Source organism: Barbatula barbatula (assembly GCF_947034865.1).
Source record: "Barbatula barbatula genome assembly, chromosome: 13".
In the NCBI taxonomy this organism is placed as follows: Eukaryota; Metazoa; Chordata; class Actinopteri; order Cypriniformes; family Nemacheilidae; genus Barbatula; species Barbatula barbatula.
Genome location: NC_136776.1, coordinates 23,663,037 through 23,801,444, shown reverse-complemented (window position 1 = coordinate 23,801,444; position 138,408 = coordinate 23,663,037). Strand labels below are relative to the sequence as shown.

The 138,408-nt window shown below is 38.6% G+C and overlaps 17 protein-coding genes, 2 long non-coding RNA genes and 1 pseudogene across 45 annotated transcripts in view; 11 read left to right on the top strand and 9 right to left on the bottom strand.

Annotated features, from left to right (window-relative positions):
* LOC306903052 (uncharacterized protein) overlaps window positions 1-3,682 on the bottom strand; it is a 7,560-nt gene extending 3,878 nt beyond the window's left edge. For 3 of the 6 annotated variants that reach the window (XR_013787502.1, XR_013787503.1, XM_079471979.1), the window contains exons 1-7: window positions 3,235-3,556; window positions 1,495-1,824; window positions 1,146-1,208; window positions 694-807; window positions 470-590; window positions 234-296; window positions 1-124 (exon numbers count right to left, since the gene is read on the bottom strand). The exon at window positions 1-124 is cut by the window's left edge. Coding sequence is in view for 2 of the 6 variants with exons in the window: in XM_079471979.1 (XP_079328105.1) it covers window positions 275-296; window positions 470-590; window positions 694-807; window positions 1,146-1,208; window positions 1,495-1,824; window positions 3,235-3,286 (702 nt within the window). In the remaining 4 variants the exon portion in view is untranslated. Of the gene's footprint in view, window positions 297-469; window positions 591-693; window positions 808-1,145; window positions 1,209-1,494; window positions 1,825-3,234 lie in introns of all 6 variants that reach the window. The other 3 variants (XR_013787500.1, XR_013787501.1, XM_079471978.1) reach the window with 2 other exon arrangements.
* Window positions 3,683-8,053: 4,371 nt separating this feature from the next.
* On the top strand, window positions 8,054-14,635 carry LOC306903050 (SLAM family member 9-like). Of its 3 annotated transcripts, none has more exons than XM_079471975.1 (4): window positions 8,054-8,238; window positions 8,408-8,734; window positions 8,926-9,210; window positions 9,322-10,568. In XM_079471975.1, exons 1-4 carry the CDS (start codon window positions 8,193-8,195, stop codon window positions 9,429-9,431), a joined length of 768 nt encoding a protein of 255 aa, XP_079328101.1. In that variant the 5' UTR covers window positions 8,054-8,192; the 3' UTR covers window positions 9,432-10,568. The 3 variants fall into 3 exon arrangements, with proteins under 3 accessions (XP_079328101.1, XP_079328102.1, XP_079328100.1); XM_079471974.1 differs by lacking the exons at window positions 8,054-8,238; window positions 8,408-8,734; window positions 8,926-9,210; window positions 9,322-10,568 and adding exons at window positions 10,805-10,979; window positions 11,230-11,550; window positions 13,994-14,293; window positions 14,396-14,635; XM_079471976.1 differs by lacking the exons at window positions 8,054-8,238; window positions 8,926-9,210; window positions 9,322-10,568 and adding exons at window positions 13,994-14,293; window positions 14,396-14,617 and having other exon boundaries at window positions 8,509-8,734.
* A 6,660-nt stretch (window positions 14,636-21,295) lies between these two features.
* Window positions 21,296-30,106, bottom strand: LOC306903042 (uncharacterized protein). Of its 2 annotated transcripts, none has more exons than XM_079471961.1 (10): window positions 29,929-30,106; window positions 29,376-29,417; window positions 29,171-29,221; window positions 29,056-29,100; window positions 28,914-28,978; window positions 28,727-28,834; window positions 28,622-28,638; window positions 28,490-28,544; window positions 28,355-28,410; window positions 21,296-28,272 (listed from the first exon to the last, which is right to left on the bottom strand). In XM_079471961.1, the coding sequence occupies exon 10, from the start codon at window positions 25,410-25,412 to the stop codon at window positions 22,014-22,016; it is 3,399 nt and encodes a 1,132-aa protein (XP_079328087.1). In that variant the 5' UTR covers window positions 25,413-28,272; window positions 28,355-28,410; window positions 28,490-28,544; window positions 28,622-28,638; window positions 28,727-28,834; window positions 28,914-28,978; window positions 29,056-29,100; window positions 29,171-29,221; window positions 29,376-29,417; window positions 29,929-30,106; the 3' UTR covers window positions 21,296-22,013. The 2 variants fall into 2 exon arrangements, with proteins under 2 accessions (XP_079328087.1, XP_079328088.1); XM_079471962.1 differs by having other exon boundaries at window positions 28,750-28,834.
* A 3,147-nt stretch (window positions 30,107-33,253) lies between these two features.
* On the bottom strand, window positions 33,254-50,441 carry LOC306903045 (cell adhesion molecule CEACAM3-like). Of its 4 annotated transcripts, none has more exons than XM_079471968.1 (8): window positions 49,912-50,441; window positions 41,602-41,922; window positions 41,090-41,380; window positions 40,532-40,828; window positions 40,009-40,302; window positions 38,659-38,740; window positions 38,443-38,543; window positions 33,254-35,373 (listed from the first exon to the last, which is right to left on the bottom strand). In XM_079471968.1, the coding sequence occupies exons 1-7, from the start codon at window positions 49,946-49,948 to the stop codon at window positions 38,456-38,458; spliced, it is 1,410 nt and encodes a 469-aa protein (XP_079328094.1). In that variant the 5' UTR covers window positions 49,949-50,441; the 3' UTR covers window positions 33,254-35,373; window positions 38,443-38,455. The 4 variants fall into 4 exon arrangements, with proteins under 4 accessions (XP_079328094.1, XP_079328091.1, XP_079328093.1 ...); XM_079471967.1 differs by lacking the exon at window positions 33,254-35,373 and adding an exon at window positions 37,765-38,315; XM_079471966.1 differs by lacking the exon at window positions 33,254-35,373 and adding an exon at window positions 37,765-38,312.
* LOC306903048 lies at window positions 50,400-53,502 on the top strand. The gene is made up of 3 exons (XR_013787499.1): window positions 50,400-51,622; window positions 52,193-52,513; window positions 52,587-53,502. It is a non-coding gene; the product is annotated as an uncharacterized lncRNA (long non-coding RNA).
* Window positions 53,503-55,778: 2,276 nt separating this feature from the next.
* On the top strand, window positions 55,779-59,025 carry LOC306903047 (T-lymphocyte surface antigen Ly-9-like). Of its 3 annotated transcripts, XM_079471971.1 has the most exons (5): window positions 55,825-56,165; window positions 57,185-57,333; window positions 57,524-57,850; window positions 57,923-58,213; window positions 58,318-59,025. In XM_079471971.1, exons 2-5 carry the CDS (start codon window positions 57,285-57,287, stop codon window positions 58,425-58,427), a joined length of 777 nt encoding a protein of 258 aa, XP_079328097.1. In that variant the 5' UTR covers window positions 55,825-56,165; window positions 57,185-57,284; the 3' UTR covers window positions 58,428-59,025. The 3 variants fall into 3 exon arrangements, with proteins under 3 accessions (XP_079328096.1, XP_079328097.1, XP_079328098.1); XM_079471972.1 differs by lacking the exon at window positions 55,825-56,165 and having other exon boundaries at window positions 57,206-57,333; window positions 57,923-58,224; window positions 58,318-58,813; XM_079471970.1 differs by having other exon boundaries at window positions 55,779-57,333; window positions 57,923-59,025.
* Window positions 59,026-59,974: 949 nt separating this feature from the next.
* LOC306903046 (uncharacterized protein) lies at window positions 59,975-64,717 on the top strand. The gene is made up of 5 exons (XM_079471969.1): window positions 59,975-60,292; window positions 60,364-60,660; window positions 61,836-61,952; window positions 62,030-62,100; window positions 64,269-64,717. The coding sequence occupies exons 1-5, from the start codon at window positions 60,004-60,006 to the stop codon at window positions 64,317-64,319; spliced, it is 825 nt and encodes a 274-aa protein (XP_079328095.1). The 5' UTR covers window positions 59,975-60,003; the 3' UTR covers window positions 64,320-64,717.
* On the bottom strand, window positions 63,964-71,759 carry LOC306903043 (uncharacterized protein). Its single transcript, XM_079471963.1, has 9 exons — window positions 71,306-71,759; window positions 69,810-70,127; window positions 69,255-69,548; window positions 68,280-68,570; window positions 67,721-68,020; window positions 67,163-67,453; window positions 66,608-66,901; window positions 66,167-66,248; window positions 63,964-66,056 (listed from the first exon to the last, which is right to left on the bottom strand). Exons 1-9 carry the CDS (start codon window positions 71,400-71,402, stop codon window positions 66,005-66,007), a joined length of 2,019 nt encoding a protein of 672 aa, XP_079328089.1. The 5' UTR covers window positions 71,403-71,759; the 3' UTR covers window positions 63,964-66,004.
* A 2,016-nt stretch (window positions 71,760-73,775) lies between these two features.
* On the top strand, window positions 73,776-76,403 carry LOC306903040 (T-lymphocyte surface antigen Ly-9-like). Of its 2 annotated transcripts, XR_013787498.1 has the most exons (5): window positions 73,776-73,994; window positions 74,229-74,555; window positions 74,654-74,947; window positions 75,041-75,312; window positions 75,563-76,403. XR_013787498.1 is itself a non-coding variant. In XM_079471960.1 (4 exons), exons 1-4 carry the CDS (start codon window positions 73,931-73,933, stop codon window positions 75,148-75,150), a joined length of 795 nt encoding a protein of 264 aa, XP_079328086.1. In that variant the 5' UTR covers window positions 73,776-73,930; the 3' UTR covers window positions 75,151-76,402. The 2 variants fall into 2 exon arrangements, 1 of the variants encoding a protein (XP_079328086.1); XM_079471960.1 differs by having other exon boundaries at window positions 75,041-76,402.
* A 787-nt stretch (window positions 76,404-77,190) lies between these two features.
* LOC306903041 lies at window positions 77,191-78,445 on the top strand (annotated as a pseudogene). Its single transcript, XR_013788343.1, has 4 exons — window positions 77,191-77,330; window positions 77,466-77,789; window positions 77,871-78,159; window positions 78,241-78,445. The product of XR_013788343.1 is annotated as an uncharacterized misc_RNA (transcript).
* A 543-nt stretch (window positions 78,446-78,988) lies between these two features.
* On the bottom strand, window positions 78,989-82,216 carry LOC306902784 (uncharacterized protein). The gene is made up of 5 exons (XM_079471624.1): window positions 82,071-82,216; window positions 80,937-81,272; window positions 79,852-80,160; window positions 79,581-79,676; window positions 78,989-79,482 (listed from the first exon to the last, which is right to left on the bottom strand). Exons 1-5 carry the CDS (start codon window positions 82,165-82,167, stop codon window positions 79,331-79,333), a joined length of 990 nt encoding a protein of 329 aa, XP_079327750.1. The 5' UTR covers window positions 82,168-82,216; the 3' UTR covers window positions 78,989-79,330.
* Window positions 82,217-88,129: 5,913 nt separating this feature from the next.
* Window positions 88,130-93,037, bottom strand: LOC306903136 (uncharacterized protein). 3 transcript variants are annotated; one of them, XM_079472088.1, is made up of 6 exons: window positions 92,895-93,037; window positions 91,784-91,882; window positions 90,135-90,455; window positions 89,955-90,020; window positions 89,690-89,791; window positions 88,130-89,576 (listed from the first exon to the last, which is right to left on the bottom strand). In XM_079472088.1, exons 2-6 carry the CDS (start codon window positions 91,824-91,826, stop codon window positions 89,521-89,523), a joined length of 588 nt encoding a protein of 195 aa, XP_079328214.1. In that variant the 5' UTR covers window positions 91,827-91,882; window positions 92,895-93,037; the 3' UTR covers window positions 88,130-89,520. The 3 variants fall into 3 exon arrangements, with proteins under 3 accessions (XP_079328214.1, XP_079328213.1, XP_079328212.1); XM_079472087.1 differs by lacking the exon at window positions 92,895-93,037 and having other exon boundaries at window positions 91,784-91,978; XM_079472086.1 differs by lacking the exon at window positions 92,895-93,037 and having other exon boundaries at window positions 88,130-89,791; window positions 91,784-91,978.
* A 5,203-nt stretch (window positions 93,038-98,240) lies between these two features.
* On the top strand, window positions 98,241-101,570 carry LOC306902730 (uncharacterized protein). The gene is made up of 6 exons (XM_079471547.1): window positions 98,241-98,380; window positions 99,364-99,690; window positions 99,847-99,933; window positions 100,309-100,440; window positions 100,623-100,690; window positions 101,095-101,570. Exons 1-6 carry the CDS (start codon window positions 98,338-98,340, stop codon window positions 101,152-101,154), a joined length of 717 nt encoding a protein of 238 aa, XP_079327673.1. The 5' UTR covers window positions 98,241-98,337; the 3' UTR covers window positions 101,155-101,570.
* On the bottom strand, window positions 100,444-103,643 carry LOC306902736 (uncharacterized protein). 2 transcript variants are annotated; one of them, XM_079471561.1, is made up of 3 exons: window positions 103,488-103,625; window positions 102,803-103,132; window positions 100,444-101,970 (listed from the first exon to the last, which is right to left on the bottom strand). In XM_079471561.1, exons 1-3 carry the CDS (start codon window positions 103,531-103,533, stop codon window positions 101,873-101,875), a joined length of 474 nt encoding a protein of 157 aa, XP_079327687.1. In that variant the 5' UTR covers window positions 103,534-103,625; the 3' UTR covers window positions 100,444-101,872. The 2 variants fall into 2 exon arrangements, with proteins under 2 accessions (XP_079327687.1, XP_079327688.1); XM_079471562.1 differs by having other exon boundaries at window positions 101,440-102,374; window positions 103,488-103,643.
* Window positions 103,571-105,150, top strand: LOC306902737. The gene is made up of 2 exons (XR_013787469.1): window positions 103,571-103,702; window positions 104,735-105,150. It is a non-coding gene; the product is annotated as an uncharacterized lncRNA (long non-coding RNA).
* On the bottom strand, window positions 103,775-106,128 carry LOC306902735 (uncharacterized protein). Of its 2 annotated transcripts, XM_079471559.1 has the most exons (5): window positions 106,032-106,128; window positions 105,517-105,837; window positions 105,319-105,416; window positions 105,215-105,242; window positions 103,775-104,736 (listed from the first exon to the last, which is right to left on the bottom strand). In XM_079471559.1, the coding sequence occupies exons 1-4, from the start codon at window positions 106,075-106,077 to the stop codon at window positions 105,216-105,218; spliced, it is 492 nt and encodes a 163-aa protein (XP_079327685.1). In that variant the 5' UTR covers window positions 106,078-106,128; the 3' UTR covers window positions 103,775-104,736; window position 105,215. The 2 variants fall into 2 exon arrangements, with proteins under 2 accessions (XP_079327685.1, XP_079327686.1); XM_079471560.1 differs by having other exon boundaries at window positions 103,775-105,242.
* Window positions 106,129-109,752: 3,624 nt separating this feature from the next.
* On the top strand, window positions 109,753-115,069 carry LOC306902731 (uncharacterized protein). Of its 2 annotated transcripts, none has more exons than XM_079471549.1 (6): window positions 109,753-109,940; window positions 111,358-111,669; window positions 112,987-113,091; window positions 113,226-113,339; window positions 113,995-114,062; window positions 114,653-115,069. In XM_079471549.1, the coding sequence occupies exons 1-6, from the start codon at window positions 109,904-109,906 to the stop codon at window positions 114,707-114,709; spliced, it is 693 nt and encodes a 230-aa protein (XP_079327675.1). In that variant the 5' UTR covers window positions 109,753-109,903; the 3' UTR covers window positions 114,710-115,069. The 2 variants fall into 2 exon arrangements, with proteins under 2 accessions (XP_079327675.1, XP_079327674.1); XM_079471548.1 differs by having other exon boundaries at window positions 112,987-113,100.
* A 153-nt stretch (window positions 115,070-115,222) lies between these two features.
* Window positions 115,223-120,334, bottom strand: LOC306902734 (uncharacterized protein). 2 transcript variants are annotated; one of them, XM_079471558.1, is made up of 5 exons: window positions 120,158-120,334; window positions 118,496-118,828; window positions 116,746-116,847; window positions 116,624-116,648; window positions 115,223-116,174 (listed from the first exon to the last, which is right to left on the bottom strand). In XM_079471558.1, exons 1-4 carry the CDS (start codon window positions 120,201-120,203, stop codon window positions 116,632-116,634), a joined length of 498 nt encoding a protein of 165 aa, XP_079327684.1. In that variant the 5' UTR covers window positions 120,204-120,334; the 3' UTR covers window positions 115,223-116,174; window positions 116,624-116,631. The 2 variants fall into 2 exon arrangements, with proteins under 2 accessions (XP_079327684.1, XP_079327683.1); XM_079471557.1 differs by having other exon boundaries at window positions 115,223-116,648.
* LOC306902732 (uncharacterized protein) lies at window positions 117,354-128,035 on the top strand. Of its 6 annotated transcripts, none has more exons than XM_079471553.1 (5): window positions 117,354-117,650; window positions 118,535-118,660; window positions 125,398-125,712; window positions 125,834-125,923; window positions 126,305-127,325. In XM_079471553.1, the coding sequence occupies exons 3-5, from the start codon at window positions 125,427-125,429 to the stop codon at window positions 126,382-126,384; spliced, it is 456 nt and encodes a 151-aa protein (XP_079327679.1). In that variant the 5' UTR covers window positions 117,354-117,650; window positions 118,535-118,660; window positions 125,398-125,426; the 3' UTR covers window positions 126,385-127,325. The 6 variants fall into 6 exon arrangements, with proteins under 6 accessions (XP_079327679.1, XP_079327680.1, XP_079327681.1 ...); XM_079471554.1 differs by having other exon boundaries at window positions 117,357-117,612; XM_079471555.1 differs by lacking the exon at window positions 117,354-117,650 and adding an exon at window positions 127,492-128,035 and having other exon boundaries at window positions 118,537-118,660; window positions 126,305-126,356.
* Window positions 128,036-132,209: 4,174 nt separating this feature from the next.
* Window positions 132,210-137,342, top strand: LOC306902727 (uncharacterized protein). The gene is made up of 6 exons (XM_079471543.1): window positions 132,210-132,258; window positions 132,938-133,252; window positions 134,298-134,600; window positions 135,251-135,391; window positions 135,618-135,673; window positions 136,476-137,342. Exons 1-6 carry the CDS (start codon window positions 132,213-132,215, stop codon window positions 136,596-136,598), a joined length of 984 nt encoding a protein of 327 aa, XP_079327669.1. The 5' UTR covers window positions 132,210-132,212; the 3' UTR covers window positions 136,599-137,342.
* Window positions 137,343-138,408: the final 1,066 nt, after the last annotated feature.

Below are 138,408 nucleotides of genomic sequence, written 5' to 3'. Positions count from 1 at the left end.
GGTGAGATGATCTGTAAGAACCGGCTCTCGAAGCTGCATCTCTTGGGTCAACACCTGACACAATGACTCCTCTTCTGCTTGATGCAGTGTTGCCCTTGTTGTTGCACTGATGGCTTCTATTGTCCTGCATCATATTGTAAGTCTCTTTGGATAAAAGTATCTTCTACATGACTAAAGGGAAACACTACTAGCAGTTGGGATAGATAGAGCGGTTGATTTTGAGGGGCTCTCACCATTAGACCACGACTGGCCCACATACCTCTGTGCAACACCTTTACACTGATTCTGCTCCAATCCTGTGAAGGAATGAGAACCAGAGAGAGAGATTAGATGTCTATGATTTTCATAAATGTGGTTTCAGCAATATTAAGAAGATATGTGTGTTAGTATGAGGACACACACAAACACACACACACACACACACACACACTCATCCAATGACATGTACATCTTTTATTTGACTGTTTACCGGTGTAGTTTTTCTTTCAGACACCTTGAGGTTTCTTGGTCTTCAGATGTGCTGCTGGAATTGTTGCTAAGTTTCTCATCAGTGAGATGATTTTCACTTTCTGATGATTTCCTTAGACATGCTGAACATGAAGTGATGTGTTATTATTATGATGTTTTCTTAGCAGAGGTTTCACAACTGTGAAAGGGGTTTTTCTTTGCTATATACTGTAAGTTGAAACTGACCCATTCTTTTCTTCATGTAGACGATGAAGATGATGAAGAAGATGATGATGATGATCACAGACAACACAGAGACAACTACAGCTATAATCACAAAGACCTTCTGCTCAGGAGACTCTACAAGGATAAAGAGAATAAACACGTTCATTTAAATAAATGTTCAGTCAATTCTTTATACCTGCAACGTGTTGTATAAAAGTATTATAAACATAAATATGATTTGACGGTAATGATACGTGGTGTAATAATGCACACAACTGAATACTGTGAGTCTCACAGGGTACGGTTTAATAATACACATAAATTCAATATAAATATGCCGTTTTAATAACGGATGAGATTATAATCATAAATAATTAAAGCAATGTGAGTGTTCGTCTCAGACTGCATATTCTGACTAATGCTGGTTTCACACCAAAGGACAAGACTGATGCTCATAGTCACACGTGACTCACCTGAACTGTCTAGATCTTGAGGGTTCTTTGTGACGGGATTCAGGGCAAGAAAAGGAACATGACCTGGAAAATGACATGAGGATTGAGGTTCAAAAAAAGAAAAGAAAAATGTTTTCTGTTTCATTTAATTCCATTTTAGTTTTTCTGAGCAAAAAATAGACATGTTTCCAATCTCCAAAAATGTCATTTAATGTTCTTTCTATGGACATGAAATCACTTTAGTTTATGTCTTTTGTTGGGGATCTTAACGTCTTTGAGCCTTATACATGTCATTTGTTGACTCTATGAGACCGTTGTGTTTCTATCATATCACACACAGAAGAAAGTTTATTAAATCTGAGATACTGACCACTGACAGTAACATTGAATCTCTTGTTTGAGACTTTATTGTTGCTGCTGATCCTCAGTGTATAAAGTCCAGAGTGTTGAGATCTGATGTCTGTGATGGTGAGATCTCCAGTCTTATCATCCAGCTCCAGTCTGCCTTTGAATGTCTCATCTTTAGATACAAAGGTGCTACTGGCCTTCCCGTTGATTCTTGCCACAACTGTGCTTTCAGGCCCATAACTCCACACGATCAGATCATCTTTCTGTTTAATGACATCAGTGTGAAGAGTGACAGAATCTCCCTCAGTCACTGACACTGACTTCACTTCATCTGGATCAACACCAAACACACCTGAACAACACAAACAGTTTCTTCATTACCATATGTAAGCAATAACACACCAGAGGGTTTTCCTGCGGTTCAGATCAGGCGCTAGCAACACAAAGGTCATGGGTTTGATCCCAGGCATCGCACATACTCTGATACAAGTGCAGAATGGAATGAAAGTCGCTTTGGAAAAAAACGTCTGCCAAATGCATTAATGTAAATGTAACGTGAACTTAAAAGCACTACTTGAACCATCACGGGAACACTGTGGCTTGAAAGAAGCAACGGGAAAGAACTTTGGACATAAAGTGCATAAAAGTTGAAAACAAAAATTTAATAGCATATACATAACTATATATTGTGCGAACAGAGATATGTCGATATAAAGAATGTTGTTATGATTGTGCCCTTGAGGTGGCGCTGTGTGTTTTCATTTGAATGTTGAAACTGGACTACACCCAATCCTGCAGAAAAACAACTCAACTGCCAAACAAAGACTCAGACTCAACCAAACCCGACCTGTAGGATCAGGTGATCATGGGTGGAAGCATATTGGTTGCAAATTTTCAATTTGAAATGCAAATACGCAAAAGGGCAATGCAAGTGTGTATTTAAATAAAGGCTACATTAAAAAAAATGAAAAGAAAATATATATAATATAAATAAAATTTGTCAGTTCCTAAAGTAGTTTTAATATGTTTTTTATATGGATATGTTTAGCGCTCTTTGCGTTGCCAAATGTAAATGCATTCCCGGATTCATTATATGTGTTTAAGATAGTCAAGAAAAACTGTAGCAGAATGAAAACTCCTGTGTTTTTGCCTTTATACATTAACATTAAAGGGTTGAGGCATTTATCAATAAATAATCAATGTTTGTAAGTGAGTGCACTATAAAGAACGCTGAAAAATATACCAAGAGAAACTATTTCAGTCAGTCAGAGATTTTATTAGATAACATTCTACTTCAAGAGCAGTCTTCATAGAAACTCATTCAAACAAACATGTATGCACACAGAAAAGACCTTCAATTCAAGAACACAATGATTTCTTTCAGAAACAGAGATGAAGTGAATTAGTGTGAGAAACAGTGAAATGTTTGGAAATCCTTCTGCAGTCCATATTCTTCCTGTCGCAACTCTGTTCTTCACGGCTCTGCGTCACTTCTATCATAGAGCGATCTTATCTCGATATCAATAACAAGATAACAAAGCCACGCCCCTCAACGAGATGAACCCTGTGTTACGTGATGACTGTGCCACGTCTCTTAGAGTACGAGTATAAAACAGCTTCTTATGGACTTTGACTTCTTTCAAACGAGATGTGTAGATCCGCAAAACACACACATACATTTTAAATTAAATGATCTACAAGACGGCTTTAAATAGATTAAAAGTCCATGAAAGAGAAAGCAATGAAGCCATTAAATACTGACCTTTCACAGCGAAGTACGGCAGAAAAGAGAGGAAAATGAAGCACAAGTCCATTGTCGTGTAAAAGTTTAAATTGTTCCGTTTCGTTCAAGGTTGTGCTGTAGATTATGACCTGTGATGTACACTTACATTTACACATTTAACAGATGATTATATCCAAAGCGACTTACATTACATTAAACTAAACATCAATATCATCACGTGGATTCAACCCCCGCGGCTTCATGGGCAACTAACGCGATGTTCTAACCACTGAGCCACGAGAAGAAGATATACAGCAAAACCTTGACTAGATTATATTCGCGCGAAACTGTATACCAGCAGAGAGAAACTAAACTGCCCATCACTTATATAGGTCTTGTCCTCACTGTTGTGGGTGTGTCCTCCTGCAGTCATCACAATCTATAAAGTGCTTTGTTGTTCTTCATGTTGTCGAGTCATCTGTGTTCTGGGCTCGTGTGCATAAAGACACTCAGAGAGTCAAATTCTACTTTTCAGTGTCAAAGTTCGAAGAATGACTGTGACTTCACCTTCGCTTGCTCCTATTGGCTGATTCAGAGGTCAAGGGCATCTGCATCTATAGATGTATAATATGTTCAATGAAGAAATGTAACAGTAAAAAATATAAATTTTGTGTTTAAATCATTTATTCCTTAATTTACAACACTTAAGTCAGAATTTAAGAATCTTAAACCTTAAAGTTGCTTTTAGCTTCTTCACAGAGGTTTCCTACTCTTAAAAAAGTCTTTTGAGACTAAAGTCAAAGTTTATGACTGTTCTTAAGAGCATTCTGGAGAAGTTTTGAACAACTTAAGAGTTATAAAGAGTGATAAAACACTATCAGGGGGAGCGGCTCCGTCTGTTGTCACCGGAGATGATCTTCTGGATTATTCATGTGGTTTTCCCGAAACAAAGTGACGGTACAGATACTGAAACAAAGTTTTACAAAAGATCTTTTAAATTGAATGTATTGAAACAACCTGACAATAGTTTTAAGTAAAACAGCAACTGATGTTGTGGTCAGTTTATGACGTTTCTTACTTCCTCATTCAAGCGTGTTTTGAACTCACTCACGTGTTCCAGTTTTGAATTTGTCCTTTACCTCTGCCCTTTATGACGGTTATGCCTGAGGCACAGGCGTGTATGATCTCAGTTCATAAACATGTTTATCCATAACTGCACACAGTGTTTAGCAGAGGGGTTCTGTAAAGCCATTCTCAGCGCAAACAAGGACATAAATCATCATTAAAGGACATTAAAACACAAAATGGGACACGTTGTACTCATGCAGACTTCACACACATATTAAGAAGGGTGCAATAATGATGACAAACAGACATTAAAACTACATTCAGACAATGTTTAACATGACGCAGCAGTCCTACATTGACTATGAACTGTCTGCGGACACATAATATATATACTGTGTTGCCATAACAAGACTGGTCCGACCGCTGTGTATGTTTTAAACTAGATGACTATTCTTTTATGAGCAGACAAAGATCAGAGGACATATGAGACCTGCAGACGTATGCGGAAACCATGGACTCTTAAAGCTAATCCTGTTCTGAGAAAAACATTGTTTCTGGAACAGAGCAGAAAAACTGGTTTTGTTATGCTTGTTGACTACGTGACATATCATATCATACTAATGAATGTTTGACATGAGCATCTGAAGCATTTTAAGCAGCATATTGTTGGATGATTACAGATAACCGCTGTAAAAATGACACATGTTGAAACTTGCCCATTATTTCTTAACAACAGGTATGTTCACTGAAACGAAAACAAATGGGTGGCGTTGATTGTGTAACTGTGAAATCAATGGAGAAGTGTTGTTCTGTTGCTATATCATGGGATCTCAGTGGTTGTGGACCTGCTGACTGCAGTCAACTATCAACTTTCCAAACTTTGGGGAAATTCATCCTGAACACTTGTTTGCTCCAGAATCCAGAGCTGGAGGACGAATCAGGGTTTACATTTGCTCTCATTTGACATGAGATTTACATCCGCTTTCAAAACACAAACAAATGTGCACCTGACTCACATTCACAATGTATAGGGATTTAAAAGAGTAAATACGTTAAGACTTTAATAATAAAAGATCATTGCCATTGTACACAACTTTATTAACAAACACTTATCAGTGTCTTTATTCATTAACGCACTTCGTGTTTTCTGTATTACAGTTTCCTTTGGCAGGAAGAATTAAACCAAGAGCTCATTTCCTTGTCTGTAAATGCTTCATTGGTGACAGATGTGCCCAAACTCTTCCTTATGAAGGCCAGAAAACTTCTCAAAAATAAAGTCCATATACCAAACTGTTCTACTGAAATTGAGCTTGATTTCCTTTGATTTCACAGCATTTAAAGAAATGAACAGAAATACTGCTCCAGATATAAAACTGCATTCGTTGTGCAAATCACAAAGGTTTTAAGTTCAATTCATCTTGCAATGTACACAGTATAAAGTACAAAGACACAATGGCATGCAGTAAATAGAAACCGAACCACTCCTATTCTAAAGAAATCACGTGACAAGTGAAAATGGAAACAGAAACCGTCCTGTTTAAAGACAAGTACAGGCAAAGAACAATGAAAATAAAAATGAAAAAGACCAGAAGAATCCAAAAATAACTTTGACTTCAAAGTAACTTCTTTAAAATAAAATATCTTTATTAACAAAAAATATTTTAAATTTAAATGCAAACTAAAGTTGTGCGCATTAGAGACTGACGCCAACGAAAGAAAAAGGTTCAAGTTGTTATTTTGGTTTTATTGCACACAAAACGTATTCTCTGTCTTTCCTAACTTTCCCAACCGTCTATGTAGCTCTGGGACGACCTTCATATGTGTTCTGAAGATGATGGAGGACTGCGGGTGTCAAACGACTTGAGTGATGAAATAATGACATCATTTTCATTCTGTGTTGGGGTCTCCCTTTAATACTGAAGGGTTAATGTTGGGCCTAAAATAATGTGTGACATCATGTGACCAAAACTAACTCTCGAGAGAGTATTTTTACCAGCTTAAAGCAAGTCAACATTCATTGATTATTTTATTTGGACCTTATGAGAGCTTGATGAGCACGGAGGAAAAAGGATGTTTGTCTTTCTGCATTACGTGCTAAAAAGAATAAAAACAACAAACGACGGAAGACTATAATATTGGATTTAAGCTTTTACCACCTCAACATATGACGCATCACTCGCTCTAGATTCTGATTGGATGACTTCTTTGCTGCAACCTGCCATGGACATTCAACCCCGCCCACAACCAAGAGTGATGGCCCAAGCCGCGCCCACAAACCCTGAATCAACTCTGTCTAAACAACAAAGCAGCGAAGTGACAGAATCAAATGATAATAAAATATCTATAATATGAACAAATCAATAGACATTCATGTTAAGCGCTAATTACATAATTATGAATATGTAAAAAAAAAGAAATTAATTCAATAATGTGACATATAGAGGTAAATAACAATATGACATATAGATGTAAATAAATTAAAAGTCTTTGCCACAACACATTTATTTACTCGATTTACATTTGTACTTCGTTCACGTGACCTACAAGTGGAATCATTTCACTAAATATTTAAATAAAAAAAACCGCGTGACAGTCAAACTCGTGTACGTGTATCCTTAATACAAACACAGCTGCCATAAAACACTAAAACTGTTTATGAAACTCGTGGTCAGATTTAACATTAATGCATGCATTTAAACGACTGCATTTAAACTGAACTACTGCATTAAACCAAAGAGAATAAGCGCAAACTGTGCTGAATTACGATTGAATAGAAATATCGTGAAAGCGACAAGCATACAGAATGACATAAATGCATTCTTACATCATTAATATCGTCATTATTAACAGTGAGTGATGCTGTAATGTGTGTTGTGTGATTAAATACCTGAAAACTGAGAGAAAGAGGAAAGAATAACAGAGACATGAAGCTCTTGAGACTGCTCTTCTTCTTCTTCTTCTTCTGTGGTGTTTAAACGACGCGCATTGTTGCACTACCGCCATCTTGTGCTTCGGCTATCGACGGCCTATTTACTCGAGTCTGTTTTGACATTAGTTCCGTTGTCATTTTAATACCTGAGAAGATACTTGTGACTCGAACACCTCCATCATTACAGTTAATCCCACATAACATCTTTCTTTAAGAATCACAAATATATCCGAACACGTTATAACTCTGAGTCTGCGTCAGTACGTCACAGAAGTGTGCGCGAGACCTCTAGTGTTCATATGAGGGAACTGCAGGACACACGAGTTCTGTCTCTGTGCGCTTTTATGATGCTGAATCATTATAATATAATTCATTCATTTCCTGCCAGTGTGTTTATTAATAATATAATTCAGTGTCTGTGTTTTTAAATCCCTTCAAATGTTTTTGACATATTAAAGCGAGAGGACAATGACACATTCATATAAAGTGCTTTATGAGTTCACATAATAAAAGTCCTCCTTCTCTTCAGATGTGTGGAGGGGCCGGGGGGGATTATGGAGGATGAGCAGCGCTCACTGAAACATCAACTGACGTCTGTGTTCTGACCACAGAGGAGCATCTCTGAACTTTATGTTTCACTAAACATCACATTTATCTTGACACTATAATAACACGACTAATATTCTACTGTTCTTGTTATAAATCCATATTTGCTCACATGTGTTCTGCTGGCAGACTCTCAGACACACACGTGTATACAGACAATATCAGAGGTTTATTCACATTACTGGTGCTGCTTGAATGATTTGAGGTTTATTGTATAGATTTGTGTGTTTATAAAGGTTTGTGTGTCAGTGGTGTGGTGGTGAGTGAGGAGGAAGGAAACTGTGGATCTCCATCATGAACAGACCCACAGCACAAAGACCTCTAGAGACGCTTCATCTGTTCAATCTTTACTCTCGGTCACGTTCATAATAGTGTGAAGATAAAAACCTTCACAATGTGTCTGATATTTCTTCAGTGTTTGTTCTTCTGGCATTTGGACGGTGAGTTAGGTTTTATTTTTACACATTTAGTTCTTGCTGTAAACTGTAAACTTTTATAAATGCAGATTATTTGATCATTTTAACTTTATTTACATACAAAGTGTTTAGTTGTGTTTAATAAACTCATTTGCATTTTCTATAATGTCAGTAATGTGTTTGTGTTGTTGAGGTGTGTTTGGTGATGAAGTGAAGTCAGTGTCAGTGATGGAGGGAGACACTGTCACCTTATATACTGATGTCACTCACATACACACAGATGATGTGATCGAGTGGATGTTTGGTGTTCAGAGTCCAGATGAGATTATAGCTGAACTGAACAGAGAAGCCAATAAAACATCATTTATCAATGAGAGATTGAAGAATCATTTACAGATAGATGATCAGACTGGATCTCTCATCATCACAAACATCACAACTGAACACACTGGACTTTATCAACTAGAGATCAACAGAAAACCTTCTGTTCTCATCAGACACTTCAATCTGACCGTCTATGGTGAGCTGAGATTAATACATTTTAACCAGCATAATCCTTCAAGTATAAAATATTTTAAATAAATAAATGTTGAAGTGAATGTGTGTCATGACAAACTTGTAATAAACATAAACTGGTTTAGGAAAACTGTTTTCTAAGCAAATATTTCAAATAAAATTGAGTTTGCTGTTTATTACTTTGATTGGTTGCAGTTATTCCAGCTCGTCTGCCTGTTCCTGTCATCAGAGTGTCATCTTCTTCATCTTCATCATGTTCAGTGTTGTGTTCAGTGATGAATGCGTCACATGTGAGTGTCTCCTGGTATAACGGAAGCATTATTCACTCCAGCATCAGTGTGTCTGATGTTAAATCCACCGCATCTTTACATCTGGAGGTGGAATATCATGACAGCAACACATACAGATGTGTCATCAACAATCCCATCACAAACCAAACTCAACATCTACACATCAATGATCTCTGTCACAAGCTTTCAGGTCAGCAGCTCACTCTGTGCTCAAAGTTTTTCCTTTGCTTTGGCTTAATAATAGTCATTGTTTGTCTCTTTGAACATAAACACAAAAGTCTCTTTCATTTCATTTCCTCAGTTTGTGTCGAGTGTTGTGGTTTTACTGAAGCTGTGATCCGATTGGTCGTCTCTGCTGTAGTGGGTGTGGCTACCATCGGTGTTGTCATATATGACATCAGATCCAGATGAGAATCACCATAAAGCTCTGATGGATCAGATATTCAAAATGAGATTGAATTGATAGAGTTTATTCGAGTCAGTCTTAAACTCTTGTCTTTATTAAATCTTCATCTATTGCCTCTATAAAATAATTCAAAAGAAATAAAAGCTTCTTCTGGGAGGTTTGCTGGTCTGATTCAGAGTCCTGGAGCTATGACATGTCACTGTGAGGTTTTTAGTGAAAGTGCTCTACAGTAATATGATGTTCTATAAAGCTGATGTGAAAACCTATAAATAAAAATGTGAAAGCAAATAAACATTTGTTCAATTGTAATAAGCTGTGTGTTTGTGTACATGTAAAGCGGTCTTTATGATATCTATGTATATATGTTGATCAAATAATGCACCAGCAATTCCCACAGTGGTGGTCTTGACCGGTCTTGAAAATAAAATCAGAGACAACAAAGTCTAGACCAAGACAAGACTTGGACCAAAGACAGTCGAGACAAGACCAAGACTATCAAAAAAGGTATTGAGCCCAGTCTTGAGTCCTACAACACTAGATATTAACAAATCTGATCCTGTGTTCTTGTGTCATGACATTCTATCGCTGTGTGATGGAGACATCTAGTGCTCATCTATGGAAACTGTATGAGATTTGATTTGACTTTTATGTACACACACGTGTGTTAGTTGCTGGTGAAGTGTTAGAATTCAACATGGCAGCGGCGTGAAATGAGTTTTTACCACTCCGAAGCAGTTTTCAAAATCTCTAAGACAGCGCTTTTTTAACTTCTTGTTGAGTTCACACACTCTCAAGTGGCCAAGACTGCAAGTGGGTGTGGTTATTTGGACAAAGCCTTTAATCCACTGTAATGATGTGTCTATCTTTATGTTTTTGGAGTGTTTATCATGTTTTTGTGCATATGCGTCAATGCACTCTGCCGTTGTCCTCGAGCAAAGCATAAGACATTCTGTTTAAGATAAAGGGTCCTCACGTATTGTGTGGACCACAGAACCGCTCTTGCTCGAGGGGAAAGGTGGGGAGGGGTGTCACGTTTTATTCATATATAATCTCTGTGTGCAGGAGGAAAGAGCGCCTTTTCTCTGCACCGCATCTCATTGCTTATGATGCAGATCAAATGACAATAAAACACTTTGTAAAGTACCTCATGCCTCTGTGCGTTGCGTTTGTCTCGGCTGACTCACCTAGTTTAAGGAATAATAAAATTGCACAACACCACCATCCCCATTGTCTTGCAGTGCATACACAATTTTTGCTCACCTTACCTCTAGTGCTGAGAAAAGCGCTGGCTGCATAAACATGAACCAGCATCCGTGCCCTGACCACGCATGGAGGTGGAGCAAGATATTGATCGGATGTGGTTTTCAATGGAAACAACACACATGTGCACTGCTGGTGTGGACAAAGACTTTGGCCACATTGCAACGTAGAGAAACATATCTAGCCTACTACTAGTACTGTTTTTAAACATAAAACTTTGAATAAAACAAGAATTTTAGAGAAAATGATATGTGTAAGCATTCTACTGAGTTTATACTCGTGGCATTTGGACGGTAAGTGATTTTTTTGTAAGTGTGAAGGTGTTAAACTTTTCTCAATAGATATAACAGTATAACAGTAGCACAGTAAAGGATTTTCATTGGCTGCTTTATTCTCTGATATAATCACTTCAATCAATTTTATCCGATGTAATGTTTACTGTATCTCAGCTTCTTCAGGTCAGTGTTTCCAGCGTTCACAAAACTTTGTTTTCTGACATTAAGTAATGAGTTGTGTTTTAATCATTCCTGTAATGTTGTTCAGTTGTGTTTGGTGATGTAGTGAAGATTACATTGATGGAGGGACATTCTGTTACTCTACACACGGATGTTACTGAACTAAAGAAAAATGATGTCATCCAGTGGGCATTTGGTGTTCAGAGTCCAGATCAGATTATAGCGGAAATCAACAGAGACGTCAATATGACATCATCTATCAAGAAAAGATTGAAGAAAAATTTACAGGTGGATGATCAGACTGGATCTCTCATCATCACAAACATCACAACTGAACACACTGGACTTTATCAAGTGACCATCATCAGAAATACTCTTCAAAACAAACACTTTAAGGTTTCTGTCTACGGTGAGTTGAGAAACATAAACGGTTTTGTTTGTCCTAATCAGTGTAGTGTTAAAAATAAAATAATAATAACTAGATGTGTCCAATTTTCTGAAGAAACTATGAGTGAACCCTGCTGAACAGGAAGTAAAGCAAACTACAGCAGGACAAGTCAACTGGGGTTGTTGCTAGAAGGACTACAGCTAGGGCCGGAAGTGGTCCAAAACCGGTCAAATCTCCCAAAAGACGTCTTGTACCCTCAGAAGTTAATGCAGGAAGGGTACAGAGAAGGTTCTCAGAGAAGGGATGACTGTGTTGTTTTTATAACTGCATTCATTAGGTATGATTTAAACGACTACATTTACAAAAAAACGCTGTTCATCTCCCTCCTTCTAAGTGCATGGGGCACATGAATGCGATTGGCATCACTGGAAAATATGATAATAGCACTTTGTACAGACCAATTGATTTGCTTTATAAAATGCTGGTTTATGCCAAGGGTCAGGGATTAGCATACTTTTGTGCTGAATGTGTTAGCGTTTTTGACTTTCGTTGATTTGTCTTTCATAAATTCAACCAAATATCTTCTTGAAAAACCAATGTACACATCTTTGATTTACTGGACTGAATTTTTGGGTGAACGAACACATTTAAGGAATATAAAACAAAATTAAAGGACAATATCCTGTTTACTTAAATGTCACGAAAAGGCGCAAATACCGGGTGCAATATTTGTGTTTGTGTTTTAATATATGACCTACACAGCAACAAAAACAGTATAAAAGGAACAAAATGCAATAACAGTATCAAGCTAAGCAAGACTAGACGTGCCTTGATGCCTCTTGCCTTGGAGTTCATCCTCTGAAAGCAACATTTTGTAGCTTTCAGACGCAGCCCACATCCTGCTGTAATCTAAAAGTCAAGTCTGGTAAACTCTGACCCGCAAATTCTTATCACATGACGAAGTGTTATCAATAGTGCACCATGCACTCGACCATGTAGTGTATGGATTTAAGAAGGGTAGTATCGTCCCAAATGAAATATTAAACACAAGTATATCGGTTACCCAGACGAGCGCAAATGAAGTCAATAGAAATCAATTTGTACATTTGAATGTAGTTTTCATCTGCCTGTCTGTCATCATCAGACTAAAGCGTTATCACTCTGCAGGAGAGATTTGCTCGAGCAGCGTCTGATAGCTTCTCTTTCCTTCCACTGCTTAAGTGAAACTGCGACCGGAGAGTGTGAAGTGTCCACCATTCCACACTTCATATTTTCGGTTGAAAAAGTGCATCATCAGGGTACTTAAAGCGCACTTCTTTTGATTAAGTGCTTAGTAGAGACGCCTAGTCTCACCAATTTGGTGAACTAGGCTGTCACTAGAAGACAGCATGACCATTTCAGAGGATGACATGCTTTTAATAGTAACCCTCAGTTCGATTTTGTACAATGCAGCTTTAAAATAATTAAATCACCAATAGCAATGCAAATATAAAAGGTGATTTTCATGGTTGCTATAGTCCTGTGGTGAAAAAATGTCATATTAAAAGTCCAGTGTGACCATATAGGCACAAAGGTTTTGTCCAGAAAAAGTAGAGAAAAATAGTGTCATGATTTGGTAGGAAGAACCCAAGTGCAGGCAGCAGTGAAGGGGTTAAACAAGGCTTTAATATAGAAAACAAACAGAAAACAAACACCCATGACGGGGTAACAAAACAAGAACAGGGGACACTATAACATAAAAACGATATACTAAAAATAACTCACCACACTCGACAAGGACTAAAACACCAAGACTAAACAGAACACTCACATAGACTAGACTATCCTTTAACATGGAGGGAACCAGGACGAGGGAACCAGGACGAGGGAACCAGGACGAGGGAACCAGGACGAGGGAACCAGGACGAGGGAACCAGGACGAGGGAACCAGGACGAGGGAACCAGGACGAGGGAACCAGGACGAGGGAACCAGGACGAGGGAACCAGGACGAGGGAACCAGGACGAGGGAACCAGGACGAGGGAACCAGGACGAGGGAACCAGGACGAGGGAACCAGGACGAGGGAACCAGGACGAAGAACATGGATACAAGTACAACGAACGAGCACAAGACAATAGACAAGAGGGCATTAAATAGAGAAACTAATAAAGGAGATCACGATGGGCAGGTGTGGGTAATGAGACACAGGAGGAAAGCAATACTAGGAACGAGAGTCCTGATTGACAATAACATGCTTCTCTCCACATAAAACACGTGGGTCTGTCATGATTCTGCCCCAGACCAGAAAATCAAGACAAGAGAAGGCAGAATCATGACAAATAGTGATAGTAGTGTCCTTCCAAACACCGCCAATAATAATCATAATGAATATAAAGAGACAGCCAAAGGTGTGACATTGTCCTCTGAGCTCGAAAAATATAATTTAATTTGTTATTAATTTACTTTGATTGTTCCCTTTTTCCAGCTCGTCTTCCTGTTCCTGTGATCTCCAGAAACTCTTCTCAATGTTCTTCATCATCTTCATCATCATCATCATGTTGTGTGTTGTGTTCAGTGCTGAATGTGTCACATGATGTGAGTCTCTCCTGGTACAAAGGAAAGAGTTTATTGTCCAGCATCAGTGTGTCTGATCTCAACATCAGACTCTCTCTTCCTCTGGAGGTGGAATATCAGGACAACAACACATACAGATGTGTGCTGAACAATCCCATCACAAACCTCACACAACATCTGGACATCACTCATGTCTGTCACAAGTGTTCAGGTGATTTCATTATGTATTTTCACTGTTTCCTTTTGTTTTACTAGATTGTAAAATGGTTCTTGGAATATGAACACAAACATCTCTTTCAATTCTGTCCTTCAGTTTGTGTGTGCTGTTTGGGTCGTACTGAAGCTGTGATCCGATTGGTTGTTTCTGCTGTAGTGGGTGTGGCTACTGTTGCTGTTCTTGTTTATGACGTCAGATCCAGATGAGAATCAACATCAACCTCCGAGGAATAATCTTGTGCTTTCTTCAAGAATATTTTTGAGTTAGTTTTAAACTATGCTCTTTGTTAAAACTTGATGTAGTCTTTATTAAATAATCAAAAAGTTATGCAAGGACAGAATTTGCACATTTTCTTTTATTCATATATGAATTGCAAACACAAATAGGCATCTGCAACCTCTCAAACCTGTCACCCACCTTGACTTTTGCTACTACTGTCGCGATAAACACAACTTGTGCACTTGAAAGAATAATTCATTTACTACATCATTATACCAACACAGAACAGAAAGACAAGATTTAACAAACACAATACAGTTTACTACACATTTATTAATGATACAAATTTAAGTACACAGTTATTAGACACAGATTTATATTATTGTCCTTCGTGATAGTTTAAATAATGAGATTTAGACTCATAAAATGAAACGATGAGTATTTATCTAATCTTAACACTGAAGATAGCAACAAGATTAGCTGATGGACACAGATCATGTCGACAGGCTTTAACCCCATTTAAAGTTTAAATCATCAGCTTGCTAGTATTATGACAGTCATTGTTGCGGTTGCCAAAACCCCATTACAGTTTCATTAAACAAATGGTCATAAATAAACAATTCCAACAATTACTAGCTCATATTTCAGCTAACGTTAGCTATCATAATCTAATGGATGTTGTACTGAATTTAGGGCTAACGCTAGCAATGCTCACTTCGGGTTCATTAAGTTAGCAAGGCAAATCAAGCTCGACATCCATTTTGTTTTGATCCTTAATAAAATCAATCTAAGGTTAAAGAGACAAAACTTCATGCACATGATGAAAGTACTCATAATTGTTGTCCATTCTGTCCATGCAACTTGCTTTTCAATGGCCCAGTATAGTTCAGTGTGACTCAACTCGCCAACCTCGGATCTTGAGCCCAAAACTGCCCACATTGAGCTGCAACGTTTCCCACAAAACGGCATTCTGGTGTAAATATTACCTCAGAGACAGTTGAAGCCAGATTCACAGCGTAAGGCCACGTGTCTCCACACATTTATGCATTTGGCAGACGCAAAGCGACTTACATTGCATTATCCTATACATTATACATAGGTATCTGCAATCCCCTGAGATCAAACCCGCAACCTTGCGTTGTTAACACAATCCTCTTATCACTGAGATACAGGAAAGGATTGTTACACATAACACAACAAGTACAAAAGACATGGTACTGTCACGACTCTGTCACAACACTAGTACTGTCCACAGAACTAGAAAACTCATGACAAGGACAGAATCATGACTCCTCTTCATCAGAGGTGCTTCTGGAGAATATACTGCTCTCTTCATCTTTCTGAGCTCCTTTACATTGTGATGTTTTTATGAGACCTGAAAAATAAAAAAACATTATATTAACAGCAATGTCACAATTGTGCAGGAAAGTTTTTGTTTACTGTAAGATGAGCTAAGACTTGCTTTCATGATGCTTTCTTTTGTATATGTAGACACTGATGATGATGATGATCCCAAGAACAACTGATATTATAATGGCCCACACGGGAGGAGAATCTACAAGAGTAAAGAGAGATCAGGTAAAACTTGAATAACATCTGATCCAGGAATTTATAACTGCACTTAAGAATATCATGTCAATAATAAGGTTTCTTCAGAGTTTTTATGATTTCTCGTAACATTACAATGTAACAAACACAAATGTGTTAAAAACAACACTGACACGAACTATATAGACATGACACACATTCAAAGACCTCACGTCCAGTCTCCAGAATGTATTATAACACAGAGCCGTCATTTGAAACATAACATACATGTGACAAACCTGCAGACGTGTGACAGACATGAGTGATGTTGAGATGTTGTGTGAGGTTTGTGATGGGATTGTTCAGCACACATCTGTATGTGTTTGTATCCTGATATTCCACCTCCAGAGGAAGAGAGAGTCTGATGTTGAGATCAGACACACTGATGCTGGACAATAAACTCTTTCCTTTGTACCAGGAGAGACTCACATCATGTGACACATTCAGCACTGAACACAACACACAACATGATGATGATGATGAAGAACATTGAGAAGAGTCTCTGGAGATCACAGGAACAGTCAGACGAGCTGAAAAAGAGAAAACAATATTGTTCATATACATTTATATTTGTTCATATTTATACAATTGAAAACTCGAACAAATTAATCGAATGCTCACAATTAACAGTAACACAGAATTTCTTGTATGAGATCTTATTCTTTCTGATCATTAGTGTATAAAGTCCAGAGTGTTGAGATGTGACGTCTGTGATGGTGAGATCTCCAGTCTGATTGTTCATCTTCAGTCTGTCTTTGAATCTCATATCATTAGTCACCTTGATGCTTTTGTCTATTCTAATGATTTTCGCGAGAACAATGTTTTTGGGTCCAAAGCTCCACAGTGGGCGAATCACATCATGTGTGTGTATGTGAGTGAGATCAGTGTGTAGAGTAACAGAATGTCCCTCCATCACTGACACTGACTTCACTTCATCACCAAACACACCTGAACAACACAGAGACAGAGATAGTTTATGTCTACAAAAAACAACATAGTAATAATAACCAATTATAAACAACACTATTGTCTGTAAATATTTGCAGAGTTTGGCTCAAAAATCATTTTTTTAGTATTGCATCATGTTTTTATTGTGTTAGTTAGCTGTGTTTATTAGTTATTATGGTTCAAAACAAACCAACTGCAGTTTGATTGATATTACTTTAGTTATCTAATTTTGGAACCAAACTCTTAATTTTTTTGTATGTGTCTAGTAGCCTTAAAATTGTCATACGATTGTAATTCACTATACTATATTTCAGCTACTATTAGTTGAATTTGAATTAAATAGCTTTTATTGTCTAAAAAGAGATGAAGTCATTTAAAATTGAATACAGTAGGTCTAACCCTAACCCTAACCCAATGTTGTATCAAATGTTCCCACTAGATAGAGCTGGAAAACATTTAAATGTATTATTATATTACACAAATCGCTTTACACAATGATTCTGGTGTAAAAGTATAAAATAACCAACATTGGTTCCATGTTTCTTACACAACATGATTGTAATTGATCCAAGCAAAGACACAGCTACTTACTACTGTGAGATTTATTGTGACTTTTGGGGTTACGAGTTGAGCTTGTGTGGTGTGCATGCGCGGCGTAGTTCATGTTAATGTCGCCTCAAGGAGATACCTTGGCTAACAAAGTAAATAAAAGTTATATTGCCGGTCGTGACTGCCTGCATTTTCTATGCTGGAACCCTTCCGAGGATAGTGAACTTCTTCTTATCGTGCTCTTACATGAATTGGGGGGAGCGTGTTTGGAACAAGTGCTGTGGAAAGTTAAACTGTTTTTCGGCGGGTAGTCGGATTACATTAAATGGATACGGCTTCACTTTACGATGTAAATGAGAGTTTTGTGATAACCATAACTGCGAAGAGTGAAGGTTTACATTAACTGCACATAGACCTACTGTATGTGGTTCTCAGTGATTAAACATTACATTTTATTTGTGCTTCCTGCCAGCACAAGTCATGACGTATCAAGTTTCGTTAACAAATTTCTATTAGCCTATTAATATTTAAATAGCTACACTGCATAAAACTTTTCTTATTTAGCCAAACAGATAGCTTATTATTTAACACAAGCGAAGTCATAAATCCTGTATGAGGAAAAAGTGAAAATAATAGCCTACATACGTTTAACCTATGGGATGAATTCTTCTTTGGAGCTTTATGAACTTACTGTTTTTTTGGATGAACATTTTAAACAGCTGGCGTCATTGCATTCTGTCATGTTAGCAAAACAATTAATAAAAGCTACACTTACTATTTTCAAAAATCACATATAGGCCAAATTTTTTAACAGCTAAGAGTAAATGCCAAATTTTTATAATCAATGCAAAAATCCATGGCCTATTTTGCCATAAGAAACTTAAGATAAGATATGACACGAAAAAATCATTTGAATTTGCTGATTCAAAGCCAAAAAACAAAAGCATATGATTTGCATATTTAAGGTTAAACAAGCGGCACACGAAGTGACTGTGATAGTGATTTGATATTTTTGACATTTTCTAAATGTAAAACAAAGTGCTCTGTACATGTTTTCTCCTTCACTAGAAGTTAAAACATAGCTTTGTCACAGGAAGTGAAATCTTCATTTTTTCTATTTGCTCTAATTCAAACGAAAGATAATAACAGTTGGAAATATTAAATAGCATAAATGTTGTGGAACATAATAAAGTAATTCTCTCTCTCTCGTAGACTTTGTGCACGAGCGTAGTGACGAACTTCCGCTGTCGCCAGAAGTCGGGATGTAAGTCGGGTTTGCTCTCGATCTGCCAAATATAAGCATTAACGTCGATGCCTGGTCTTTTGCTCCAACAAACCACCGGGACAAATGACTTAAGCTCTATATATCGAATTATATCCACAACTACGAGGATCAATTGTTTAATCTTATGTGGTGCTGACAGCTAACGTTAGTGGCTAACTTCGTACTTATTAAAGAGTTATATTAAACACGAAATACCTTCGCTAAATCTTCCGGAACACAAGAAACGCCGTGTTATTAAAGATGATAGCTGTTTAGTTTAGTGTATGGTGAAGTCATAGCTTACGCTACACTGAACATAGCTAGCATAACTAGCTTAGCCACAGCGTACGTTACACTGAACATAGCTTAGCCACTAACGTTAGCTGTCGGCACCACATTCGCTTAAATTTATCCTCGTAGTTGTATATATGTATGTATATATATATACACACACATATATATAGATATACAGAGCTTAAATCATTTGTCCCGGTTGTTTGTTGGAGCAAAGGAACAGGCATCAATGATGAGCTTCATATCATCGGACAAAGGAGAGAAACTTTTTTTTAATTTAAGGAACCAGAGTAGAGAACCCACAGTGATCAAATGGTTTTATTCACTTTTAAATCTCTAAATATAATTATGAATTATTCTCTTAAGTGAGCTGACAAGGATAACAAGGATTATTATTAACAATTTAAAAAAAAAACTGAATTTACCTATTACAATCAGATGGGATACGAAGAGAAACATATGGACGTCCATGGTGCTGACTTCAGAGGAGTTGATGTGAAAGTGTTGCTATGAACGATCATCTGTGATGGGAGGTGTTAGGGTACACAACACACCGCAATGACTTTATCACTGCTGCAGGCGTGCAAAAAAGGTTACTAACCCCACCCAACCCCACCCAACCTTATGCAAACATTCACTGACTTAACCCTCCCTTTTACCTTTTGGTATGCAACAATACTATTTATAGTATTAATTAAGGGAATGGAGACACACACTGTATGTTCTACCAGGCTTGTGTGTGTTCTTTTATAAGATTACAAAAAGCAAAGAGAGAGTTTGACAACTTCGTTTTCATTCATAAGGACTATATTGACATCATCCATTCATCTAAAGACAAAGTTTAAAGCGATATGTTACACGCTAAAGTCTTTGGATCGTTTAAAGTGGCCATGACTGGATTTGTCACGCTAATCTGGAAACCCTACCTGTGTGCTTGGGCAGAAATTTTTCTCGGAAAATATAATAAAGAAGTTTTTAAATTGTATTGCAACATTAAGGTGACATGTTAACTGCACTTAAATGATCTACAATCAGATTGAATTCATTCGGATTGACAAAAAGGGGTACATGTTAACCTAGGCAGTAGTTTCAAACAGGAAATAGGGAAATAAACGCTTGCCAGGTCAAAAGGGAGAGGTTGTTGCTATAGAAGGGATACAGCCAGAAGTGGTGCAAAATCTCACCATATAATTACTATATTTCATAAGTTAACGCCTACACCTACCCCATCCCTAAACCTTTACTTACAATAATAAAAAAATATGAACTGTTTTTAGCATGACAAAAATATTCAGAATCAGAAGAGCTTTATTGCCAAATGTGCTTGCACACATAAGGAATTTTTCTTGTTGTTGGAAGCTTCTAGTATAGACATTCAACTCAATGACAATACATATACAATAAGTTTCTTTTAAGAAAGTCAAACTTGCTGACGAACTTAGCGGAACCACACAGTCCTCGACACGGGGCAAAGGAAAACAGTCTGGTTTTGTTAAAGCGTTAACTTTGCGAAAATCCGTGCAAAATCTCACAGTACCATCAGATTTTCCCACTAAAATACATGGAGAAGCCCAATCAGAAACCGAAGGTACTGCAATATTGTGGTCCTCCATATACTTAATTTCCCTCTCCATCAATTGCCGTTTCTCAGGTGAAACACGCTGCTTAATAGGCTTTGCATCCCCCACATCAATATCATGTTCAACTAAACGTACGTGACGGTGCATCAACAAATAACTCAGGAAAACTATGTAATAAACCACATAACTCCTGGGGCCTGTACCATGAAGCTGGTTTAGGTGGCTAGCCAGCTATGTTTCAGTTTAGTTTGAGCCAACCCTGGGTTTTAGGTACCATGAGAGTAGCTCGGCTTTCTTCGGTGTTGGTCGCCATGGTGTCTTACGCTGCACGGCTAACCTGCTCCGGGCAGATTCAATAGCATCTGGCTGCAGACAAGATGCACTGTCAGACACATGCACGCTCAGCCGCGCATGCGCACTCGTCACATGCACGCTCAGCCGCACATGCGCACTCGTCACATGCACGCTCAGCCGCACATGCGCACTCGTCACATGCACGCTCTAACGTGGTGAACTGTAAGATTCTATTAATAAAATGTAAATGTTACTGCTTTTTAAGAGTACCGTGAATACTGGTGGTTCAGGTCAAGGCCAGGTATTTATTATAATTATAGCTGAAATACATTACTAAACATCTACACTAATAATGAAAATACATTACTAAATAAAACCTTTTCTTGTACACGTATTCTTCCGGCCTAAAATTATAAACAAACACACATGTATACATAAATGACTCATTCTACAATAAAAAGGTGCTTGTTAATCAATGGTTTAATGATAAAGTTTTATTATGTAGACATGTAGCGAAGAACTACTCTGAGAGGGGAGGGGCTAGTTTGGATGTATATAGCAGTGAACCGGGGTGTCGATCAGAACACAACAGGGAGCGTTGAATCAACTGACATCTTTTATTCTTCCCACAATTACAAATCACCAGAGGGGAGAGCCAGAGTTCACAAGATAACTGAAGAATGCAACTTTGCGCAGATGTGTGCAGATGTGTGCAGATGTGTGCAGATGTGGTTTCCTCTTGTTCGACGCACATGAGCACACTGTGCTAAAAACTTGGTACGGATGATTCCGTTATAACTTGATTCTCGAGTGTGTATGCCGCGGACCCGTCACACGCGCTGTTCACACACACCTCGCGCTCTTCCGCTATTTCTCTGCCCGAGCGGTACTCGCCTTCATAATAAAGGCTCCTATGCGTGGGTCTTTTGCACAGCCGCCCCCAAATTGCTTGCAATTTGCCCCTGCAAAGACTCACATCTTACTCTGAAGAGACCGGGTTGCCGTGCACATCATCACTGTGATCTGAGATAGCAGGAAGAGGAATGAGTCTGGCCACTGGCCGAGTGTAGATCTTGTCCTTGATCTTCACATCCGCAGATCTAACATGACCATCTGCACTCTGATGCACTTTGACCACTCTGCCAACCGGCCAGAGGGCCCTGGGAAACTGTGGGTCCATTAGCAGCACCACTGCATTGACTGTCAGATCTGTAGGGGTGTCATGCCACTTTTGTCTGCGTTGGAGGGCTGGCAAATATTCTCTAATGAATCTTCCCCAGAAATGATCCGCCATCACTTGACAGTGTCTCCATCTTCGCTTACTTAGTCCCTCGCTCTTCTGGTACACCACCTGCGGCAGTGATCCATCTAGCCGCCCCATCAGAAGGACGTTTGGGGTTACTGCATCCAGGTCGGCCACATCAGATGAGGTATAGCCCAGAGGTTTTGCGTTGAGGATGGCCTCTACCTCCAGCAAAGTAGTATGGAGCACCTCTTCAGATATAGGTAGGGCCCCTATGACGGTACACAGGGCAGACTTCACAGACTTGATCTCTCTTTCCCACGTCCCCCCGAAGTGAGGAGCTGCAGGGGGGTTGAAGCGGAAATCAATTTTCTGTTCAGCCAGTAGTTGTTGTAGATCTGAGGACATGCTATTGAAGGACTCACGGAGCTCCTTCTCACCAGCCGTAAAGTTCGTCCCCCGGTCTGAATAGAGCTCTGCAGGAGCTCCCCGGCGAGCAATAAACCGTCTGAGGCTCATCAGGAAGGAATCCACATCCATACTGTGCAGGAGATCCAAATGCACCGCTCGGGTGGTAAGGCACTTATAGATGATTCCCCATCTCTTCTCTGAACGCCGTCCCATCTTGACGTGGAAAGGTCCAAAGCAGTCGACACCTGTAGAGAAGAACGTGGGCTTGTGTAGACGCAGACGGGCTTCAGGTAGGTCGGACATTCTTGGGATCAATGGCTTGGACTTCCATCTTCGGCACTCCTCGCATTGGTGTTGCACCTTCCGGACGGCCTCTCTGCCACGAAGAACCCAGAAGGTCCGGCGCAACTCTGCGAATACTCGCTCAGGGCCTGGATGACAGAGGCGGGCATCGTAATCCCGGATAAGAAGCCTTGTGGCTGAATGAGAGGGGTCCAACACAATGGGGTGCTTGAAAGCCGAATCCAACCACTCAGCATGTCGGAGTCGTCCTCCCACTCGTATAATGTCCTCCTCAGGATCTAACTCCGGTGAGAGGCTAAGTATGCGACTGCTTCTGAGCAGTGCCTTCCCTGCCCTCAGGTGGCGCAGCTCCTCTACGAAGCACTCAGATTGGACTCTCTTGAAAATCGTCATCTCTGCTTTCTGATAGTCGGCTGCGCTCAATGGCTCCTGTCCTGCCGCCCCATGCAGCTCCTGAGCTACGGACTTCACCATATCCTTCCATGACAGTGAGTGCACTGGCAGGGTCTCGGTTCCATCCAATCGGTTAATCACCCCGCATGTCGTCAGCTTCTTATATTCTGCCATGTCATGCTTGGGTTCCATGCCCGGCCAGGTGGGCCAGTCGTCGGGTCCTTTGAGGAGAAAAGTTGGCCCTTGGCTCCACCGATTAGGCATGGCTAGCTCTGCTAAGGTCTTGCCTCGCGTGACGTCATCAGCTGGGTTCTGTGCGGAGTCCACATAACGCCATGAACTTTGCTCTGTAAGCTCTTGGATTTCGGCTATGCGCGTACCGACGAAGACCTTGAAGCGGCAAGACTCTGACTTCAACCATGTGAGCACCGTAGTTGAGTCACTCCAGAGGATTGTCCCATCTGTCCTGATACTCAGCTCCTTCTTTATAGTCTGGGCAAGCTGGGCGGCTGACAATGCACCGCAGAGTTCGAAGCGGGGAATCGAGTGTTGCCGGCGGGGGGCCACTCTGGATCTAGCTGCTAGGAATGCCAGGTAGACTTCACCTTTGGTATCTTCGGTTCTCAAGTAAGATACTGCCCCGTAAGCCCTTTCGGAGGCGTCACTGAATAAGTGAATGTGTCTGGATACAACATTCTGATCTGCATGTGCGGGGACATATGCACGAGGTAAGGAGATGCGGGACAGCAAAGGCAACTCTGATTCCCATTCCTTCCATGCCTTCTGCAGGTCAGAGGGAAGAATCGGGTCGTCCCAATCCCGGGGTTTGTCCCACATGCGCTGGACGATCAGTTTAGCTCGAGTCGTGTAGGGTGAGATGAACCCTAGGGGATCGTACTGCCGGGCTAGCACCTTGTACACGTTCCTCATAGTCAATGATCCATAGTCCAATGGTCGGCTCTTGTAGCCTAAGGTGTCGGTTTCCCAGTGCCAGCTGAGTCCAAGGGTTGGCTCCGCCAGGCCAGACTCGTTGTGCGACAGCCACCTCTCCATACCATCAGACCTTGCTTCTCCGGGTAGGTGCTTAAGGACATCAGGCACGTTGCAGGCCCATTGACGAATCTCGAACCCGCCCGCAGCTAAGACTTCTCGGAGTCGGTCCACCAGGTCCTTGGCCTCCTCGGCCGTGGGCACACTCTGGAGACAGTTGTCCACATAAAAACACTGCTCCACCGAATACCTGACTTTTCCGTCTGGTCCACCATGGTCTCTCGCATGCTTCTGGAGAGCAAAAGTAACGCAGCACGGTGAGCACGCAGTACCAAACGGCAGAACTTGCCACTCAAAGATGTCTGGGGGTTCGTTACGTCTCATGTCCCTCCAAAGAAACCTGAGGAGTGCTCGATCTTCGGGAGGGAGGTGAACTTGTTGAAACATGCTGCGGATGTCTCCACTGATGGCTACAGCCCGCTCTCTGAAGCGCAGCAGAACCCCAAGCAGGGATGGTCCCAGTGTAGGACCGGGAAGGAGGGCATCATTAAGGCTCCTACCCTGGAACTGGTATGAACAGTTGAAGACTAGGCGGTTCTTCCCGTTGTGGCTCACTAGATGGTGGGGTATGAACCAAGATTCCTCCTTGAGTGATGTTTCCTGTGGATCAATCTTCCTGACAGCTCCTGCTTCTACCAGCTTGTGGATTGCGGAACAGTACTCGTTAGCCCTTTGAGGATCTCTTTCTAGGCGCCTCTCCAGACCTCTGAGACTTGGTAGGACTGCCTCTTTCGGTGCACTGAGGGTGGGAACCCCTCGTTTACGCAGCAGTGGGGTGACATACCGGAATACACCTGCAACATCTGTTCGCCTTGTCTTTGTCTCGAGGAGCTCCACCGCTTCCTGATCTTGCGTTGATCGTTCCACCAGTTTGCTGGTCTGGTAGGGCAGTACATCCATCTTCCAGAGCCTCTCTACATCCTGTGCTAAATCGGTCTGGGGAGAAACACTGGTGAAGAGACACTGCCTTGTGCCCATTGTCCACTGTATGAGATGCGCAGGTCCTTGGAGGGCCCACCCTAACCTAGTGCGGACAGCTGCCGGTCCTCCTGGTGGTCCCAATCTTACCGGCTCAACCGGGGTGAGTAGATGGGGGTAGTCAGCCCTGATCAGCACAAGTGGTTTCACATGCTCGAAGGGTTCTAGTGGAAAGTCTGCCAGATGCCTGTACTTCCTCGTAAGCCGTGCAATGGGGTAGGTGTGATCTGCCAAAGACAAGCACCGAGAAGTGAAAGCTTCTGTTATCTGGAAAGTCCTCTTGGGATGAGAGGGGGAGGATATGCTGAACGAGACAGAGGATCCTTTCAGCGTCTGAACCTCCTGTCGGATTGTGCGGAGGGCTAGGTCCTACAATTTCCAGCATCTCTTGTTTGCTCGTATCCACTCTCTGACCTCCTCTTTGGTGAGTTTCTGAATATCGGGGCACCTATTCAGGAAGTGGTTGTTGTTCTCACAATAAGGGCAGTACGGTTTCACATTGCCTCTTTTGGTCGGATTAAACAAGCGGTGACTCTCCTGCTTCCCTTCTTGACTCGGTATACGGCCTTCTGCTCCATGGAGTACTGTAGCTGCAGGTCGGCTGCGTCGGTTGTCTGATCTGTATCCTGTTGACCCTTGGGTGCGGACGTCTGAGAGGTTGTCGTAGCCTTGAGACACCAAGACTCGTGCCTGAGCCATTCTGCCAGATCACGTAACGTGTGGGTATGCCCATGACCGTGGAACATCTGACGCCGGAAGTTCGCTCTCATCTCTGCTGGAAGCTTGGAGAGGAGCCGAGCTACATGAGAACCACATCTTAGCTCCACATCTCCGTCTGGACCCAATGTCTTTAACATGCCCACCAGTGACTGTACATGCAGTGAGAATCTTTCAAAGGCTGCTAGGTCCCCTCGTCTGATCTCAGGTGAGTCCATGATGGTGGCAATCCTCTTTAGGGCTACATGATGCGGCTGGCCGAACTTCTCTGTCAGGGCTGCCATTGTGTCTGTGTAAGGCTGGAGTGAGTTTATAAAGGAATCAGCTATTAGGCAGGCTTCCTCGAGCTTAACGTGGTCCACAAGGATCTGGTACTTGAAGAGCTCAGGGGCATCAACAGGTAGAAGGTTGGTTAGGGCTAGCTTCAGCCTGGAAAACTCCATCGGGTCTTTATGAATGAATAGGGGGATTCTTGGCGCTGGTCCCTGGTATTCTCTTCGTCCCAGTGACATTGCTCCTGGCGACTGAGGTAAGCCTCGAGCGTGGTGCGGATAGCTCATGTCGACTCTAGTTGGGAATTGCTCTGCGTGAGACATAGGCAAAAGGGATCCTGACCTCTGTGTTCGAGGTCGTGCATCACAGTGTTCCTTACGTAATCTGTACGAGGAAGGATCGTGTTGGTGAGAGTGCTGGAGTTCAGGAGCTGATGCACTGGGCACTGCTTAGTCTCTCATGAGCTGCAGCTCGTTCATCATCCTATCTATCATGTTAATCACTCTGGTTTCCTCCACCCTTGAGGGCACAGAAGGGTACTCAGATGGTGGCCATGGCGGTGGCGGTAATTCTTCAAGCTCCTCTTCTTCTCTTAATTGGAAGTCATCGGACCTGAAGGGCGGAGGCATCGGCCACGGTTCTGCCGACCGTGTGCGGCATTCTACTCTCGGCTCTCGGGTAAAGGTAGGTATGGCGCGTGACCATGCTAGGTCCGTGTCTAGGGGGCGCTCCCCTGAGTCGGTGAAGGACTCATCCCTCATGTAAGGGGTCTTGTTCCATGTAACATGAGACTGCGGGATCCACTCAGCGGCTCCGGATGTGAAGGAGGACGTACTGTAACGTGTTGGGCTAGACCTCCTCGGTGGCGCTGCTCCGACCACATAATCTTGTAAATACTCTGGTTGTCTTGTTTGGCGCTTAGGCCGGGCAGGCGTGGCCCACGTTGCTCCATCACTCGGCTGCATACTCCCGGCACAGCTGCTATCCGGCTCGAAGGACCACAAATGTAGCGAAGAACTACTCTGAGAGGGGAGGGGCTAGTTTGGATGTATATAGCAGTGAACCGGGGTGTCGATCAGAACACAACAGGGAGCGTTGAATCAACTGACATCTTTTATTCTTCCCACAATTACAAATCACCAGAGGGGAGAGCCAGAGTTCACAAGATAACTGAGGAATGCAACTTTGCGCAGATGTGTGCAGATGTGTGCAGATGTGTGCAGATGTGGTTTCCTCTTGTTCGACGCACATGAGCACACTGTGCTAAAAACTTGGTACGGATGATTCCGTTATAACTTGATTCTCGAGTGTGTATGCCGCGGACCCGTCACACGCGCTGTTCACACACACCTCGCGCTCTTCCGCTATTTCTCTGCCCGAGCGGTACTCGCCTTCATAATAAAGGCTCCTATGCGTGGGTCTTTTGCACAAGACATATATATATATATATATAAAGAGCAGGCTCACATCTGTTTTTTTGCGAAATAGAGGCTTCCATATCAGTTTTCAATGCATATGTGGCATAAAATCATAACACAAAACAAAAAAATGGACAACCCTGTTCAATTTTGTACTCGACAAAAGACTCTAAGATGCATTTTGTCCACCACATTCTCTAAAAATGTTTGCATGTCCTGCATAAAAACAAACATCAGAGGCTTTACACTATCATGTTCTATGAAATGTGTACTGAAGAACTGTTCCAAGGCCTCTGCAGCTTCATCATCCTCCATGAACTGAGCCAAGAAGATTCCCAGAGAGTCAGTTGTGATCAGAAGGTTGCTGGTTCAAATCTCAGTGTCAGCAGGTCATGACTGAAGGGCCCTTGAGCAAGGCACCTAACCCCTGATTGCTCTGCAGTAATGTGCCACTGTAAAAAAAAAAAAAATTACTTGTAAGTCGCTTTGGATAAAAGCGTCTGCCAAATGAATAAATGTAATGTAAATGTTCACCAAGCACCACTGACTGGCAGTTTTAAGATCCGTCATGACACGTTCATGACACGCTCCTAAGAAACAACAATGTAGAAGATGATAAATAAAAATATGCTGAACAATAATGGCCACAACCTCTCTAACAAAACCTACTTTTCGTGGAGACTGAACCACCTGCTTCTCAGATGAAAAGATTGGTTTCATCTACCTAAAAAGCAAATATTAATTTTAGTTACCTTTAGGACTACCTTTTTAAGGTTACTGGTACTTTTCCTGAGGAGTTACCTGAGAAGTTACCTGTCCTGTAAGGGGAGAAAACACAGCCCAAGTTTACCAAGTTAGTCATGACAACATGCCATTCTTTACCTTATGATTAGTCTATGCTTTTACCTGAGAGATTTATTCCAACTTACGTTTTGCAACCTAAATACAGGCTGCTAATCACCTCTCAGGAAGGCTTTGGACTCCTCTGTATATAAGGCAAAAAATTTTCCATGCCTGGAAAATAGTGATTGAATGTTAGATAATTCCTTTCTCATAAAAGCTTTAAATATTCAAAATACAAACAATTCCATACCGGTCCAGTCCAAAGTTCTCCATTAACATGACGCACCATCATTTCCTCAGCTCTACCATGTCCTGCTGCTCAAAACATAAAAGTCAATGCCCTTTGTCTCAAAATAAGTCTCAAAGTTATTGAAAACTGTACTAATACTTACAATTGTGTAGTCAAATGGGGCATCCAGCACAATGTACAATGCAGACTATACATGAAAGAGACGTCAGTATTATGGCAAAACAATATAATATTAACTACAAACATAATGTACTTACCATCAACATAAACACACCACAGTCGTTGCCATATGATTGTTCTGGAAAAGCCTTAAATATAATGAAAGGAGGGAATAAGCAGAATTTCATAGAAAGATAGATACATAAGACTTAAAGAGATGGATGGGATAGATAAATGGACGATAGGATACAATTTAGATAGATAGATTTGAATAGACAGACAGATATATGGATGGATAGATACCTTTCAGTCCATTTTACGGGTTTTAACCTATGTGCAATGCCCCTGTCAAAAATGCAAAAAACAAATACGTAAATAATAATTGATGTGTAGAAATATAAGGCTGTACAAGCTTATACTGTATGCACAAGGTTATTGAATATATAAATAATACGAATCATCTGAATATTTAGTTTTCAAGCAACTCTACAAAATTAATTTAGATAACGTTAGTTCTTCAATAAATGACTGTATGAAGAACAGGTATCGTTACCCAAGTATCATAGATGCGATAGATCTGGTATCATAAGGGTTAAGTTAGTTTTCGAAAACATCATCTTATATATTAAAACAATACTTTTACATCTATCTAATACTGTATGAATGAAATCAATATACTTACAACATTCGTCTGATAATGTTAAAGACATTTCGATTACATTTGTCAAATAATTCATAATAACACTTTTACTTCAACTTAATCTTGTTCGAATTGAATATAGTTAAAACAACACTTTCACTTCGACTTAATATTGTATGAGAATAAATACATTGAATATTGAATAAATATACTTACAATTGGCCTGTAGGTCCATTTGATTCACAAACGTGTCTAACAGTGCATTTGTTGGAGTGCGCATGCGCTGCTGAGACTGCATGTGTCGGAGTGCGCATGCGCCGCTGACAGTGCATCTGGCCTGAGAGTGCATCTGGTCTGCAGCCAGACCCTTCTCCTGGATTCGAGATCTCAGACTGAAGTTTGACCAATCAGCTGTGAGCAAAGAAACATATAGGTGACGTAACTGACTCACAGTGCGTGTTAGAATGGCTAGTTATTTTTTATACGGTTTAATCAAATAAAAATACTAATATCAAAATATATATTACAAATATAAAATCAAATATTGTTTACTATATAGATAAAATCTGATTTTACAGATTTGCTGGCTTTCCCTTACACTCACATGAAATTCAATTTACTTATATTCCACTTTTATTGTATCACGTGTATTTGCATTGTATTTTTTACATTCTTGTCTGTGGTGAAGAACATCTAGGAACACTTTCAGTTTCACTGTATAAGAACATTTTTCTTTGTCCTCAACCGTAGTTTTTATTAAGGCTTCAATGAAATGACTGACCCTGGTTAATGGCGCAAAGTTTATTAAATGTAAAGGCTTATGTATTCTGTTGTAAAAGCAGCCCGTTTTATTAAGTGTAATTCTTATATTTTCTACCGCTTGTCTGTGTTGCAGAACACACCGCTATTTTATAATTCTGAGCTCCGTCTTCTTTCTGCAAAAAAAAAACTAGTTTTTATCATATCAGTAGCATATTAGTAGCATTTATTGATTTTAAACACGTAAGATGTCAGAGTTTACAATGCAGAAGCGGTGCGTGTCATTTGCCTGTGAAATTAGCCGTTTACAGCTTTAACAAATTTGTACAGAAGTTCAGAAATATATGAGAATGAACTTTATTTGCACGCGACTCCTCTCATGTGTACTCAGAAGGGAAATGATGAAGCAGATGTAAGGTTAACTTTCTTGCTTCTGCTGCCTGAATGGATGTTTTTTGTCCGCACGCAGGTTAAAATTGCAATATGCGGGAGCTTCAATGAACATTGTTGTAATATTTCTGTACCCGTGCCTTACATAAAAAAGTTGCCCGCAAGGACACGGACCCCTTGTAGTTCCACCGAGGACCCCGCGGATCCTGTTTGCCGTACAGCACTACAGTAAATATGTGTACTATATAGTGTTTTAACTTGCGCATGAACGCAATCAGCAGTGTTTCTGAAACACTTCTCTCTTGAGTAGACAGCAGAAACATATCAGTCCAATTCATGTTTGTGTTCATATTGTGGAAATCGCTTTATCCATTTATAATGCGACTGGTTTAGCCATGCTGACGTCACTCGTTCATGTGCACGCGCGCGCAAACTAATCTTAGCTTCAGGATCAAAGCTTGAGTTGACAAAGAAACTCCACGAGCTGCTTCATGGTACCAACAAAGCTTGATCACGTTGGTTTGGTTTTGTCAACCCAAAACTAATCCTGTAACCCTGAGTTTGTTCAGCTACATTCATGGTACAGGCCCCTGGTAGCTTCAATCAAGCTTTGTTGGTACCATGAAGCAGCTCGTGGAGTTTCTTTGTCAACTCAAGCTTTGATCCTGAAGCTAAGATTAGTTTGCGCGCGCGTGCACATGAACGAGTGACGTCAGCATGGCTAAACCAGTCGCATTATAAATGGATAAAGCGATTTCCACAATATGAACACAAACATGAATTGGACTGATATGTTTCTGCTGTCTACTCAAGAGAGAAGTGTTTCAGAAACACTGCTGATTGCGTTCATGCGCAAGTTAAAACACTATATAGTACACATATTTACTGTAGTGCTGTACGGCAAACAGGATCCGCGGGGTCCTCGGTGGAACTACAAGGGGTCCGTGTCCTTGCGGGCAACTTTTTTATGTAAGGCACGGGTACAGAAATATTACAACAATGTTCATTGAAGCTCCTGCATATTGCAATTTTAACCTGCGTGCGGACAAAAAACATCCATTCAGGCAGCAGAAGCAAGAAAGTTAACCTTACATCTGCTTCATCATTTCCCTTCCGAGTACACATGAGAGGAGTCGCGTGCAAATAAAGTTCATTCTCATATATTTCTGAACTTCTGTACAAATCTGTTAAAGCTGTAAACGGCTATTTTGACAGGCAAATGACACGCACCGCTTCTGCATTGTAAACTCTGACATCTTACGTGTTTAAAATCAATAAATGCTACTAATATGCTACTGATATGATAAAAACTAGTTTTTTTTTTGCAGAAAGAAGACGGAGCTCAGAATTATAAAATAGCGGTGTGTTCTGCAACACAGACAAGCGGTAGAAAATATAAGAATTACACTTAATAAAACGGGCTGCTTTTACAACAGAATACATAAGCCTTTACATTTAATAAACTTTGCGCCATTAACCAGGGTCAGTCATTTCATTGAAGCCTTAATAAAAACTACGGTTGAGGACAAAGAAAAATGTTCTTATACAGTGAAACTGAAAGTGTTCCTAGATGTTCTTCACCACAGACAAGAATGTAAAAAATACAATGCAAATACACGTGATACAATAAAAGTGGAATATAAGTAAATTGAATTTCATGTGAGTGTAAGGGAAAGCCAGCAAATCTGTAAAATCAGATTTTATCTATATAGTAAACAATATTTGATTTTATATTTGTAATATATATTTTGATATTAGTATTTTTATTTGATTAAACAGTATAAAAAATAACTAGCCATTCTAACACGCACTGTGAGTCAGTTACGTCACCTATATGTTTTTTTGCTCACAGCTGATTGGTCAAACTTCAGTCTGAGATCTTGAATCTAGAACATAATCTGCCCCGGAGCAGGTTAGCCGTGCAGCGTAAGACACCATGGCGACCAACACCGAAGAAAGCCGAGCTACTCTCATGGTACCTAAAACCCAGGGTTGGCTCAAACTAAACTGAAACATAGCTGGCTAGCCACCTAAACCAGCTTCATGGTACAGGCCCCAGCTTAAACCAGCATCAAAACATACTAAACCAGCATTTGCTGTTTTTTCAACAGGGTAGTTTTAAGACTTTTTCTTGTTGTCCAAGCAAGGTTCTGTAGAATAATTTTTGTTGTTCCAACAATTCCTGCACTTAAGCCATGGTAACATACTCCTCATTCCTACTGTTTGTAGCTTTGGGTGGAATGATTTGATCTTCAAGGCCTACTAGGAGATAGCCGGCAAGATGGCGGACCGGGTGCTTTGTAATCAGAATCAGAATCAGAATCAGAAAGAGCTTTATTGCCAAGTATGCTCGCACATACAAGGAATTTGTTTTTGTGACATAACCTTCCAGTACACAGAGACAACAACACACAGACAAGAAATAGGCAAATAAATAAGTGTATAAACAATTGTGCTAGAAATTATAATGGGATAGGATTAAGTAGATGCAGAGATGTAATAGGATGGAGGGGTTAACAATAAATATAAGGATATTGCACATTTTTATTGCATAAGTGGGGAACATTTAACTGTTCATGAGGTAGATTGCCTGGGGGAAGAAACTGTTCTTGTGCCTGACTGTCCTGGTATTTGCGGCTCTGAAGCGCCGGCCAGATGGCAAAAGTTCAAAGATGGAAAGATCTGAGCTCTCTAGGCCTGTCCCAGATATTAACAATATTTTGCTATCCAAATTGTCACATTGTGCTCCTTTTAAAATTACAAACAACAGTGTATTTTAAATCATCGAATCAGTTTGTGCACCATGTCGTTGAAGGAAAAGAATCTGGGTAATTTATCCAGCAGCATCAACGCAACTGACGACCACGAGTTGCCGTTAGGATGGAAGTTGTTTCCACCGAAAAAACTAAAAGAAAAGATCCGTTCTCACCGGAAAAGAACTCACCAGCAGATTACGGGGTCAGAAGGAAATGAAGGTATGAATGCGGTCCTGGATGCAATAAAGCAACTAACTGATAAGGTGGATACACTGGGCTCCCAGCTGAAACAGAACTCCATCATGTTGTCTAGCATAGCTAAGGCTGTCGAGTTCAACGCGGCAGAAATTAAAGATTGCAAAATGCATTTACAATCGACAGTTCGAGATGTAACGGCTGTAAAGAAAGACAACGCAGATCTAATGGAACGTGTCCTTGAGTTAGAACGATACAAACGGCGGTGGAATCTCAGAATTCGTGGATTAAAAGAAAAGGATGGTGAAGACATACGGGTGGCGGTAGCTGAGTTAATGGTCAAAATCTCACCTTCATGGTCCTCGAGCATTAACCAGATTGTGGACTTCATCGAATAGGGAGACGTGAGGGAAACATATCAAGACACGTCATAATTCAGTTCTCTCAGAGAATGCATCGGGATGCGCTGTGGAGAATGACCAAGGATCACGCGATTTGCAAAGAACTTCGTATCAGCTTTATCGAAGACCTCTGTAAAGCCGACAGGGAGACCCGAGCTGCACAGTGGCCAAAAATGAAAGAAGCAAGAGATGCTGGAAAGCGTGCGTTCTTCAGAGGTGGTTATATTAACGGACAGAGAGTCACTTAGGAGCACACAAGGTAACGATATAGGTTTGGAAAGGAAGTTTGGATGGTCTCATCTACATTCAACTCTTACTGAAGGGACATTGCCTATTTGAGCTTTTTCTCACTTCTCTTTAAAAGTTTAGTCTGTTGGACTTTAATATTTACTGACGGTTGTTAGTTTGTTTATGAATATTTTTTTTCATGTATTTCACTCAATGCTAGGGACTTAAGAGAGAACACTAAGAGGAAATCTATATTTTTGTTTTGTAAGGGTGAAAAAGCACACTTTATTTTATTACAAGAAACTCATTCAAGACCAGAGGATGAAAAGTCGCACTCACAATCTATTGGATCTCTGGAGATTTAAATATCCTAACGTAAAGCAATATTCATGGTTCAAACCAAACAATGTAGTAAAGTCGAGAATAGATTTTTGGTTAATCTAAGTCTCCGCTATAGACTTCTTCAGCGACTGTTGTATGTCAGCAGCTCCCCTCACAGATCACGCGGTCATTAAATTGAGCTTTAACCCTCCCGGTGTTAGCCAACGGAATAAAGGGTATTGGAAATTCAATTCTTGTTTATTAAAAAGCCAATCGTTTAATGAGGGTATTAAAGCCACGGTCTCTAATGTGATGTCTGATAGTTCGATTGTATCCTATATTTCCAAATGGGAATTTCTTAAATTTAAAATTAGAGAATATTCGGTTAATTTTGGAAAAACAGTCAATAAAAGTAACAGATTAACTGAAATGAACATTATTAAAGATATAAATATGTATTATAGTAAAACTTCACCTACTGAGAATGATAAACAAAAACTTCAAAATCTTCTAAACAAGCTTGATGGAATTTATCTTCATAAAGCAGAAGGAGCCTTTATCAGGTCCAGAGCCAAATGGATTGAGGATGGGGAAAGAAGTACCTCTTACTTCTGTCGTTTAGAAAAAAGAAGGCAAGAAAAACTTTCAATTAAAGCCTTATCGCTCCAGGGCAAGGTAATTACTGATCAAGCTTCAATCACTAAGGAAGTTGTCTCTTTCAACAGCAATCTATATTCCTCATCATTTTCCCTGGACGATGAAATATTGTTTTTCAATCATATTAAAGACCTTATTCCTCAGATAGATGATGAGGATGTAGCGCTGTGTGATGCTGATATTACTTCCGATGAGTTGGATAAAGTAGTAAATAGCTTGGCTTCAGACAAATCTCCAGGTTGTGATGGCCTCACAGCCAATTTCTATAAACATTTCTGGATTTTTCTTAAAGAACCTTTTTTGCTTATGTTAAAAGAAGCAACTGAATATATGACTTTCCCTCTCTCTATGAAACAAGGTGTCATAACCTTAATCCCTAAACCTGATAAGGACACAAAAATTTTAGATAATTTTAGACCAATCATATTATTAAACACAGATTATAAAATTGTAACCCTCATATATGCTAACAGATTAAAATTATTTTTACATAAAATCATAAGTGATTCCCAATCCGGTTTTATGAAGGGAAGATCCATACATAATAATATTCGTTTAGTGCTTGATCTTTTAGATTACGGACATCTAATAGAAGATGGTGGCTTTATTCTTTTCATTGACTTCTACAAGGCATTTGATTCAATTGAACACCCATTTATTTTTGACTGTTTGAAATTGTTTGGTTTTGGTGATAAATTTAGAAATATTATAAAATCCCTTTAAGAAAATTCGAATAGTTCGGTTTCTTTATCGGGAGGTACATCACCAAGATTCCCAATCAATCGTGGCATAAAACAGGGCTGCCCTATTTCCCCTTTTCTGTTTATTATAACTACAGAAATGCTTTCTATCTTTATTAAGAACTCAAGCATAGCCCCTTTAGAGATACTTGGCCAGCCAGTAATCATTAGCCAGTTTGCTGATGATACTAGCATTTTCATGAAACAGCTAACTGAGGTCCCCAAAATTTTACAAATAATTCACACCTTCTCTAAAGCCTCCGGTTTGAAAATGAATTTGAATAAATGTGAATTAATGCCAATTCATCAATGTCTTTTAACTGAGGCTTTTAACATCCCTATAAAGTCTAAAGTTAAGTACTTAGGAATGTTTATTTCAAAAGATTCTGGTGAAATAGACGATATGAATGTGTGGAAAGTTTTAGATAAATGTCAAATTAAACTTAACTCTTGGTTGTTGCGTGATATAAGCTTATTAGGTAGAGTTTTTTTGACGAAGATGGAAGGCATTTCAAGGTTAATCTATCCTGCATACACAATAGCTATTTCGAATAGAGCCATTAAAAAATCAACCAGATCAACTTTGGTTTCATCTAGAGGAAAAAAAAACATTACATAAGAAAGGTTGAGATAACAAAAGATTATAAAGACGGAGGGCTTACAAGCCATTGATTTTGATTCTATAAATGGGACGCTGAAAATTAAGTGGTTGAAATCCTTCTTGAACCACAATAATTGTTCGTTTCACATTCCCAGAGAATTGTTTAAGAAATTAGGAGGAATAGAATTTTTACTTAATTGTGATTTCACCGTTCAAAGTCTTCCAATTAAACTATCCAAATTTCATCAACAGGTTTTGTTATATTGGAAAATTTTATATAATCATAATTTTACACCACACAATTCACCATTATGGAACAATAGATATATATCGGTCAGGAACAAATCACTGTTTGACAAGAACTGGATGGAGAAAGGTATTTGGTCAGTGTCCCATTTAATTGACAGTAATAGTGGAATTATACCATATGAAAGTTTCTGGGTTAAATATAATCTCATTTGCAATCGGGCCAAATTTGAGTCTATTATTAAAGCCATCCCAAAATCTGTTATATGTCTAATTAAAGAAACTCTATCTTATTCTGTCGCTATAATCCCACATCTCCCCGCACTTGTAGTTGAAGGCCGTGATTTTAAAGGATGCCAACTTTCAAACAAAACGATTAGAAATAAATTTAACAACATTTCTTTTCCTGTATTAGTTTATAGAAACTCAATTTCAATTTTTTTTTCAAAAGATACCATTCTCAGACTTCGAACCAAATATTTAAGATTTCCTTTGTCCCCCAAAGTTAAAGAAGTTAATTTCAAAATTCTAAACGGGATATATCCATCGAGTGAATTTTTACGAATTCGATTTGGTTTTGATTCCAATAAATGTTTATTCTGTTAAACTTTTGGAAGAAAATATAAAGTTCGGACCTCTTGGCACTTTAATTTAATTCCCCTCACCTAGATAAGATAGATTTAGATCATCAATTAAGTGATTTTTCATTAAACAGAGAAATTCACATTAAAGCTAATGGAGTTTTGTGGTAGATGGGTACAAAAGTTCTTCATATCTCCCAAAACACAGCATTGATGCAAAGATAAGATAGATTTTTAATAATACAAATAACATATCTATATTTTTAACAATAATTTATTGACACCCAAAAACCAGTAGTGTAAACAGGAAACAAGCACCAATTGAGGGTTCATAAACTGTTGTGCTGCACAAGGGGTGGGCACATTGATAATAAAATCAATGGTATCAGAACGATATTTAATTTTTAGGTTCTCTAATCTGCACTTAAGTATTGCTCCTGTTCCATAAAAGAGCAGACGTGGGTCTGAACACGCTGCTTCTTATACATTTCTAACACACACGTTGCTCCTCTGCTGTTGAGGTGGGAAATACTAGAAAAGTTTGGTCTCAATCTTAAACCAAGAAAATACAGGGCCAGTATCTTCAATATCGATAAAGATTTTTACTTTTTAAAGCATACACCTGCCACCATCAACACAAATTTCCTTTTTTTTCGAGCGCAGGTGGAGGCCCCTCCGGGTGTGTGGCCAGTTTTAAGTGAAACATAGCAAAGAACGCTGCTGGTCTGCTGATGACACACAAGCAATACTTTAGTGATGATTAGAGAGATTAAAACTGAAAAATATAGATCTGGACAGTCTATCAATCCAATACCAATGTTGATCAAATATCAATATTTGTGTCAATCCGCCCACCTGTAATGGATTCTCACTTTCCCTTTCCTGCCTCACGGTTACAGAAACCTTGAAGCTTCTCCATTACACGCGGTGCCGTGAGTTTATGCTGCTTTTGCCATCTGTCAGACCATGTGATGAAAAATAGAGTGTTATTTTGTGAAGGCCCTCATCAGCAGTCAAAAAGGGGTTTTGTTGTCATGTTATCTGAAGGTAAAGCTGTAAGTGCTTGATCACCTCTTCAGGAGCACACAGACACAGATCAGAAGAAGAAGTAGGCATACGACAGGAACTACCCAGAGCCACAGGCCATAAGAATCTACAGAGAGAAAAATAAACAGAATAGAGGGATATAAATTTTAATAACAGATAGTTGAATACACATAGTAGAATATAAACTGATGCATTTTTATCAATCAATCAAACAAACATTTCTAGTGGCAGAGAAAGTTTACTGTGAGAATTTCACATCATGATTCACTTTAATATCTGTGAGGTCTGACCGGGGATCTTAAAACGCAATTCCAGCGTTATGGACATTTAAACTGTATTGCAGATATATTGAATCATCCTGATAGTAAGTTTTCTACTTTAAAAATGGAAATAAACATGTGGTATGGGTGTAACAAAAAACTTTTGTGCGATGACAAACTTTGTAGGATTTCTGTCTGTTAAAGTGCACAGACCAGACCAAAAATACGCAAAAAGTGGAGAAGGGACACTTTTTTATTTTATTATCATGTGCCCATTATAAATGTGACAGGTCTGAAAGCCCTTATCTGACTATGGAAAATCATTCTTTAAACATAAAAAATGCTGTAAAAACTTTAAGAGAGACCTTACATGGGTATTTAAACCAGCATATGTTGACATCTGTGGTACCCGTGTGGTGAAAAACCTTTGCTGAACTATTCTTTTTTCATATGAAGGTTGTGTCATGATTCCGCTATCATGTCATGTTTATTCTTGGTCTTGCAGCGGAGTCATGGCATAGCCTTAGGTTTTGTGTGAGAAAGACATGGCTTTGTTTTGATTCTGACTTGCCATGTGCTTTCTCGTGTCTCGTCAGTGTTTCCCGCCCTTTTGTCTCGTTAGCCTTCCCATTAGTGTTTCATTACCTACACCTGCCCCTTAGTAATTATCCTGTGTTTGTTCCCCTATTTAATGCCCTCTTGTCTATTGTCTTGTGCTCGTTCGTTGTACTGGTATGCTTACTTTTTCATGCTTAATGCTATGCCATGTCTTTGAGTTGTTAGTCTAGTCAGTCTGAGTGTTCTGTTAGTCTAGGTGTTTGTAGTTGTAGTTCTTGTCAAGTGTGTAGTTAGTTCAGTTTTATTGTGTACCCTGTTTTGTTACCCCCTCGTGGGTTTTTGTTTTGTTTCTGTTTATATTAAAGTCCTTGTTAAACCCTTCATCTCCGTTTTGCTGCCTGCACTTGGGTTCTCTGTCACAGTTCATGACAGGTTGCGATTTTCATGGAAAAGCCCAGGAGTAATGCCATTAATTAATAAACATTGTTTATTAATGATAAGGCTCTATTTTTCAAGCACACACAAACACAATTTTAATTGAAATTAAAATACTCACTGTGAATAGTAACTTCAAATGTCTTATATGAGACTTTATTGATGCTGATCTTATAAAGTCCAGATTGATGAGTTGTAGTGTCATGGATCATGAGAGCTCCGGTCTGTTCATCCATCTTTACTCTGTTTCTGAATCTCTCATCCTCAGAGAACGTGATGCTATTGGCCTTTCCATCGATTCTTGCAACAAGTGTGTCTTCAGGTCCATAATGCCACTCCATCAGATCATCTCTCTCTTTAAGAACATGACTATACAGAATAACAGAATGACCTTCCCTCACTGACTTTACTTCACCTGCAGAACACACATGAAGACACAAACACACACAGATTAATGAAAGTGACATTCTGTGGATAAAACAGTTTCAACGCACGACTGGCAGACTTCCAGTGTTGGAGTAATATAACCTGTGCTGCAGGAAATCAAAGCTCATTTCTATATAACTGCTCACACGAGAAACATAAAGCTGGTTTGATTCATGACTTGTAGACTTTAGAAAGTAGATGGAATCTGAAATACTCACCACAGATGGTAAGATTATATATTTTGACTGAAGCTTTATTATTGATGCTGATCTTATAAAGTCCAGATTGATGAGTTGTAGTGTCGTGGATCATGAGAGCTCCGGTCTGATCATCCATCTTTACTCTGTTTCTGAATCTCTCATCATTAGAGAACGTGATGCTATTGGCCTTTCCATCGATTCTTGCAACAAGTGTGTTTTCAGGTCCATAATGCCACTCCATCAGATCATCTCTCTCTTTAAGAACATGAGTATACAGAATAACAGAATGACCTTCCCTCACTGACTTTACTTCACCTGCAGAACACAAATGGAGACACAAACACAGACAGATGAATGAAAGTGACATTCTGTGGATAAAACACAGTCTCAACGCACGACCGGCAGACTTCCAGTGTTGGAGTAATATAACCTGTGCTGCAGGAAATCAAAGCTCATTTCTATATAACTGCTCACATGAGAAACATAAAACACTACAAAACATGTTTCTCACTACACACACTTACATTGAAATATGACTTGGACACATAGAAAGTAGATTGAAGCATAAATACTCACCACTGACGGTAACATTGAACCTCTTGTAGACTTTATTATTGATGCTGATCTTATAAAGTCCAGATTGATGAGTTGTGATGTCACGGATCATGAGATCTCCGGTCTGATCATCCATCTTTACTCTGTTTCTGAATCTCTCATCCTCAGAGAACGTGATGCTATTTTCCTTTCCATCGATTCTTGCAACAAGTGTGTTTTCAGGTCCATAAGTCCACTCCATCACATCATCTCTCTCTTGAAGAACATGAGTATACAGAATAACAGAATGACCTTCCCTCACTGACACTTCACCTGCAGAACACACATGAAGACACAAACACACACAGATTAATGAAAGCGACATTCTGTGGATAAAACAGTTTCAACGCACGACTGGCAGACATCCAGTGTTGGAGTAATATAACCTGTGCTGCAGGAAATCAAAGCTCATTTCTATATAACTGCTCACACGAGAAACATAAAGCTGGTGTGATTCATGACTTTAGAAAGTAGATGGAATCTTAAATACTCACCATAGACGTTAAGATTATATATTTTGATTGAAGCTTTATTATTGCTGCTGATCTTCAGTGTATAAAGTCCAGAGTGTTGAGATGTGATGTGTGTGATGGTGAGATCTCCAGTCTGATTGTTCAGCTCCAGTCTGTCTTTGAATCTCTCATCATCTGAATACATGATGCTACTGGCCTTTCCATTGATTCTTGCAACAAATGTGTTTTCAGATCCATAATACCACATGACCAGATCATCACTGTGTTTGATGACATCAGTGTGTAGAGTAATAGAATATCCCTCAGTCACTAACACTGACTTCACTTCATCACCAAACACACCTGAACAACACAAACACAGGTTCCAATGCATACAAATAACATTTAAATGTTAAAGTGTTTCATTATTTGTATTAACTCTAATAAAGCTAAATCTAAGCCATTACTGTTTATTACAAGAAAAGTGTTGAAACATTCAGCTGGGACATTCTTCAAGTAATTTAAGCAAAGCCTACATGAGCACTGCAAGTTGATTGAACTCGTGCTACATCATTTAAGTAAAGAAGGTCAAGTGAACTCTTATACACAACTTGAGCTCAACGCAATAAACATGTTTGTGTTATTTTGACCTAAAATCTCCTTAAATTGAATTTACTTAAAAACCATGATGCAATAATGGTGCACATATGTTTTAAGTTATGTTAACACATGTTTTTTTACAGTGCATGCTCTCTGACATGTAATAATTCCCACTTCTGAATTGATGATTCCGAGCTGGTTGTGTTCAGGTGCTTTAATGTTATTTAAACACTATAATCCACATGCTAGATCAAGAGAAGTAATAATTACAAGACAAGGCAATGAAGCTGTGGTGGTCAAAACAACAGAAATCTAACTCCCATCCCTCATGTTTAAAGTTTAAGGTCGGCCCATCTGGGGAATATGGGTACTCAAATGAACCCTTCCAGTTGTTAACAAGGCGCTCATGGGTAATTTTTCCCCCAGAAACTCATATTTTAGATCATACTGAGATCATGTGAAGACAGTATTGTAGCAACGAAAGAGCATGGTCCCTTTAAGCTATTCTCTGTGTTCATCTTGTCTCTATTTCTATTGGCTATGTAATGTGTCAGTCAGAGACGATGTGCGAGTTACGGAAATAGAGGAGTTTCTAGTTTAGTCTACAGGTTGTTTTCATGCTCATCGCACGGTCGGAAAAGCTGCCGCCCTGTGCCGGAGCGAGACAACCGAACAGTGTGAGGTTTGACAAGTAAACGGGATATATCGTATACTGTACCGTTGGTGAGTGTACTGGTGTAACCAACCTGTTGAAGAAGTAAAGTGAATGTTCGGAAAGCGAATCCTTTGTCGTGGCTCGTTACTACCACGCACCCACACAGGCTAACGTTTGACGAGACTAACTAACTACACACGCGAACACGACAACTGGTGTCAGAAGTGGGATTACAACTGCAATTGCCAACAAGGAAAGGGCCATCGGACGCCGGCGAGACAACAGCAGATGAACAGTAAGCTAATTTGTTAACAATCTTTGAGGACGAGAGGCAAGCGGGCTACGTCATTGCGCCGATGAGAACCGTGTGGACTCAACTTTAAGTGAATTGACGGAGATGAGAGACTCAATTACTCCTCAAGTACATTTGTAAAGTTGATCGAATTTTTTTAATTATAATTAAGAGATGTCTCAAGAGGAATTGTGTCAGGGAGCCATGGCAGCAGCTTCTGATGTCAGCCAACCCCCAGACTGGTTGAAAGTAATGCTCGAACATCAAAATAAGAATAATGAGCAACTGCAAATGATGATGGCTCCAATATTGACTCATATTACCAGTTGTACTCAAGCCCCCCACACGTCAATGTTCACTGAGCCAAAGAGTGACACACGTGAGAACTCCCAGGCAGTGGTCAGAGAAAGGAGGCTGCCTTATACAGATTCACCTTTCCTTCAAGATAATACTGAAAGGGCACGCAATGTCACGGGTGGGCCGTTTGCTGCCGAGCTGGAGGTAATACAGCGGAGAGCACGTACTTCGGGTCCCTCCAGGGCTACCCTCTCCATGGAAGCTGGCGCAAGACAACGTAACACTGAGCGTGGTTTCCAGCCAGTGCCACAGACTTCTGGTGTCGATCAACGGTCTAGTACTCCTCACTACCAAGGCCAGCCGGTTGCTACGGAAGGTCCCAAGGCAAAGCTCGCTGTTTTTGATGGTAGCGGAGACTGGGAAGCATTTCTGGTACCATTTGAGAGACAGGCCAGAAAGCATAGTTGGAGTGGGGACTACAGAGTGGACTGTTTGTACGAATGCCTAAGGTGGCCAGCTATTAAGTATGTCTGTTCGCTCCCTGAACATATCCGTGAGGACTACACCCTTCTTAAAGAGCAGTTAACGCACCGTTTTGGTTTGCGCGACCCCCCAACCACAATCAGAAGGAAACTAGGAGAGCTCCGTCAGGTCAAGGAGCCGACAGCCGAGTTTGCAGAGGAGGTGCAACGCTTAGTCACTTTGGCCTACCCTGGCGTGGAGCTCGATCTGCAGGAGCAACTTGCTACAGACTTCTTCCTCAAGGGTCTTCATAATCAGAAAGTTGCTTATGAGGTAATGAACAAAGATCCCCATTCATTAGTGGAGGCTCAAAGATTGGTGGAGGCCCATGAGCACAATTATCGAGCTACTGTGGGCCGCGATATTGATGTGAAGGGCAGAACTAGACGTATTTCCTGGGCGGATGATGAGGAACAGTCCATTGATTCCCCGACAGCTTCACGCAGAGTTCAAAGTTCGAGCTACGCTACTGCAGACCAGGTGGCTGTTCTCTCACAGAAGACGGCGTCCCTAACAGAGCAAATGGAGAAGATGAGTAAGAGCTATATGTCTGCTGATCAGTTTAACATCCTAATGCAAAAGATGGAGCGGCTACAATTGAAGCTGGATAATCTTGCAGACAGGGAGCTGAGAAAGCCAGAGGAGGTAAATCAGGACAGGAGGCGAGGGCGGTCTCCGACACAAGATGGCAGGCTACGAGCAGGAACTAATTCGCCAAGCCCCAACCGCACTGGAGTAGGTTTGTGCTATAACTGTGGGGAAGAAGGGCATTTCCGTAGGGAGTGCGTCAGGCCATTAACCCCACCACGAAAGTCGAGGCAAAGTAGCAGTGATCAGAACCACAGTATCACTTCAAAAGGGCTAGAACGCTGGAGGAGCCAGTCCCCCACACCACAAGTGGGCCGTGCAAAAAGCAGAGGCCCAAGTTTGCTTATGGATGTGACCATAAACTGCATTCCAACACAAGCCGTTGTGGACACAGGAGCCGAAGCAACAGTTATCTCTGAGACGTTGTATCAACAGTTTCCTCTCAATATGCAGACAGCTACAACTCTGACACGTCTCCATAATGCGGAATCAGGAAAAGACATGACTGCAAAAAGTGGACTGAAAGTTACATTTCAAATTGGCACCTGGTGCACAGAGTGGGAAGTACTGGTTGCCCCGATTCGCGACCCTGTCCTTTTGGGGCTGGATTTTTTGCAAGCCGCAAACGTTACCATCCATACAAGTGGTAGAGTGTTCATTGAAGAAGAACTAATTCCCACAAGGATCGTTGGGGGTGATGGAGCACATTATCACATCGCTCGAGTAGTCTTGGAGACGGAGACAATGTTACCGCCGGAAAGTGAATGTCTAGTCTGGGGTGAAGTGGACAACCCAAAGCCTGGTGTCTGCGCAGTTCTGGAGCCCTACCTGATCACGGAAACTGTGGCCTCAGGCAGTGTTGTCATCACCATGGAGCGCAGAGTGATTGTGAGGCTCTGCAATCTTTCCAGAAATAAAACAACCTTACCAAAGGGGGCCTGTCTCGGTCTCTTGGTAGAGACATATCCAGAGGAGGATCTAATGGAAAAAGATTGTGCCAACACCGAAGAACAAAGAGACGACACAAATCACTCAGAGCTGAGACGACTGACAACAGCCACAGATCTACCCGAGCACCTGCAAGCCCTTTATGCCGCTGCAAGTGAAACATTAAGTGATGCTCAGCAACAACGACTTATTGAACTCTTGCTATCATACAAATTTATCTTCGCTGCTTCCGATGTAGACCTTGGCCTGTTAACAGCTGTCACACACAAGGTTAACACTGGGACTGCTGGGCCTGTACGCCAGCCAGTCAGACGGACTCCCCTTGGATTTCAAGAGGAAGAGGAGAGGCACCTTAATGCTATGCTGGAAGCGGGAGTCGTCACACCCTCTGCCTCAGAGTGGGCGTCACCCGTGGTGTTAGTTCGCAAAAAGGACGGAGGTGTTCGCTGGTGTATCGACTATCGGCGCCTCAACAGCTTGACAGCCAAAGATGCTTATCCTCTCCCCAAAATTGAGGAATGCCTGGATGTCCTTGGGGGAGCTTGTGTTTTCTCTACATTAGACCTGCAGTCTGGCTACTGGCAAATCGCGGTGAATGAGATGGACCGAGCAGAGACCGCTTTCATAACTCGCTACGGCCTCTACGAGTATACCCGCATGCCCTTCGGACTGTGCAATGCCCCCAGCACTTTCCAGAGGGCGATGGAGCTTGTTCTTCGAGGACTCCAGTGGGAAACGCTCTTAATCTACTTGGATGACATCATCATCTTGGGAAAAGGGGTTGATGAAAGCCTTGATCGACTGGAAACTGTATTCCAACGCCTTTTCAGCTATGGACTGAAGCTAAAGCCATCCAAATGTCACCTGCTTAAAGAGGAAGTCCTTTTCCTGGGCCATGTGGTTAGCGACGAGGGTATACGGCCCAATCCATCTTTGATTAGTGGTGTGAAAGCTTGGAACCCCCCCACAAGTGTACATGAACTGAAAGCTTTTCTTGGACTGTGTAACTACTATAGGAAGTTTGTGCCGGCATTCTCAGAGCTGGCCAGTCCTCTTAATGAACTCCTAAGGAAGGAAGCAACATTATCGTGGCTTAGGAGCACCAGAATGCTTTCACACAGCTCAAGGTAAAGTTAACTTCTGCACCTGTGCTTGGATATCCTCTAGTGGAAGGAAAGTACATTTTGGACACTGATGCATCAAATCACAGTATCGGTGCGGTGTTGTCACAACTTCAGTGGGGAGAAGAGAGAGTCATCACTTATGCAAGCGCTCACCTTACACCAGCTCAGAGGAGATACTGCGTAACGAAACGAGAATTACTAGCTGTTGTTTTCTACACCCGCCAATTTCGACACTACCTGCTTGGCAAGAATTTCCTTCTACGCACTGATCACAACAGCCTTACCTGGTTGTTCCGGTTCAAACATCCCGAGGGACAGCTTGCCCGCTGGTTGGAAGAGCTGTGTCAGTATGACTTCGACATCAAACACAGAGCTGGAAAACTTCAATCAAATGCTGATGCGATGTCAAGACATGCTGGCGTGGCCCAAAATATGTGCAACTGCTATCAAGCAGGGAACAGTGTTGCAAATCTGCCATGTGGAGGCTGTAAACAATGCCAAAAATTGCATGACCATTGGGAGAGGTTTGAGGAGGACGTTGATGATGTAGTGCCACTCGCAGTAAGGAGCATTGAGTATGTCACAGGGGAACAAGTTGTTGAAAACCCTGGCAAGGGTGAGGAAGAGAGGGCAGCTGCAGAGTTGTTGGGAGCAGCACGGGTGAACTGGCTGGAAGTTTTCCCAAAATAAAAGCTGGCACAAGAGCAGAGAGCTGATCCTGATTTAGGCATCCTGCATGAGTGGAAACAGGCAGGAACTCTTCCAACAAAGAATGACGTTGCATTGAGAAGTCCAGCAGTAAGGAAATTCTGGCTGTGTTGGCCACAAGTTGAACTTCATCAAGGAGTCCTCTATTATCGTTGGGAAAGGCCTGGAGGACTCCGTCCCTCTCTATTGCTGCTAGTACCAGCCTCGATGCAAAAAGAAGTGTTACTAGCCTGTCATAATCCACCCCAGTCTGGTCATTTTGGAGAAGGAAAGACTTTAGAGCGACTCCGTCAAAGTTTCCACTGGTATGGCATGGGTGGAGATGTACATTTGCACATACAGAGGTGCGGGCACTGCAATGCTTGCAAGGTTGCTGGACCGACCAAGAGGGCCAAACTTCAGAATTACCAAGCAGGGGCACCAATGGATCGGATCCATATTGATATACTGGCCCCATTCCCAGTGTCTAGTTCAGGAAACAAGTACGTCTTAATCATTATTGACCAGTTCACTCGATGGGTGGAAGCTTTTCCTGTCCCGGACCAAGGGGCGGAAACTACGGCCAAGACACTCGTGTACGAGTTCATCTCTAGGTTTGGGGCACCACTGGAGTTACACACAGACCAGGGTCGAAATTTTGAAAGTTCACTGTTCAGAAATGTTTGTAGTCTCCTGCAGATCACGAAAACGCGGACAACCCCCTACCATCCTGCCTCCAACGGACAAGCAGAGAGGTTCAACCGAACGCTCCTTCAGATGATTCGGTGTTACGTGAACCAGGAACAGAAAAACTGGGATGAGCATCTTCCACTTCTTACAGCCGCGTACCGCAGCTCCCAGCATGCAGTCACTGGATTCACGCCGAATAGGCTCATGCTTGGAAGGGAGGTTTACCAACCCCAGGATCTATGGTCCGGTGTTGCAGAGCAAAGGTCGGACAGTGTGGAAGTGGCAGATTTTCTGTATAACCTGGAAAAAGGGCTGAGATACCCCAGACGTTGCCAGGGAACACCTCCATGCAGCCCAACAACGACAAAAGAAGATCTATGATCTCAGGGCTCAGGCGAGGAAGTACATTGTTGGAGGTTTGGTGTATATGCGGGACAGTACTAAAAAAAAAGGACAGAGCCCAAAACTCCAGCCACCATGGAAAGGCCCTTTCGTGATATCTGCCTGCTGTGGACCAGTACTGTATGAGGTTCAGGGGTTACGGCAAAAGAGAGTCATGCATCATGATCGTCTCAAGCCCTATGACTGTGACGTGATTCCAGCGAGGGTCAGACGCCAGAGGAGTGAGATTCTGCGAAAGAGTAAGGGTACCCCTGACAACCCTGTTCTGCTCGAACCCCTGCAGGAGCCGGAACCATCTGCAGCCCGGGGGGGCAGTGAAACGGAATCCATTTCTTCTGACCCTGAACCCCAGGAGAACCAGGGTATGCAGAGGAAGCGGCAGCCAGCAGCTCGGCGACGTAGGAGGAACAGGAGTGGACGTGGACTAATATCGGACATAGGAGACAAAGAGACAATTAAGAGAACGATTAAAGGAAGAGAAACACGGAAGCCCATGAGATACGACAGTTAATGCTTTATTATTGTCTTATATTGTTTATTACAGTTTTTATAGTTCAGAAATTGCTGGGTTATTACTGTTTTCATTTTACTGAAGGGACTCAGTATTGTTAAAAGGGGGGATAGTGTTGCAACGAAAGAGCATGGTCCCTTTAATCTTGTCTCTATTTCTATTGGCTATGTAATGTGTCAGTCAGAGACGATGTGCGAGTTACGGAAATAGAGGAGTTTCTAGTTTAGTCTACAGGTTGTTTTCATGCTCATCGCACGGTCGGAAAAGCTGCCGCCCTGTGCCGGAGCGAGACAACCGAGCAGTGTGAGGTTTGACAAGTAAACGGGATATATCGTATACTGTACCGTTGGTGAGTGTACTGGTGTAACCAACCTGTTGAAGAAGTAAAGTGAATGTTCGGAAAGCGAATCCTTTGTCGTGGCTCGTTACTACCACGCACCCACACAGGCTAACGTTTGACGAGGCTAACTAACTACACACGCGAACACGACAGTATTAAACAGTATTAGATGAGATTTCACTCCTGTCATTTAAATAACATGTCACACCCTCAAACTGAAACCCAAAAACAATTTATAAACTGGCATGACAGGTTATTACACACAAAAGCTTTTCAAAGTTCTGTTGTATTTCTCTTTTATTTATCATGATATCACATAGGTGGATTTTGTGCTATCAACCAATGTTTTGACATTTCAAAGCAATATATCCAACCATGTCAACATATCATCCCAAAGCGATCAACAGACATGTCGATGCAGTGAAATGCACCCCTGCCAGTAACACTCTGTCCGATTGGCTAATCCTAACCCCTCCGCTAACATCTCATCTTAATCCTATTCCGAACCATTGTGGGGAGCGGGGTGCATCATCTGACAGGGGTGTGTCTGGGCATTAAACCGCCGTGTCCATTACACGGCGGAGTCATTTGATTCCAAAACATGAAAGGAAATCCACACAAATATGATTTTAATGAGAAAGAACTGCCATATGAGCAGCTGTGAAAGCAAATAAAACCTTAAATGATATTACTTACCATTGGCGATCAAAAAGGACAGACAGAGGATTATCATGGTGTGATCTACAGAACGAACCCTGATCACTGATGTTAAAATGGTTGTTGTAATGCAATTCCCATGCTGGAAAAGACAATCTTCATTTGTGATGTTTATGTCATAGCAGATGATTCTGTTCTTTGGCTTGTTCAGATGAGACTGAACAAGCCTCTGAGACTGATAGTTCAGTCAGCTGCGTCAGTAGATAGAGTCTGAATTGAGTTTCAACAGAAGTGAAAATGAAAGTATTCTTTACATAAATTATGCAAACTGTCACGGTCCCTTTCCCATCTGAACCCTTTGTTTGAAGTTTGGATCTAAGGTCTCAGGACAGAACGATCTGTTAAATTTAAGTTTTTCTCAGTTTTCAACTGGTTTTCAACCTTTGAACTTAGGGAGGGCTTTAAGCAGACTGTGGCGAGCAGGGCGGGACAAGAGCCGTGAGGGAAAGGTACAAGGCCGGTCACGTGAGTGATAATGAGCGTCAGCTGTGTGTGCACCGGTCTCGCACCTCTCACGAAGGAGCTTCGGGAGCATAAGCGGGGAGCAACAGGAGTGTATGGCGAGAGAGGACCAGGCCTGTACTTTTTGTTGTTTTAGTGTGTTTGTGTGGCCGGCAGTCAACCATGAAGGAGCTGCCACCATTTTAAGTTCGTTTTATTGTTTAAGAATTGTATTAAAAGACTATGTTACGTCCGCCTCCTTCCCTACATGGAACGTTGCTACACAGACCAATCGCAGCGATAGTTTTACAGTTTTGGAGAGGTGCGGTAGGGTTCTGCTAAGACTACACATAACATACACGACTGGATTCTGCCTGTCAACATCTGACTCAAGTACTCCCTCTAGCTTCTGATTAGCTGACATCTTTGCATAAGAATTGAGCCAGTGACTGATCCTGAATCAACTCCAAACAACAAATAAAGTCTTCTGACCGCCAAAGTGGGGAACCAGCAATTCTGTGTCAATGATAGACCAGTCTAGCCCTGAGTTAAACACTGAGACAAATGAAGCAGATTTAGCGGAGAAGGATCTATGATATGCATAGAAGAGGGTGCCTCTGTATCTTTGCTAAAAGTCCGTCATCATAGCAAGATATGTGACTGATTCTTCTCGATGTTCGGAAAAGGTTTGGCAGAGGATGTCTGTGTCGACGCAGGTTGAAGTCTGCACCATCTGTTGAGCTATCGCTTGATGAGTTGTGGATGCAGAAGAGGATGCCGAGGGGTATGTTGAACCGAGAAGGTTGGGAAAAACTGGGGAAGGCAGAAGATGTAATAGCCATAGAAGAAATGTAGGCAGAGTTCCCGATAGCTCTCTCAAAGGCCCCTAGCCTATTCCAGAGGCTTTTGAAAGTTCATGACAGTCCTTGGACTAATTGCACGAACTGGTTGTTACCTTCCACCAGATCCTGGGTGGGCGAAGAAGTCAACGTGGAAGGAGAGGACTTAGCTGTGCGTTTTCTGCCAGTTTATTTAGTTTGACAAGGTGGAGTTATGGAGATCGCCAGAATGTCTGTGACTTGAATGGCAGGATTACCCAGAGCGCCAGTAGAATTTGGTCTTCCCTCTCCAATTCTTTATTCATTGGAATGCCTTGCAGCTCTAAAGCGCTGATTTGTCCCGTTACTGGATGCGGAAACTACGCCGCATGGTTGCTTGAGATGACGGAGGAAGATCATCCTCCGAATCGGTAAAGTAACACATGACTAAAGGTTTTACCGACATGATTGGATCTTTTATGTGCTGAGGGATGAAAGGCTAGACGGTCACTTAATTAGTGACGGAAGGAGTCTTCCTGATAGAACTTGCTCAGAAGCTTACATTTCCAGATCTGTCGACCGAAATACAGTTCGTTATCATTGTGCCAAGTTTAACCGTTATAACGGATTTATTCTGTAGCTTTGTCCACCACAAACAGCAAACCGATTAAAAAAGTTTAAGAAATAACTTTTCATATTTATGGAAAGTATGAACATTCAAAAAAATTGGGCCAAAGCTGTTTTTGCCAGTCCAGAACATGAAATAAAAAAAGAAAGCGAACATCAAAGGAATCCATTCAGCTACTGGGAACCTGCGGCAAAGTAATGAAAGAAATGGAGCTTGATCCTGTCGATAATGTTTCAGATGACACCAAAAACAAAGCCACAGATGGATGATTGCTGTTGATATATCTAAAAAAAAACATTTCGTTCACATTAATATTTTGTAGTTTATTTCAGCTTCTTCACGTGATATAATTATTAATGTTTGTGTTGTTCAGGTGTGTTCGGTGATGAAGTGAAGTCAGTGTCAGTGATGGAGGGAGACACTGTCACCTTATATACTGATACTCACATACACACAGATGATGTGATCGAGTGGATGTTTGGTGTTCAGAGTCCAGATGAGATTATAGCTGAAATCAACAGAGAAGCCGATATAACATCATTTATCAATGAGAGATTGAAGAATCATTTACAGATAGATGATCAGACTGGATCTCTCATCATCACAAACATCACAACTGAATACACTGGACTTTATCAAGTTCAGATCATTGGAAATACTGTTCAAAACAAACACTTCAATCTGACCGTCTATGGTGAGCTGACATTATTTAACTTCTAAATTATATAAATCACCAAAATATTAAAAATGTAACAAATATTCTTCAGCTCGTCTTCCTGTTCCTGTGATCTCCAGAGTCTCTTCTCAATGTTCTTCATCATCTTCATCATCATCATATTGTTATGTGTTGTGTTCAGTGCTGAATGTGTCACATGATATGAGTCTCTCCTGGTACAAAGGAAAGAGTTTATTGTCCAGCATCAGTGTGTCTGATCTCAACATCAGACTCTCTCTTCCTCTGGAGGTGGAATATCAGGATACAAACACATACAGATGTGTGGTCAACAATCCCATCACAAACCTCACACAACATCTGGACATCACTCATGTCTGTCACACGTCTGCAGGTGAGTCACATGTATGTTTGCAGTTTTATCTTTTATTTTGTGGCACTAATATGGTCATGAAGAAGTTGAAGAACATCCTGAGATGATCTCTACAGGCTCTTCATGATCTCCACAGGGATAGATGGAATAAATAAATAAACGCACGGATGAAAACCTGCATGATATGATTTGACATCTGAAAGCTTCTTTCATCTTCTGAAGTCTTTTGTCACTTTCTTTGTATTTTGTTTGCCAACTGGAAGCCTAAAGACGTTAATTCTTAGAGTAAAGTTCAGCTGAAACTCAACAGGGACTCGTACACATTGAAATAACAAATACTTCAACTGAATTGTATCTGTGTTTAAGACTCAGTCACAGTATGTTACTGAAGAAAGAGACGCTTTCCTCCATCATCAGGATGTGAATATGCTTCCGTCAGTCTCAACCACAACAGAAACAGAGCGATGAAGGTGTAATAATATAATACATCATTAAAAACAAACAAAACAAGCATTGACGTAAGCTGAACCAAACAAAAAATAAAGTTATGTGACTAAATCAAAGTTTATTTATTTTAAAATACATGAATATTTACTGCTGTAGGATGTATGAGACACAGAATAAATGAGTCAAAGTGAAACTGCTGTGGTCTCATCATCACACGTGTGGTCTCATCTGTTCACTGGACAAACATCTCGTCTGTTAATGTGTTTGTGGTCAGTTTGCGTGTTTGTGTTGTTTTCTGCTGAACCTTGCATATTTTCCACTCGTATCTTAATGCCTTTCACTCTAAACTCATGCATTGACACAGGTCAGAGATCAAACAGAACCTTGCTCTTTAGAGACGAATGGCTTAAAGTGTATTAACATCACCTTTTCATAGAGAAGTCACGAAAGTATCTTATCTAAAAAAAATCATAAAACAGTGTTAAATGTTTTGTTAAACTAGGCTATATGACATATGTAACCCTGCCACAGGGTAGTAACTTAAGTATCACTCAATAGTACATTATCTAGGGGAACCACCACGCTGGTTAAGGCACAGTTTAAAAAAAACACAATTTCCACACAAAAACACAGATCTCAGACCTTCACTTGTTAGTGTCAGATTTATATTTTCTATTTGGAAATTGAACTACACCCCGATAGCACAATCCATCTGGCTTACGTCACGTCTGCATTTACTAACTAGCATTGACGTCAAACAGACGTAAGCTGGATGTTTGTGTGCTATCGGGGACAATACTGTATTTACCATTAAAGTTAGTAATACAACAGCAACAGGAAATCTCACAAAATGTATTGATCAATAAACATCTATTTATTTTCCTGGAACTCTTTCTGTCTTTGTGATCTTTTTCTTTCGCTTTGCCTTCACGTGAGTGTACAGATAATTCAATAACAGAGCTTTTCAACAGTAATTACTATAAATCACAATCAGTGGCGGTTATAGACAAAATTTACTAGGGGGGCCAAGGAGGGGCCAGTGTTTAACCAGAGGGGCACATAAAAAAATTGCAACAAATTATATTTAAAGATTACAAACTTTATAATTATATTTAAAGATTTACTTTACAATCATATAAACATTTATTTTGTACAGTAGTGCAAGAGTGAGTGCAGGTGCAAAAGAGGTAGGGCCATAAAAAAAAAATGCATTCAGGGTACAACAATGTGCCATTTCCTATTGTGGACAGTTAAGTCCACACTTAACTTGGCATAACAATGCTGGATCAATTATACCAGTTTGGCCTGAAGCTCCGTTTTCTGTCCCCCATCAAAGTGGTTGGGAATATATTCAAGATGGGCTGTACTGGTACATCATTCTTGGACTTGCTGATATCTGTAGAAAGATGTACAGTATACACACATTTATTTACTTATGCATGTATATCGACATGTATTTCAATTTATAAGCCAAGTATTTGCTTAAAATAAACATTAGAGTCATATTGTCACAAAAATGAATTTACAGCAGAAAGCACTATTTTAAGGACCCACAGTAGACCAACATGATAACTATATGATAACTATATGAAGAAAAAGGACTTAGGGGCATGCATTACATTTCTTTGCCTATTATGGGAACATGTGTGCAACATATGTACACAATAAAGGATACAACTTTGTGAATATAACATGTAATGCCATTTTGTCTTCATTTATAAATATTGTATATGTATTAGCCATTCATGGTCAATGCATATATTGCAGTATATTGAAAAATATAAGCACTAGTTTCCCATATATGGAAATGCATTATGTAATATATCGCATTACATTTTGAAGTATATTCCCATATATTTTTGTTCCGTAAGGGCATTGTGTAGACCTAGTAGCAAGGATACTGACATTTAGATATTCGCTTCTGCTTCAATAAGTTTGCTTAGATATGAATACGTTTCTAAACATATGGAAACCAGACATTTACAAACTTGATTTTATTATCAATGTAAGGGACAAAAGTAACATGGTTATGTGCAAGAACAACAAGTCACTTATGAGATCAAATCGTTTTTTCTTACCTGCTTCGACTCTTGCATCAGGAGAAATTGTAGCTCCGCTCTCCAAGAGTAGTTGCTGAGCCGAGCAGCACCGCAGGCGTCTACAGTGTTTGGGTGCGCCGCTTTAATTCACCCGTGTAGAACGTTGAGTCGTTTTAGTTCCGCTTTTGGCGCTCGCATGTAAAATCATAATTAATTGATAATTTTTTTTGGTCAGCACGGGGGGACACAGGGGTGGCCAGGGACATGTCTACAGAGGCACGGGCCTCCCTAGGCCTCCGTGTTGAACCGCCACTGATCACAATCACCCAACAGAAAACAAACCATAATACTAAACGAAATGCTCAGTCCAGTGTTTACCCAGCTGGGATTTTCAACACACCATTGGCGCGCTAGTCGGAGCTCTTTTAGTGCAACACAGAGTCCTCACGAATCCCGGAGAACAAGAGTCCATTGGCAGATCACTACTTCCCATTCCAGACAAGATGTAGGACAGCATCCGTGATGCATGATGACGTGGATTTACTGTGTAGATGAGTCCACATGATCACTCCATGATCTCTCAGCAATATGAGAACAATAAGCAGGATCTAACTCCAAACCACTGTGATATAAACACGAGTATATTCTTCCGGAATTCAGACAAGTAATAGGATAGAACTGTAACACTGAACTTATCAAATAAAACACGGATATATTCTTAAGGATTTCGAGTTCTTAATCTACTAAAACGGAAACATTTATCGATAAAAAAACTAGAGTTTCTCCCGCGGAATCTGACTGAAGAGGAGCTCAGGTGTGTGCGGCCTCTCGCTGTTCTTCCTCGTGCGGCGAAAGCAACCGGATGTTGAGCTCGTTCATAAGATAAGTCGATGCACAGCGAACTCGGTCCGTCGAGCTGTCACCCGTAAAGTCTGTGAATGTTCGTTGCTGCTCGGTGTTTATCTCACGTTTTCTCCTACTCCCCGAAAACGTCTTACCCCAACGCCATCTTTCTTTTTCTCACACAGCCCTTGAACTCTCAAGGTCAAAGTACACAGTTCTCATTGGGCAGATAGAAAATTGCAATCCTTACGTGTTTTTCCCTTGCACATACACACCGGACAAACTATTTTAGAAACATCAAAATTTGACTTGTATGTGTATCCTTTTTAAAACCAGTACAAATTATTCAATTATTTCCCCTTATTTAAGAAAACACAGCAATAAACGTAAACATTTGTTTAGGGTTCTTCAAATAGATGAGACTAATGTGAGTGATTCAAGGTCGGAGCTGATCGATGGAAAGTTGATGAGGACACCCTGATAGCACACATACATCTGGCTCACGTCTATTTGACATCTACAATACAGTGTTTGCTCATCTGCGATACGTCTCTGAGATGTCTGCTGTCAGACGTCATATAGACCTCCAGAAGACATCTGTGAGATGTGTATGATGTAGAATGGATGTACAAAAGCTCTTTCTAAGATGTTTAGCAGATGTTTCCAGATCTCCAGATCTTTAGCAGAAGTATTACAGACGTTCAGACGCCTCAGAGACGTATTTCAGATGAGCAAACTGTCTATTGCAGATGTATGTGGACGTCAAATAGACGTAAACCAGATGGAGTGTGCTATCTTGGTACAGACAAATCTCTGTGCTCATCTACAGATTTTAAAATTAATTTATTCTCATGTATCCAAAATGCTGTCGACATTCTTTTAATAGCTTTAAACACTCAGTGTTTGTCAACAATAGTGTCGTTTGTGTTTTTTATTTATTATTTCCTCTGTGTTCATCGGGCGTGTGGTTGTGTGTTTTTTATGTTGAAGTCTCTTCCTCTGTGTTGAATGAAGATAAACACATTTCCTGATGTTTCCTGTCACATCACAAGTGACTCTTAGTTTCTGACACACACATCTGCAGCACAATATGATTTGTGTGATAGTTCTGCTGTGTTCATGTCTGCGGCTTCTGAACGGTGAGTCACTTCTTTATGTCTTTATCATTTCACTTCTTGCGCTCGCTGCCGTAACTTACATGTTTTGCAATAGCCATTAACTTCATGTAATTTATATATCTAAACAAATATACAAGTGGATTACCTTAATATTTTGTAGTTTATTTCAGCTTCTTTACCTGACAAAATTATTAATGTTTGTGTTATTTAGGCGTTTTTGCTGATGAAGTGAAGTCAGTGTCAGTGATGGAGGGAGATTCTGTTACTCTACACACTGATCTCATTCACATATACACACATGATGTGATACTGTGGATGTTTGGTGTTCAGAGTCCAGATGAGATTATAGCTGAAATCTACAGAGAAGCCGATATAACATCATTTATCAATGAGAGATTGAAGAATCATTTACAGATAGATGATCAGACTGGATCTCTCATCATCACAAACATCACAACTGAACACACTGGACTTTATCAACTAGAGATCAACAGAAAACCTTCTGTTCTCATCAGACACTTCAATCTGACCGTCTATGGTGAGTTAAATTTCAATCACAAGTTTTAAATCACAATCACCATAATATTAAACATTCTTAAATATTCGTCAGCTCGTCTGCCTGTTCCTGTGATCTCCTCTTCTCAATGTTCTTCATCATCTTCATCATCATCATGTTGTGTGTTGTGTTCAGTGCTGAATGTGTCACATGATGTGAGTCTCTCCTGGTACAAAGGAAAGAGTTTATTGTCCAGCATCAGTGTGTCTGATCTCAACATCAGACTCTCTCTTCCTCTGGAGGTGGAATATCAGGACACAAACACATACAGATGTGTGGTGAACAATCCCATCACAAACCTCACACAACATCTGGACATCACTCATGTCTGTCACACGTCTGCTGGTTTGTCACATGTGATGTTTGCAGTTTTATCTTTTATTTTGCTTCTTCATTTTAAAATGTCAGTTTTTAAAGTTAAAAGTCTCTTTTCTCTTTCTGTCCTTCAGCTGGTGTCTTCTGTTGTGGTTTTACTGAAGCTGTGATCCGATTGGTCCTCTCTGCTGTAGTGGGTGTGGCTACTGTAGCTGTTCTGGTTTATGACGTCAGATCCAGATGAGACTCAACATCAACATTCAGAATTGAAATAAATCTATAAAATACCCAAAACAATAAATGAACTGTGTTGCTCTTTCATCATGAATGTTAATTATTGTGTCACTAATATGGTCATGAAGAAGTTGAAGAACATCCTGAGATGATCTCTACAGGCTCTTCATGATCTCAACAGGGATAGATGGAATAAATAAACGCACGGATGAAAACCTGCATGATATTATTTGACATCTGAAAGCTTCTTTCATCTTCTGAAGTCTTTTTTCACTTTCTTTGTATTTTGTTTGCCAACTGGAAGCCTAAAGATGTTAATTCTTACAGTAAAGTTCAGCTGAAACTCAACAGGGACTTGTACACATTGAAATAACAAATACTTCAACAGAATTGTTCTTGTGCCTCGTATCTGTGTTTAAGACTCAGTCACAGTATGTTACTGAAGAAAGAGACGCTTTCCTCCATCATCAGGATGTGAATATGCTTCCGTCAGTCTCAACCACAACAGAAACAGAGCGATGAAGGTGTAATAATATAATACATCATTAAAAACAGACAAAACAAGCATTGACGTAAGCTGAACCAAACAAAAATAAAGTTATGTGACTAAATCAAAGTTAATTTATTTTAAAATACATGAATATTTACTGCTGTAGGATAAATGAGACACAGATGAGTGAGTCAAAGTGAAACTGCTGTGGTCTCTTCATCTTACGTGTGGTCTCATCTGTTCAGTGGACAAACATCTCGTCTGTTAATGTGTTTGTGGTCAGTTTGCGTGTTTGTGTTGTTTTCCACTCGTATCTTTATGCCCTTCACTCCAAACTCATCTACTGTCACAGGTCAAAGTCAAACCTCAAACATCAGAGATGACTGGCTTTAAATATAGATGATCTAGATGACATTTGAATAGATAAGTCATGAAAGCAATGTATAACAGTTACAGTATTTATGTGTTTAAACTATATTAATGAAACAGATTAAACAATAATAATGTGAGTGATTCAAGGTCAGAGCTGATCAATGGAAAGCAGACAAATCTCTGTGCTCGGATAAAGAGCGTGTAACGCGATTGTTCATGTTTGGTGTGAACTCAGCATTATGGGATTGTCGCGCCACATCCAATATGGACAACATTTACAATGATAATGAGTTCTAATGGGTCTATTGTCTCTCGTCGTGTCGCATCGCGCCCGGTGTAGACTCGGCGTGGTCTTCTTTAAGTTTCCTCTCTGTCTTCTTGCGTGTTCATGTGTGTGCGCGTTCATGCAGCGGCTCTATTAATGATGCTACGGGGAAGATAAACACATTTACTGATGTTTCCTGTCACATCACAAATGCAGAATATGATTTGTGTGATAATTTTGCTGCGTTTATGTCTTTGGCATCTTTACGGTAAGTGATAATTAATTCTGAAATTAGGATTCGTATTGGCCATTATCTGTTATATATCTAAAAGATACGCGCGTGGTTCACCTGATTATTTATTATATTTAAGCTTCTTCACGTGACAAGTTGTAATATAATTATTACTGTGTTTGTGTTGTTGAGGTGTGTTTGGTGATGAAGTGAAGTCAGTGTCAGTGATGGAGGGAGACACTGTCACCTTATATACTGATACTCACATACACACACATGATGTGATCGAGTGGATGTTTGGTGTTCAGAGTCCAGATGAGGTTATAGCTGAACTCAACAGAGAAGTCGATATAACATCATTTATCAATGAGAGATTGAAGAATCATTTACAGATAGATGATCAGACTGGATCTCTCATCATCACAAACATCACAACTGAACACACTGGACTTTATCAACTAGAGATCAACAGAAAACCTTCTGTTCTCATCAGACACTTCAATCTGACCGTCTATGGTGAGTTAAATTTCAATCACAAGTTTTAATCACAATCATCATAATATTAAACATTTTAAAATATTCTTCAGCTCGTCTGCCTGTTCCTGTGATCTCCAGAGACTCTTCTCAATGTTCTTCATCATCTTCATCATCATCATGTTGTGTGTTGTGTTCAGTGCTGAATGTGTCACATGATGTGAGTCTCTCCTGGTACAAAGGAAAGAGTTTATTGTCCAGCATCAGTGTGTCTGATCTCAACATCAGACTCTCTCTTCCTCTGGAGGTGGAATATCAGGATACAAACACATACAGATGTGTGCTGAGACATCCCAACACAAACCTCACACAACATCTGGACATCACTCATGCCTGTCACACGTCTGCAGGTGAGTCACGTGTTTCTAAGGATCAGGTCTTTTATGTTGTTAATTAATGAATTAATTAATTTATATGGTTGTTTGGATAGGGACAATACAATAGTCACGATTCGAGTCAAAGACAAGCAAAAATGCCTTGCACATAGAGATTATAGCAAGCGCAAATTTGCATATCCAGTCCCTAGAAAAGCTTTAAAAAAGAGAACCCAAAATACCTGTATTATTAATAAGCTTATATAACAAATCAATCCAATACAAGCATTTACAAAGCAAATGCAAGCTCCTTTTCTATGAATACTTCCAATCCTGGTGACATAAATTACTGGTAAAAGACCATTTAAAATGTAAATATGCATACAGGTTTGGTTTATTTTGAACCAGCACTTGACCATCAATGTTAAATATTTTTTTATGTATCGCTTTTATCTTGTTTGGCAACCTGTTCCAGATTTGAGAACCCTTAAAGCGGCCTTAACTCAGACAGTTTCTGTATATCTCATGTTAATCTTGATGACTTACAGAATAGTATCTCACCCTTTTAATATCTGCGGTGTCTTTAGTTTGATCACATTTATAAAAGACAGATACAGCCGATCATTTCTGAAAACATGCGACGCGTGTGGGGGGGAGCGGGGTGAAACTAAATGACGTGTTCACACATTGCCAAGAAACACAGTTTCACTTACAGCATGCGGTTCATGTCCAGCATCTTTTAGCTCTGGTACCGCCGCTCCATCTATCAGTTTCATACAATCTCCAAATCCACCGTTATATCCACCGTTTATATAACATTCATCACCCAAATGCAACAGACAAACAACACAGCTAAACTTCGCGAACGTAGTGCTCTCTCTCTCTCTCTCTCTCTCTCTCTCTCTCCCTCTTTCTCTACTGCACACAAGTGAAAGTGACTTGTGCACATGCTCCTTCTCCCGCTCTCTATGTTGATAACAACCAGTTTTGTAATGACTGATGCTCAGTTGCCAAACATGTAGTGGTTTGCTAAATTTAGAATAGATTTTAACTGCAAAATACCATTTACCATTTAACTGGTTTCATACCATTTACTCCTAAAAAGTATAGATTTCATGAATAAATATATCACCACATTTTACAGTAGAACTGCTTTGAGTTTAACTATTGCTCTCAGTTAATATTTCTTTATACTGCTGACTTCATTACAGGTGTCACATTCATTGATAAAGTTGTGATCTGTTGTGCTATTGTTGGATCTGTGATGATTGTAACTGCTGTTCTGATCTTCTGGATCCGAAGAAAACACACAAACACACAACAACAGGGTAAGATATAGATATTAAATAAAGAATGTGTATATTTACACTTTACTACAAATAAACATATCTGTCATCGTTGCTAGCGGTCCGGACTGGTGAGGAGGAGATCACTTACGCAGAACCAACATTCTATAAAAGACAAACACATAATATGGTGAGATCATTCATAACTGTTTTGTATGTCTTAATCTATCACAACTATGTCATTTAAAGTGTTAAAATTGATCTCCTGATAAGATGACTGTGTATGTCTAAGTCCCCCTGTGGTGAAAATCACATTTCTTATATGTGGTGTTTTTAATTTTCTCTGTAAAACTAACATTTTTAAGAGATACCCTCATAAACTCATTTTTTCAAACGTATCTCAAACCAGTTGAGTCGCACAGGAGACCTAGTGCATCAGGTAGTTGAAGGTGATGTCAATGAGTGGAGGGGGGGCAATTGGCATAGTCATAGTTGTAAATAAAACATTTAATTTGCTGTTATAATAAATCATAAACAAAGCTGGCATGAGTAAAGAGACAGCAGTGTGATAAATAGATGTATCGGTAACAATGACTCGCAGTACTCGGATGATGTGTGAGATCAGTTTTGGCTGTTGATATCAGGATATATCAGACCTCAGAATGTCACAACTCACCAAGAATCTTATTCTCTGTGTGTCCTGCCGATGTTAATCTGCCACCAGATGGCAGAATAAAGCAGATTTCCATGTAGGTGTACAAGGTGATGCGGTCTTGCAAATACTACACATTTGATTCTGTTGTTGGTTGATGATTCTAATGCTGCCACAGTATATTAAAGTCTGATTGAAATTTGCTATGACATTTAGAAAGCAATGTCATAATGTTTATTCAGGTACTGCAAATAAAGTATAGAGTTTTAGAATCTGCAGCAGTGCATCATCTTGTTTACACATTTATTATGTATAGTGCACTAGATACGAGTGAGGGTATGACTTTGACCGTATAAACATGTTGTCTATTGGGTCAAATGAAGTCTGATTTCGCATCTGTGTCATGCGAGCGGTTGCACGTGAGTGCGCTCCGGACATGACAGCGCTGGTCATACGTGGAGAAAATAAAGCGTATCTGACCCGTTTAAAGTCTACACAAGTATGTTGTATTTTTTTCAATTTACAATAAAAATTTTCAGTTAACTTGGCCTTTGGTTCTGACATGTTTCACATGCAGATATAATTCAGGCATGATGCTTATTCCGATAGTATAACCTGAAGCGGGTCTCGTACCGGGTCGGTCCTGCATGGGAGTCGGGCGCACTAACTGAGGTCGGGGAGTGATGTTTACACACTGCACAGCTCTTCACTAGCTGGCCTCCCTAGCACACATTCAGCTTTAGTCTATTTGACGTCTTCATTTACATCTTGCAAGACATACTGTAGTTTACACATCTGCAATCTTATAGACGTCTGCTGTCAGACATCTTTAAGACATCTCTATGAAGTCTGTAAGCTGTGTATGATTTATAATGGATGTAAAATTGCACTAAGATGTTTTTACAGCAGATGTTTCCAGATCTTCAGAACTTTTTGCAGACGTCTCCAAGATGTATTGCAGATGTAAATGCAGACGTCAATTAGACTTAAGCCAAATGTATAGTGTGCTATATGACTTTTTATTTGATTAAAGTCCAATGGCGATTGTTGTCCGCACTTTGACACATTGTCATGTGTAACTAACTTTAATTCAAAACCTCAATTTCAACAAAATGAGAAACGTGTGAATATGTCAGTTCAAATGAATGAAAAAGTCAGCATAATTACCTTGCTGTATTTGCCTACTATAAGCTACTAGGCTTTTCCACCAGTAGAAGATCCTTATTTGGCTAAAACTTAAATGCAAAAAAGGTACATGACCCATTCAACAAATTGTTTATTTAATAAAATTATTATAAAATAAAATATAAATTATTATAAATAAAATATTTTCTAGTTAGCGTCTAAGGTTTCTTTTCTTTTGTTAATTCATTAATAAATACACAAACTTGACACTTGTTTCGAGTCATCCTTGAGGTTTTCCCCCCGGGTAGATTTATTTGTATGTCCCAAACCCCTAGACAAGCCGGGGACATAACAATCAGCAACTAGCCAGACCAAAAACAAACACAGACTGGAAGTTAACTTCAGGCCAGGCACGTGCATCCCATGAAACCATAGAGCTATATTCCTAACGTGGCTAAACATATAGAAAATAACATTTAAAAGTGTGTATTTGCTGAATCGTCCATTTACATTGATTCAATAATTCACTGTAAGAAAGCCGACTATACCCTGTTCATTTGTATATTTTCTGTGTTTGTCAGAGATGTGCAGTGGAGGATGATGTGGTTTATGCAGGAGTCACGAGAAGATGAACAAACTCTGTGATTCCTCTAATGGTTTGAGGACAGGAATTATGAATATAAATATGCTTTTACTTGTTTTGTGACATTTGTAAATCTATATATGTAACTGTTCAATTTGTTATATAGTTTACAAGCAATTGTTCATCATCATCATATCATTTTAATTGTTATTAAAAAAATTATTGGATTTAAAGTATTTAGTAGAAAAAACTAATTTGGCTTTAGGCATGGGTGCTAGACATATAACAAAAATCTAATAGCAAAAAATAATTCAAGAAGATTGAAACTATAAATTAATTACTTATAAATTACTCATTCATTATACTACTTACATGAACTATTACTAAATGTAATGAGAAGACACACAATAAACGCACGGCATGCACGCCACACAATGTTTTTAACTGATGTGGAAATCAAATGTTGTCTTTTAACTTATTTTGTTTTCTGTTCTTGTCTTCTATTTTTAGTTGTTCAGACTATAGCTGTGTATATACCTTTTCGATCCTTTTTCTATGTTCAGAGTAATCGTCTCATGTTTAAATATTTTGCCCACTTTTAGCCAGATTTAATTTCACTGCAAGTTGTATACCTTATACGTACATAAATCACAAAATATTGTATCACAATATTGATTTTGATCACATAACTGTACAATGAAGAGATGTGGAATATTATTTAGAGTAAACTGAAGGTTTTTCAGATAAGGATAACTAGATTATGTTTCAGCAAATCACAGTGCTTGTTGATTTTGATGCATAAATAAAAACAGAGAATGTTTTCCATTTTACCAAATAGTTTTTAATATGTTGAATGTGATCATTCTTATTGTCTTATTGTAGTAATAGGTCAATAGGTCTTATTGCATATGCTTGTTGGAAAAGTGTTTTTCCTATCAGCGATATCTACGGGTTTTTGAGGTGAACTTAACAAGTTTCCATTTTTATTTGTTTTATTCTATTTTAATATTCAAATATCTGTGAGAATAAATAAAATATATCAATCTCTATCTGTGATGGGTTTATGTGATGATAATCTTTTTGAGTCAAATGAACCGCACTCAAAAGATTTAAACCGGATTCATGAGACCAGTTTCTGGTTTTAACACGTGACATTTGGCATAAAGTCTATTACACGTATCTTCATGGCTATTATTGTTTGACTATTAAGCTCTAGATCACTCCAAAACATGTAGTATGGGGGTGTTTCAAACAATTCAGTGTAAAACTTTTTTTCATTCTGGATAGCTTAAAGACCTTTTCTAAATATCATAATGCATGAAAGACACAGAGTGAAAAACTGAATAAAGTGTATAAAAAACTGAACTTTTAAATATACAGTTTTTAAGAGCAGTGAAATTTCACCGTAATTCCGTGAGTGACTCAGTTTATGTAAAGAACTGTTTTTCTTATTTTTGTTAAAATTTATAGAGTGAATGTTTTTTATGTTAGATGTTATGTATTTTGCTAAAATAAACCATCTTGCATGTATACAAGTGTGAGGGTGGTTCCATTATAGTGGTTCAGGCTATAGAGATGCCACAATGACTAAAGAAACATTAACTGTATAAAACTTTGTATTACTTGTAAATGTTCGCCCTTCTGCTACTTCAAGAATAGAATAGTTTTGATTCCTACGATTTATATTTTCAACCACACAAAGAAATGAACCCATTCACTGCTGAAGCTTCTGGATCAAACAAGGTGCTGGAGTTTATGCTTTATCCAGCCTGTTAAGTTTTGAAACCTGTTGAGAAAATTATGCATAAATATGAAGCTCATCAATTAGCAGTGATGTCAAAATTGTGAAAGGTGTTGTCATGTTATCTGAAGGTAAAGCTGTAAGTGCTTGATCACCTCTTTAGGAGCATATAGACACAGATCAGAAGAAGAAGTAGGCATACGACAGGAACTACCCAGAACCACGGGCCATGAGAATCTACAAACATGAACAGATACAGTTAACTGAATAGAATCCAGCATGTCTTTAGTCTACATGAAGGCTCAGACGTGCACAAATTCTGGGAAAAGAAGTGGAATAAGGAACTTTTGTAAAGAATAATTGTCAACAGGTCATTCAATTATTTGAAAGTTAATGCACCCCATGAGGTGGTAATGTGGCCATGCCCCGAGCTTCTCATGAGTCCAGGGTATTTGAACCACCAAATATTGACATCTGTCATATCATTGTGGTGACAACCATATTTTCATGGAATTGCCCAGGTATAACAATACAACATTACAATGTTTATTAATTATAAAGCTCTTTCCTATAAAAGAGCACATTGAAATACTCACCATGAATATTAACTTCAAATGTCTTGTATGAGACTTTATTGATGCTGATCTTATAAAGTCCAGATTGATGAGTTGTGATGTCACGGATCATGAGATCTCCGGTCTGTTCATCCATCTTCACTCTGTTTCTGAATCTCTCATCATCAGAGAACGTGATGCTATTTGCCTTTCCATCGATTCTTGCAACAAGTGTGTCTTCAGGTCCATAAGTCCACTCCATCACATCATCTCTCTGTTTAAGAACATGAGTATACAGAATAACAGAATGTCCTTCCCTCACTGACTTTACTTCACCTGCAGAACACACATGAAGACACAAACACACACAGATGAATGAAAGTGACATTCTGTGGATAAAACACAGTCTCAACGCACGACCGGCAGACTTCCAGTGTTGGAGTAATATAACCTGTGCTGCAGGAAATCAAAGCTCATTTCTATATAACTGCTCACATGAGAAACATAAAACACTACAAAACATGTTTCTCACTACACACACTTACATTCAAATATGACTTGAACACACAGAAAGTAGATTGAAGCATTAATACTCACATTTGACGATAACATTGAACCTCTTGTAGACTTTATTATTGATGCTGATCTTATAAAGTCCAGAGTGATGAGTTTTAGTGTCACGGATCATGAGATCTCCGGTCTGTTCATCCATCTTTACTCTGTTTCTGAATCTCTCATCATCAGAGAACGTGATGCTATTGGCCTTTCCATCGATTCTTGCAACAAGTGTGTTTTCAGGTCCATAAGTCCACTCCATCACATCATCTCTCTGTTTAAGAACATGAGTATACAGAATAACAGAATGACCTTCCTTCACTGACACTTCACCTGCAGAACACAAATGAAGACACAAACACACAGACTAACAGATTAATGAAAGTGACTTTCTGTGGATAAAACACAGTCTCAACGCACGACCGGCAGACTTCCAGTGTTGGAGTAATATAACCTGTGCTGCAGGAAATCAAAGCTCATTTCTATATAACTGCTCACATGAGAAACATAAAACACTACAAAACATGTTTCTCACTACACACACTTACATTCAAATATGACTTGAACACACAGAAAGTAGATTGAAGCATAAATACTCACCACTGACGGTAACATTGAACCTCTTGTAGTCTTTATTATTGATGCTGATCTTATAAAGTCCAGAGTGATGAGTTGTGATGTCATGGATCATAAGATCTCCAGTCTGATCATCACGCTTCACTCTGTCTTTGAATCTCTCATCATCAGAGAACGTGATGCTATTGGCCTTTCCATCGATTCTTGCAACAAGTGTGTTTTCAGATCCATAATGCAATCCTACCAGATCATCTCTCTCTTTAAGATCATGAGTAGACACAGTAGCAGAATGTCCTTCCTTCACTGACACTGACTTCACTTCACCTGCAGAACACAAATGAAGACACAAACACACAGACTAACAGATTAATGAAAGTGACTTTCTGTGGATAAAACACAGTCTCAATGCACGACTGGCAGACTTCCAGTGTTGGAGTAATATAACCTGTGCTGCAGGAAATCAAAGCTCATTTCTATATAACTGCTCACATGAGAAACATAAAACACTACAAAACATGTTTCTCACTTACATTAGAAATATGACTTGAACACACAGAAAGGAGATTGAAGCATAAATACTCACCACTGATGGTAACATTGAACCTCTTGTAGACTTTATTATTGATGCTGATCTTATAAAGTCCAGAGTGATGAGTTGTTGTGACATTGATCATGAGAGCTCCGGTCTGATCATCACGCTTTACTCTGTTTCTGAATCTCTCATCATCAGAGAACGTGATGCTATTTGCCTTTCCATCGATTCTTGCAACAAGTGTGTTTTCAGGTCCATAAGTCCACTCCATCACATCATCTCTCTCTTGAAGAACATGAGTATACAGAATAACAGAATGTCCTTCCCTCACTGACACTTCACCTGCAGAACACACATGAAGACACAAACACACACAGATGAATGAAAGTGACATTCTGTGGATAAAACACAGTCTCAATGAGAACTCACAATTATGCTGGAACAGAGAATCCAGACACAGAGTGAGAATGGATAAGAAAATACTGTTATTAGTCAAACAGAAAACTTCCCTCGAGGGGGCAAAAGAAGAAAGCCCGGCTGACAAAATAATACAATCCAAAGAGACAACACTGGGCAAAACATGGACACTAAATCACATTTAGGGCGCAACAAGACATGAATACTAGGTAACAAACTGACATGGGACAATAAGCAAGAGGGACTGAAATGGGAAAGATAACGAAGGACAGTTACACAGGGCAGGTGAAGGGAATGAACACTAAGGGGGAGATTACGGGAAACAAGGGGGCGGGGCAAAGAGACACAACAGGAGGACACGTGGTGTAAAGTCACAACCAAGGCCATGTGTCTCCAACCAAATAACAAAACAAGTACAAAAGACATGGTACTGTCACGACTCTCCACAGAACTAGGAAACTCATGATAAGAAGGACAGAATCATGACAGAGAATAAGTGTGACCAATGTTTTTCCTTAATGCTAATGATTCAGAACTCAGAACAACATTTACACATTGAAATATATGACTTGTCCACTTTAGAAAGTAGATTGAAGCTGGAATACTCACATTTGACGGTAACATTGAACCTCTTATATGAGACTTTATTGATGCTGATCTTATAAAGTCCAGATTGATGAGTTGTGATGTCATGGATCATGAGATCTCCGGTCTGATCATCCATCTTTACTCTGTTTCTGAATCTCTCATCCTCAGAGAACGTGATGCTATTTTCCTTTCCATCGATTCTTGCAACAAGTGTGTCTTCAGGTCCATAAGTCCACTCCATCACATCATCTCTCTGTTTAAGAACATGAGTATACAGAATAACAGAATGTCCTTCCCTCACTGACTTTACTTCACCTGCAGAACACACATGAAGACACAAACACACACAGATTAATGAAAGTGACATTCTGTGGATAAAACACAGTCTCAACGCACGACTGGCAGACATCCAGTGTTGGAGTAATATAACCTGTGCTGCAGGAAATCAAAGCTCATTTCTATATAACTGCTCACATGAGAAACATAAAACACTACAAAACATGTTTCTCACTACACACACTTACATTCAAATATGACTTGAACACACAGAAAGTAGATTGAAGCTGGAATACTCACCACTGACGGTAACATTGAACCTCTTGTAGACTTTATTATTGCTGCTGATCTTCAGTGTATAAAGTCCAGAGTGATTCGTTGTGATGTGTGTGATGGTGAGATCTCCAGTCTGATGGTTCAGCTCCAGTCTGTCTTTGAATCTCTCATCATCTGAATACATGATGCTATTGGCCTTTCCGTTGATTCTTGCAACAAATGTGTTTTCAGATCCATAATACCACATGATCACATCATCTCTCTGTTTGATGACATCAGTGTGTAGAGTAATAGAATATCCCTCAGTCACTAACACTGACTTCACTTCATCACCAAACACACCTGAACAACACAAACATAAAAAAATTATAACAATGAGCTATTATATATAACACCATTGTCACAATGGTTAACACCAAAATCACAAGGCTGTACAAAAAAGCCTTATCTTTTTATCACACTAATAAAACATAATCTTAACCATTACGTTCATACATAGAAAGTAGGGACATTATTTTTTGCTAGCAAAAGCATAATTTGGAGGCAGATGTCTTTTAAGCGGTTAAATATCTTAATTCCATTCATTTAAGATGTAATAATATAGCAAGATATATAGCAAAATATTCCCTTGAGAGTACAGTAAATGGCAAATAAATACTTTAAAATGTTGACATCAATGCTGAATCCTCTGAATTTGTAAATTCATGTTGTCAAAATAACAAATTATTACACCATATTTTGATATTAAAGTGATGGACTTTTGTCTTGTTTGATTATAATATTACTGCATAAAACGACATCAGAACATGTAGGAACACACTCAGCCTTTAAACAAGCAATAGAGATGTTTGGTCTATTCAAACAACACTTATTAAACAATAAAAATAAATCTTCAATTTTGTATGTCACGTCATTATTTATGCTGCCTTCACATGCTCTCTGACATGTAATAATTCCCACTTCTGAATTGATGATTCCGAGCTGGTTGTGTTCAGGTGCTTTAATGTTATTTAAACACTAATCCACTTGCTAGACAAAGAGAAGTATTAAACAATGAAGCTGTGGTGGTCAAAACAACAGAAATCCAACTCTCATCCGCCATGTTTAAAGTTCAAGGTCGGCCCACCTGGGGAATGAGGATACTAAATGAACCCTTCCAGTGGTAAACAAGGCATCAGATGGCGTTCATGGGTCATTTTTCCCTAAGAAACTCATATTTTAGATCATACTGAGATCATGTGAAGACAGTATTAAACAGCATTAGATGAGATTTCACTCCTGTCATTTAAATAACATGTCACACCCTCAAACTGAAACCCAAAAACAATTTATAAACCGGCATGACAGGTTATTACACACAAAAGCTTTTCAAAGTTCTCATCTGTTGTATTTATCATGAAATCACATTTTGTGTTATTAGCCAACATTTGGACATTTCAAAGCAATATATCCAACCATATCAACATATTATGAGAAAGCCATATGAGCCAAAAATAAAACCTTTAATGATATCAACTCACCATTGGCGATCTGAAGGGAGAGACAGAGGATTATCAAGCGGGTCCACACGGTGTTAACTTCAGAATGAACCCTGATCACTGATGTTAAAATGACCATCTTTGTTTGTGATGTTTAGATCATACAGAGGACTCTGTTCTTGAGCTTGTTCAGATGGGACTGATGGTTCAGTCAGCTGCGTCAGCAGGTAAGGACTCAATTGCGTTTCAGCAGAAATGAAAATGAAAGTATTCTTTACACACCTTATGCAAACACTCATTGTCCTTCCCCATCTGAATACTTCTGAGAAATAAAACCCTGTGATTGATATTTTGATCTAAGGTCTCAGGTCAGAGCGATCTGTTTCATTTACTGTATCATTTATTCATCATAATTTTGTTCTGTTTTCAACATGTTAAGATATAGGTTTCCCAGCTACAACATTTCTCTGAAGTACGTGAAGCTTGTTCATTGCTTAATCATGGGCACCATTCCAGGATGTGTTTTTCTGCTTCTGCATATATTATCCAAATTACATTTGAATGTTCTAGTGCCATAATGTCATTTGAATATATCTGAAAGGAAAACTAGAAGAGACCAGTGGAAAAAAATCTGTTCTAAAAAAAGTGTACATAATAAATTATAAAGTGAAGAGTGAAGAAAATATCCCATTCGGTCCAAGAGAGAGTCACTGTATATCTGGATTCTCTGTTCATGTGCCTGTCCTGATGACACTGATTAAATAGATGTCAATAGAGACACCAACTTACACTGTAAAGCCACTTATTTCTGTTTTATCACCCAATCATGGCAGCCCAGAGAGAAATAATATACTAAACATTAGCATTTGACAAAAGAAACATTCACTGAAAACATCTGATGTAAGTCTGCGAGTATCACAGAAACTTTGACCTGAGGGAGGGCTTTAAGCAGAACAATCGCAGCGCCAGTATTGATGCTTTGTGTGGTGTTTTGGAGAGGTGTGGTATAAGGTGCTGCATAGACTACACATAACATACACGACTGGATTCTGCTTGTCAACATCTGACTCAAATACTCCCTCTAGCTTCTGATTAGCTGACATCATTGCATCAGAATTGAGCCAGTGACTGATCCTGAATCAACTCCAAACAACAAATAACAAAACAGCGCAGAGTACAGTATATTAGGTTATAGAAATATAATTAAATACAATATTGAATTAAATAATCATAAAAAGAACAGAGTATTTAACACACTAGAAGACCTGTGCAGTAATGTTGAACACAAATGAAATAATTATAAACATGTTTCTAAGAAATACATTCTACAATGTGTCACAATATCTATAGAGCTTCCGTAAATAAATGAAAAGTCTTTACCACAACACATATCTTAGAGATCAAATTGACTTTATTCACATGATTGTGAAATCGTTTAACTGAAATTCATGTGTATTCTTACAAACACACAGGTTTATATAACTACGGGTAAAGCGATTAAAACAATAACTTTGACAGTTCTCCTTCTGGGCGTGTTCTAGGGCTGTACAATTAATCGAAAATTAATCGTAATCTACAATTTTAGTCTTCAACAATTACAAAAACAAAACATTCAAGGTAAACGAATATTAAGGTGCATTCCATTTTGCAAGTACCCTCACTTTTCTCGTAGTATAAAGCCACAGGACACCTTTTTTCATTTAAATTCATTTCTATGTTGTTTTAAAGGTTAATGAGTAATCGTGTTAAATATCTTAATATTCGCCAAAATAATCACGATTATGATTTGTGTTACAAAAACAGGGTCAAATCATGAACGTATTTTCCCAGCTAGTGCAAGAACGCCCCCCGTACTAAACTGATTTAACCCATTGAACATATTAAAAAAGATATTGTTAAAATATGTTAATTATGTCCTCAGTTGTATATTTATGTAATGCTGTACTGGTCTGTATGTTTGTATATGCCACAAGGGGCACTAAAGTTTAAGCCACAGAAGACGCGTTTGAGTTATTATGTTTGTTGAAGTTGTTTTACGGGACCTCTAGTGTTGATCTGAGGAAACTGCGGGTGATTTTACATTCTGTATGACCTACCAATAAATAAAATAAAATAAAATTCTATAAGTGTGGACTTTCTGTTTATAAAAACGCTTTTAAGGCTTTTAAAGGTCTGACATGCAAAAGTTTTGAAGTGAGAGGGACAATAACACATATGAACTGAACACTTGCATTGGGATTCCAGATTCATCAGAATTCATTTTCTGCATGGAAATCACATTAAACAATATACTTTCATGTAAACACGTGAAATCTTAGCACTCACTTTATTTAAAAAGACAATCAAACGTTAATATTTATTTAAAAGAGAGATACTTTATTGTATTTCACATGTTTATATTGTTAGTTAATTATCATCATTTTTCATGTGTGATGAGATGTGTGTAGATAGAAGCAGATGTTTTGAAGAGATTTGAAAAGGATGTGTTTGTTTTTCTTAGAGTGTATGTTTCAGTGTGTCAGCGGTGTGGTGAAGTCTGAGGACATACTGCGAGTATTCAGAGAGACCACATGTGAACACACTCCTACACAGCCTTCAGTGCCCTGCTGTCTTTTGTTTGTGACGATCTTACATTTTTATTTGTAAATAATTGAAAACAAAGCATCAATGATGCTGCAGAATATGATTGGTGGATTGGTCCTTCTGCATTTGTGCTTCTGTCATTTGGAAAGTAAGTGAATTGGTTTCATTTTTCCTGATTTAGAGGATTGCCATAGGCTGCTTTATGCCAAAATAATTCAATTTGTTATGCTTATATGGATCGTGTTAATATTTGTATTGTTTAGTTTTAGCTTCGGGTCTATCCAGTCCTCACCTAAATCATTATTTTTGTGATATATTCTCTTTAGTTCTACTACACCTTTTGCATTTTCTATAATGTCAGTAATGTGTTTGTGTTGTTGAGGTGTGTTTGGTGATGAAGTGAAGTCAGTGTCAGTGATGGAGGGAGACACTGTCACCTTATATACTGATGTCACTCACATACACACACATGATGTGATCGAGTGGATGTTTGGTGTTCAGAGTCCAGATGAGATTATAGCTGAAATCTACAGAGAAGCTGATATAACATCATTTATCAATGAGAGATTGAAGAATCATTTACAGATAGATGATCAGACTGGATCTCTCATCATCACAAACATCACAACTGAACACACTGGACTTTATCAACTAGAGATCAACAGAAAACCTTCTGTCCGCTTTAGACACTTTAGTGTCACGGTCTATGGTGAGTTTCTTCAAGATTTCTTCAAACGTAATTATATCAAAAATACAAAACTGATTCCTTGTTAATTACTTTGATTCTTAAATCTTTAATGTTTTCAGCTCGTCTTCCTGTTCCTGTGATCTCCAGAAACTCTTCTCAATGTTCTTCATCTTCATCATCATATTGTTCAGTGTTGTGTTCAGTGCTGAATGTGTCACATGATGTGAGTCTCTCCTGGTACAAAGGAAAGAGTTTATTGTCCAGCATCAGTGTGTCTGATCTCAACATCAGACTCTCTCTTCCTCTGGAGGTGGAATATCAGGATACAAACACATACAGATGTGTGGTCAACAATCCCATCACAAACCTCACACAACATCTGGACATCACTCATGTCTGTCACACGTCTGCAGGTTTTTGTTTTTGCTTTGATACTCATTTCCAAATGTTTTTATTTGCTTTTATATCATTTTTAAAGAAATGTCTCTTTACTTAAATATTTTTAGTTGGTGTCCACTGTTGTGGTTTTACTGAAGCTGTGATAAGATTGGTCGTCTCTGCTCTGGTGGGCGTGGCTACTGTTGGAGTTCTCATTTATGACGTCAGATCCAGATGAATCACCATCAAACTCAGATGAAACAGAATCTAAATAAATCTCGAAAATGTCCCAAACGAAAATGAATCATCTTTCTCTTTCATCAAGAATGCGTTATATTGTGGCATCAATGAGGTCATAAAGAAGTTTTCGGAGCACGCCTGTGACGGCCTGAGAGGACAAGTGGGTATTTCAGCATAAATATACAAATAATTATTTACAGCAGCGGGCACTTGAAAGCTCAGATACACACATGTCATTCATAGATCCAGACACCCACATGAATGATATTAAATATTTGTTATCCTTTATATGTAACACGGGAGAATATTTGTTGTAAGAACAACACGAGACAATAATAGTTAAGTTTTGCATTATTCATTTATCAAGCAAATTGGTTACAATATATTTCCCTTATACTTTTTATTAAAAGATATTTCTTGTTGAGTTTACCGGTATGATGCGTTGGAGTCCTCGGGGGTGACACAGATCTGAGTCCGGACAGGAGCAAGGACCGCACGCGATCTTGGTTCCGCCGGGGGGAGAATTCAACAACGATTTCTCTACTGATAAATCGATTATAAATGATTGGTTGAGTTTATGGATAATTGTGGATATGCTTGTTTTACAAAACCCGTGTTAAAGTTGTAGTGTTGGTTTTTTAATGTTGAGAATTGTCTAATTATTCCCTGTTGTGTTAAATGGTCTCATCTAATGGTTGAACCTGTTTCTCTTCTAAGTCCTCAAGTCATTTCTGTTAGTTTGATGTTGTTGATCTTTTTTTTATGTCTTGTCGTCTGGAGGAAGAAATAAATGATCAAGCGTCAATGATTTGAGCTTGTGGTTTACTCGCCTTGACGTTCGGTCTCTCACAACGCCTCATCCTGAGATAATCTCTATAGATCTCAACAGGGATAACTAAAAGTAAAAAGATGGATGTGTGAAAACACACATGATATTACATTGAATATACTTTTAATCTTAAAGCTTCTTCCGTCTTTGTCTTGTGTTTGCCTCCATGACGCCTGGAAAGAGAGCGATGATGTAAAAAGAATTGATTCAACTGACAAATAGACAACAATCAATGATGAAAAACAATCACTCCTGAAATGAAATATAATTACAATATGTTTTATCACATTATTAAATTGTAACCTTAAATCATTTAAAATAAGACAAAACAAGCATTGAAAAAGTTGTGTGACTGAATCAATGTTTAGACATTAAAGTGTAAAGATGAACATCCACTAACACAGAATAAATGAGTCAAAGTGAAACTGCTGTGGTCTCCTCATCACACCTTTAGTCTCTTCTGTTCAGTGGACAAACATCTCGTCTATTAATGTGTTTGTGGTCAGTTTGTGTGCGTGTTGTTTTCTGATGAAGAGTTTCCACTGAAATCTTTATACACTTCACTCTAAACTCATCTACTGACACAGGACAGAGGTCACAGAACCTCACACATCAGAGATAAACGGCTCAAACATTTCATTAAGTCACGAACAAAACATAAACACTTACAGAGTCAAATGTTTTTAATGAAATAGATTCGACTTTAATCATGTGATGGAAGGTCAGAGCTGGGCAATGGAAGGCTGATTAGAAAAAAAGACAAATCTCTGAGATCAGAAGTAGAAGAAGTCAGATTTTAAAATGTATTTATTATAATGTAACCAAAATGCTATTGACATTCATTAAATAGCTCTAAACAATCATCTCGTTTGTGTTTTTCCAACACTAAATAGTTTCTTGGTTGTGTTATTTTTATGTTAAAGTTTCTTCCTCTGTTCATCAAGCGCGTGTTCATTTGTATTTGTGCGTGTTCATGTGTGTGTGTGTTCGTGTGCGTGTGTGCGTGTGTTCGTGTGTTCGTGTGTGTGTGTGTTCATGTGTGTGTGTGTGTGTGTGTGTGTGTGTGTGTGTTCATGTGTGCGTGTGTGTTCATGTGTGTGTGTGTGTTCATCTATGTGCGTGTTCATGTGTGTGCGTGTTCATGTGTGTGTTCATGTGTGTGTGTGTGTGTGTTCATGTGTGTGCGTTCGTGCGAGCGGTCGTATTAATGAAGCGTCAGGGAAGATAAACACATTTCCTGATGTTTCCTGTCACATCACAAGTGACTCTTAGTTTCTGACACACACATCTGCAGCACAATATGATTTGTGTGATAGTTCTGCTGTGTTCATGTCTGCAGCTTCTGAACGGTGAGTCAATTCTTTATGTCTTTGAGGATTTCACTTGTATTAGACACAATATTAGATTATTAATAAATATGCATGTGAACATAACAGATTAAACTGTATTTCAGCCTCATAATGTTTCATGTTTGTGTTGTTGAGGTGTGTTTGGTGATGAAGTGAAGTCAGTGTCAGTGATGGAGGGAGACACTGTCACCTTATATACTGATACTCACATACACACACATGATGTGATCGAGTGGATGTTTGGTGTTCAGAGTCCAGATGAGATTATAGCTAAAATCAACAGAGAAGCCGATAAAACATCATTTATCAATGAGAGATTGAAGAATCATTTACAGATAGATGATCAGACTGGATCTCTCATCATCACAAACATCACAACTGAACACACTGGACTTTATCAACTAGAGATCATCAGAAAACCTTCTGTTCTCACCAGACACTTCAATCTGACCGTCTATGGTGAGCTGAGGATTATAGTCAATTTTAAACATTATAATCATCATGATTTAATAATTCTGTTTGATTCTTTGAATTCTTCAGCTCGTCTTCCTGTTCCTGTGATCTTCAGAAACTCTTCTCAATGTTCTTCATCATCTTCATCATCATCATGTTGTTGTGTGTTGTGTTCAGTGCTGAATGTGTCACATGATGTGAGCGTCTCCTGGTATTTTATTGTCCAGCATCAGTGTGTCTGATCTCAACATCAGACTCTCTCTTCCTCTGGAGGTGGAATTTCAGGATACAAACACATACAGATGTGTGCTGAGACATCCCAAGACAAACCTCACACAACATCTGGACATCACTCATGTCTGTCACACGTCTGCAGGTTTTTGCTTTGATACTCATTGTTAAATGCTCTTGTTTGTTCACTAATGTTTACTGAAGTGTTTCTTTAATTATTTTTTAGTTGATGTCCACTGTTGTGGTTTTAATGAAGCTGTGATCCGATTGGTCGTCTCTGCTCTGGTGGGTGTGGCTACTGTTGGAGTTCTCATATATGACATCAGATCCAGATGAATCAACATCAAACTCAGACGAAACAGATTGATTCTGAAACTTGGTGCCTTTTAAACACTTTGAAAAACATTTGTCTGTAATATCTTAATAAAATCAAGTCATGACTAGTCCTAGTGTATTTCTTTACTACTAACATCGTAAGGTGTCTTCATTCTTTCCTTTGTCATCCAATGTTGCTCACCGGAGGCCCAAAGATATTATAAATAGAAATTGAGTGCTTTCACTGAATATTGTGAATATGGCTGCCATTTCTTTCATTTCTTTTTTTAGTACTTTCATAGGCATGATCAGGAAGTGAACGCCTTATGCTAGACAACACAGATTTCAGATATTTTCCCAACTTGATAAAACCCAGAAAGCAACATCTGGACCGGCTTTAGAAGATGGGATCTGAACAGAGGCTCTGGTGTGTTTTTGTCATGTAGAATGAGTGTGACACACAGGTCTCAATAGATCAGTGAGTCAAAGTGAATGTGTTGTGGTGAGTGGACAAACGGCACATCTGTTGTGTGTTTGTGGTTGGCTGGCTGGCATGTGTGTAGTTTTTCCTTCTGTTCCAACCATCATAATGTTCATATGCTCAAAACTTATTTACTGATGTGATGTTTTAAGATGGTCACAATAGGGCCACAGCAGTTCAAACAAGTATTTACCCATCAGGAGCAAATATTCATATTTATTTCAATATAGTGCTATTTACAACTTTGCATTGTTGCAAAGCAGTTTCACAGTAAACACATTCGTACAAATGTACAAAACTAGTACAGTGTGTATCAAACAACTTGCTCCAAGACATGAAGGGGAAGAGGATCTCAAATAATGAATTCTGGGCAATGGTTTATGGGAAATGTAGTCCAGTTGGGTCATGAGGGGAGTGCCCTCTAGTGGACTGGAGAGGGCACTGCAGCTTGTGACTGAAAACCCAATTTGTCTTTAGATGGAAAGCATGTCAATCCTGGTGGGGAATGTTTTACAATGCATCACTTCACACACGTTGTCTTCTCTGTGTAGATTTCCTGCTGTCCTGTCATATACATGACTGGTTTTTTATCTTCAAATGTGCAGCTGGAATCCATGTTACTTTCTTCATCGGTTGGACGTATTGCATTTTGTGATGGTATCTTAGAATATACTGAAAAGAAAGATGACAATACATGAAGCATTCTCATTAGCGGTGATCATAATAGCGAAAGGTGTTTTAGTCGGCTATATACTGAAGGTAAGACTTGCCTTTATCAGCTCGCCATTTGTGTACAAAGTGGGTGATGATTATGGAGGACACACTAAATATTACAATAAATGCAAGGCACTGCAGATGATTAAAATCTAAAAGAGTAAACAGAAAATACAGATATTCATTTCAGTAGCACAGACTTTGGAGAGCAAAATTGCAGAACAGCACTTTAGTACAGACTGAATGTGCACCCTTAACAATCAATCAGTTTGGTGAACGTGTCCCCTCCCTCTACATATATGAACACAAACATCACGTGTCACTCACTTGCAAATGTGTGACAGAGTTCATTGATGTGTAGATGTTGAGTTTGGTTTGCGATTGAATTGTTGATGACACATCTGTATGTGTTGTTGTCTTGATATTCCACCTCCAGATGTAAAGATGCGGTGGTTTTAACATCAGACACACTGATGCTGGAGTGGATAACACTTCCGTTATACCAGGAGAGATTCACACGTGACACATTCATCACTGAACACAACACTGAACATTTTGAGACTGAAGGTAGAAGACTTTCTAATAGTGAAGTACAATGTGACAAGTGTCTGCTGATGACAGGAACAGGCAGACGACCTGAAAGAAATCGAATGGAAAAGATTGTGTTTACATATGAATGTGATTTTCTTTTACCTTGTAATGTTTATGAACAAGTGCTATCTTCTGTTCTCAATCGCAGTCGTTTTGTGGAATTAATCTAAATCTCATGGTTATAATGCTGGAATTTAAAGGGATGTGTATATTTTCAAAAACAACATGCGGGTGTGAGGGCCAGACCCAGGCGGTAAAGGTGTTAACAAAACTCCACGAAGGAGCAAAACACGATAACTGAAACAAGAGATCAAATCAAAACTTGCCACAAGAGGGACAAAACAAACAAGGTTAATAATCAATAAGTACAAACACAAATGAGGAATGTAAAACAGGAACAAGTTATTGTCAGGATACACAAACGGGGACAAGGTAGTTTACAGACACACAATGAACCGAAACGGAATAAAAGCCACTAAGACTATAAATAGGGAAACACTAACTAGGGAAGATTGAACAGGGATGGTGACGGGCAGATGACAAGACTTAAACACTAATGGGAACTGTCAGGAAGAAAATGGGCCAGGTGAGAGGATGAAACACTGATGGGTGCTAACGGAGAAACAAGGAGCCGGAGCTGAAGGACACGACACCGGAGAGAGATGCAGACATGACAAAACCAAAACCATGTCTCTCTCCACATTAAACACATGGGTCTGACATGATCCTGCCACAAGACTGGAATATCATGAACAGGAGAGGCAAGATCATGTCAGAACACAGAAGAGAGTATGAGGTACATTTAAATAAAAAATACTAACTGTAGACAGCAACGCTGAAGTCATGGTATGAGTTCTTATTGTCTCTTTTGATCTTCAGTTTATAAAGTCCAGAGTGTTGAGATGTGATGTTCTTGATGGTGAGATCTCCAGTCTGATTGTTTAGCTTCACTCTGTCTCTGAATATCCCCGTCTCATTATTATCTTCATATATGGGATTGATATTGACTGATCTCTTGATCCTGGCGACAAGAGAACCGTTTCCTCCAAACCTCCACTCGATGACATCATCTGTCTTCAGTTCAGTAAGATTAGTGTTTAGAGTCACAGGATCTCCCTCCATCACTGACTTCCCTTCTTCTGTATCAAGCCCAACACCTGCAAAACAAAGACAGTTTACAAATGTCTTTGACTACTGTACACTTAGGCCTAACTAACATCAGCATGTCAATAAAGAACTATTGCAAAGAGCACCCTTGTCAAGAAATTGAAATGTGATGTGCAACACTGCCGAATCTTCTACGGACACTAATCTTTATAAATTATTATAGTTACTGTTACATGTACTGTAGTTAGCTTTGGTAATACAAATTGTAATAAATAAGAAACATCATCGATCTATGTGTATACACAAAACGGTACTCATAAATACATATCTTTTTTGCAAACAAGTCAATAAGCAGGCTAAATGACCATACAGGTTGATGTGTTAATGTTTTACTTTAACTGTGGAATCGGATCAGAATCAATAAAATTCAAGATTCCCAACCCTGGAGAAATGTCACTCATTCCTGTGGTTTCATCTTTAGGTGTATACCATTTATTAAAGGCCTGTTAATGTGAAATAGGCACATAAAGGCAGAATGAATGTGAGTGTTGTCAAGATTTGCCCAGAATGTTAAAAAAATGAACTGACTTCAGAAGTCACGAGATAAACCTGCTCAATCAGTCACTTGGAATAGTCAAATGTTTTAAGGAAGACGGATTACTATTTGTATGACCATGAAGGAATTGAACACAGTTTTACTACAGATTGTGGGTATCGTGGTTTCGCGAAAGTAACCGTGGTTTACATTTTAGGAACTGGCTAACTGGCTGGATACACACTGAAAACATGTCATATGAGCAACAGTGGTCTATCAAATAAAAGACAAAAGCATAAAAATATAAACTTACCCTGAAAAACCAAGGACATAAAGAGGAAAATTGAAATCTTCATGGTGCTGACTAAATGGTAAAAAACATGGATATGCTGAAGAATTGGCGTGATCATCACCTTCGGCACGCCACGGAAAGACTGAACGTAAAGAGAAACCAAAAGTATCCTCTTTGTGAAGGTGTGGCCTGTATGCAAACTGTTACTCCCCTCAGGGTTTAATAAAGGCTCAAGCCGTTCCTGGGTTTTAATGGGGATTTATTCGATGACTAAGTCTTTAAACATGTCTTTACATGTCCCCTTTACTGCTCATTTCCACATTGCCGTCAGAACTGGTATAAACAAACACAGAAAACTTAAAATTAACCTTAAATTCTTGACATACTTGCAGACAATACTAAACGAAATCACATAGAAAACTAAGAAATAAAGCATACATTTATGCCATGTAAAATAATATCCCAATTAGCTTGTTACAAACACAGTTGCGTAACACAAATAAATGACAAGGAAAGAAAAATATACCTCATTGGCCGCATAGACCCGAGGATAAACTTCGTTTTCACGCTTCACCAACAACTTAAGGATAACTTGATGGATAAAACAGATGGTTAGCTAGCCGCAGCAGCGAGTGCACCCATACAGCATCCACATAAAAACGAATTATCATTTCCACACAGAACAAAAATAAGTTTTTAACAAAAAGAAATAAACATAAAATTATTATTTATTAGCTATGAGACATTATGTCAAACATGATTTTTAACCATATATATTTTAATTTTAACTGTCATATTGAACTGAAATATATAAGTTGCCTTTGACGGCAGCTACACAAACATTCACCCTCCCTCCTGTGAATACTGAAAATATCACAGAGGGAACATCTAGTGAAGATCATATGGACTATTCCCTTTACCTCATTCACTTCTATTGAATGGACAGAAAACCAAAGCAAGTCAATGGGTGCCGTGACCAAAATTCTTCAGAACATATTTTAAGTTCACCAGAAGAAAGAAACGCATGCAGGTTTGACAAACGCATGAGGACGAGTAAACGATGACAGAATTTAAGTTTTGGGGTGAACTGTCCCTTTAACACATCACACGAGCTGCTGGTTGGACCGGTTTAACATGCTGCCCAAGAATGAAAAATCCCCCCTTTGTCTCCATACACGAATAATAATATCCACCAAAATAAAAACACAAAATAAGCATATATAAACATATTTATTTAGAAAATGACAACATTATTCTGAAATCTTTCAGCCACAATGACTGTGTAGGCCTAGTGAAAATCTGAGCTTCCCTATGTGAAAACTGCGATTCGTAAACAATCTTGACAAAATAAAATGATATTTTACTGTAGTAAACACAGCAGACGGAGTTGTTAGGTCACATTCCAGTGGGAATTTCACGTGATGTCAAACACAAGACAATAACACTGTTGAACTTTGTTACACTGTTGTTGCAGTTAGCGTTGTGTTCGGGGAAAAATAAACGAGAGATGGATCCTCTTTAGCCGCTCTTGGCATATTTATTTTTTGTTGCTGACACATCAGTCTCACGATCAGACAGCCATCAGTATGAAGGATACCGTAAAACAACTTAAACAAACATAATAACTCAAACGCGTCTTCTGTGGCTTAAACTTTAGTGCCCCTTGTGGCATACACACAGTACAGCATTACATAAATATACAACTGAGGACATAATGAACATATTTTAACAAACACCCCGAGGTTAGTATGCCAACTGTCCTTCAGAGTATGACATACTGAAGCTCCTTTTTCTGTTGAAATTCACCATCAACTCCATATTACCAGAGTATTCACATGCATAGCTATAAAACATTATAAATATATAAGTCATGTTAAATGATCGATTGTGATGTGTGTTTTGTGCATTAATACCTGACAAGTAAAGGAATGGCGTTTCCTCGATGCGCACATTGCACCAAAAAACTGACAATCACTCAGAAAACATATTTTTAAACATAGCGAATAATCTCTTATTAACTGTGAGAAAACGTCATTACTCATGAATCAAAACTCATTAAATGTTGTGTGGATGTTCAACACCCGTCCTCCTGAGTAAAAAAGTTGCAGAGATTGGTAAGAATAAATGTTCTTTAGGACTGGAGAAGAAATATTGTGTTGCTTTTATATTACAACAACCCATTCTCTCTAATCTAAGTGAAACGAGCTCGTCACAGTCTTCATTCTCTTTGGTGCGACGTCATAACATCGTATAGGGCTGTGTTAGAGAGACATGTGTTGACCTGCGGAAACTGCACTCTCATTCAGTCCATAGGATGAGTTTGGTTCCCAAAGGATATAACTCTGTTTTTAAAGTTGTTCAAAAATCATGTTTTTTATTATGTTATCATGTTTTGATGTGTTGTATTGTGTAAGTTAGCAGTATTGTTTTGAGTTATTATGGCTTAAATCAACCAAACCAACTGCAGTGTGAAAAAAACATGATTTGGGATTTTTTTTCTCATTTTGGAACCAAACTCTTCATATACTGTGTGTGTGTGTGTGTGTGTGCATACACTATACATAGTTGTTTAAATTCTTTTGAAATTCACAAGAACTGCAGCATTAGGATTCATCCAGTATTCATCAAAACACATTTGCATACAACATATATGAGTTAATAAATAAGAAAATAAGGTCTGGGGTTATAGAGGATGTGCAGATGCCGGCTGAAACATAAATGGGCTCCTGTGCGCTGACCACAAATAGAAGTTGTTCTCATGTGGTTTTCAATAGAAACAAAACACATCTACACTGCTGGTGCAGACTAAGACTATTGGCATTTAGCAGCATGTAAGACAGAATTAAAGTTAAACACGATTTAAGTGTTTGACCCAAAATCCAGATTTTTCTAATGGATTTTCATTTGAACAAAATGTGTGTGCAGGTCTGCTAAACATTTAGAAACATTTAACAAAAAACCTTTCACCTTCCTACTGCTTTAAAGGACAGGTGACCGCGTTTTTACACTTTCACTTATTATTGAAATGTTATGTAAAAGTTTGTCTGTCATCAGTGTGTGTGTGTGTGTGTGTGTGTGTGTGTGTGTGTGGTGTCTAAGGAGGAGGAGGATATACTGTGATCTACATCCCACCCCACACACCCACAGCATAAGATCTCTAAAGTGACCTTTGAGTGTAAATATCTTCTTCTCTGACATGTTTACAGAGACAATCAAGCAGCAAGAATGCAGAATATGACTTGTGTTGTTGTTTTGATGTGTTTTTGTTTGTGGCATTTAGACGGTAAGTGATTTTTAAACAATTTAAACAAGTTTATGCAGACAATATACTATATATTCATATACTGTATATGTGTTGTGTTGTTCAGGTGTGTTTGGTGATGAAGTGAAGTCAGTGTCAGTGATGGAGGGAGATTCTGTTACTCTACACACTGATCTCACTGAACTACACACAGATGATGTGATCGAGTGGATGTTTGGTGTTCAGAGTCCAGATGAGATTATAGCTGAATTCTACAAAGAAGCCAAAGCAACATCATTTATCAATGAGAGATTGAAGAATCATTTACAGATAGATGATCAGACTGGATCTCTCATCATCACAAACATCACAACTGAACACACTGGACTTTATAAAGCTGAGATCACTGGATCCACACAACTACTGAGCTTCTGTTTCAATGTAACCGTCTCTGGTGAGTTGAGATTCTAGTTCCAAAAATCATCAGCGTTAAAAAATTAAAACGTTATTTATAATATTGGGTTTGTTGTTGATTCTGAAATATTTTAAAGATCTTCTGCCCGTTCCTGCAATGGCTGAAGATTCATCACAAAACTCTTTATTATCTTCAAACCACACTCAACATCTGAACATCACTCACGTCTGTCAGCCGTGTCCAGGTGAGTCACCTGTATGTTTGCAGTTTTGACTCTAATTTTGGGATTAAGTATTAAAATGATACTTAAAACACAATCTTGTTTGTCTCTGTTAGTTTGTGTCGAATGTTGTGGTTCTACTGAAGCTGTGATCCGATTGGTCATCTCTGGTCTAGTGGGCGTGGCTACTGTTGCTGTGCTCATTTACGACATCAGATCCAATAGAAAAATCACCATCAACCTCTGATGAATCAGATATTTTGAAACAAGAATAAACATTCCTGGATTACTTTGAAGAATGTATTTGAGTCAATTTTAAAAATGTCTCCATCAAAGCTTTGTATTTTCTTTTAAATAACCTAAAAGTTTATCTTTTTAATTTGGAAAAATATGGGGATTTTGGTTTTTATTGGAATACACTGTACACATAAAGTAAACAAGAGAGTATCAGTTCTTGACTCAATAAACGTTTTTTTGTTGTATCCAGTCATCCTCAAATTCTTCTGAGCTTGACTTTACACTCCAAACACATCTGTGCAACGTGAACACAACCTTTGTAATGCACTTTTACTATTATACATATGTTACAAAAAGGAAACGCTTTTTTGGCCAGGACTGCATATAACGTCATGTATGCTACGCAAAAATATGCACGGTAAAAATATATATGTTGTTTTTCAGTTGGTTCAACTTATAAATGGTTGCATTAAAAGTCAATTCAACTTAAAAATATGAATTAACTTAGTTTCTTTCGTTGAGTTCATTTTTGAGTTGCATTAACTCAACAGTTTAAGAGAACCAGGAAACTCATTTTTAAGTAACTCCAACATTTTTTTACAGTGTGAAAACATGTAATTCTTCTGTTGATTCCCATATTTGTAGCATCATCAAGAAGCAAATGCTTCGGTCAGTATCAAACAACTAAAACAAACACCATCAATGCTGACTGAATGTAAAGAATCTACAATGAAGAAAAAATGTAGTTAAACATCCCTCTGAAGCTCTATGTTGTTAAAGAATAAAAAAAACAAAATAAGTAAGATGGAACCTCATATGTGTTTTTAATATGGTTAATGAATAAGACATTCTTACAGCTCAGTGAGTCAAAGTGAAACCTGCTGTGGTCTCATCACACAAGTGGACCAACATCTTGTTCCTATGAGCACGTCTGTCGACACGTTTGTGGTTGAAAAGATTCTTGTGTTCCACTTATCATCATTTTCATGTGAACATTAACTCATAATAGAGCCGTGAGTCCATCAACACTGACATATGTAGTGTAGTTTCTCACACGCATTGTTTATTCAAAGTATTATATATAAAACTCATCTTAACATGAAGTGAACACAGAGAAACATATTAGCTTGAGCATATAGCAGTGACTATAAAATAGAATGAAGCCTTTCATCAGTTAAGAAATGTCGCATTGTACTGCACATCATACATTAGCACACATGCAGGACAAGTATTTGACAGCCGTAGGGATGTAGAGTCTGGATCATTGAAAGAAAAGCCATAACTATCCCACTCCCTTTTCTTCTGGTCCCCCACTGGGAAAGAAGGAGCAATGGACTGCGGCCTGCCACGAGGCCGGAACTTTTCCAACAAGACCGTATCCTGAAAGCAATCGAACCTTTTCATCTCTCCAAGCGTATACGGATACACATCTGGCACAGAGCTCACAAGTATGCCTTTATATTCATATATAGCTGCGTTAAGTTTGAGCCTCTTTGTTAAAGATGATTTTATTGGTGTTTAGGAATCGCTGTAATGCTTTCTCGCAATCTCTCTCGCTTTACCTCTTTCTATGTTTTGTGTTGTGTATTGTTTGTATTTGTGGTCTTTATGTGTACCACGTAGAGTAGTTTGATAAACAACCATATATTCACTCGTAATGGGTTTTCTGTGCTCAATGTTCACAATGCAAAGTCCCTTAAACCATGCTAGATTTATGCTACCTTTGCTCTAAATTCAGTTTGGTAAAGTCACGTTAATTATGGCTATGAGATAACGTAAAGTTTATTAATCCTTGATGCATTCGCTAGACCAATGAATACCAAATATTGTTATACTGTACATTACAAATCAGAGACTGTAAAATATGTATATTTAATCACAGTTATAATACGTATTTTACTTTGAGCTAAACTAATTCCTTGACTGGAACTGAGGTTTTAAATAGAGAAAGAAGAGCCTAAATCTTTGCATACATGAGATGGTTTATTAAGGTGTTACCAAACATACAGCCAGTTAAACAGACATATTAAAAAGGAAAGTAATAGCCGCTGTACCCCATGATGTACATATTAGATTAATGTTGTTGATTTTCGCCAAAAAACTTACTTGCAAAATTTAAAAATAGCATTGAGTTCCCTTAGAAGTTCTTGCAGACAGAATAATAAATAAAATCAGGAAAATAAGAGAAATTAAATAGATTCCACAGAATCTAACATTATGGTGTATACATTGAAACAAGACAATAGAGTCTAGTCAAAACTAGTCATTTGACATCTGGAAGATATTTATTATATGAATGGGACTTTTTATACTGTGCTAGGCTTTAATGGACTAGTTTGATGCACTTATGTATTTTGTTGCCTATGTTGTTATAATTGCTTCCAATGTTTCCTCTTCTGTAAGTCGCTTTGGATAAAAGCGTCTGCTAAATGACTAAATGTAAAATGTAAATGGGAGAGATGCTCTTTCATTTGACCACCAGGTGATGTATTCACCCTGACTGGAGTTCTGTAGACTCGAATACAGAGGTGATAAACCCTGACCCGAGTTCTGTAGACTCTAATGTGAGGCGATACTCCCTGAAAAGAGGTCTATGGACTCGAATACAGAGGTGCTAAACCCTGACCCGGGTTCTGTAGACTCTAATGTGAGGCGATACTCCCTGACCGAAGTTCTGTAGACTCGAATACAGAGGTGCTAAACCCTGACCCGGGTTCTGTAGACTCTAATGTGAGGCGATACTCCCTGAAAAGAGGTCTATGGACTCGAATACAGAGGTGCTAAACCCTGACCCGGGTTCTGTAGACTCTAATGTGAGGCGATACTCCCTGACCGAAGTTCTGTAGACTCGAATACAGAGGTGCTAAACCCTGACCCGGGTTCTGTAGACTCTAATGTGAGGCGATACTCCCTGACCGAAGTTCTGTAGACTCGAATACAGAGGTGCTAAACCCTGACCCGGGTTCTGTAGACTCTAATGTGAGGCGATACTCCCTGACCGAAGTTCTGTAGACTCGAATACAGAGGTGCTAAACCCTGACCCGGGTTCTGTAGACTCTAATGTGAGGCGATACTCCCTGACCGAAGTTCTGTAGACTCGAATACAGAGGTGCTAAACCCTGACCCGGGTTCTGTAGACTCTAATGTGAGGCGATACTCCCTGAAAAGAGGTCTATGGACTCGAATACAGTGGTGATAAACCCCGACCCGAGTTCTGTAGACTCTAATGTGAGGTGATACTCCATGAAAAGTGGTCTATGGACCATTGATCTTAGATCAGATTTTCCAGCTAAGCTGGTTTGGACAGCGTATTGGCTAAGCCTTGAGAAACATCAGCTTTGCATCTTCAGATGTGCTGCTAGATGTTCCTTTCTTCATTAATCAGAGGATGTTTGACATCTGATGGTTGACTTGCTGAAAAACAGAGTGACACTGAGTGATGATTTCAGGTTTTCTCATTAGCAGGAATGTCAAAACTGTGCAAGGGTTTTTTCTGTATAGCTGCAGGTAAGACTTGACTTTATCACCTCCTCTTTTGCGTCTGCAGACACTGATGATGATGCAGATCCCCACACAAATCAGAATAACACATACAGGTGATATTATAATGATCCTCATGACAGGAGAATCTAAAAGAGTAAAGAGAAAAAATCTGATTTTGATCTTGTCTCCACAAGCTTTTCATATGCAATAAACCTTCATCTCTAACTTTGTAAACAAAGGTGTTCCCCAACCACGACAGCATTGCACCAGATATAAATTCACTTAACATTAATATCCCATCTGATGTACCTGATCTTTCTGATGATGAAGAATTTTTCGAAAAGTCTCTACTTTTGACAAGAACAGGCAGATGGGCTAGAAAATAAAAGAGAAAAAGATTTGCAATTGTTTTGTTTAGACTAAAAAAAACTAAATATAACTCTTTTCAGGAGTTCACAAGAGACAGTATATTGAATCTGAAATACTCACGAGAGACAGTCACATTGAATCTCTTGTATGAGACTTTATTATTGCTGCTGATCTTCAGTGTATAGATCCCAGAATGATCCTTTGTGAGATTGCTGATGGTGAGAGATCCGGTCCGATTGCTCAGCGTCAGTCTGTCTTTATATCTCTCATATTTAGAAAATGTGGTGCTTCCAAACTTTCCTTTGATTATTGCAACAACAGTATTGTTCAGCCCATAACACCACACGATCAGATCATCTCTCTTTTTGATGACAGTAGTGTGTAGAGTAACAGAATCTCCCTCAGTCACTGACACTGACTTCACTTCATCACCAAACACACCTGAACAACACAGAGACAGTTTGCACATGTATGAATGCAGTACCCTTATAGCAATTATATTATTGAAAACCGTTCCTAAATATTTAAAATTGGAGATCTATGTTTTTTCTCAAACCAAAAAGCTGGCCAAAATATTTAATGACTGGTTGTGTTTTTGTCCGATTCCGTAAAATATTTCAGTTGGAGAAGAAAGGACTATATGTTAGGATATAACATATAATATATCAACAACATCAATACCAAAAGGGACTACGGATTAAATTAGCCAGTGTTGGCTAAATCTGGTGGATTTTACATATCGTATGTGTTATTAATGTGCATTGTCCCTGATTAAATTAAAATCATCATTTTCAAAAGTATAAAATATATATAATTATCAACACTTTCAGTATGTTCCCTTTCGATTTCGTTGCTTGTGAATCTCGACACACATATATGGTGCCAGAAAACGGTTTCCACCTGGAACGTTCTACACGTTTGACAGGTATTGAGAATGTGAACAGGTGAGGCCAACGTGAAGTCAAGGAAACACCTCGCTCAGTAAACAAATAAAAGATTCTGTTGTCATTTCCTCATCTTCATGTCACACCATGAGTTTCTTTCTTCTTCAGAACCCGAAAGAATTTCTCCACATATTTTCTCACAGATGTACAAACACACAAGAGAGAATAAATGATGACAGATTGAGTCTGAACCATCCCTTTAAAACTAGCATATTATTGTTTATTGTTTTTTATATATGCAGTTGAGATTGCTTTTCTCATGACCTTCTGCTTCAGTTGGATTGGACAAAGAAGGAATTTCATTGTGCTGTGTACAGATGACAATAAAGAGTCTTCAAATGTTTGGAGAGTCCAAAGACTTATATCAACAGATCCATGAGCTGAATATTTTCCTGAGGTGTAGTCAATGGGTTCAATTGGAGTATTCATAAAATGTCTGCTATGATCTTTGGCCAAAATAGAAAAAGTAGGGAACAGACCGGTCGGACATGCTCACACAATGTTTTGGATGTCTTTACAGACGTCATCTTGCATTGTACAATAAACTAGCCTTTTTGTAGTTTGAGGTAGTAACACAGCTTCAGGTGGACACTTTAATATTAAGTTTTGACGTCTATCTATAGTTATATTTTGCACAAGAGCACAGCTTTAGAACAGAATATACATGCATAACTTCAAAACACAGATATTTCAGATGTTTGAGGCAAATCACTACAAGTGAACTGAATTCACAAACATACGTGTGATTACATTTAATCTGTTATTATGAGCAATTGTGATCCACCGACTGAAAGACCAACAAACTAAAAGAACATATAAGCTTACCCTTCAAAATAAAAGCGAATAAACAGAGGATGAAGCTCTCCATGATGTTGACTTGAGAGGAGTTGGCAGGTTTTGAGGAATCTTCTTTTGTGGTGTGTTCTGTATAATATAAAATAATCTTTAGTGCTGCTAGAGAAAACCAACCTACAGGTCATGGGTGTCCAGGAACTGTGTTGTGCTAAATAAAACGAAAGTGTTCTGTGCGGTATGTGCAGGCGTGGCAAAAGCTCAAGTGTTTGAGTTAAGTTTCACATGTAAAAAAACATCTGTTATCATCTCAGAAGAAGCAGTTTTACACACTTTCTAAATAACTATCTAACAAATATATTCTAGATGTCTATATGACACCTGATAGCAGATGTTGAGAAAACATTACAAAATAAAGGTCTATATTAAATAAATAAATAATAAAGGTCTTTTCTATTCTATATGCAGACATTCCCTGATAGCACACATATATCCAGCTTACGTCTATTTGACATCTGGATTTACATCGGCAAGACACCTGCAATACACCTGCAATACACAGTTTGCTCATCTGCAATACATCTCATAGAGATGTCTGCTGTCAGACGTCATATAGACCTCCAGAAGATGTGTGTAAGATGTGTAGGATCTAGAATGGATGTAAAGCTGCTCTTTCTAAGATGTTTAGCAGATGTATTACAAACGTTCAGACGTCTCCGAGACGTATTGCAGATGACGTCTCCCAGATCAGGCCAGGGAAATTGTCAAACATCTTGGTCACTACATTATGAATTTGAAAAAAGCCAATGGTTCCTAATGACACTTCAATGTGTTTGACATGATCCCATGGAGCAGAATCACGTTTACAGTCCTCTAAAACTATCTATCACGATGATATTATGATAAAAATACCAAACAATCCCACCAAAGACACATCAATGATTCTTTACAAAACAAAACTTATTTGATTCACTTGATATAAAAATGACAAGAAAAACACCCTTTACTTTAATTCAACTCCCCACACAGATACACATCTTACATTTATTCACAGGCTAATCGTGCTAGCTATGCTAACGACCGGCTAACTTGCACCTGTCATGACGTATAAAAGTAAAAGATAACACTCACAGATCACCCTTACCTTACAAACAACGTGTGATGTGTGTTTTAATGCAAACAACGTGTGATGTGTGATTTAAAGCAGTAATACGTGAAACAGAAGAAAATGTCTTTTAGAAAAGATTGACTCGAGAAGTTTCTCTGACTGTGCACGCGCATACATTCACAGACGCGCAGGTGAGCGCAGGTAATGACGTCACACATAACACACACGCACTTTATGTTATTTACCGCCTAAACATGTCGATGATCACGAATGAAAGTAAATGTTTTAATCTGGAGATATTTCATCCGAACTGAGGGAAGAAGGTACACAGTGATGAAAACAAACGCTTGTTATAAACTGTGTTGAGTTTCCATGGTGTGTTTTTGTATTAGGCCTACAGCGGCCTCTACACGTCAAAATATAAAACACAGTCATCATGATATTCTACCGCGACGTGATGGAGACATCTAGTGTTCATCTGAGGAAACTGCACCCAACATGATTTCAAATTCTATCAGATTCTAAGCTTTTGTCTTTATTAATACAAATGATTTATTTTCTGCCAGTGGGTTTATTAAGGAAGCCATTCTTCTTTCAACACTCAAATGAACTGTGGTCTTCACACACACAAACATGTACATTTAGTCACCCCTTACACAAACATGTCTACATGTTGAAATTAACATTTTTACTAATGTATTTACATCAGGGCGAACGCTAACTGACACACACACACACACACACATTATAGATGATCTCAGGTTTTACTCACAGTGACGACAAACAAGCACAAAATCACACATTTGGAAACCACAGCGCTCCTCCTCCTCTTTACTTTAGTCAAGATACGACACAACGTTTCTTTAAATGCCATGAAACATCATTAATGCAACACTTCTGCTGAGTTTGGGATTATTTTATTATAGTTTATAGTCTTTCAGAGAGTTATTATTTCTCAGCATCACAACAGAAAATGCTTTTCACATCTCTTGTGTTGTGGACTCTGATGGGTAAGTTGACTTTATGTCTATATTTGCTTCTGTAATAATGTGTAGTTTTTAATCTCTAGCACAAGGAGCACAAAACACATTAGAAGAATAACATATTACACATCTAGCAAAATCTATAATGAATGCAATTTGTCCTTGATACATTTCAGGTCACAAAGACGGATGAACTTTTATACAAAAATAAACTTTTATCAATTGATCAAACGCTTTAGTTTATAGTTTGAAGTTCTTCAGAGAAAGTGAGGAAATCCAGAATAAAAGCCAAATGCTTAGAGATATTCTCAATATAGATGAGCAGCACAAAAGTGTGGACTTCTGTACACAGAACTATAAAATATTATTTGATGAGCCTTCTTAAAAATGACCTCTAGAGGAATAAACTAAATAACAACAATAAACCTTCTGAATAAACAATAAAATTCATTCACGTGTGCATGATTCAGTCGAACTCTTTCTGCTTCTCTTCATATCACTTTAAATTGTTCTTTTGTGAACGAGCGGCTTGTTTGTTTTGAGATGATGAGCATTTTATTTTACAGGTTTAATGTGGAAAGCATCACACTTCTCAAAGGCTTATACACAGTTTCCTCTTCTTTCTGTACAATGGAACCACAAACATTCACACATCTCTTGCAGACGCAAACCATTACTGACAAATAGGTCACTTTCACTGTGTGGCATCAGGGTATGAAGATATACACGAGTCTGGATCATCCTTATAGATGACATCATGCACATGAGATTACTTGTGACCTCTTTTGTAAAGTAAATCAAGTGTAAATGTGTCGTGTATGAGAGCTGGTGCTTTAACAGAGATGTCACGACCTTCAGCGTCCGTCACTAAAGCAGCACATGTGATGGAGGAGTGAACACACACTACACACCTCATCTCATCGCCCTCATCTGATGATAAAGTTGTTCATTTTGCGAGTTTCTGTGTTGTTCAGGTGTGTTTGGTGATACAGAGGAAGTGAAGGTCTTAGTGAAGTCAGTGTCAGTGATGGAGGGACATTCTGTTACTCTACACACTGATGTCACTCACATACACACAGATGATGTCATCGAGTGGAGGTTTGGAAACACCCGTATCGCCAGAATCAAGAGATCAGTGGATATTAATCCCATATATGATGAGACGGAGATATTCAAAGACAAACTGAAGATGAACAATCAGACTGGAGATCTCACCATCACAGACGTCACATCTCAACACTCTGGACTTTATCATCTAAAAATGATCATTGGAAATAAATGGACAACAAAGAATTTCAGTCTTGTTTATGGTGAGTAGAGTTTTACTGTGTGATATTTATATTGAGTTTGTGATATAAATATGTAATATTTGACATTATGTTTCATTACATCAGATATATATTTTTAAGTAACAATATCAATAAAGTCTCACAGTGACAGCTCAAGCATCATTTTTCTTTACTAATGATTTATTTACAGTCCTGTGATTCTGTAATATATTTCAGCTCGCACTGCTGACAGTATCGGTGAATCTACGCAAACTCCATCATCATCATCATCTTCATCATCTTCATCATCATCTTCATCATCTTCATCATCATCAGGTTGGAATACACAAACACAAACACACACACACACACACACACACACACACACACACACACACACACACACACACACACACACACACACACACACACACACACACACACACTCACACACACACACTCCTACACTCTCACACACAAACACACGCACAGTTTTACAGTGTATGTTGTCTAAAATAATGTTTTCATTTATTTGTTAATTATTAAAGCAGAATCTCTACATGGAGGTTTGTACTCAGTTCAGATTGTTGTGATCTCTTGTGCGGCGGCTGTTGGATGTGTGATGATTGTAGCTGCGCTTCTGATGTTCTTCATCTGCAGAAAACACACAAACACACAACAAGAAGGTAAACGACAACAACTGATGATCAGATATACTGTCAGACCAGAGGAAACTATAAACTTGAGTGCAGTAGTTTATTTACAGAAATGTCATATATATATTATGTATATTACAGTTTTTTACGATTGCTAAACGCCTGTGAGCACAACTGCAGCTACATGTGCAAAACTCTAACTACAGTCTGCACAACCAACAGTCACCTGAGCTTAACTGTTCAGATCACCTGCAAAACTCATTCAAAGCAACACAACTCTTAACACACGGCTCAAAACAGACTCAGTGCAGCCAAACACAATGCACAACCCTCACTGAGATAACACACACTGTCACTCACAACACACTGAGAGTAAAAACACTAGCATCAAACACCAATACAGAAAATACTAACTTTTCATCTTTATAGTTTAAATAATTTCAGTGACTTCATACAAAGTCATATTTCTCCTCTTCCTCCTGTTGGGGTCAGCCTTTGGGTCCTGTTGTAAAAATATATTTTACAGTCGAATTTACTGTAATATATATCTGTGTAAATATTCTATACTGTAATTGCAATACAAAATAAATTCCTGTAATGTTTTCATTTACTGTAAGGATGTAACTCTCAGCTGTTTGTAGGATGGAAAATCCGACTTACAGATGCCACTGTGGATCTTTGCAGATTGTGTTGCACCCTCAACCCTTCCTCTCTCAATGAGAGACCATGATCCACCACAGGGTCTATAAGTGAAGCCCTTATTTCATCTGAAATAACAGATCTGTGTCTTCTGTGTCTTCTTCCACGCATCCGCCCTCTCCTGAACCCGTCTTCCTTGTTCCATTTCCAAAATTAGTCTTTCTGAGCTCTACCTATATATATATATATATATATATATATATATATATATATATATATATATATATGTCTGTGTGTTCACTCACAAATCTAAAACAAGACACCTGCTTAGCCTTTCAGCTGAAATTGCAACCAGCAGTGTTTGAAAGGCACAAAGCTGAAATCTATTCTGTTTTGAATGTGTGGTTCACAGTTTTGACAGCAGTGTGTTAGCATTTGAACAAAGTGCTGTAAATCCACAGTGTTGTGCAGGTTGTGGTTAAAGTTGTGGGATAAGTGTGTAGAGTTTTGAAAACTGTGTTCAAGCAATGAAAAACGAACTAGAGTTTGGTCCACATGAACTGCTGCTGTGCAGACTGTAGTTAGAGTTTTGCACATGTAGCTGCAGTTGTGCTCACAGGCGTTTAGCAATCGTAAAAAACTGTAAAGAGTGACAAACTGTCTGCGATGATCCGACAGATAAAACATGTCATCTGTTACAGATCAGACTCATGAAACACAAAACATCTGCTGTGAATCAACATTCTTCAAACACAACACACAGGTAAAGGAGCCCAGCAGAACCGTTTCACATCAGACTAATCCATCAATATCTGACTTTCCTCATCATTCTGCTTTCTTACAGGAATCTGAGATGACAGAGGTGCTTTACACTTATTACAGCATCGCAACTTATCAAACTCTGAAGTAAACGTTTTACTTTTGATTGAATTTAGCATTTAAAACAGTGATGTTTTCAACTTTCCATTTCCTATGAATAACATTTCTATCATGAAACCCACACAAGCACCTGTAGGCCTGCAGTCAGTGCTGTGATATTGTGACCTCTGGTGGTGAGATGATGAAACTGCAATCATATACTTATTACTGTAATAAAACCTTTAAACACTTAATAAAACTGTGTCATTTGTGTCATATCATTAAAGACAAATCATTCGTACTGAAGTCGCGACTAAAGGGACAAAATCAAATAATCGTCCTGTGTGTGTGTTTGTTCAATCATAACTGTACTAAAGTATATCAACTTTGATATTATTTTGATATTAATGAAGTTGTGCTGTTTTTAATACATTGGAATAGTATAAAGTATTTGTTAAGAATTAATACTTGAGAAATAGAGTCACGCGATGTACCTTTTTGGGAGGCTTCTCAATGCGCATGCGCAGAAACAAAGACGCGCTGGCGTACGTAATCGCACACATGAATGGTCGTCACATCATATACATAACGAACATTACGTCATCTAAACATGTTGATATTAAGGAATTAAAACGGTTTTAATGGAACTGTAAATATTAATGACATTCGTGAGGAAATAAGTTACGAATAAGTGATAAGAATAAGTTTAATGCTCAAATAAATGCTCGTTTTACACTGGAGAGGAGGTTGTGAGTGTTTTTAATCTACAGTGACCTTTTAAATGTTAAAATATGAAAAATATAATTTTAATAAAAAGAACCGTTCGTCATGACAATCTATCGCTGTGTGTTAGTGACATCTGGTGTTCATCTGAGGAAACTGCAGGAGGTTTGATTTGACATCATCTGTAAACCACAACTCTCCACCTCCTCCTGTTCCCTTCAGTCGAGACATAACATCACGTTTCCATAAGTGCTTTGAATTAATGCAAAATTGTGTTTGGGTTATTTGTGCTATTTTTGTAGCTTTTAGAGAGTTGTTATTTCATAACATCACAATATCTGTATAACAGAAGATGCTTTACACGTATCTTGTGTTGTGCTTGTGGACTCTGATCGGTAAGTTACTTTATTTCTATATTTTCTTCTTTAATAATGAAGTGCAAGAACAACATCTTACACATTAGTTTCAGACTAAACATCAAAACATATATTACATATTGCACATGATTTAAAAAATCAAGCATTATAAAAAATCTTGAATGCGGAAGTTGCTGAGAATCCTTCATCAAATTCAGATCACAAAGAAAGATCACATCTGATCCAAAAATAAACTTATTTCAGATGCTCAAACACTTTCACTGGAGTTTGAGTTTTGATGAAAACCAGCGTAAATTTGAAAAGATGAGGGGTATAAATAAAGTAAAGTGTCTTTAGAGCAAATATTCTCTGAAATAGTTCAAGGATATCTGTGCTCATTTACTCGATCAACGTCTTTATCTCTTCATGAACAGTAATACATAATCAAACTCAATAGATGATGTAATATTACTGTAAATCAGATGTGTGATTTGTGTTTGTGTGCATGAACACATTCAGTCTTTATATCAAGATTATTATCATTATTCTTTAGTGTTTTTAACCATCCGTGTTCTTCTGTGAACGTGCAGCGTGTTTGTGTTAAGATGATGTTTTCGCCCTGTGGATTTATTTCTCGACTTATTTAATGTTCACTTTACAAATACTTACGCACAATTTCCATATAAAACCACAAAACAAGCACAACATGCAAAAACTCACACATTTCGTGCAGAAGCAAACACTTTATTCGTCTTCAGCCGGCGGTGTAACCTCTGGGTGTCAGCCGGGTGGATTGAGATCTGAATATGTGAAGCCGACATCACACCGAGTCATTTTTCATCATGTTGAAGTGTAAATGTGTTGTGTTGCAAAATGGGTTTGTGCATCTCAAGTGTGAACACACCTAACAGCTTTAAGTGTTGTGAAACAGCAGACTTCATGATTAAGACGACGAGTGAAGGTTTTACTGACTCACTTTTACTGTTTATAAAGAACTGTGTGTCTGTGTTTGTGTTGTTCAGGTGTGTTTAGTGATGTAGTGAAGATCACAGTGATGGAGGGACATTCTGTTACTCTACACACTGATCTCACTGATATACAGAGAAATGAAACGGTCGAGTGGAGGTTTGGAGTAAATGGTCCTGTCATCGCCAGAATCAAGAGATTAGTGGATATTAATCCCACACATGAAGATGAGACGGAGATATTCAGAGACAGACTGAAGATGAACAATCAGACTGGAGATCTCACCATCATAAACGTCACATCTCAACACTTTGGACTTTATCATCTAAAAATGAATATTGGAAATAAACAGATAACAAAGAATTTCAATGTCACTGTTTATGGTGAGTTTAACATGTCATTTACACGGTGATGTTTTAATTGAGTTTGTGGATTAAATATTATAAATGATATTTAATTTTTTTAGTCTTAACAATCATAATAAAGTTTCGCAGTGTCAGATAAAGCAGCACATTCTGTGATTCTGTAATATCTTTCAGCTCGAACTGCTGTCAGTATCAGTGAATCTACACAAACTCCATCATCATCATCATCTTCATCATCATCGAAGAGTTCAGGTGTGTCAGGTAAACACATGCTCAGTGATTTATATACTGTAGACTCCATTTCTTGCAATGTTTGGCTTTGGGGGATCAGTAGAAGAAGCTGTGGCAGCACATTGAGACAATGCGTCTAAGTGATGTTTGTAAACATGGTTTGTACAATGTGCACAAGAAATCACACACGAGTTGATTCTTTTTCGACAATTCGTAGGTATCACACACCACAAGTGCCATCTCAAGTTAAAGTCTACTGCGGATGACAGATGAAAATATCCATGAAAAAATACATGCAAATCTGGAAGTCACAAATCTTTAGTTTGTGTGCAGTATTTATTGTGGTGCATCTAGACGTCTATAAATATGATGAAACTTGAAAGTGAATGTTTATCATTCCAGCAGATGTTTATAGTCCACCAGGAGGAACACACTGGCGATATATAGTTGTGATCTCTTGTGCTGTTGTTGGATGTGTGATGATTGTTTCTGCACTTCTGATGTTCTGCAGAAAACACACAAACACACACGACGAAGGTAAAGGATGATCAGAGAAATTATGTTTTTATTATTGCTTATACTTTCAATTCAACGCTTTATTTACAGATAATGTCACGCACTATAAATAATCTATCTAAAGCTGTTTCTATTGGAAAACTATTTATGACTTCAAGCTACAAGATATGTAGAAGTCTGACATTTTATTATGATGGTCACAGATCAATCCTGTGAGGATGACGTCACGTACGCTGATGTGACATTCTACAAACAAGACAAACACATAAAGGTAAAATAATGATGATGTGTTTGAATCACTACCAGAATTGTTTCGGAGCAAGAAATCAATTTCAATAGTCATTTAATGTCAAACTGCGATTCTGTTTAGATTTATTGCAACTAAACCATAGTTACTCTGTGGCTAGCGCCCTGCCAACAAATGACATTAACATTGCAATGTTGGAAGATGTTATGTTAAAAAACGAGCTCATAACACGTGTAGAGATGCATCTTCACATGTGTCAGATTCATTTCACGCGTCCATGGTTTCCTGTGAAACAAGTGTGCACAAACAGACTTAGAACTACTAACTGTCTCCTTTAGATCTGCATTAAACACCAATAAAACATGACATATACAGTATATAGTCTGTGTATCTGTCTGTTTTTGTTGTATCTTCTGTTTTTCTCACAGAGAGTTAAAGTGGAGGAGGAGGAAGATGTGGTGTACACAGAAGTCATCATGAGATGTTGATCGACAGTCTTCCATGGCCTGACAGACAGTTCTCTCAAACGTTTTTGCATTTATTGTCTGGATCATGTGTCCATCCATTTAAATGAAAAGGTCTGTGACAGCTTCCTGCCACTATTTCTTCTTTCTTCAGACTTTCATGTTAAGAAAATATGGATTCGGATTTATTCAATAATTCCCAAGCGTCAGTTCGCCATGCACGCAAGGTGGCACTAGGGGGCGCGACTGCTCTTAAAGATGAATTAAACTGCATCACTGTCATTTTTTATACTTCTTTTTTTATTGTTTAAGACATCATGCCGTGCGGAAAGCAATGACATAAGAAAAAAGAAAACAAAAAGGAAAGCAATGACATCTTATATGACAATAGTGTACAAGCAAAAACAGCATCAAGAATGTGAATAAAAATGAGGATCAGGAAGATATTGTGTTCTTATTTAGTGTCAAGTGTGCATATGAACAAATCTATCAATGTGAGTAAACACGGCATTACAGATTATAATGATCAAATACTGACAGTAGCACTACAAGTGTTGGATTAGAAAAATACAGTGTTCAAAAATAAATGAAGAATATTGAGATTCTATAGTGTACAACAGAGTCTTGTGTTGTGGTCATCTCTCTCTCTCTCTCTCTCTCTCTCTCTCTATGTCTCTCATATCATATGATATGAATCTGTTGTTAATAATCACATGTAGTAAAGTCACGTAGGGCTTGTAGGTTATATTATAAAGGAAACCAGCAGCATCAGGACCAGAGGTATTGATAAAACCGGTCCAGTTTTCATCCAGAGTGACGTCTGACTGGATTCTGTAGCAGCTAAAGACAAACACATTCACATGATTCTGTGTACATTATTTCATTTGAACTCATTTCAGTTGACCAACCACACTGGCGTACTGTTTGAAAAGCTGTTAAATTTGAACAGAAGGGGAAGTAAGATAAGCAGATACAGCAGCTGGAGAAGAGGAAGAAACAGATGGTCAAACTGTATCGTTTCAAGAACCTTTGAGGCAACGGCAAAACATATGACTCAAACACTGTCCGCGTAGAAAGCGCAGTGATGAATCCACAGAGCCAGACCACCACTTCAGGCCGTGAACTGTTTTCATCTAGCGTGTTTATGCTGGTGATTGACAGACTGGTAGCAGAGCCGGACCAGATTCAGTTCATACGACACTTTTAAAGAACCTCGTCTCCTTGACTCCTGCGTTCGGCTGCAACTAAATTGCAAAACAAATACTGCAGAGATTTGAAAACAATTTAAAGCACTCGTCCAAAATGAAACCAACACCACGGCAACCTTCAAAACACTTAAAAGTAATCTCTCTGTGACAGAGAAATGACATGAAGGAATCTTTTAGAGTTTAAAGAAACGCTCGACTTGAAAGATTCTCCAAAGACAACACTAGAAATGACCTTATGATGAAGTGTCACGAATAAGGGGAACTCAGACAAACCAACAAACGGCTTTATAAAGGGATCCGAAATAAGATGGGGAACACAAACAATGCAACGTCTCTCTTACACGTAACACGTGTGTCTATCATGATCCTGCCACAAGACTGAGACAAACATGACCAAAAGAGACAGAATCATGACAGTAAACAAACACTTTGAGAACTTGACTCTGAGAACATTGTTCACTCACCACAGACGATCACAATGAATCTCTTGTATGAAACCCCAGATCTGCTGCTGATCTGTAGTTTATAAAGTCCAGAGTCTGTGTTTCTGACATCAGTGATGCTGAGAGATCCCGTCTGATCCACCTGAAGTCTGTTTCTGAATCTCTGATCCTTGTTTCCAGGTATTGAGGTCTCGCGTGTTTCTCTGTCGATCTTTGCAATAAATGTTTCTTCATCATTAAACATCCAGATCAGATCTGCAGCTTTCTGTGTTTCATCAGGATTCATGCGTAGAGTCACATTACCTCTTTCAATCGCTGACAATCTCACAACACCATCAGCACCAAACACACCTGAACAACACAAACAATAATGTCAAATAAAATACCTGTACAAACTGTGCATTCTGCATGCTCACATTTTCAAATAAACATCATTTATGATGTTTTACAATCAAGTTGGAAGGTGGTTAAAACTTTGACGTCAAAACCAAACCTAAAAAGAGATGTCTGGATGAACCTTACACAAAACATATCTGATAAACACACACAAAACACACTGACAAACACTTGAACACATACCGACATTAATTGGTTTATGTTAAAATATTTTCATAAAAGACATAAACCGGGTCTTCCTTCCTCAATTCAGCTCAGACGCTTCAGTCCATAACAAACATCAACACACATTCAACACAAAAACACTCACCAGCCAGAAACACCGAAAGAGCAAAGAATAATAAATGACCCGTCATGTCTCAAGACTCTTTCAAAACAAGATTGTTTACGGAAGAAGGAAGAAGACGACATGTGATGGGGAAGTTTGCACGCTACACACCTCTCACACTGAGTAAAGTCAATGGCTGGCTTTTTGGACTTAAGATGTATTCTGAGGGCTTATTCAGTGATTCCCAAGTATGAAAGGTGCGTAAATCCTGTCAATTTCTCTTAAACATGATTTATGACTGTAAATACTTAAATAATAGATTCAGCTTTAGAGGATTCATGTGAAAATGTTTTTCAATTTATTTGTCATTCAGTGCGGAAAGCAATGATATCTTATAATATATACGTCTGTACAAAACCAAGAATGTCATTATAAAAAAATTGGATTAAAAACAATGTATGTATATTTTTACAATTGTGGGGTTTTTGATCTGACAAAACATGCAAATAATTCATGACATTTGTTCTTTCCTGTCTAATTTATTCATAAGTAATAATATTTACAGTTTCCTCATAAAAATACAGTTCATGTATTAGAACGTATGTTCCTAAAAACATCTCTCAGTCTGAAAAATTATATCACTGGATGCGGCCATTTTGTCCTCAAAATCGTTTCCTTGATATTTTATATTTAATATAGAATATTGTTTTTGAATATTGCACAACAATGTTTTTTGTTGACCGTGTAAAGCTCAGATTTAATTCAAGTAGATTTTTATACAGCTCTCTTAATACATTTAGTTTAACCTAAATTACATTCATTCATTGAGCAGATGCTTTTTAATAAAAGCTATACAACAAATGATTTATCTTAAGATGGCGATAATCAGAAAGTGCCAGAAATATAAAATTTTCATTATTGTTAAAGTGAGAATTAAGGATTCTGTGTGATAAGACCATAAAACAATACATATATAAAACATATAACAATAACATACACTGTAAAAAAACTGTAATTTGACAGAATTTTTCTGATATTTTTTTATAGATTTTTCCACATAAAATGTATAAAAATTATGTTTTTTTTCAAGTGCTCACTAAGCAGTTTTCAAATATATTAGATATCATTGCATTTGAGTTTGGTATCATTTGATGCAATGTAAAGAGAATCCTCTAGATGGCGCGAGATAACAGTCCAATGTGCTAATATTGCAGGTCCAATGTGTCTTATTTCTCCTAATAATGTTGGAAGTCAAATGTTCCCTCTTTATTTTCTCTTTATTGTCTTAGTTCTGAAAGGAAACACAGACAGAATCACAGGATCATGTGATGGGATCTCACTTCTTCTTTGGTCAAATGTATGAAACTGTAAACTGTATGAACTACATCAAGTCATTTGTTATCCTGGGTTAAACTGCAAAAGATGTCATTTTACAGAATTTTACTGTAATTTATTTAACGTTAGATTTTCACGTATTCGTAAAATACGGTAAAAAAAACACAGAACAAGACAAACGTTTACATGACAAAGTTGTAATTTTACATTATTTTACTATCGCCCCAGCTGCAGGAAAATAAAAACAATTCATGCATTTTTAACAGTTTATTTTTGAAGTCCGGTAAAACATATGTACAATTATAGAAAGACGGCAAACTAACAAGAGAAACATGAAAAGCTTGTAATAAAACAGTTATTTTACAGTGTTTCACTGCGCACCTGCTGTTCAGAAAATGATGTTTTTTACGGGATAAAGTTGTGGTCTGACTCACCTTATCTGTCACATAAGCATTGAAGCCACTGAAAACACAAACACACACATTAAAATCTGTTTTTCATAATCACAAGTTATAAAGTCATTAAATATGTTACTTACATTTCTTGCAACTTTTATTATAAATACAATAAACAGCAAATTCACGAACAGCAGAGTTAATGCTGCAACTATATACCAGTATGACGACTCCCTTGTTTCTGGAAACAGAAGAAATAAGATCGTGAGCACATACAGAAGCTAAAAGAGCAAGAAACACAATCACATGTTTTGAAACCCTTGAGAACATTGTTCACTCACCACAGACGATCACAATGAATCTCTTGTATGAAACCCCAGATCTGCTGCTGATCTGTAGTTTATAAAGTCCAGAGTCTGTGGTTCTGACATCAGTGATGCTGAGAGATCCCGTCTGATCCACCTGAAGTCTGTTTCTGAATCTCTGATCAATGTTTCCAGTTATTGAGGTCTCGTGTGTTTCTCTGTCGATCTTTGCAATAAATGTTTCTTCATCATTAAACATCCAGATCAGATCTGCAGCTTTCTGCGTTTCATCAGGATTCATGCGTAGAGTCACATTATCTCTTTCAATCGCTGACAATCTCACAACACCATCAGCACCTGCACAACACAAACACAATATTGATATTCAAAAGAATAAAATTGTGCTTTTCACATGTTGTAAGTTTTCAAATCATTATCTCTTACAAACACACACAAAACCTGCTTACACGCTGACAAACACCTTCTTCAATTCAGCTCAGACGCTTCAGTCCATAACAAACATCAACACACATTCAACACAAAACACTCACCAGCCAGAAATACTGAAAGAGCAAAGAATAATAAATGACCCGTCATGTCTGAAGAGATGAAATCAGAATGAGTGCGTTCACATGAAGAAGACACAACATGAAGTTTCAAAAAAGGAGGAATTAGGAATTAGGCTTTTCAAAGAAAGAGGAATTAGTGACCCTCCAATCCATCGGTCCTCTCTCCACCGGCACTCCTCATCCTTCTGGGCGATGAAGGGAACAGGTTTGCTTGTTTCCAACACCTCCAATACAATGCAATCACCATCACTTGGGTTAGCTTTATTTATACCAACAGGTACATTGTTTTGCAGTAGAAAGACACATTGACATCCATCTTTACATACAATATCAAACCACGAGAATAACGACAATACCATCCCATGCTACATAAAATCCACCATTCTACACATGATTTAACACAGTGGGGACAAAGCAATTTTGGGGGGATTAAAAACCTCCGTCCAGAGGGAAGCTGAACTCTGTGCAAGGGCGAGAGTCTGAGGGATTTCCAGGCTTCCTCATAGACATCATGGTGTGGAAATCTCTCGGATGACACGTACATTTATTCATTTGTGCTCCGAAGATGCCGAAAGTTCTCATGTTCTCAGTTAAAAATGTTTAACGTCATGTGGGCGAGTAAAAAATCACACAAAGTTGATTTTTGGGTGAACATCCCCTTAACGTTCGGATAATATGAAAGTGTGATGATAGCTTCCTTAAGCAACACAGACACTGGTGACATTTTTACACACTGACCTGTGGTTAAGGTAGTTTGGTGCACATGAATATTCCTCCTAAAATCAATGAGCAGATCTTTAGCTTTCATATATTAAGCTGTAGGTAAGACTCTTCACAACACTGAACAACACCTGGGCCGTGGCTGTACTCATTTACCTGAAGCAAACTAACAATAACTGAATCATCTGCACATTTTATGATTGTTCTATTGTCGTAACTGCTTGAACACATGTTTGTGGAAAGAATAAATAGCAAAGATGACAGCACCCACCCTAAGTATTCACTTATTATAAATATCATGAAATACTGGACCTAATGCTTTTGCACATGATTTGAGTAGCCGAGAATAAATGTTATCAGGATTTTTTACGCACCTTAACTGAATAAAATACCTTTTCAACATTCTTGAGATCAACATTAAAATACTGGTTATCTATAAGTTTAAGACCCAAATCCTGAATTTCATTACTAAATTCAAAGTTATTAAATCTACAATAAAAACTGTTAAGATAATTTGCAAGTTCGATGTCCGAGTTAAACCATCTAACATAACAGGCGTGCTGCTGGTTAAATTGTTAGGCTTGCTATCATTTTCATACTCGCTCAAGCTGAACCAGAGTTATTTGCAGGATTTTTGTTTTCCAATTCATTTTTTTCATGAAAACAAATCTAGGTGTCGTCAGCCTAACAGTGATACGAGAAGCCGTGTGCCCGTCTGATGGGTCCCAAGGATGTCGTGTAGATGGAAAAAGCAGCGGTCCAAGCACCGATCCCTGAGGGACCCCAGTGATCATATGGTGAGTAGTGGAGAGTGAGCCCCTCCATGACACACTGAAGGATCTGCCGGAGTTGTAGGCTTTGAACCAGCGGAGAAGGGAACCTGAGATTCCTAAAGATGACAGCGTTGTTAGCAGTATCTGGTGATTGACAGTGTCAAACTCTGTGGTTTGTTTTGAAGCCAGACTGCTTGTCATCCAGTAGTTTTTTTCTGGGATAGGTAGGAAGACACCTGGTTGAAAACTGCCCTTTCAAGAGTTTTTTCAATAAATGGGAGGAGAGAGACAGGTCTGTAGTAGGGGCTTGACCTGGGCCTGTTTGAATGTGGATGGAAAAGTGCCGGTGAGCAGGGAGGTGTTGATGATGTGTGTGAGTGCAGGTGTGCTGGATATGGTCTGAAGGAGATAGGACGGGATTGGGTGAAGGGGACAGGTGGTGGGGTGGCGGGAGAGAAGTCGGGTGACTTCGGTGTCAGTCAATGGGGCGAAAGAGGAGAGTTCGATGTTTGAAGTGAGGGTAGTGTGTACCGAGGTCTGAGGTGAATTGTTTGCTGATGGATGATGCTTTCTCTGTGAAAAATACAGCAAAGTCCTCAGCAGTCAAAGATGTAGTGGCCGGAGGAGGAGGGAGCAAAGAAAAGAGTTATAGGTCTTGAAAAACAACAGAGTGTCGGTGCATTGCTGACCTTGGTGGTATAAACATATGTTTAGCTTTGGCAACACTAGCAGAGAAACAGGAGAGTAGTGACTGGTAAGTCCCCTAGATCAGCAAGACTTGTGCCATTTCCTTTTAACTTCGTTGTTCACGGAGGATGTCAGACAGCCAAGGGCAGGAGGGGGTGACACGAGGTGGTCTGGAGGAAAGAGGACAGAGATTCTCTAGACAGGATGTAAGCATGGAGTATAAGGTGTCGGTGGCAGTGTCAGCGTCTAGAGATGCAAAGTTGGAGGGAAGAGAGGATGGCACTTTAGCAGAGAGGGTGCTAGTGGAGAGAGAGTGAAGGTTCTGTCTAAAATAAACAGGTGGTGGTGTCGGTGTACTGCTTGTAGGGAGGAGCATATTGAAAGTGATGAAGAAGTGGTCAGAAATGTGAAGAGGTGTGACTTTAATGTTGTCTGTGGTGCAGTTACGGGTGTAGATGAGATAAAGCTGGTTTCCTGACCTGAGAGTACCAGCTAAAGCGAGGACGAACGAGGCAGTGATGGTGTGGAAGTCAGAAGCATAGGGTTTGTCCATGTGGATGTTGAAGTCCCCAAAGACTACGAGAGGGGCGCCATCCTCCAGAAATGATGAGAGCAGCACATCTAACTCTTCAATAAGATTGTGTAGAAGACCCGGGCAGCGGTAAACTACGACAATCCTGATCTGAGTAGGAGTAGTGATATTCACAGTCTGGTAGTCAAATGAATAGTTGTTGCATAGGGAAGATAGTGTGGAATATTTCCAACTATTGTTAATAAGCAAACCTGTGCCTCCTCCTCTTTCAGTTTGGTGGGGAGAGACTGAGTAAGACCTAGAATGTGAATGTCAGACTGGCTAGCAAAAGCAGGGATGACGTCAGTCTTGTTCACAGTTGTCTGGCAGTTCCAGAGACCCACAGAGAGAGTCAGAGGTGTGGAAGTGGAGGCAGGATTGTGACGGGCGAGAGTGAATGCGATGGGCCTTGCGTCTTGGGCGAGAGCACCATCTGCCGTGGAGAACAGGAATAAATTGGAACACATGATGTTAGTACACAAATAAATAAAAACAAAGGATTGTTAAATATACTGATGTGCCTTGCCGTATATTTAAGATTAAATATTAATTAAATAATTCACATTTAAGAGCTCAGTGTTGAGCTTACAATTGACCTTTCACCAGAGTTTGATTGACAGGCAATCTGACCAATCATAATACAGATATATGCAGCATATATACACACACTCACACACAGTTAGCTTTGTGTTTTGTGGGGACTTTCTTCAAACGTAATGACTTTTAGATTGCACAACCAGTATATCGTATCCTCGCACAAACCTTTTTACATAATAAAATAAAAAACATGTAATGTTCAGTAATGTATATATTTGATTAATGTATAATGCAATGTAAGTCGTGTTGGATAACAGCGTAAATGTAATCTAAACACATTATAGATGATCTCAGGTTTTACTCACAGTGACGTCAAACAAGCACAAACTCACACATTTGGAAACCACAGCGCTCCTCCTCCTCTTTACTTTAGTCAAGATACAACACAACGTTTCTTTAAGTGCCATGAAACAGCATTAATGCAACACTTCTGCTGAGTTTGGGATTATTTTATTATATTTTATAGTCTTTTAGAGAGTTATTATTTCTCAGCATCACAACAGAAAATGCTTTTCACATCACTTGTGTTGTGGACTCTGATGGGTAAGTTGACTTTATGTCTATATTTGCTTCTGTAATAATGTGTAGTGCGAGAACAACACATTACATAAAAGTTTCAGACTTAACGTAAAAACACATGAAATCACATAAAACTGTCATAAATAACATATTGCACATGCTCGGAAAAGTCCTCGATCAAATTCACATCACAAACACAGACAAAAATAAGCAGAATTTGACTTTGTTTCATATTCTTTAGAGGAAGTGATGAAAATAAAGAAAGAAGCTTTTTTTGAAGTTACTGAGTGTGGATTTGTGTGCACAAAATATCTTTCTTGATACCGACGTCTGGATTCTGATGAAACTTCAACGTGTACTCATTTACTCTATCAACTTCGCCGTCTAGACTGAACAATAATAACTGGTCAAAGCGCATAAACACGCCTGTGTAAAGATCTCCTTTCAGGCCGTGGATTGTATTTCGCAATTCATTTTATGTTGAGTTAAGAACATCAGAAAATACAAACGCTTGCTTACAATTTCCTCTTCTCTTTACATGCAAGTCACAACCACAGACAACATGCAAACATTCACACATCTCTTGCAGAAGCAAACACTTTATTTAACAACTACCTGTGGTGTAACGTCTGAAAGGTAAACAGGTTCATATGGGCCCAGGTGGACTGAGGCCTGCATCCGTACAGCCGACATCATCAGCATCATGACTTAAATAAATAATATGGATTAAAAATACTGATTGACTATATAAAGCATTATGCTGCGGGTTATTTGCATTTCTGTTATTTTTGGTGATGGTGGTGAAGTGGCTTCAGCTCAGCCTGCATGAAAGCCAAAAAAAACGAAATGAGCCGGACGACATCTGTGATTGTTTCTCGTCCTCTCTGCCTCTCCTTTAAAACTTTCTTCAACGTCGTCTTCCTTTGGCTTTGGTCCGTGTTGTGTTTGTGTTTCAACCAAACCATCTATTCAGCCATCTCGGTCTATTTGTTTGATGTGCACCAGGCTTCAGATGGCAGCGTTTACATTCATTAAGATAAACCTTATAGAGTATATATATACTTATATAGTTCTTATAGAGCAGAGATTCACTTTACAAGTGCAAAATCAGAAAATGCTGATGATTGACTAAGTGAGTCTACGGTTGCACTTATAGGGCCGGTTTCCCTGACAGGGCTTCAGCCTTAAATCCCAGACTTACTTTAATGTTAGAAGTGTATTGATCGAAATCAACTTGCACTGACACATCTTATAATATATCAATACGATTGTGTGTCTCAAGATGCACAACAGTCATGTTTTTTTGTAAAGTTGGTTTTTAAAAAGAACTTAAATATCCTAATTTAGAACTAAATCCTGATTTAAACTAACCTGTCCGGGAAACCGTCCTTAATGTGTAATTGATCATAAAAATAACTGATCGTGTGTTTGTGTTGTTCAGGTGTGTTTGGTGATGAAGTGAAGATATCGGTGATGGAGGGACATTCTGTTACTCTACACACTGATGTCACTCACATACACACAGATGATCTGATCGAGTGGAGGTTTGGAAACATCCGTATCGCCAGAATCAAGAGATCAGTGGATATTAATCCCACATATAACAAGACGGAGATATTCAGAGACAGACTGAAGATGAACAATCAGACTGGAGATCTCACCATCACAAACATCACATCTCAACACTCTGGACTTTATCATCTACAAATGACCATTGGAAATAAACAGACAGTCAAGAATTTCAATCTTAGTGGTGAGTAGAGTTTTACTGTGTAATTTGAACTGTATTTTTCTAAGTTGAGTTTGTAATTTCTTACCTTAAGAGACGGTTAGTCCCGCTCCTTGATTCTGGTTTGTACTGTGTGGTGACCATTTTACAAAAGCAGTTAAAAAGAACCTTGGGTATAGAGAGATGTATGGCCTAATATATGAACAATGGCATTGACTTTATAAATGTGAACTGTGTAACTGTCACAGTATTCACTGCAAAAACAAATATTTACTCGCAGGACTCCTTTTTTTTGCCGTCAAAATAGTGATGTCAAATGGTTGCAACCTGTTTTTTTTCGTAACAGGGAAGCGCACACGTTTTCCATATATAACAGTAAATTATGACACGTAAAACATAAGTTCAGATATATAAATGCACAGGGACATGCAGCCTACCTGCCATAAAAGAACACGTTCAGTATCAGTAAGCGTCTGTTCAAGGTAAGCGTGCATAACATCATCACTTTAAACTGCCGCCATTAAGACATGTAAGACTATTATGACATCAGCATCCATCATAATCGTAAACTTTATACGTTATGAGAATATACAGATAAACACAATAATAAGATGCTTGAGGTTTGGTTATTTATTCTGTATTAGACTACACAGGACTATCATCCCCGTCAGCTAATGACCTAGAGAGAGAAGACAATAACGTTCAAAAATCAATCAACATCAAAAAGTAATGGCTAAAAACTTGTGTATATAATAAATAAAAATGATTTTGGTTATTAATATGAATGTTTGTATGGTTTCTGACAAACAATTTGAAAATACATAATACAAAATTCAAAATATTTTTTTCTTATTTTAGCATTCTATATATATATATATATATATATATATATATATATATATTTATTTATACAGAACTTTATATTTACAGAAGAACTGACTATTGTGTCTGTAATTAGTTTGGCTGTCTACCAGTTTACGTCATCGAGATGGCGGCCTCCTCAGGTTAAAATGAGTATTACATTCAGGGTTTTTTTTAAGAATTGAACATATTTGATTAGTTTCTAACGACAAATGCTAGTAGTGTAAGGCTAATACAACGCATGAAGCCACACATCTCTCTATACCCTGAGTCTAGTGGAGTCGTGCCTGCCTAACAACACCCTTCAGCTGTGAATTATTCACAATCGTTATTATTGCTTACTTTTTTCATCACATCATAATTCACTTTGACATTTTTTAATCTTAACAATCACAGTGAAGTCTCACAGCGATAGATAAAGCATCAGTTTTATGTACTGTTGATCTATTTGCATTTCTGTGATTCTCTTTTATGTCTCAGCTTCCAGTACTGTCAGCATCAGTGAATCTACACAAACTCCATCATCATCATCACCTTCATCATCATCTTCGTCATCATCATCAACAACTTCAACAGTGAGTTCAGGTGTGTCAGGTAACCAGGCACATGTTCAGTGGTGTTGCAGTAGGGTTGGAAGGGATGGGGATTTAGCACTCGACTGACAAGATGCAATCGAATGAACTGAACTCTTACAGATGTGTTGTTGTGTATCATTGCAGGAGTAGATTCTACAACACTCATCTCTTGTGCTGTTGCTGCTGTCGCATCTCTGATGATTTTAACTCTTCTGATCTTCTGCATCCGCAGAAAACGCACAGACACACATGAAGAAGGTAAATGACTTACTGTCAAGAGAAAGAAAGCCATGAGCATTTTCTAGACAAGGAGGAGGGGCTTAGAGCAATAATTATATGGTTATTTAAAGTTTCATTTCCAAAATGAGAGCTCCATTTATGTCCATAAAATGTCAAAACTCACGTTTTTATTGCGCATTACAATTGATATCAATCAAACTGCAGTTGGTTTGTTTTGATTTAAGCCATAAAAACGAAAACATACACAATAAAAACATGATGAGACAATCGGTGTTGGGTGGAACTAGTTAGTAAGTTATTGGTCACTGTAATTTAATAACTTTTCCCTTAAAAAGTAAAGTAATGGATTACTCTTCATTGTCGGTAATTTAACTACAGTTACTTCTGATGTAATTCAACTACATATGTGTGTGCAATAGTGGATTTTACATCAAGATTCAAAGTCTGACTTTAAAATCCATGCTACCAACACTGAACACAATACACAACATGAGTTATTTCATATTGGAAACAAACTCTTCTGACTGATGCTTATTTACAGAGGATGTCATGAACTATATTTTACAGTCTAAGGGACGATTCACATTTGGCGTATTTTACGCAGTGACGTGGTTTCGATGGGTTTTTCTGGCCTCTGTAGAAATCTGATTCACATTTGTCTATATTGTTACAGTTCAGAGCCGTGAGAATGACGTCACTTACGCTGATATGACATTCTACAAACGAGACAAACACATAACAGTAAGTGTGAACGATCTTTTACAATAAAATATTTGCAGTTCTTTACACACATCAGTAAACAATAATACATTAACCTTTGTCAAATATACTCTCTTATGAAAATAAATCATGATTTTGTAGTAAAAGTGTAGTAACCACATTTTCTATGCATTCACTATCCATAGAAATATTACGGCCACGGTGTGGTAACTATGGTTTAACTAGTATTTATGTCTGTTGACTTGCAGTAATATCATGTTTATTTTTTTCCAAAAGGCAGTCTAGGCACAAAACCACTTGATATCATCTTGTAAAAGCGTCTGCTAAAGGACTAAATGTAAATGTAATAGTATTTAGGTGGGCTAGGATGTGAATTGGGACGTGCCGTAACATTAATGCATGAGAGTCAGATGATCATTGCAGAGCTCATAACACATCAGCCACAGATGCATCTTCACGAGTGTCAGATTCACGTTCATGGTTTCCTGTGAAACACTTCAACAGTGCAGAAACACAGTTTATTATGAAGTTGACTTTCTCTTATCTGTGTACATGACACATTATATCCAGTATAGCACTTTTAAATACACCTGCTTTTGTTTTTCTCACAGAGAGTTAAAGAAGAGGATGATGAGGTGGTGTACGCTGGTGTCAACACGAGACATTGACCTTTGAAATCCTGTGGATGCAGTTTCCTCAATACGTTTACATTTATTTTTTTATTTAAAAATATTTTAATCTAGCCGTGATTTATATAAAGGTCTTAAAACATCAGCATACTTAAATGTATAGACAGTGCTAAACTAGAACATTGAGTGCTTCAACACAAGGTGCATAAAGCCCCTTCACCACCAGGGGGCGTCGTTTCTCTCAAACATGACCAAAGGAGCTTATCATAATAACTGTGTAACTGTAAATACTTCATTAACACAATCTACTTTAGAAACGTCATGTAGAAATGTCATTTTTATTAATTTGATGTACTTGTATATTATTTGGTAATGTGAGTAAACACCTATAGGATCATGAAGAATGTATTTTTGTACCATTTTGTCCTTACAAACCACCAACAAATACTTTATTTTATAATATTTTAACCTTCAAATAGTTTCCTTGATGTTTTTCATATGGAATATTGTATCTCGCTGTATGCTGTTTGTTGGCAATATACAGGTCAGGTTAATGTTTTCAATTCAGTTCAAGTTTATTTGTATAGAGCTTTTCTCAAAAGTACGTTTACATTCATTCAGCCGATGCTTTTATCCAAAGCCACAACAATATATTGGTCTAAAGAAGGCAATAATCACAAGTACCAGCAATACAACGTTTCAGATACAATAATGCAGTACACATGGAATTTAAAGAGAGGTGTAGTGAAAGGATTTGGTTTTTATTTGTACAGTGTTCTCAGATTTGATTCTGTCCAAAGTAAAATGACCACATATGAAGCGGACATGTCTCTCATTAGAGTTGAGTATTAAACATGTCCCTAACATGACAATTATCTTTCTCTTATAAAACAATGAGAACCTATTAAGAAAATAAATTATCCATGGGTTTACTACAAACATCATCATCTAAACCAGGTACTATAGTGAGAAAATGGTAAATTTGTTGTTAATGTGGATTTACAACAAACACCATGGTTAAACTATATAAAGTTTAACTTTATAAATATAAGTACTAGTGCTTCTAGTTTGTTTTCCAACTCCCCGAGCGCTAAACTTTGCAGAGACCTCGTGACCTAACAGAAAATTAATCCAAACGGATTGAATTACATATAATATGGTGTAGTGGTAGGGTTTTTTAAAGAAAAGCTTCAAGTTAAAGCACCCGCTTATTTACGTTGTTATAATGTATTATAAGTATTTTCATAAATGAAGCAGTTTTTTAATGTACAAAACACAATTGCATTTGAGTTGGGATTTTGTCCCAAAAAGAAGGAGAAACATGAATATTATCAGGTGATCTGTAGTGGTCGGGGATTCATTTGCACATTCATGAGACCTTAGTATTGACTTCAGTATTTCAGATCAACATTTTTCACATTTTGTATTCAGTTACAATAAGCTTTTAGTGTTGAAAGTTCATATGGGTAACATGTGCCACCGCTTTATTCTCTCCACCATTGCTCTGTAAGAAAACACAGACAGAATAAATCATGGGATCTCACATCTTCAGATGGTGTTGATCCGTGTCTTTGACCAAATGCATGAAACTGTAAACTGTACATATGACATCATATAAAAATGTGTCACAAGATGCATCAACCTGACATTTACAAAAAAAACAAATATGAGAACACAGTTTAAACCAGATTATTGACTCAAATAACCAAGTTTGAAAAAGTTGTAGCATATATCATTCAATCACTATTTTCACTAAGTGCTATACTGTCAATTAAATATGAATATACCTAAACAACACATATTGAATTATAATGAAAAGATGGACTCGTGTGGCTGTGTGATATACGAGATAATGTACATCCAGTCAGTGGTTATCATCGGGATCCTGATCACCTGAACACCTGCTGGCTGTACATGATCTCTTATCTAAGATACTGTTGTGGTCTGACTCACCTCATGTATTAAAGCATTTCAGCACCTAACAAACAAACAAACAAACAGACAAACATTTTTGTCAGTAATGCTGAAAACATACACGGATGTAAATCAGTTGTTTAAACTCACATGTTACTTACGTTTCCAATAGCGCTTATATATGATCAATGAAACCACCAGCAGCACCAGTAGCAGGACCACAGCTAATACTGGACCAGTTATCATCCAGTGTGACCCCTGATCTGTAATTAAACAGAAATATGAGTGTTAGATCTACGCATGATACAGATCCGTATTTACTACATTTGTTTCCAGAATTAAGTCACTATAAACATATGTATTATTATAAACCTAAAGTGATGAACCACTGACCCAATAACATTTACAAATACAAAATATATATATACATATCGGGAGTAATTCCATATATAAAGGACACATTAACTTCACTTGTTTTTCACATTTGATCACATGTGCAACCCGTGGTGATATGTTTTCCACATGTATTCTCATGGGCAAGACAAGATGATTAAAAAGTTTAATTTAAAATATGCGAGAGGTCAGTCAGATTCTTCAGGCGCTCCAGATGACTTATGAAACAGCTTCCTCAAAAGGAGCAGAGATGAACTGACTCGAGCTTGTTCAACAAACGTCAGCGAGAAGCAAAAGTGTGCTACGAGAAACGGAAGAGTTTGAGGAAAAGAGGAAGAAGTTCAGAGGATCTACAGCACCACAAGAGGAAGACGTGGAAACAGATGGAGCGACGTCTGATGAAACCGAACCAGACTAACTGAGCGGTGAAAAACTGTTACATGAACCCGCAACTCACCTAGATGAAGGCACGTTTAGTTTAAAATGGTGAAAAGAAAAGCGGACAACAAACAAGCCATCTCACAACCTCAATCCATCTCTGTGGCAAACTACAGCAGAAGAACAGAAAGAACAACAAGAGAGAAAGATGGAGTCGGTGGTCTCGGAGTGGATTTTCATTTGAAGAATATCTTACGGTTTGTGAAACCATCTTGTTATGATCCCACCGTCATGGGTGAGTATGCAACATCAGGTACGGGAATAAACCAACTGTAGTTATAAAATGAGAAGAATTGGGGAACGAGAGTAAACCTTGGTGGAAAAAAGGAAGAGAGACATGTTTGAGATGATCGGGTACAATGCCGAGTCAAAGAATTCATGATGATCAAAACGATTGTAAAGTGTTTTTAATTCTTCTCGCAGGTTTTAAACACATATGCTTTTGAGATCAAAATGTACCAAAAATTCAGGCAAAGTTAATGTTATAAGGCTAGACAGCTGGCGAAAAATAATAACCCTGTGACTGTGACTAACCAGGTGAAGTATTGTTTGCTTGTTCAGGTAATAAAAGAGAGAGGTTGATGAAATCAAGCGTAGCATCATTTCAGGCAGCTCACCTTAGTGAAGCATGCATCAGCCGATCCCATCTAACATCTAATCTATGAACCAATAGTCATACAACACATACTAGACTGTGTCCTATTTAACAGCCTCATTGGCTGTTAAATCGAGCTACGCTCAAACCCACCTCCAGCCCCAACTCCTCCACATCAGACTGCATCTGTCGGGTCATTCTAATTTAATCCTGTGAGCATCACAAACCGTTCTGGGTTTTTCCAGGGTCACAAGGCTGCATGGCCAGACAAGAGTTTGCCCAGAACATTTTCCTTTTGCCAACTTTCAAACTTGCTATCTTATAAATATTTGACGACAGAGGTTCTGACAGAACCGAACATCAATCATATCAGAGAAATATAATGTCAGGATACTATATATCTGATGAATTCTGTTTGGCTTTGATGATCTACCACAATGGATGAATGGACAGATAGACATACATAAAAACTTTGATTTACTCACCATTGACAGTAACTTTAAATCTCTTGTATGCAATGTCAGAACTGCTGCTGATCTGTAGCCGATAAACTCCAGTGTTTGTACTTCTGACGTCACTGACTGTGAGAGATCCCGTCTGATGATCCAGCTTCAGTTTGTTTCTGAACCGCTCGTCATCTTTGTTTCCAGGTACAGAACTCTGGTTTATTTCTAAGTCAATTTTTGCAATGAATGTTGTTTCATCATTAAAAAACCACAGCAGTTCGTCAGCTCCATGTATATCATCAGGATTAATGTGTAGTGTGACAGATTCTCCCTCTTCCACTGACAATGAAACGTCATCAGCGCCAAACACACCTGCAGAACACAAACTCTTATATACATGTCGTGAATAAATCACAGCTGCAGGGTTAGGCATGAGGCAAAGCGATTTATTCAGGATAAAGCACTATAGCCTTCCCAGATAGCACAGGTACATCTGTAAGACGTCTGCTGTGTTTAGACATCTGATAAACGTCTTAGATAAGGCAGTTTTACATACATTTCTAGATGTCTATATGATTTATGACATCTGACAATAGACGTCTCAGAGATGTATTGCAGATGAGCAAACAAGGTCTCATTGAAGCCTGCTACGTCATCGAGGCGGTCTCGGACACTCCGTATGCACCCTTCTAATGCGACCTACTTCCACGAGAATAGGGAGGACACGTGATGTGTATCCTTCATTGCTAAAGATAACCCACAATTCTTTGCGTCGGCCATCTCTGTTATTTAATTAAACGGCTGCGGCTGCACTTTCAATCAAATATCTGGCTTTTAAATATGAACAGGTTACAAATGTGTGTCACGTTTTTTGAATCTTAGCAGGCAGGTGTAGTAAATAGGTTTAGGAGCGTTTAGTGATTTTTAAACGTTTTAAGGTACATTGTACAACTCGTTTGGCATTGTTTATGCTAAAGTAAACAACCTTTTACCTCTTAAAATCACATAGAAATAATTTTAATTAATTTCACAGGGGTGCGAGCAACGTGTTGCCATAGCAACGTGGAACTTCCTGTTTACTTGTCTGCCAGTATGTCCTACGAAGTAGAGCTGTTCGATTATGACACACATAATAATCGCGATTATTTTGGCCAATATTGAAATTTCGATTTCTCGTTAACCTTTAAAACAACATGGCTCTTAAACTCTGAATTTAACAGAAAAATAAATGTAAAGAAATAGCACTGTAAAGAAAAGTGTGCGCTGTGGATTTCTGCTAATGTTAGCGATCAGCAACTCTCGCGTTTTTCACTAGTAAACGCTTGATTCGTTTTCGCGAGGCGTGTTGTTTTGAAAACGAAACCGAAAGTATGTACAATATCTGTCTGTATTTCTGAAATAAAGAGATAAATCACGACTCTGTGCGGTGTTCTGACATCGGGTCACATTATATTGTGCTAACCTCACACCAACTTCAGGTTTGGATCAGTCTTCTAGTTAGCACTAGCCTAGCGGGCAGCACTAATCGATAGAAACATCGCACCCAGAGTCGCAACCTCCGATTAATACTTTATAATATACTAAATGAACTATAAAAATCCAAAAAAATTCAAACGTCTTAATAATGATTGCGTTTAACGTTATCGCTTTACCTCAGACGCGACGGGCCCGACAACATATTTGTAAACATGCCGCACTCACCGGCCAAGAGCACCGAAAGAGTTAATATTAATAAATGACCAGTCATGATGCCAAAGTATCTAAAAACATTAGAATATCTGGGTCCAAGATCTTAGCATGTCTACAGGAGGATCCCGGAAGTTCCCGGACAGTCCACTGTGTTCCGGTTAGAGGGAGTAGGGCACAGGGAGCATCACTTCCGTGTGGGAGGCTACAGGCCATAATAATGACTTCATGTCAAAATAATGAGATTGTATAATAATGTCATTATTAAGAGATACTGATTCTGAAACGGGCTTCCATACATACGCCTTGTCATATTACATGGTATATATCTAGACATTGGCTTATAATTAAATTATATCTAACAAAATAAAAGAAACCATGTAGAAAATTGATTATAGATATATATATTATGAATTTCACCATTAGTAGATATATTCATAGAATTTGTGATACATGTACCTTTTGTAATGCATCTGTTGAGGATATTGAACACTTGTTCTATTATTGCCCGTATTCGCTTTTATTTTGGATTGATTTTAAAATAAATATGACCAAAAAAATGACACCATGACAACTTAAACTTGGAGCCATGAGATATCTTTCTTGGGATAAAGAACCCTTGTTTGTCGGAAAAACTAAATTATGTTCTTTGGAGATCTCGGTTTTATTATTATAGCCAAGTTTTACATCCATAAAACCAAAATAACACATTCAAAACCCGCTTATATTACTTTCTGCCGTGCTGATCTTGATTTTTATTTTAAAACCATATTAAATATAAAAATACAAAATAAGAAACTTGAAAAAAAGTAAAAAAGTTTTGAATATTTTTTGTAATTGAATGCCCTTTTTGTATTTATATTTTGTATTATTTCTTTTATATTTTATATTATTATTTAGTTGGTTTTATTGTTATTCATCTCTCTCTCATTTGACATTTTTTTGTTTCCATTGTATAATTAAAGTGCTTTTGTTACTTAATCTCTAATAAAAAACTAAGGACAGAGAGCGCATGAAAGTACCCGGATGTGTTCTTGATATCAAGAAAGCATTGAATGCTGACTCACTTGCGCACATGTTTGCGCATACTAAACCTGCTTGAAGTCCCAGAAGTCATTGCGGCATGTACATCAGAGTTTGTTCTTCTGACAAGACCGCTGTGCATGAGAACACAAGTCTGTGAGAAACAGCCCAAGGTTAATGTGGTAACCGTGGTTTTGCTACAGTAAGCATGTTTTTTAACTGTGGGTAACCCATGGTCATGTTTGTAATGCATGCATATGCCACACTGTTGGACACTCGGGCCTACGAGTACACAAGCACAACTTATTTTATTAACTATGTGACAGCCCTTAAAAATATCATTATAATCATCATGCTGAAATAAACGAACACTAAAGAAGTAGCTTTGCACCCCGAGATCTCCAGGGGGCGCATGTTCTACTTCCATTTACACACCCAAACCTAACCCCCCACTTTAAAGTTCACACCCCACTTTGGAGATCTCTGGTCTCAAAGTTTCTTTGCTATTGCTGTCTGCTCACTTAAAGACATGCTAAGAAAATAATGTTTGTCATTCCTCAGACATGATGTGGTTTGTTTATATGATGTTCAAATAGAAACATTCACTTCAAATAGTTTTCACTATTGTGTGGACAGTTTCAAAGTTGTGTTCTCCATGACAGCTTTGACACCCACTGTCTCGGTTTGATAGGAGGAAGAACTCAAGCGCAGGCAGCAATACGGTGGAACACAGAAAGTCTTTTAATGCATAAACAAAAACCCACAGTGGGGGAAAAACAAGGACCACTGTGATGTATGTTAATCGTGTTAATATTACGTATCTGAGGCATATGTTTTTCACGAGAGCACAGGGACCGAACGAAACCATTGATGCATACGTAACTGACCAAAAAAATAAGGCGAAAGACTGTGAATTTGGAAGATTAAATGATTACTTGATTAAAGATCGCATTGTCTGTGGTGTTAACAATGACACAGTGAGAGCGAGGCTTCTCAGAGAAACAGATTTGAACCTAGGAAAGGCTGTGGATATCTGTCGTGCAAACGAAATAACAAAAGCCATGTGAAAGTGCTGCATGAAGAAGCAGAAGTGGCTGTGAACAGAATCACGAGGACAAAGTCAACTGTCAGACATGCAAATTTCAAAAACGCAGGGTTAAGAAAAGGAAGTGCACAAGATGTGGTTATGTACATGAACCAAGGAAGTGTCCAGCTTATGGAAAAATATGTAATGAGTGCTCGCGGAAGAACCATTTTAGCCCCATGTGCAAAACACCACAACAAAAAGGCAAACCGAGAAGATTAGAGAAAAAAGTCCATGAGATATAAACAATTCAGCAGCTTCTTGCTGTTCTAGGTACCATCGAAGTTGAACAAAGTGAGCAAACAGCTAGCAAATGGCTGACACAAATGAATAGTCTCTACCATGGAAAGTGAAAACAAGAAATTGACTCAAGGATTCAGAATAAACAACTGCATACTTACCTTTAAGCTAGATACAGGAGCAGAGTGTAACGTGTTGTTAGAAGTTCTCAAAGTCTTTAAATGACAAGACAACACCTCTGAAGAAATCAAACTGCACGTTAGTTACTAATTCTGGCCACACGATGGAGACAAAGGGTAAAGCAAGGCTTAAATGTGGTTACAAAGACACTGAGTTTGATCTAGAATTTCAAGTTGTAGATGAAGATTCACCAGCAATTCTGGGAAGAGAAGCATGTTAAAAACTTGGACTGATTAAAAGAGTGTACAAAGTAGAGAACAAAGACCAAAATGACATTGAGTGAATATCAAGATGTGTTTACTGGTTTAGCATGTGTACCAGGACTGCGTCGCATACAGCTCAATCCAGATGTTGCTCCAGTCATTCACGCAACACGAAAAAGTACCCATAGCGTTAAAGGACAAAGTCAAAATGGAACTGAACCGAATGGAAGATATTGGAGTCATAGTGAAGCAAACCGAGCCCACTGATTGGGTTAATAGTATGGTTACAGTGGTAAAGCCAGAGAAATGCAGGATCTGCATCGATCCACAAGAGCTTAACAAAGCCATCAAAAGAGAACATTATCCATTGCATACAATTGAAGAAATAGTAGATGCCAAATGCTAAAGTATTCTCAGTGCTTGATGCCAATCATGGATTTTGGCAAGTACAGCTGGATGATGAGAGCGTTAGATGGAGTTGTAAACATAATGGATGACATTCTGGTGTGGGGTGAAGACATAGAACACCACCACAAGAGACTAAGACAACCGTTAGACAGAAACATCAATCTAAAGTTGAACAAAAACAAGTGCAAGATCAGGATGACCGAAGTCAGCTATGTTGGACACATAATAAGCCTTTGACACATCATAAGCCTTTGGAGACCGTGTTTAAAAAGTCTCTCCAAAAAGCTCCTCCGAGACTGCGGATGCGATGGCAGCTATAAGATTTACGTGTCAGCTACGAGCCAGGAAAGGAATTATACATAGCAGACACTCTGAGTCGAGCTTACCTAAGAGAACAAACGGAACCACTTCTGGAAGATGAGTTACAAGTTCATACGTTGTCAGTTTGTCTGCCAATCTCAAAGGAAAAGCAGAATACATTCAGAACAGCAACAGCAGAAGATGAAGTTGCAAAAAGTTGGAAGCAGTTCAGTCAGGATGGCCTGCAGACATAGACAAGTTCCAGCAGACATAAAAAAGTACTGGACTTAAAGAGTAACCCATCTGAACAGGTAAGTTATTCTCTGTAAGAACTGGAGAATTGTATTTCCACAAAGCTTGAGAGCAGACATGCTAAAAGAGTTCATGAATCACATCTGGGTATTCTCAAATGCAAAGAGAGGGCAAGAGATGTGATGTTTTGGCCCAGCATGGCAAAATAAATTGAGGATGTTGTGTTGAAGTGTGCTATCTGTCATACTTTCAGACGGAGTAACACCAAAGAGCCACTCATTTGCCATGACATTCCAGACAGAGCATGGGCGAAAGTAGGAGTTGTTCCACTTCGACAGAGGGGAGTATTTGATGTGTGTTGATTACTTTTCAAAGTTTCCAGAGATTGCTAAACTCACACAGACAACAAGCAAACATGTGGTGACAGCTCTTAAATCCATTTTTGCGAGACATGGGATCCCGGATGAAGGGTTTTCGGATAATGGTCCACAATTCTCAAGTGCGAATTCAAAGCATTTGCAGAAAACTGGGAGTTTGGACATACCACCTTGAGTCCTGGATTTCCACAGACAAATGGGCAAAGTGAAAGAGCAATCCAGACTGTCAAGAACCTGTTAAAGACAGCACAGGAGAGCCAAAGAGAACCTTATACTGCTCTATTGGAGTACAGAAATGCTCCTTTGGATGGTGTGAAACTATCTCCTGCACAGATGCTTATGGGCCAAAGACTGAAAACTAAATTACCTACATCAACACAGCTGTTGAGACCACAACTGTACAGAAATGTACATAAAGACATCAAGGCCAGACAGCTGAAACAGAAAAGATACTTTGACTGTGGAGCAAAACAGTTACCACCTCTAGCAGAAGGAGAGAAAGTGAGAGTAAAAGTCAAAAACAACTGGCAACCAGCAATGGTGTTGAGGAGTCATGAACAACCAAGATCATATGTGATTCAAAGGCCTGATGGAAACACCTTCAGAAGAAATCGAAGACACCTGCTTAAAACCAGAGAAACAATTTTTTCACAAAGAGACAAAGACACGGACTGGAGAGAGAGTATTGAAGGCCGATATGGCCAACATCTCTCTCTCACATAAAACATAAGACTTCGTCATGAATCCGCCTCAAGACCAGACATGACATGAAGGCAGACTCATGACACCCACAGCTCTCCTCCTCCTGTGAACTTGCGTCGATATAAAACATGAAGTTTCCTTAAGTGATGTGAATGCGACGCTTTGACTGTGTTTCGTTCACATCAAGTGTTTTTTAAGGGTTATTATTGAAGAAAGTATTAATAATGTTTGGCACATTACATGTTTTCTCTTTGTGCTTGTGGCTGGTTGGTAAGTTTATATCGTTTCTTGTTTAATGTAAGTCATTGTTTAAATGAATTCAACCATATAATTTAAATCTCACTTAATAATGTTATTCCTGCTATATTGTATTTCTACAATCATATTATAAGGTTTACATTTTCTAAACTTTTTACTACTTTAATTATGTCATGTAGCAGGAACATCATTCATCTATCAATGGGTTACTGTGTTTGTGTTGTTCAGGTGTGTTTGCTGATGAAGTGAAGTCAGTGATGGAGGGCCATTCTGTTACTCTTTACACTGATACTAAACTAAAGACAGATGATGAGATCGACTGGAGATTTGGAGAAATCCGATTGGCCAGAATCAAGAGATCAATCAATAATAGTCCCACATATGATGAGACGGAGATATTCAGAGACAGACTGAAGATGAACAATCAGACTGGAGATCTCACCATCACAGACGTCACGTCTCAACACTCTGGACTTTATAAATTCAATATTTATATTGAAGATCATTTCAAGGTCAAGAAGAGAATCACAGTTACTGTTATTGGTGAGTAGTGTTTTTTGTGTATTAGTTTAGTGTATTAGGTCTTCACAATCTGACGAATAAAGCATCACTTTTATTTAATGTTGATTTGTTTATATTTCTGTGATTCTTTTATATCTTTCAGCTCCTACTGCTGTCAGTATCCGTGAATCTACACAAACATCATCTTCGTCATCATCATCATCATCATCATCATCATCATCACAGAGTTCAGGTGTGTCGGGAAAAAACATGTTCATATTTACAAGTGTGATATTTACTTTATAAAAAATCTTCATAAACAAAATATCTAATCTACTTCATATACCGTGTATATGACGAGATGATAACGTTGAGATTTCTCTTAATGAACTGAACTACTGCAGATGTGTTGTTGTTATTGTTGTGTATCATTCCAGCGGGAGAAAACACACTCTTTATTTAATATAGTTGTGTTGCTGTCGTTGATCTCCAGAAACCACACAAACACACATCGACGAGGAAATCTGAACTACTCATATGTTTGTTTCAAGTGACTTGCAGCTGAAACATCTGTCCAAATAATTGTTTTTGAATAATTGATTTCTAATGAAGTGTTGTGTCATTATTGTTACAGATCAGACCTACTGTGTGAAGATGAGTTCACATACACACAACTCACACATCAGGTACAGTGATGATGGTCTGATTCTGTGATTTCTAGCAGTGAGTGTATAGTCATCTACAGTATATTCATAAGAGCACTTGATGTGTGTTATATTTGCTCTTCTGATGGGTTTATAGCAGAGAACATCAATACATAACTACAGAACGGCTACAGTGTAAATAACAGTTTAAACTGTGGTCGGGTCGTGTGAAACTAAAGTGACAGACAAGATGTGAAGATATTTGTGTTCGTGTAACGGTTGTCATCAGCTGTGAGCTTTGCGGTGGCCTTTAACCCTTCTTCTGTTATACTGTTGTAGTGGAAATGTTCCAGTCTGGCTTCATGACATGTTGGTCTTTATGTTTTGAAGGACTAATCTTTGTTTTTCATTCCTGTTTCATTCTATTCTTATGTTTATGAAGTGCTTATCTTTGTTTCGTAATGTTATTCTCTATACGTGTCATACCACTCTGCCTTTGCCCTCGAGCAGGGGCAAGATGTTCTGTTTGGGATAGCGGGCTTCACTTCTCGTGAACCAGCTCGGCATTCTTGCTGGGGGGCAAAGGGCATTCACATTTGAATACTATATAGACACTGTGCAGAGAAGGAGAGCACCTCCTCTATGCACCATTTCATGTGATGCAGACAGAATGTCAATAAAATACTTTGCAAAGTACCTCATGTCTCTGTGCGTCGTGTTCATCTGAAGTTGACTCACCTAGTTTAAGGAATAAGAAAATTCCACAACACTGTAGAAAAAGATTCTGTTACAATCAATCAATCAATCAATCAATCAATTAATATCTGACTCGCTATGTTTTCAGCTGAGCCCTTGAGAGAGAGATAGAGTTGGGTCAACTCCGTTTTTGTTGATTATTGGCGGTTCATGGAGGCTCTCAATAGTTCCTGGAAGTTAGTAATGCATTGAGCTGCTAAACAGACCGACTGTGACAAACTTTTAATCCATTTCAAGATGTAAGTCAGTTAATGCAAAGAAAAGAAATAAAATAAGCATTTAAAGAGAAAGCATAACTTCCAGGAACTATCAGAAGGCTCCATGAATCACAAGACACGCGGAAATGTTCAACTTCCGGTGTCGCGACTCTCACGCATCTCACATCCCATCATCCGGTTTTGTCTTTTGTGTTTTCTTAAAGGAGTCGGAAATGACAGAGGTGCTTTACACACATTACAGCATTAAATAGGACCAAACTCCTGTTACCTGACCAATGATGTGTTGACCACAGCAAGAGTTTTCATTTTATTTCTGTTTCATGTCATTTATTGAGTTTGTGACACTGAATGGAATTGTTGTTGTGCTTTTTGTACTGAAATTCACCTTTCACCACATTTTTTTAACTCATCAACACATGGACTTTCTATTCCATTTAATTTTTTTACATTACAAACAATTGTATATTTTTTTTCCATGAAAGAATAATAACATTTCTGTCATAAAGTCATGTGAATCATTGTGTCAAACGTTTTTTAGTATGAATAAAACCACAGATGCTGGAATGGGATTAATAAAAAAAGAACCAACATTTGAAACAATGGATAATTTGTGTTTTTTGTGTTACCATGTTTTTATTGTGTTAGCTGTATTTATCTAACTAGTTTGATTGATATTACTTAAAATGCACATTTATAACATGATTTATGTCAAATGTGTTTTTTTAAATAAACCATGTATTCTCTCTCTCTCATGTGTTTGTGAATCTGTGTGTGAGTCTTTCTTCAGTAGAACACAACAGAAGAATCTTGAGAAATGTCTCAGTGTTTTGTGTTCATACGATGGATGTCAATGATGTTCAGTGTTGTTTGATATCAACATTCTTCACAATATCTTCTGTTGTGTTCTGATGAAGAAAGAAACTCAAAGAGGTTTGACACGACATGAGGATGAATAAATGAAGACATGTAGCACCAGTGTGCATGTTTGAAACCGGCTCGAGGTCCTTTGCTGATCCCGTTCCCCTCAATCCACCCTAAAGATTCTTATCCTCTCTACACATTGTCATGTCCAATAAAAGCAAAAAATGCACTTAAAAATATATATATAAAAATAAATAATTCTCATGTTTTGTCTGAACACTGAAATTGACATTAAATGACACTCACAATGTCTTATTTTGTTGAGATTAAAGAAGATAAAGACATTATGAGATACATGAATAAAAAACTTTCATTAGTTGTAAAAAAACATTTTATTATATTTGATTCTAAAACTTTGTCTGAAATCTGAATTAAAATATTCATTTAAATATTATCACTAGATTAGGAACTGGCAAATATAAATTGTTTTGTATATTATTGAAATGTTGCACATGTGGGAAAATGAACATTTAGATACAGAAACATATTGCATTGATATTTTGCAGCTGTTATTAATATGTGTTGGTTTCTGGTCTCTTTAGACACAGACAAACATCACATTGATCAACATGATAAAGGTGAATATTCTCTGAATTACATGATCTCAGATTTACAGATCAGACGTGTTCACTCTTAAAACTAAAAGTGTTTATTGTTGTTTATTATCACAGCAGCAGCAGATGTTCATCCTGGAGGAGAAACACATGTGGTTTATATAGTTGTCATCTCTTGTGCTGTTGGATTTCTGATGATTGTAGCTTCACTTCTGATATTCTTCATCTGCAGAAAACACACAAACACACAACAACAACAACAACAACAACAACAACGAGGTAAATAATGACAACTACTGATGATCAGAGAAACTGTCAGAGAAGAGAAAAATAACATTGTTCTGTGATTGCGTGTGTGTGTGTGTGTGTGTGTGTGTGTGTGTGTGTGTGTGTGTGTGTGTGTGTGTGTGTGTGTGTTAGTGTGTGTGTGTGTGTGTGTGTGTGTGTGTGTGTGTGTGTGTGTGTGTGTGTGTGTGTGTGTGTGTGCGTGTGCGTGTGCGTGTGCGTGTGTGTGATATAAGAAATATGAATCTAAAATACATTTTATCTTTTTGTGATAAATATTTGATAATGAATGTTACAGCTGGTGCAGTAGTTTATTTACACAGAATGTCATGTATAGTGTTGAACCATGTAAAGACTTTTGGGAAAGTGATGTAATCCTATCAAGTGACGGTCTAACAGATCAAACATGTTCATGTGTCAATATTGTTCCAGATCATGAAAACCAAATCATCTTCTCTGATTCAACATTCAGCAAACACAACACACAGGTAAAGGATCTGTTTGATATTGAGTGATCTGTCCTCTCTATCTGTCAGTATCTCAGACAGGTGTCACTCCATGTTTATATGCAACCCTACAAACATACGTGTAGCTTCCTTTCTATGTGTATATAAGAGACGGTCAAATATATCTGCAGTGCATCTGCTCATCATTGACTGCATCAGATGTGTCATATGATGTCAAGTTTCATCAGGTCCTTCTGTCCTTTATGTGTCCTGTAGTGCTGTCTTACACATCTTACATCACAGATTCAGATATTACTGTTTGCTTCTAATGTGACAGAAAAGCTGTGAAGAGGTTTATGTGAGTAACTCTTGTCATCTGTTGTGTTTTTAGGAATCTGAGATGACAAAGGTGGTTTATACATATTACAGCATTAAAGAAGATCAAACTCCTCTGTTGCCTGTTATGGATTGAGTACAAAAACTAAATGTTGATAATTTACTGATTTACTTCAGTTTGTTGTTTGTTGTTCTTGTTTTATTGTCGTGCTGTCATACTGAAATCCTCTTTTCGCCACAGCTGTATTAACACTGATGAACACATCTGGACTTTCTATTTCATTACATTTAATCAGCCTTAAAATAATTAATAATAAATAATTTAATTTTTCCATTCAGTATTAATCACATTTGTATCATTAAACTCAACAAATAACTTTATTAAAAACGGTCCTATAAATATCCTGCTGTGTGGTTGTGACCTCTATTGGTGAAATGATGAAACTGCAGTAGATGTCAGACAGGACACTACATTAATAAAAACATGAACACTTGTGTAAATCCAGCTGTATATTTATTATGTGAACAATAAAAAAATTGTTTCCACCCATCGAGTAAAACCAACCGAGCAATTGTGTCATTTTTAACCCAGATGTGTGTTTTCTCCAACATTTACCAGCCATGGGTTCAAACCACAGCATTATTAAACACTTTATGGCCATTGATAAATAACTTTTGTAATATTAGTCACTATTGATCATTCAGAACTCAAGTTTACGCGAGCCGGTGACCGGTCCGTTAACACTCAAGATCAAGCTGGCTGTATTCATTGTTGTTTAAACTCAAACATTATATCTGATAAACTAACACATGACGGCAACGAAAGGTTTTCCCATGTTTGGGGAATTTAATCCCAGTGGCTGCGCGGGGCAGTGTTGGGCCATTCATGCAAACTGTGTGTGACGTCAGCAGACCGTACAAAGATGGCGGACACGTCTAGGTTCCTGGAGCGCTTGAACGCGGCATCTAGTTATTTACGTTATTCTATAGATGTCCACAAGATGACGCCACATCACCGCATTCTGATGACTGAACACAATAAACACAGTTAAGATAAAGCTTTTCTAAACTAAACTATTTTAAAATACAACTAAATATATATTTTCAGCTTGCATTTAAAATTAAAGTACCTATTGACAAAATGGAGGCAATCCCATCTGCTGGGGGCACCACTGCACGTCCTGGACCTGAAGACACCGGTCATTTCTTACTTCGGTCAGACGACACCAACTCAAGGAGGTTTTATATTTATAGGTCACTTGTGAACTGAATGAATAAAACATTAATGTTTGATCACTTGGAGAGCTGCACTCAGACAACATCCTAATGGAAATATCCATCCTCAGTACTTCATAAAGAATTAGTAACACAATAAGGATGGAATTTAAGACTAAAACAGTTAAAAGTCTTCACTACTCAATATGTTTGTGTGTTTCTTTGCTGTTTAAATGTTCCACAGGAAACAGTGGACTTGTGAAACTAGCGTGACAGTAAAGCTGTGAAGATGTTTGTGATAGTTTAATGGTTAGATGTGTTGTTGTGACGGCCTTTAACTCTTCTCTGTTGGGTGGGTCAAGAGTAACTGTTGACACTGAAGAAATGAGCTTTTTAGCTCAACATGCGATCAGTCCAGAGAAATGAAGAAGTTAAAGGCTTCCTGATGCATCAGTTGACATAAACTCTTAATAGAGTCATTTCATTGAAACCAATTTAATGTAAAAAATACATAAAAGACAGTTAGAAGCCAATTTGTAATGCAAAAAAGCTCTTGGAGCGATTGGAGCGCAGTGACCTCTGACCTGTAAACAAGAGCACAAACACATGTGTATATACTGTAGAGCCCGTGTGAAAGTTCCACACAAAAGTGTTTAAAATACATCTGCAGAAGTATCACAGGATGTGACAAATCAAGACACACGCAAACGACTGCAGTCATCTTCACATACTGTTGCATTCTTATAAAGTTGATATTTTCTTATCATTGTTTTTACATTATATGCTCAAAACATAAACAATAACATTAGTGTGAGATTTCATATTCATACACTAATGTACATCCAGGGCTCCTCCTATACAGACTGATATGACACGCCTCTGTCTCTCGGAGTTTACGCCCCTCTGGAGGGAGGACAGGTTTATTCTTTTTAAGAGAATGTTTGTCTTTCTTCACTTCTGCGGCAAATCCTCGTATAAACCTGCTGACACCAGTAGATGCAAAGAAAAACATGATTTGATCAATGATGATAAAATAAATTTGCCCCTGATCTCCGTCTCTCTCTCTCACACACACACACACACATGAAGCCACACCTCCTCACTTCACAGGGGGTGGAGGGTCTTTTAATCTGATCTCTTGTGTTATTCTCACACAATATTCTGAAAATGTTTCACACATCACTTGTGTTCTGTCTGAGCTTGTGGCTGGTTGGTAAGTTGACTTTGTTTCTGTTGTTTAAAGTCATTATTGAATGACAGTTTTACATTAATGCTTATGGCAGACGCTTTTATCTAAAGTTACAGTGTTCAGATCATGCACGTCTATTATCAGTATGTGTGATCCTCGGGGTCGCAAGGTCAACTGAACTTTTTACTTATACTGAATAATCAAAGTCATTACTGTGACAAGTTAACTAATATTTTAACTTGACTTGACTCAGCCATGTGACTTATATGTTTAAGATGAACCAACAAAAGCTTGATTCAACTTAAGAAAAATACGTTATTTGGTTAAACCAAAAATTAAAGAGTGTATTTTTAATTAGTTTGTGAATCAAATGTTTTTTAAATATATATTTTATGACTGTTAAAACATTCTCTCTGTCTTTTCTCTCTCTCTCCCTGTCTCTCTCTGTCTGTCTGTCTCTCTCTCTTGTTTGAGTTTGTCTGCCCCTAGGTGGCAGTGTGACAATGGGATGGAGTCCCTGATGTTGCAAGCTTTATTTGATTTGTAGGATATTGACCCTACCCCGTCGTATTTCTTTCTTCATTATCATTTTTATATAGCAGGCACAAATGATCGTATACCAGTACCAGTTCAACACAACAATGACTTATTACATCTTGAGAGCTATTCAAAACTCTTACTGTTTCATGTTTGTGTTGTTCAGGTGTGTTTGGTGATGAAGTGAAGTCAGTGTCAGTGATGGAGGGAGAATCTGTTACTCTACACACTGATCTCACTGAACTACACACAGATGATGTGATCGAGTGGAGGTTTAATAACATCCGTATCGCTAGAATCAAGAGATCAGTGGATATTAATCCCACATATGATGAGACGGAGATATTCAGAGACAGACTGAAGATGAACAATCAGACTGGAGATCTCACCATCACACACGTCACATCTCAACACTCTGGACTTTATCATCTCAACATTCTTAACAAGGACACAGTCAAGAGATTCAGTCTTACTGTTCATGGTGAGTTTTATAGCATCTGTATGTTCATGTTTTCTCTTCTACACTCTTGAATAAATGCATGTGCAGTTAGGTTTATTACCATAATGCGGTTTATAAACACAGGAGGACATAAACTTCCAAATAAAAGTCCTTACAAAAAGGATTATCTGTATTTGGCGCTTGCTACAGAATCGAAAACAGTCCGACTTTTTTATGACGGATGAAAATATCATAGGCCATGTGTAATTGTGACACAACATGAGGTCATCTTCCATCTTGTGCCTTTAAGGAAAATAATCTGTGCAAAGAATCATGGGGCCGAAGTGTCCATCAGTTGTACCCTTGGAAATCCTTCATTCCGAAGGGCCCTTTGAAGTGGTCAGTTATGAGCACTTTGTTTTGGAACAACCATGCAATATGGCGGCCATGATTGTTTTCATTCTAAAATGTGCCCTTCAGAGGGCGATGTATCCCATTTGGAAGCACCGCTTAACTCCAAATATCATAAAGAGAACACACAATTCGCCAGTTGCACAAGATTGCGCCGGTGAGCTTTTGGGATGCCAGAGTCGGCAGAGTCATTTTTGGTGGTATAACGCTATAATGATTTTGGAAATATGGGTGTTAAAAATAAGAAAGTAATAAATCAGGGATATGACAGATCCTCTTTACATTGCTGAACACTTCATTAAGCCAAAACCACTTGAAAGTGTTAATCGACTGGAAAATAGTCCACCGACTCTTGCATCGCAAAAGCTTGTTCAACTAAAGCCATTCTACACCAATAATGTATCAGCAGAATAATTATCTCAAACAATTGCATTTCGTTTCCATTAACTAGATCATGTTTGATGCATCTCAGTTTAAAATAAATATAAATAAATATTATATATTAGCATGACACAATAGAAACTTTACTATGGGATCAAACCGTGTTCACAGATTTAACTTCCAATTATCATAAAAAAGTTCCTATACTCACTTCAACACAACAAAGACTTATTTTATGTTGACAGTTTATGAACATTTATCCGTTACTGAACATCTGTTTGTGTTTGTGATCAAGATGAAGTGAAGTCAGTGTCAGTGATGGAGGGAAATCCTGTCACATTACACACTGATGTCACTCACATACAGACAGATGATGTCATCGAGTGGAGGTTTAATAACATCCGTATCGCTAGAATCAAGAGATCAGTGGATATTAATCCCACATATGATGAGACGGAGATATTCAGAGACAGACTGAAGATGAACAATCAGACTGGAGATCTCACCATCACACACGTCACATCTCAACACTCTGGACTTTATCATCTCAACATTCTTAACAAGGACACAGTCAAGAGATTCAATCTTACTGTTCATGGTGAGTAGATTTTTACATCATCTATCTTATTATTTTAGTTGCACACATATAACCTAAACATGCACACATATGCATGAATACAAATTTATATCCAATTCAGAACTGGTCTGTGTTTAGGTCCACAAACCACGGCTATGAATGTGTTTTTGGTGCAAAACAACGAAGTGCCTGTGAGAATGGGATTTAAAGTTGTAGAGGTGGAGGACACACTTGAAGTCTCCATTTATTTCCTTCATGCCCGTGTGAGCCCAGCACTCCATTTGCAACATGAATGTTCTGCAATATCTCCTAGTAGTAGTAACAGGTGATGCTTGTCCTGAGGAGATGAAAAGGGCTTTGCTGCTTCATAGCTTGGGAACCGAAGGGCAAAGGATTTTTTATACTTTAGACACTTTGGACACTGGAGACACGTTGGAATCTGCTATTTCTTCTTTGAGAACGCACTTTACACCCGACATAAACATCATGGTAGAACGTCATAATTTTCGGAAATGAGCACGAGGAGCTCACAAGTCGATAGTGAACTTCATTTGTGCAATCAGCAGCTTTGTGAACAGGTTTTAAGAGGAAACTCTTAAACTTTGTTCTTCAGTTTAGGAGAACTGCTAAGATCAAATGTGTTAAAGGTGTCTGTTGTTGTGTTGTTACAGCACAAGATCTTCATGAAGAAGCAAGAGGACTATCAGTTTATATCAATCCTCAATCTTGTGCCGTTGTTGGATGTGTGATGATTGTAGCTTCACTTCTGATGTTGTTCATCTGCAGAAAACTCACAAACACACAACAAGAAGGTAAATAACAACAACTGATGATCAGAGATACTGAAAAAAGAGAAAAACTATAAACATTCTCCAGAATGTGTTTGGGACATTTAAGAGATATATATTAACTAATGTTATAGCTAATGCAGTAGTTTATTTACACAGAAATGTTCCAATAATGTTAAGACTGCTGGGAAACTGATATGAAGTGATGGTGTAACAGATAAAACATGTTCATCTGTCATTATTCTTACAGATCAGACTCATGAAAAACAAATCGCCTGCGCTGATTCAACATTCAACAACACACAGGTGAATACAATACAATGCAATAAATATTATTGTCCCTTTGGGGAAATTTGTCTAGTGAATGCTGCATTTCCAAATCACACAATGACACAATATGTAAATAAATAAATACACAGTAGGTGAATAAATCAATAAATGAATCCTCAGTCTCATAAACTCTTAGTTAAGAATGCAGATATGGGAACAGAACATGTGAACAGCATCATATGGCACAGCTCAACCGGCCAGTACTGTTGCACATATAAGTGCTGCGTATATCATAAAACTAGCAATAAATAACAATGACAACAGAGATCATTTGACTTATCTGTTGATCAGCTCTCTTGTTTTACATTGTGCATTCATTTCATTCTAAATTACTTTATTACTGTTACAATGGTACAAGACAATGTTGTTAAGCAGTAATTTTCCACTGTTATTGTGAACTTATGGTTGATCTGAAGAGTTAACTCACTACAGAGTTGATATTTTTGAGGATGGACTTACTGTAGTCATTTCCTGATGAAGGACATCCAGTGACATTTTAATATGATCTTTGTTTAATCCTTGTACCGATCTGTAAAACTCACCTGGACTTGACATTTATTGAATCCAGTTAACAGAATCCTCTAGTGCACTCATGACCCGACGTATCGGTTCGAGTGGAACGGTTGACGTTGTGCATGTATATATAGGAACATTTAAGCTCAACATGCTCAAGAATCAGTCATATCCATTCATATCTGAGTTTCCTTCTGACTGTTGAAAGCTTCTCACATCCCATAAATCTCATGACTGAGTTTTTCCCTTCTGTGTTTTCTTACAGATATCTGATATGACAGAGGTGGTTTACACGAGCATTAAACCGGATGAAATGTGTACTAAAGTACAGTTCAAGTACCTCAGTAAAGTACAGTATTATGTTCGCAAAAAAAAAAAACTAAAATAATAAGAACACATCTGATTTATCTGTGTTACCTTGATTATGATTATGCTGCAGTTCTTGTGCTTATTCCTCATCTTGATTTCTGAAAAAAGTGTATTTGGGTGTTAGTGTGTTTTCCTCTCTACATTGTTATATTTAGGACTATGATATTTTATTATAAAAAATATAGTCTGAGTATCAATGTATGTTTCCAGAACAAAGTACAAAAATAAATGTTCATAAGAAATTTGTGAAGAAAGAAGAGTAGTCTGAGCAACCTGAAGAATTCAAGAAGAATTTGTTAACATTAACATTTTACAGGAACAATTATCATGTAAACACAATCTTTATATGTTTAGCTCTAATTTTAAGCATAATAGTACCATTTAAAGAAAATCTGTCATTCTTTAGACCAACTCTCAAACCAGTTTGTCTGGAGGAGTTTGAATATCATATGCATGTCCACAAGATGGCTCCATCGCTGCGTTTCTGAAGACTGAACACAACACAAGATATTTAAGATATTCAATTAAAAAGAGAAGAAAATGCTTTATTATTAGGTTGATTTCAACTAAAAAACATTTGCGTTTCTGAGTGTTTTTTTATTGTGTTCTCCTGGCATTAACTTAATATTTATATTTGGCGCCGGGTTCAATTATATTAAAAAATATACCATTTTAATACAACTACCCTGAACTTAGGAAATGTAAATGAATGAACCAGGGTAAGTACAACTTCAAAGTGTTTGGTATATGGTATATATTTGAGAAAAAAAACAAGAAAAAAAAGAATAGTTTGTTCTTATCAAGAGATATGTTCAGCACAAAATGACTATAAATGCACTGTATGAAAGTAGTAACCAGCAGAAAAAAAACGATTAATATACCTGTTACAACAACACCTAGAGAACTACCTGGGAGATGTGTGCACCCTTTGTGAAACCTTACGTAGAAAGACGCAATGAAATTGTACGTAGCAATGTAATCATATTAGTAGAGGTCCCGCACACAAGGATCCCGCACACAGCGATCCCTCACACAGAGATCATTCACACAGGGATCCCGCACACAAGGATCCAGCACACAGAGATCCCTCACACAGAGATCATTCACACAGGGATCCCGCACACAGGGATCCAGCACACAGAGATCCCTCACACAGCGATCCCTCACACAGAGATCATTCACACAGGGATCCCGCACACAGGGATCCAGCACACAGAGATCCCTCACACAGAGATCATTCACACAGGGATCCCGCACACAGGGATCCAGCACACAGAGATCCCGCACACAGAGGTCCCGCATATAGGGATCCCGCACACAGAGATCCTGCACACAAGGATCCCGCACACAGGGATCCCGCACACAGAGATCCAGCACACAAGGATCCCGTACACAGCGATCCCTCACACAGAGATCATTCACACGGGGATCCCGCACACAGGGATCATTCACACAGGGATCCCGCACACAGGGATCCAGCACACAGAGATCATTCACACAGGGATCCCGCACACAGGGATCCCTCACACAGAGATCATTCACACAGGGATCCCGCACACAAGGATCCAGCACACAGAGATCCCGCACACAGAGGTCATTCACACAGGGATCCCGCACACAGGGATCATTCACATAGGGATCCCGCACACAGGGATCCAGCACACAGAGATCCCGCACACAGAGATCCAGCACACAGAGATCCCTCACACAGAGATCATTCACACAGGGATCCCGCACACAGGGATCCAGCACACAGAGATCCCGCACACAGAGGTCCCGCACATAGGGATCCCGCACACAGAGATCCCGCACACAAGGATCCCACACAC

Bases quoted from the DNA above. Each gene is read 5' to 3' on its own strand.
- LOC306903050 (XM_079471974.1), top strand. From the start codon at position 10,931: ATGATATGTGTAAGCATTCTACTGAGTTTATACTCGTGGCATTTGGAC. The intron at 10,980-11,229 runs GTAAGTGATTTT...AATGTTGTTCAG, and splicing joins ATACTCGTGGCATTTGGACG to TTGTGTTTGGTGATGTAGTG. The intron at 11,551-13,993 runs GTGAGTTGAGAA...CCCTTTTTCCAG, and splicing joins CTTTAAGGTTTCTGTCTACG to CTCGTCTTCCTGTTCCTGTG.
- LOC306903042 (XM_079471961.1), bottom strand. From the start codon at position 25,412: ATGGGCACAAGGCAGTGTCTCTTCACCAGTGTTTCTCCCCAGACCGAT.
- LOC306903045 (XM_079471968.1), bottom strand. From the start codon at position 49,948: ATGATAATCCTCTGTCTGTCCTTTTTGATCGCCAATG. The intron at 40,829-41,089 runs GTGAGTATTTAT...TGTGTTCTGCAG, and splicing joins GTTCAATGTTACCGTCAGTG to GTGAAGTAAAGTCAGTGAGG. The intron at 38,544-38,658 runs GTGATCAAGCAC...ATGGTCTGACAG, and splicing joins GTCTGTGTGCTCCTGAAGAG to ATGGCAAAAGCAGCATAAAC.
- LOC306903047 (XM_079471970.1), top strand. From the start codon at position 57,285: ATGATTTGTGTGATAGTTCTGCTGTGTTCATGTCTGCGGCTTCTGAAC. The intron at 57,334-57,523 runs GTGAGTCACTTC...TGTGTTATTTAG, and splicing joins ATGTCTGCGGCTTCTGAACG to GCGTTTTTGCTGATGAAGTG. The intron at 57,851-57,922 runs GTGAGTTAAATT...AATATTCGTCAG, and splicing joins CTTCAATCTGACCGTCTATG to CTCGTCTGCCTGTTCCTGTG.
- LOC306903046 (XM_079471969.1), top strand. From the start codon at position 60,004: ATGGAGGGAGACACTGTCACCTTATATACTGATACTCACATACACACA. The intron at 60,661-61,835 runs GTGAGTCACGTG...ACTTCATTACAG, and splicing joins TGCCTGTCACACGTCTGCAG to GTGTCACATTCATTGATAAA. The intron at 62,101-64,268 runs GTGAGATCATTC...TGTGTTTGTCAG, and splicing joins AAAGACAAACACATAATATG to AGATGTGCAGTGGAGGATGA.
- LOC306903043 (XM_079471963.1), bottom strand. From the start codon at position 71,402: ATGGTCATTTTAACATCAGTGATCAGGGTTCATTCTGAAGTTAACACC. The intron at 69,549-69,809 runs GTGAGTATTCCA...TGTGTTCTGCAG, and splicing joins GTTCAATGTTACCGTCAGTG to GTGAAGTAAAGTCAGTGAGG. The intron at 66,902-67,162 runs GTGAGTATTAAT...TGTGTTCTGCAG, and splicing joins GTTCAATGTTATCGTCAAAT to GTGAAGTAAAGTCAGTGAGG.
- LOC306903040 (XM_079471960.1), top strand. From the start codon at position 73,931: ATGATGCTGCAGAATATGATTGGTGGATTGGTCCTTCTGCATTTGTGC. The intron at 73,995-74,228 runs GTAAGTGAATTG...TGTGTTGTTGAG, and splicing joins GTGCTTCTGTCATTTGGAAA to GTGTGTTTGGTGATGAAGTG. The intron at 74,948-75,040 runs GTTTTTGTTTTT...AAATATTTTTAG, and splicing joins TGTCTGTCACACGTCTGCAG to TTGGTGTCCACTGTTGTGGT.
- LOC306902784 (XM_079471624.1), bottom strand. From the start codon at position 82,167: ATGATCACGCCAATTCTTCAGCATATCCATGTTTTTTACCATTTAGTC. The intron at 81,273-82,070 runs GTAAGTTTATAT...TTTGTTTTGCAG, and splicing joins TATGTCCTTGGTTTTTCAGG to GTGTTGGGCTTGATACAGAA. The intron at 79,677-79,851 runs GTGAGTGACACG...TTACTCTTTTAG, and splicing joins ACTCTGTCACACATTTGCAA to ATTTTAATCATCTGCAGTGC.
- LOC306903136 (XM_079472086.1), bottom strand. From the start codon at position 91,826: ATGGAGAGCTTCATCCTCTGTTTATTCGCTTTTATTTTGAAGG. The intron at 90,021-90,134 runs GTGAGTATTTCA...TTTATTTTCTAG, and splicing joins ATTCAATGTGACTGTCTCTC to CCCATCTGCCTGTTCTTGTC. The intron at 89,792-89,954 runs GTACATCAGATG...TTACTCTTTTAG, and splicing joins TTCATCATCAGAAAGATCAG to ATTCTCCTGTCATGAGGATC.
- LOC306902730 (XM_079471547.1), top strand. From the start codon at position 98,338: ATGCTTTACACGTATCTTGTGTTGTGCTTGTGGACTCTGATCG. The intron at 99,934-100,308 runs GTAAACACATGC...TCATTCCAGCAG, and splicing joins GAAGAGTTCAGGTGTGTCAG to ATGTTTATAGTCCACCAGGA. The intron at 100,441-100,622 runs GTAAAGGATGAT...TGATGGTCACAG, and splicing joins CACAAACACACACGACGAAG to ATCAATCCTGTGAGGATGAC.
- LOC306902736 (XM_079471561.1), bottom strand. From the start codon at position 103,533: ATGACGGGTCATTTATTATTCTTTGCTCTTTCGGTGTTTCTGGCTG. The intron at 103,133-103,487 runs GTGAGTGTTTTT...TGTGTTGTTCAG, and splicing joins TCTTTCGGTGTTTCTGGCTG to GTGTGTTTGGTGCTGATGGT. The intron at 101,971-102,802 runs GTGAGTGAACAA...GTTTGTCTTTAG, and splicing joins ATTCATTGTGATCGTCTGTG to CTGCTACAGAATCCAGTCAG.
- LOC306902735 (XM_079471560.1), bottom strand. From the start codon at position 106,077: ATGACGGGTCATTTATTATTCTTTGCTCTTTCAGTATTTCTGGCTG. The intron at 105,838-106,031 runs GTGAGTGTTTTG...TGTGTTGTGCAG, and splicing joins TCTTTCAGTATTTCTGGCTG to GTGCTGATGGTGTTGTGAGA. The intron at 105,417-105,516 runs GTGAGTGAACAA...TTCTGTTTCCAG, and splicing joins ATTCATTGTGATCGTCTGTG to AAACAAGGGAGTCGTCATAC.
- LOC306902731 (XM_079471548.1), top strand. From the start codon at position 109,904: ATGCTTTTCACATCACTTGTGTTGTGGACTCTGATGG. The intron at 113,101-113,225 runs GTAACCAGGCAC...GTATCATTGCAG, and splicing joins AGTGAGTTCAGGTGTGTCAG to GAGTAGATTCTACAACACTC. The intron at 113,340-113,994 runs GTAAATGACTTA...ATATTGTTACAG, and splicing joins CACAGACACACATGAAGAAG to TTCAGAGCCGTGAGAATGAC.
- LOC306902734 (XM_079471557.1), bottom strand. From the start codon at position 120,203: ATGACTGGTCATTTATTAATATTAACTCTTTCGGTGCTCTTGGCCG. The intron at 118,829-120,157 runs GTGAGTGCGGCA...TGTGTTCTGCAG, and splicing joins TCTTTCGGTGCTCTTGGCCG to GTGTGTTTGGCGCTGATGAC. The intron at 116,848-118,495 runs GTGAGTAAATCA...GTTTAATTACAG, and splicing joins ATTTAAAGTTACTGTCAATG to ATCAGGGGTCACACTGGATG.
- LOC306902732 (XM_079471550.1), top strand. From the start codon at position 125,136: ATGTTTGGCACATTACATGTTTTCTCTTTGTGCTTGTGGCTGGTTG. The intron at 125,713-125,833 runs GTGAGTAGTGTT...TATATCTTTCAG, and splicing joins AATCACAGTTACTGTTATTG to CTCCTACTGCTGTCAGTATC. The intron at 125,924-126,304 runs GTGTGTCGGGAA...TTATTGTTACAG, and splicing joins ATCATCATCACAGAGTTCAG to ATCAGACCTACTGTGTGAAG.
- LOC306902727 (XM_079471543.1), top strand. From the start codon at position 132,213: ATGTTTCACACATCACTTGTGTTCTGTCTGAGCTTGTGGCTGGTTG. The intron at 135,392-135,617 runs GTAAATAACAAC...TTATTCTTACAG, and splicing joins CACAAACACACAACAAGAAG to ATCAGACTCATGAAAAACAA. The intron at 135,674-136,475 runs GTGAATACAATA...GTTTTCTTACAG, and splicing joins CAACATTCAACAACACACAG to ATATCTGATATGACAGAGGT.